At 43.2% G+C, this 118,030-nt stretch overlaps 10 protein-coding genes and 1 long non-coding RNA gene across 22 annotated transcripts; 5 read left to right on the top strand and 6 right to left on the bottom strand.

Moving 5' to 3' along the window:
• Window positions 1–4,045: 4,045 nt before the first annotated feature.
• LOC105015591 (unc-79 homolog, NALCN channel complex subunit) lies at window positions 4,046–40,474 on the top strand. 5 transcript variants are annotated; one of them, XM_034297492.1, is made up of 51 exons: window positions 4,046–4,140; window positions 6,808–6,928; window positions 10,764–10,918; window positions 11,838–12,008; window positions 12,618–12,713; window positions 12,865–12,920; window positions 13,040–13,169; window positions 13,300–13,364; window positions 16,002–16,090; window positions 16,840–16,880; window positions 17,122–17,150; window positions 19,120–19,349; window positions 19,479–19,650; window positions 19,809–20,039; window positions 20,174–20,364; window positions 20,581–20,704; window positions 21,157–21,300; window positions 21,696–21,914; window positions 22,054–22,281; window positions 23,074–23,218; window positions 23,525–23,604; window positions 23,708–23,856; window positions 23,978–24,135; window positions 25,190–25,371; window positions 25,573–25,774; window positions 26,642–26,821; window positions 27,302–27,370; window positions 27,767–28,104; window positions 28,796–28,978; window positions 29,126–29,288; window positions 29,401–29,550; window positions 29,668–30,975; window positions 31,980–32,081; window positions 32,451–32,567; window positions 32,663–32,765; window positions 32,885–33,025; window positions 33,135–33,170; window positions 33,328–33,440; window positions 33,540–33,625; window positions 34,069–34,242; window positions 34,336–34,404; window positions 34,753–34,863; window positions 36,669–36,773; window positions 36,880–36,957; window positions 37,068–37,157; window positions 37,303–37,478; window positions 37,703–37,886; window positions 38,030–38,233; window positions 38,459–38,536; window positions 38,648–38,689; window positions 39,078–40,474. In XM_034297492.1, exons 1-51 carry the CDS (start codon window positions 4,119–4,121, stop codon window positions 39,273–39,275), a joined length of 8,028 nt encoding a protein of 2,675 aa, XP_034153383.1. In that variant the 5' UTR covers window positions 4,046–4,118; the 3' UTR covers window positions 39,276–40,474. The 5 variants fall into 5 exon arrangements, with proteins under 5 accessions (XP_034153383.1, XP_019909971.2, XP_034153384.1 ...); XM_020054412.3 differs by having other exon boundaries at window positions 10,605–10,918; XM_034297493.1 differs by lacking the exon at window positions 6,808–6,928 and having other exon boundaries at window positions 4,092–4,140; window positions 10,605–10,918.
• Window positions 38,702–39,033, bottom strand: LOC117595615. The gene is made up of 3 exons (XR_004576868.1): window positions 38,981–39,033; window positions 38,843–38,895; window positions 38,702–38,810 (listed from the first exon to the last, which is right to left on the bottom strand). It is a non-coding gene; the product is annotated as an uncharacterized LOC117595615 (long non-coding RNA).
• A 2,744-nt stretch (window positions 40,475–43,218) lies between the features above and the next one.
• Window positions 43,219–67,047, bottom strand: LOC105015592 (proline-rich membrane anchor 1). Of its 2 annotated transcripts, none has more exons than XM_010878861.4 (4): window positions 66,663–67,047; window positions 61,173–61,314; window positions 53,748–53,874; window positions 43,219–45,231 (listed from the first exon to the last, which is right to left on the bottom strand). In XM_010878861.4, the coding sequence occupies exons 1-4, from the start codon at window positions 66,687–66,689 to the stop codon at window positions 45,132–45,134; spliced, it is 396 nt and encodes a 131-aa protein (XP_010877163.1). In that variant the 5' UTR covers window positions 66,690–67,047; the 3' UTR covers window positions 43,219–45,131. The 2 variants fall into 2 exon arrangements, with proteins under 2 accessions (XP_010877163.1, XP_010877162.3); XM_010878860.3 differs by lacking the exon at window positions 66,663–67,047 and adding an exon at window positions 62,293–63,061.
• Window positions 67,048–67,268: 221 nt separating this feature from the next.
• On the top strand, window positions 67,269–69,469 carry LOC105015593 (protein FAM181A). Its single transcript, XM_010878862.4, has 2 exons — window positions 67,269–67,662; window positions 67,886–69,469. The coding sequence occupies exon 2, from the start codon at window positions 67,970–67,972 to the stop codon at window positions 68,798–68,800; it is 831 nt and encodes a 276-aa protein (XP_010877164.2). The 5' UTR covers window positions 67,269–67,662; window positions 67,886–67,969; the 3' UTR covers window positions 68,801–69,469.
• A 74-nt stretch (window positions 69,470–69,543) lies between these two features.
• Window positions 69,544–74,882, bottom strand: asb2b (ankyrin repeat and SOCS box containing 2b). Of its 3 annotated transcripts, XM_020053806.3 has the most exons (9): window positions 74,809–74,882; window positions 73,423–73,656; window positions 72,332–72,501; window positions 71,990–72,145; window positions 71,429–71,674; window positions 71,161–71,332; window positions 70,334–70,922; window positions 70,057–70,210; window positions 69,544–69,978 (listed from the first exon to the last, which is right to left on the bottom strand). In XM_020053806.3, the coding sequence occupies exons 3-9, from the start codon at window positions 72,486–72,488 to the stop codon at window positions 69,845–69,847; spliced, it is 1,608 nt and encodes a 535-aa protein (XP_019909365.2). In that variant the 5' UTR covers window positions 72,489–72,501; window positions 73,423–73,656; window positions 74,809–74,882; the 3' UTR covers window positions 69,544–69,844. The 3 variants fall into 3 exon arrangements, with proteins under 3 accessions (XP_019909365.2, XP_034153094.1, XP_010877168.2); XM_034297203.1 differs by lacking the exon at window positions 74,809–74,882 and having other exon boundaries at window positions 73,423–73,990; XM_010878866.3 differs by lacking the exons at window positions 73,423–73,656; window positions 74,809–74,882 and adding an exon at window positions 72,767–73,405.
• A 212-nt stretch (window positions 74,883–75,094) lies between these two features.
• si:ch1073-416d2.4 (coiled-coil domain-containing protein 42 homolog) lies at window positions 75,095–78,043 on the top strand. Of its 2 annotated transcripts, none has more exons than XM_029125763.2 (9): window positions 75,095–75,220; window positions 75,772–75,814; window positions 75,961–76,137; window positions 76,319–76,476; window positions 76,568–76,650; window positions 76,821–76,993; window positions 77,132–77,242; window positions 77,320–77,430; window positions 77,635–78,043. In XM_029125763.2, the coding sequence occupies exons 1-9, from the start codon at window positions 75,120–75,122 to the stop codon at window positions 77,800–77,802; spliced, it is 1,125 nt and encodes a 374-aa protein (XP_028981596.2). In that variant the 5' UTR covers window positions 75,095–75,119; the 3' UTR covers window positions 77,803–78,043. The 2 variants fall into 2 exon arrangements, with proteins under 2 accessions (XP_028981596.2, XP_010877167.2); XM_010878865.5 differs by having other exon boundaries at window positions 77,320–77,436.
• A 265-nt stretch (window positions 78,044–78,308) lies between these two features.
• LOC105015598 (ubiquitin thioesterase OTUB2) lies at window positions 78,309–81,469 on the top strand. 2 transcript variants are annotated; one of them, XM_010878870.4, is made up of 6 exons: window positions 78,309–78,630; window positions 78,740–78,817; window positions 79,027–79,145; window positions 79,275–79,359; window positions 80,353–80,544; window positions 80,801–81,469. In XM_010878870.4, exons 1-6 carry the CDS (start codon window positions 78,628–78,630, stop codon window positions 81,008–81,010), a joined length of 687 nt encoding a protein of 228 aa, XP_010877172.1. In that variant the 5' UTR covers window positions 78,309–78,627; the 3' UTR covers window positions 81,011–81,469. The 2 variants fall into 2 exon arrangements, with proteins under 2 accessions (XP_010877172.1, XP_010877171.1); XM_010878869.4 differs by having other exon boundaries at window positions 78,310–78,817.
• Window positions 81,182–85,745, bottom strand: ddx24 (DEAD (Asp-Glu-Ala-Asp) box helicase 24). 2 transcript variants are annotated; one of them, XM_010878868.5, is made up of 8 exons: window positions 85,455–85,745; window positions 83,280–84,712; window positions 82,997–83,150; window positions 82,344–82,856; window positions 82,150–82,225; window positions 81,874–82,062; window positions 81,659–81,788; window positions 81,182–81,544 (listed from the first exon to the last, which is right to left on the bottom strand). In XM_010878868.5, exons 2-8 carry the CDS (start codon window positions 84,706–84,708, stop codon window positions 81,291–81,293), a joined length of 2,745 nt encoding a protein of 914 aa, XP_010877170.1. In that variant the 5' UTR covers window positions 84,709–84,712; window positions 85,455–85,745; the 3' UTR covers window positions 81,182–81,290. The 2 variants fall into 2 exon arrangements, with proteins under 2 accessions (XP_010877170.1, XP_010877169.1); XM_010878867.5 differs by having other exon boundaries at window positions 83,280–84,737; window positions 85,455–85,744.
• A 175-nt stretch (window positions 85,746–85,920) lies between these two features.
• Window positions 85,921–88,061, bottom strand: si:ch1073-416d2.3 (protein Z-dependent protease inhibitor). Of its 2 annotated transcripts, none has more exons than XM_010878871.3 (5): window positions 87,982–88,061; window positions 87,124–87,738; window positions 86,562–86,838; window positions 86,312–86,459; window positions 85,921–86,203 (listed from the first exon to the last, which is right to left on the bottom strand). In XM_010878871.3, the coding sequence occupies exons 2-5, from the start codon at window positions 87,707–87,709 to the stop codon at window positions 86,012–86,014; spliced, it is 1,203 nt and encodes a 400-aa protein (XP_010877173.1). In that variant the 5' UTR covers window positions 87,710–87,738; window positions 87,982–88,061; the 3' UTR covers window positions 85,921–86,011. The 2 variants fall into 2 exon arrangements, with proteins under 2 accessions (XP_010877173.1, XP_010877174.1); XM_010878872.3 differs by lacking the exon at window positions 87,982–88,061 and adding an exon at window positions 87,873–87,956.
• Window positions 88,062–90,750: 2,689 nt separating this feature from the next.
• On the bottom strand, window positions 90,751–95,525 carry atxn3 (ataxin 3). The gene is made up of 11 exons (XM_010878876.4): window positions 95,437–95,525; window positions 94,806–94,970; window positions 94,662–94,706; window positions 93,741–93,826; window positions 93,508–93,574; window positions 92,476–92,563; window positions 92,238–92,373; window positions 91,912–92,081; window positions 91,630–91,786; window positions 91,463–91,518; window positions 90,751–91,375 (listed from the first exon to the last, which is right to left on the bottom strand). Exons 1-11 carry the CDS (start codon window positions 95,458–95,460, stop codon window positions 91,323–91,325), a joined length of 1,047 nt encoding a protein of 348 aa, XP_010877178.1. The 5' UTR covers window positions 95,461–95,525; the 3' UTR covers window positions 90,751–91,322.
• A 21-nt stretch (window positions 95,526–95,546) lies between these two features.
• Window positions 95,547–113,002, top strand: ubr1 (ubiquitin protein ligase E3 component n-recognin 1). The gene is made up of 45 exons (XM_034297267.1): window positions 95,547–95,839; window positions 96,516–96,778; window positions 97,465–97,543; window positions 97,708–97,818; window positions 99,443–99,570; window positions 99,851–99,989; window positions 100,398–100,460; window positions 101,022–101,253; window positions 101,358–101,446; window positions 102,110–102,208; window positions 102,306–102,463; window positions 102,546–102,645; window positions 102,757–102,885; window positions 102,974–103,154; window positions 103,345–103,406; window positions 103,577–103,687; window positions 103,812–103,877; window positions 104,502–104,603; window positions 104,687–104,750; window positions 104,882–105,006; window positions 105,105–105,157; window positions 105,284–105,386; window positions 105,504–105,552; window positions 105,659–105,813; window positions 105,894–105,993; window positions 106,115–106,218; window positions 106,300–106,380; window positions 106,493–106,671; window positions 106,848–107,050; window positions 107,312–107,405; window positions 107,842–107,994; window positions 108,123–108,223; window positions 108,326–108,422; window positions 109,103–109,251; window positions 109,344–109,399; window positions 109,495–109,591; window positions 109,709–109,776; window positions 109,871–110,106; window positions 110,199–110,335; window positions 110,434–110,542; window positions 110,676–110,732; window positions 110,829–110,906; window positions 111,009–111,179; window positions 111,457–111,558; window positions 111,655–113,002. The coding sequence occupies exons 1-45, from the start codon at window positions 95,795–95,797 to the stop codon at window positions 111,794–111,796; spliced, it is 5,220 nt and encodes a 1,739-aa protein (XP_034153158.1). The 5' UTR covers window positions 95,547–95,794; the 3' UTR covers window positions 111,797–113,002.
• Window positions 113,003–118,030: the final 5,028 nt, after the last annotated feature.

The raw sequence follows: 118,030 nt of genomic DNA, 5'->3' as shown, positions 1-118,030 counted from the left end.
GCGGACAGCTTCTCCAAACCACAGCGTTCCCAACCTAAATCCCAACCATTCCCGCTTTTTCAACTGGTCGTTCAAAGCATTGTTTTTCTTCATTTCAACTAAACGCAGCCCATGAGATGACAATGGGCCTACGCTCTAGTATTCACACAATTCATTAAGTGCGTTTTGTTAGTATTTTAAAGCCACCATATTTGCTTTGGCTAACATGGGGCGGGGAAACCAACATTCAAACAAGGAACAAAAGCATCATATATCGTCTGCACATGCCTGCCCATTTGTATTTGATTTCTATTATAAAGGCTGGATTTCTATAAAATATTTGTTGACTAAGTATAGCTACCCGGAGAGAAACAATGCGCTTCCCAGATCATCACACATACACCTACCTGCATCTTTTACTGTGCTTTCAAATAATGAAGAGTAACAGTGTGAAGATAATATAACATATTCTGATATGTAATCAATCAAGCGTAAATAATTCAACAATAGACTATATACCTAATAAATTATTTACTGATGGATTTGTTTTCAAGCCCTCTGGGACAAATAGGTTATATGGGTTGCAATATGTTTAGCATTATTGGCGATAAAAAGGTGGGTTACAAACACAGAAAACGGACCTCTTAAATTCAGCTGTCTGTCTAAGAACCCTTTCAATAATTTTGGTGGCTTCCATGTAGAATCCTGTGTAAAAAGTGTCCTACACAGAACCAAAACACATTTAGCTTGTTTACCTATAACCAAGAGTTACACTCTGTTTCACGGAGTGTATATTAATGATAGCTGATCGTATGGCTTTTCATGTGGAATTCACAGCCATGATTGAAGTACCAATATCTTCCAAAGGATGGTGACATATTACCTAAAATGACCATAGTAGATTCTGGAGGTCTGGCCTTCTGTTACTACTATTTTGAAAAGGTTACTGCTGTTATAAAGAATAAACATAGCATTTGTTCCTGACTACATTGTTATCATAGTAACTTAGGTGATTATTCAAATATTATTCCCGATGATTTTGATATGGTTGGCATAAGCCGTCAATTCAGAAATTTTCTAGGCCTATTTTTTCTTAATAGTCTTCCACTCAAACTGAAATTGGATCAAAATGCTCAAAATAAAATGCAATGTCTTGTCTCAGAGTTGTTTGTGTAGCATATGCCCTGAGAAAAGAGATTTACAACTGCAGTGCAGCATATGTGGACCTTTAGTTTAGTATGTTTACAGTAACCAGCCTGGGTATTAACTCTTTACCAGTCTGAGATGAAAAACATCTCTTTCACCAATACCCACAACCTCCTGTCTCCTAGTGACCAATGACACATGAAACAGCTAGCTGTTATGATTGTTCTGTTATTTTAGTGTCAGTTGCTGACCTCATTTTGTCTAATGTAATCTGATGATTAATGTGATATGAATTTTTCTGCTAAACATCCATGTAGAATTTGTGACCTGGGATTAAACCATTGCCATAGTGGGCTACAGTCAGGGCTCATTTAATTTTTTTTGACAATGGTGAGTTTTGTGGTCTGGGCCCTGTAGTGACTCCTCCCTTTGGACGATAATGATGAGAGTCTCACAGGATGTGCTGTTCTGAGGTTTTACAGTGTTACTGAGAGTCTGCTGTCCAGAAGTCAAGAGAACCTGACTTTAGCCAGAGGACTAACAGCCAGTTTACACTATGATATATTTTCCAAATCTAAGTAAAAAGTTGTTTGCTCTTTTTAGGGGACCCACAGGGTTCCTTGTTCGAACAAAGACAGTTCTTCAGGAACCCAGATCAAATATCTGCAGCAAGCCACCCAAAGACAAGATCGGACCCGGGGTAGGAATCAAAGCTCCTAATCTCTCTGTCCAATCTTTCGTAACCTTATTACTGCAACTAGAAAAAAGGTTGTTTTGGGCATTTGTTTTGTTGTGCCATTAACTAATTTATTTGACCAGCATTTGCATTATTATTTGTTGCCTGGAAACGTTTGAAAGTGTATCCTCTATTACAATTGAATGTCAGAGTTAAAGACTGAGGCAACCATGTATTAAAGACATCACTTAACATTCTCTAATCTGGTGAATTCAAGCAAGGTGGGTTTTCCCGCAGAAACAATGTTTTATTTATTTCTTATTTATAAGTTAGTAGGACCAAGCTATTCCCTCTGCCATCCACTCAGCTTTCCTCAGGGACATCCCACAGGGTTTTTAACAGATCATTTATGGTTGTAGCTATGAAACCCACAGTGGCAAGGGAAGATGTTGTGGAGGCAGTGGGATGGAGACTGTGCAAGGGAGACCATGATATAATCTCATTACAGCCAAGGATCATGACCCTCTGTGGGGCAGGTCAATTGGTTCACCCAGCTGTAAACTTACAGCATGAGGAACACAGAGGGCTTGATGAATAGAGACAGGAAGTTGGTGTCTATGAGAAAGAGAGAGCATTTCGTTCAGTATTTATTATTTAAATGTATATGTGGTCTCCTTGTTTCCCTCACAGCAATCTCTCTTCACGATATCAATGTTTGCATTGGCTCTCCTGGCACCGGCTGGATGGATCATGCATCATATCCCAGTTTACCGCCAAAGAACCCCTCCAGAACCTTGACTGAGCTACACCGCCATGGACTGGATGACCTAAAAAAAAACATACTCAGACACAAAAGCACTATCTAAATGCATCTAATGTTAATACTACGTAAGATGAATGAAATTGTAAACAGATGAACAAGATAACAACAATTTACCAGATGGTTTGAATACTTAAGCAATGTCACTAGAAGGAGTGTTGTATATGACCAATAGGGTTAAGAAATGTTCTTAGGCATAATGCAACATGCAAGGTCTGCTTACAGCCAAGCTTTCAGCTATTCAGCATTCAGAACCATTTATATTATTTTGTATTTGCAATTTACTTTATTTCTACGTCGGTGTGATTGTGAAATTGAATATTTTGTCTTGATGGCACTGTACATGCATTATGGATTTAGACCTTAATTTAGCCCTGCTTCTATTTGTAATCATACCTCTGCCTTTGCAGCAAGGGACATACCATTTGACTCAGATCAATAAAAATATAGTTGGCACATTGTTGCACTGCTGATGGTTTTTGTTGTAGAAATGAAACATTGCTTTGGCAGACTGATCAACAGCCTACACATTTTTCAGCTCCACAAATCCAAGCTGTGTGTAACTTCTGTTTTTTTTTTTGTCTTCTAGTGAACAAGGGAAAACCAGGAGTCAGTAGGTCAACTTAGGAAGGGCTTAGGAGACAGGATGTTGTTACTTTATCAGCTGGAGATGGGAATGGGAATACACTAGTCTTGGTTTTGGCGCTCACTGAGATCTGTCAAGAGGGATTATAGTTAAGGTTGTAGTGAAACTAAAAATCTTGTTTATCGTTAGCTGGGATGAACTGGAGCGAATTCCAATTACTTCGTAAAGGCCTAAAGAACAGAAAACCAATCCTGATATAAATATAATGCCATAAACCCCCAGTGACAATGAAAATACTATATGATTCAATTTCCCTGCACCACTCATTGCTGTTCTAATGGCTCATGACTTCCACAAAAAAGTAGTAGTTTCTTTTTGAAACATTGTGCTTGTCAAAAATCTCAGAAAAACATCTGTTGCTTGATAATAAATTATGTAAAATGTCGATAGTCTGAGAGCAGCCTAAGTATGACACCATGTTGGAACCTCCCTCCCCGAATCTCAGTCAGTGCTGATTGAGGAGGACAGCGATAGCACACTCATCTCGAGGCGGGTGTTTGAAATCACTTTCTTGAATGACAATTTGTCAGTGTCGGACCAGTCCATTTGGAAAGGTAGTCTACCTGCTGATTTGGGTCCGGCTTTTCCTATCAAGACAATGAAATAAACATGTCCAAATGTTAAAACATATCCACCGAAGACACCGCACATATTTAGATTTCTTGCATGTCCAATTCAATCGATTGCAATTGCTGTTAACCTGTCTCATAGGAACATTGGTACAACCAGAGCGATTCTGTTCGCAAGGAGGGGGTTATTCACTTTTTCAAGACTGAGGCGGAGCAACACCGTAGGGGAGGAAAAAAAACAGTTGACAGTGTTTATTTTATGATTCGTGAAGTGTTTCCACAATGTCTACGAAAGCAGAGCAATGTAAGTACTATTATTTGAGAATTTCATATATTATCCTTCCATAAGGTGTCATGTATTAGTAAGAAAGCAGATGAAGGGTGCTGTCCTTGGTGATGAATCCGCGGTTGCTAAGGCAGGTTGCAACACGTCCTCGCTCTGCAGAGAGTGGTTTGGTCTTGGGGTAGTGTATGAAATGCGCTATTTTCTGGCGGTGGTCAACAAAAAGAAATAGGGAAAAATAATAATAGATATTAAGTATTCATTTGTCATTGACACGTTAAAAGATGGGTTGGTGCAGCGAATGATATGTATTGGTTTCAAGGTCGATTTGACACATTCTCCAAACAATATGGTGGCATTGGTGATCAATAATGTGGCTGGTTGCTTTTGCTTCTTCACACAACACCATTTTCCATGACATAATATATAAGTTGTTTTGGTAATTTACCTCTGAACAGGTGGATGAACCGATTGATGTTACATTGTATTTGACTATCAGATTATTTAAGGAGAGTGAATCAATGCATATCTTAGGTTCATAAACAGTTTGGGGTTTGTTGTATAAATATACAAATGTATAAAATAACTCAACATTTCTTAAAGGGATGCCTCGGGATTTTGGAAAAAAACTGTCACTTACCCTGATCGGCCAAGCACATGTATGTAATTTGTATTGCAGAGTTAGAGTTATCGGAAGCTTCCTAGTGGTAGGCTACATTACACTTGAATTTATCTGCCAATCAGAATTGATGTTTTACCCCTGACCTTTTTATGAATTTAACCAAAACGTAAAAGAAAATATTTTTAACAATAACCCTACATGTTTGTCAGAATGGATTTAGCAAATCAGTCCATTAGCAATGTCAAACAAACTAACTTTAACTATCTAATCAAACTAGCATTATCTCATTGTTCAAATAAGTTTATTGGCTTAAGGAGATTCCAGTTTCCAGCTCCTATATAGGTTCAACAAAACACATTATACAATTATAAAACAATCTTATTGTTGATTGGATATTGTTAATGACGAACACGTAAATTCAGACTAGTCTCCAACAGCAATTTAAAGGAAGCATATCATGCTGGTTTCAGGAGGAATACGTAAGATAAAAAACGTAAATCTTTGAGAACCAAATGCGTAAAAACATTTCAGATACGTTTGGGTACAGATTGGCCACTAGGGGCAGTGGTGAGTGAAATTTAGTACTGTAATGCCTAACCTTAAATTTAATTCGTAATATAGACATTTTTGTAAATTTGTCAAGACCAGTATGTCTTTTAGGCATTTCCTTTACTGCCTGCTACGTTAAGTTACTGGGAAAGTTCTTGTGACTTCAGCACATCATGGACATCATGGCCAGCACCCCCCCACCCCCCAACACCACACCTGGTGTAAAAATTCTGGGATTTTCGGCCACTGGTTGTAACAATGGCTAAAATAGACTTGTATGTACCGATATGTGCCCGTGTCATTAAAACTTCTGGCTTTCAAACTTGTAATTTCATTGCTAACTGAGGTGTGCCGCACCACCATGTCTTTCCAGTCAAATATATCTAAAGATTTTCAAACTAGTTTTTATTGGGAGGGAAATTAAAGCACTTAGTTACAAGCAATCACTTTGACCTACAAAAACGCAGAATCCTACTCATTAGTTCCACTTGCTATTTACTTTACTTTGGTTTTGAGGCAACTTCATCTGAGAGCTTTAAACAGGGCATCTGGCTCACAGCCAACAGGCAGCCTGCTTACAAAACAAACCAATGTAATCAACTTTCACCTGATGTTAAACAAGCTTATCAGGGTGGCCGCGACAGATAATAGCACTCAGTCATTGATGAAAGATTTTTTTTTGCCGTGCAGCAACACCATGCAGTAAAAGTTGAAGTTTGCACACTGCAAAATGTAATTTACAACATTAGTTTCAATTTGTCCAAAGCCATGCCTTCATGCCGACACTGAAACATTAAATATCCTTCCAACAACCACTCAATCATCAAAGGTGGAAACAATGTTTGCTGGATGATCTCCATGGTTTCTTGAGTCCCTGAGTTCCTTGTTTTCACTGCCTGGAGTAATTCAGTGGTCAAGGCTGCTGCCTCTGGTATACAGTTTTTGTTGTTGCATGCGTTCAAATTCACTGAAACATTCTCCTCTGTCTTTCCCCAGTGTCTCTGTCAAGAAAACATTAAAATGCTCTACATTAATTTCTGGTTTTCTGGTTTTGCAAAGTCTTTCTGAAGTGTCACCCTGTGATTATCTTTACAGGCTAAATATCACTGTTATGAAATTAGCCAACAAATTGATATTTACTAATGTGTACCGCCTACACCTCTTAAACACATAAACCAAACCATAGAGACAGGCAGAAAGGCTGCGGGGAGGGTGTTATTGTATTTTGTGACTTGTCATTTGCAGGTCAGCGAACAGCTAAACTCAGCGACTACTCACACCAAAAAAAAAAAAAAAACACCCTCTCCGGGGCTGGTTGTGACCTAGCGATGTAAACACAAAGGTCACATAAAGACAGACAGAGAGGGTGCCACAGGGACCCTGACCCTTTGCCATGCATATCAATGACCAGGCATACATACTGTTTCACCACCAACATGAACCACTGCTCCCCTGGTTATACAGAGAGCCTTCGTCACACTTCATTTATTTGTTGCTCTGCTCTTTATTCTGTTTAGTTGCCTCTAAGATACGATACTTGCAAGAGTATCACAACCGCGTGCAACACAATATTTACCCCGTGCCCTCCGGGACAGACATTGCAAACACACTGAAATACTTTTCTCAAACCCTGCTCAGGTAAGTACCCTGCGCTGGAACCTCAGGTGAAGTAATGAAGTGTGCCAGTATTTCTTGTTTAGTTTCAGAGGAAAGCTGACCAGGGCGGAGCCTAATTCTAATATACTGTATTCAAAAATATGACCTCATAACTTTGCGTAGGAAGTCAGGATGATTGCGGGTAGAAAGATGTGATCGTACCGTGCAACTGCACTTACTGGGAATTCTTAGAGATTTGTCTGGCTCCATCCTCGGCATGGGTGACGTCGTAATAATGTTTCTCTGTGCAGGCTGTGATCCCACACGTCTCATAGGAGTCAACACGCGAGCTCCTCTTATCGCTCCATGGCTGTTGTATATTCTAGGAGGTCCTGTGAGAAAAATGTTGGTTGGGTTCCAGCGGAAAAAATCTAATCTGACAACGTAACCCTTTCCCATGTATGTGTGCGTGGCCGAAAAGAAAAGGTCAGATTTGAAGTTGATTTTGTCATTCAGTTGGAGGTTGATGAATAATGATGTAAATAATGAGGCTGTTGTGCTGAGTGTACTGGGTAAGGTGGGCGTTACTGTATGGAGCCCAGGTAGGTCAGTGGTTAGGGCATCTGACCAGTAACCGAAAGGATGCTACATTGGATCCTGGAGCCTGTACGGTCAATAATCTTTAGTTCTGTTCCTGAGCAAGGCAGTTATTAGCTCACATGTCAATGCTGAATGTAAATGTGTCAATCCATCTACCTGGTAAAGTTAGAGTAAAAATAAAACTCAAATAACTCGGAACCCCTCTGTAAGTCTGGTGGGAGCTTGGAAAATGCATCTGTCTTTGGATGGCCTGAAGAATCACTCCCAGAGGGGGTCTGATCATCTGGTTCCTTGGGATCTGACTGTCCCCAGTGTGCTGTGACTGAGGGCCTGGGGAAGGAACGACATGTCCCCTCAGAACAGGTCAAGGAGCCTTGGCAACTTCATGGACAAAACCACTGTGACATTTATGTAGTTCTTCAGTTTGAGCAGAGATCTCAATGACAGAGATCTCTCTGTAAGAATGATCATTAGCTTGTTTTAATTAAGTGCAGTATATCTGAAAGGATGGACTTTAGGGAGACAGATATTTCATCTTCCATGTTCAAGAAAATTATGGGATTATGACAATTTGTGGCCGTTTTATGATCATTTTGAAATCAAACATCATGTATCCTGGATGTTTCTGACTTACTTTCTAGCTGTAAAACCTAGTGTGTTTTTACAAGCCTGGCATCCTGTTTGTCCTTGGCACAGATAGAGGGTGACAGGGTCTGTGATTGTACAAGCCTGTGTTGTGGCAGCATGTTAACTGGAATGACAGTTGTGTCTGTGAGGTTCAGTGTCGCTGGGCTGTGGAGGGAATCGCCCTGGTAAGAGACAGGAATATTCTACTGATGTTTTTCTATGGCCAGATCTCCCCCCTTCCAACTCACACAACAAGCCAAGCTCTGAAACCACAATGCGTTGCTCCGTAAACTCTCAGACATTCAGACAGGCACCTGTGTTTAATTGGCTTGGGGTGAGGAGTAGGAGAGCGAGTGTGAACTCAAGAGAAGGAGCGCTGATGCTTGAAAACTGGAACAGGCATATGTAATGTTCCTGAAAAGAGAGAGTCGCGCCCAGGCGGAGGATGGAGCAGCCAAATGAATATTTAGTTAATTCTACAGCGTAAAGACCTATCAGTGTAAAACAATGACAGTAATGGTGTGAAGAGATGGGGCTAACTGGACTCAGTTGAACAGGGCTTACACCAAGGAGCTTTGATGAAACATGTCATATTACAATAGTCAGATAGTCAAATATGAGGTACAGTAGTTACCAATAGTTGATTCTTAGCCAGTCATCCAGAAAGTAACACATAAGCTGTTTAGTCGGCATCAGTGAGCCATGGATTCAGTTGCCCTGACCCCATGCCAAATTCATTATGTCATTGGAATGACTGTGAGGAAGAGGCAGTCTGACACTGAGTCAAGACGATGTATCAAAGCATTCAAATAGTGCATATACCATAGTCTATTATTTTCAGTAGAATGTAACTCGTAATCAGTGGCTCACTCATGTTTGGAAGCAACTCGGTATTGCTGCCATTAGTGAACACATTTGGAACATAGCCAAGGTGCAGGGTGTTTTCCTGATCTAAGACGTGTCTTACTGTTTGTGCATAACATGTGTCTGTGTACTGTATGTGCGTTTGTTTGAGTGTCTGTATGTATGTGAATGTGTGTCTGTTTGTGTGTGTTCAATCTAGTTATGTAGTTTAAATGCCAAGAGTGCAGTGATATTAAGTTATACTCCGCCAGACATAAGGATTATCCTCCCATATTTGTAAACTGAGTATTCGTTCCAAAACCCTAAGAGAAACTTGAAATGTTTTTTCACACTTTGGTTTCTGGCATTTAAAATCTTCCAACATGGCCACATTCTCACGGAGTATAACTTTCAAGGGGAGTAGACAGAGGAAAGCAAGTGTTACGTGGTGTTGATATTGTCAAATGTTATAATTGTAGGCTATTCTGTATCTCTAGATTAACATCTTACTCATTGCCCCTGTATGAATGACCTCTCAAAAAAATACATCAGCATTTGTAATCTGGGCTCTCATGCTAAATACCTCCAAATCATTTTACTGACAGAACAGCTTAGTGCTTTTACATAATGTTTAGTAAAAGAGCATGACTCTCTGCCCCGCCACCCCCCCCCCCTCCCCATCCCCACCCCTAGAATCCTCACACACAAACCAACCAACTAGCAGTCCTTCCTTCTCTTTAGTCGTGAGATTTTCCACCTTCCCAGGGGACAGCAAACACAGTCCATCCCCCATTAGCCCCCAGACATAATGCTACCAGTCATTCTGTTTGAAACAACCTATTCCTTTGTCATTATAGTTTCTCCCCTACTGTAGATTACTTCTGACATTTATTTTAGAGACTTAAATCCATATGCCTGTTGGATCTCATTATTTCTCCTGATGATACTGATACAGTATCATAATGTATGCATATCAACATTATTTCTCTGGTGCAATAAACATGTGTTGTGACCTAGGAATTCTTATCTAACCTCACACACATGTTTATTACTAGCTGAAGCATGTTTCAGAAGTGTCACCTCTGTATTTTCCCTAACCAATTTGGTGTCATTCCCATCCTTGACAGCCCCACAAAACACAGGATATTCATCCTGAGAAACACCACGGCCCAATGGCCTCTGAGTATGGCTGCTGCTGAATTGATCTGTTTGGAATATGGCAGCCATAGAGGGAAAACCACTTGTTGTTTTCCTTTTGGAGAAGTATGGGGTTGCCACTGAAAACATGCCATTTTTTATATTTTTGCTCCTTGTCACCAGATACGCATGAGATGCAGTGATCATTGCAGTTTTTTGCAAATGTTTCTGTCCATGTTTTTTGTTTTCAAAAGACAAAGATGTACATGAAGTGAAATAGAAAGTCATTCTATATCACGGTAAACCGATAAAGCAGGGAGCAATTCCCCATGCCTCCAGTGAGACGGACACTGCATCCTATGTGGGGTATATCTGGGTTTGTTTTTTTCTATTTACGCTGTCTCTGTAGTGCCATTTCAATGTAATGTGCTGTTTCTTTGTGTCTTTGTTGTCTCTTTTTTTCCCTTGTTCCCCCCCCCCCCTCCCCCCCCTCCCCCCACCCCCGGAGCAGCATTCTGTCCCGCACAGGCAGGAAGGAGAACCAGGAAGCTTCCAATTTGGCCGTGCCCATGACCATGTGTCTTTTCCCTGTGCCATTCCCACTCACCCCATCTCTAAGACCACAAGTCAGTTCCATCAACCCTACAGTTACTCGCTCCCTCCTTTACAGCGTTCTGCGCGATGCCCCGTCAGACCGCGGGGGGCAGGGGCAGCAGAGTCGGGACGCTCAGCTCTCAGAGTACCCCTCTCTGGACTATCAGGGGCTCTATGCAACCCTCGTGACCCTGCTTGACCTGGTGCCCCTGCTGCAGCACGGTCAGCATGGTGAGTGAAGCCCCAGTCACACCTATGACCTTTGACCTCAGCCTGTCTTCGCTGCATGGAGCGGGCCCGTTCCCTCCGAGAGATGAGACCCAAAGAGGATCCCAAGCATGGGGAGGCAACTAGATTCAGCTATGGGTCAGAAGTGGATGGCCGGGATTTTATTTTGCTATAGGAATCACTTGCATAAATTGAGACTTGATCCCAAAATGTCTCATATTAGTAAAATTTCACAAACAGTTATCTGCGGATTTACCCCTTTCTGACCCCCCATTAAGATGACATAGGCTGCCTGTTGCCCACCCCTGTTATCTATAGGAATGAATGGGTAATTTAGTATTGTCTGTTGGAATGTATTGTTGTAGCTGTTTGCTGCCTCTTATTAAACAAAAATGTAAAATAGCAAATGTATATGTATCTGTATAAAAATATATTATAATGGTTATTTCTATAGCTAAGCGTCATTTCCATGACCAGCAAATGCTGTGTATCTGTTAACTGCACTGGGGAATACTAGTCTGTAAATATTATATAGCAAGTCTGTATGTGTCTGAGTGGATTGAATGTTTGCAATGAATAATTGATCAGAGTAAAAAAAAAACATGAAAGCCCATCTTCTTGACTAGAAAGTACTACTGTTTGCTGGGGGGCAAACATCTGTACAGTGTTCATATATATTTCTTGATTAAGAATTTCTCTATTCTTTAAATTTTTTACCCTCAGTTAATGGTTGTATATGTTTTAGGAGTAAGAACAAATCGTAAAACAACATTTACCTTTCTTACTCATCTTTACTCAAGCCTTCCAATAATCCTACAGGACATTGTATTTCATTTGTATTTACAAATTGATAACATGAAGTACATTTTATTGAATTACTATCTCTCTTTTGTGTGTGCATCTTCGCTCTCCCTTGTATTAGATCTGGGACAGTCCATATTTTACACAACGACTTGCCTCCTGCCCTTTCTCAGTGACGATATTCTCAGCACTTTACCCTACACTATGATCTCCACCTTAGCTACGTTCCCTCCATTCCTGCACAAAGACATCATTGAGTACCTGAGCACCTCTTTCCTCCCCATGGCCATATGTAAGTACAGCCTCTGACATTCATCCACCTGCATGTGAAAAAGAACAGCATGTCAAGTTAAGAAATATTTAACAAGTCATTAAGTTGGATAAGTTTCATTCCATATCAGTAATGATGGATGTCATGTAATGGCAGTGTGCATTAACGTACGATGTATTCAGAAAGGAAACAGACCTTCACTTTTTCAACATTTTGTTATGTTACAGACTTCTATATTCTAAAATGAATGAAATAGATTTATTTCTTTAACAATCTACATATATTTATTTATAGAAATATTACATTAACGTAAGTCTTCAGACTTTACTTTGTCACTAGAAATTGAGCTCAGGTGCATCCTTTACCCATTGATCATATTGATCTTTACAACTTGAATGGAATCCACCTGTGGTAAATTCAATTGATTACACATGAATTTACCACTAGGTAGAAGGACATGCCTGTAGAGCTCCGATACAGGATTGTGTCGAGGCACAGATCTGGGGAAATCAATTTAATCAACTTTAGAATATGCCTGTAACACAGCAAAATGTTACATTTAATGTATAAAAGGAGCTGCGAGCTTGATGCATTCCATCGGGTTTAGGTCCTCCACTTTCTGTCCTTCAGTGGGTTCCACTAGAAGAGAAGGAGGTGTCCCAGCATACGTCAATCTCTCTGCCTCCTCTATGCTAATGATCGCTATGCAGTATACTTCAAACCCGGGTAAGCCTTTAAAGCCAGGTCTTCCCAGCCAGGACAGCATGTCACAGTGTCTCTGACCATCGTAGCACAGCCTGTATTTTGATTAATGTAACACACGCTCTGTTGTACCTGACACCTGCCTGACTTTAGTCTCTGGTTTGCTTGTTTCTAGTATACCACTGTCAGCTGTTGGAGTGTCTTATGAAGCACAAGCAGGAAGTCTGGAAGGTATGTATGCTCATTAAATACACGTGCCGTGTTCACGTTCCGCAGGTTACATTCTGGAAAGTGTATAGCTATGAGAGGTTCTTCCGGGTTTTGTCTCACGCTGCTGTGTGTTCTGGCAGGACCTGCTCTATGTCATATCCTATGGACCATCCCAGGTCAAGCCTCCAGCCGTGCAGATGCTCTTTCATTACTGGCCCAACTTAAAGCCCCCAGGAGCCATCAGTGAATATAGAGGACTGCAGTACACAGGTGAGGCGGTACGGTCCTCCTGTCAGAGTGGCCTTGTGTGCGTCTAGGTTTTATTTAGTGTCAGGCTAACCTTTCTCCCACCTGTCCACCTCCACCCCTTTCCTCCTTCCCGTCTGGTCTGTTCACGCAGCCTGGAACCCCATCCACTGCCAACACATTGAGTGTCACAACGCCATCAATAAACCTGCCGTCAAGGTAACGTCCCAGCAACTTATGTGTGCTGTAGCTAGCCGTCTTCAAACACAGCAAAGACCGTTACGAACAATGTTGTGTGAAAACATTAAGTACATGAACGTCAGGTGAATACACAAAGTATGAGCCAGATTGCCATGGTGTGTTAAAGCGTGTTCCTGGTGGCTGCAGAAACATTTCGGGTGCCAAATTGTTGGTTGTACATTATATACTATATATTTTTGGGCAAAATATGTAATGGACAACCAATGTTTTGATGCTACTAAAATATATACCATATATTATTTTATAACTAAAAATATATAAGAGGATAGTTGAAGATTGAGGTATTTGCGCCAACCATTCTTCTTTTTCATCTGTTTCAAGTCATGTGGGTCAACCTGTCTGAAGGCATGTTTACTCACCTGATGAACACAGTTAGCTCAGCAGCCACTGGGGCCTCCTGAGGGAGTAACTTGAGCTTGATCAGACCATGGCATCCCTGCTGACCATGCATCCCCACTCCCTGCTCTGACTGTGGTGGTCGGCCTGGTGCAGTGGGACCGCCGCGCCACGTTGGAGGCTGAGTGTGAAACTTTGTTTTCATACAGTTGACCATTTTTTTTGTCAGCACGTCGACAAACATGTTTAGGTTTGTGTAGCTCTTGCTTTGTGCTGCAGTAAGTCCAACATTAAACGAACCCGGAGATTGCTTGAATAATTGTGATAATTTTGTGGGTTATTTGATATTTGCGGCCACAAGACTCCAGGCATGTTTGCTCTCCTCTTTCTGCCTCTCCTCTTTCGGTCTCTGTTCGGCCTGTCTCTGTTGGTGCTCAAAACTGACAATAATGCAGAGACAGGAACAGGACCAGGGCCCAGGGCCGGATTTCAATCATCCAGGAGCACAGAGGCAGTGTGGGGGACCTAATTGGAAGCCATGACCCCATGCCGCCCCCCAGGATAGAGCGCCTGTAAGCGCGAGCAGTGAATTACAGAACACCATCTGAGCATCTAGGCCATAAGCACAGTGGCTTATCCAGGGCCATGCACAGATCATAGTTAACAGAGCAGAGACATATGCGTGCAGCCAGCCACAGACCGAAGGCAAGCAGAGACAGGTAGAGGGGACTTTATACACTATACACACATAAAGCGTTATTGGTAATGCTTTACATGTCATAGCAGCTTGAGATAACTTGTCATAACCTGTCATGACACATGTGTTATGACATAGTATTATGGTTTATGACATCTACATGAGTGTGTCAAAACCAGCAAAAAGCCTACCACATTCGGCAAACCATTTCAATATACCATAGTTTACTTGTAAGGAGCATTCTCTTACATAGTATTTCCTGAAATAGGCCTTATTAATGTCAGTGTAAACACATTGATACCATTTGTTAATATGGATTTAAAATGTGTTTTTCCAACCTTTCTTGATCTTTACCCCTGTGGGCAAAGTCTGCATGTAATTACACAGCTGACCAAAGTGCACAATATTTTCACAGTTTCAGAGATTAGTCTTGACCACTTTGAGTTTCCATAACCTCATTTAGATAACAAAATTCATAGAAACAAACAATAATAAATTAATACATTTTCTGTGGCAATCAAAACCTGTAGTTGCAATTGTCAAGCTATAACCTTTACCCCTATCATCAATACAATTAATGCTAGTGACACTTCACATCTGTGATAGCTTTTTTCATAAAAATGCTATGTTATAAAACGATTAAGACCCCTTTAAAAAAGAATATCACAAGGCTTTGAATAAAATCTTGTCCTCCTGAGCATAATTCTGGAGATTTGGGGCAAATAAAAAACATGAACAAAACCTGAACAAAACTCAAATCTATTGATTTTCACCCTTATATTTTATTGCATTTCAGAAAAATTATGTTTACCTAAATAAGGGCATACACTTTATTTATACATGCTTAACATCAATTACACCAATTAGGTTTTGATACTCTTTTATCAGTGACATAACCCGCCCTAAATTAACATACTATTTAATTTAAAACAGGTCTAAAAATAAATCATAATAAAACACTACTATGACAATTGTACGATACATTATGACAGTTATGAAAACTTATGTCTGTTGTTCTTACCTTTATAACATGGTATGACCATATCATGTGGTGTTATGAGACTATAACTGAAGTGTAATCGATTTGTTAGTTTGAGATGTTATTACGTGTCAGGGCAGAAATATTGAGAAATAAGATGTGTGCACTTAGGATCCCCGGACATCACTTCTTAGATCCCCAGACATCACTTTTTAGATCCCCAGACATCACTTCTTAGATCCCCAGACATCACTTCTTAGATCCCCAGACATCACTTTTTAGATCCCCAGACATCACTTCTTAGATCCCCAGACATCACTTTTTAGATCCCCAGACATCACTTCTTAGATCCCCAGACATCACTTTTTAGATCCCCAGACATCACTTCTTAGATCCCCGGACATCACTTCTTAGATCCCCGGACATCACTTCTTAGATCCCCGGACATCACTTCTTAGATCCCCGGACATCACTTCTTAGATCCCCGGACATCACTTCTTAGATCCCCAGACATCACTTCTTAGATCCCCAGATATCAGTCCATTGCATCTGGATCCTTTAACCACCTTTTGTCACCCTCTAGATGTGCATCGACCCCACTCTCTCTGTTGCACTAGGAGACAAGCCTCCCCCTTTATACATCTGTGAAGAGTGCAGTCAAAGGATAGCAGGGTAAGTTGTTGTAAAACCACCCAGATGGAGAGCAGGATAAGTTGTTGTAACACCACCCAGATGTAGAGCAGGGTAAGTTGTTGTAAAACCACCCAGATGAGAGCAGGGTATGATGTTGTAAAACCACCCAGATGTAGAGCAGGGTATGATGTTGTAAAACCACCCAGATGTAGAGCAGGGTAAGTTGTTGTAAAACCACCCAGATGTAGAGCAGGGTATGATGTTGTAAAACCACCCAGATGGAGAGCAGGGTATGTTATTGTAAAACCACCCAGATGGAGAGCAGGATATGTGGTTGTAAAACCACCCAGATGGAGAGCAGGATATGTGGTTGTAAAACCACCCAGATGGAGAGCAGGATATGTGGTTGTAAAACCACCCAGATGGAGAGCAGGGTATGTGGTTGTAAAACCATCCAGATGCCATTCTCAACACGTCACCTGCTGTCTACTTTCCTATTCTGGTCTTTGTCCTGAAAGAGAGTCATCACCATGGTTACATAATTCCTTTGAGCAGATAATAATATCACCATCATTAAATAGTGCAGTCAATTGTTGTTGTGACTAGTGGCAGAATGTGTACTTTATAACGAGTAAATCCAGCTCTGTAGGGGACGTTGTCATTAATATAAATATATATGCTGTATATCCACATCATAAAGCCCTAGTTCATGACACTGAATATGTCTGTGTATGTCCAACTACAGTGCATTGGTATAATTGTATTTTATATTTGTCTGCCTTTTACAGAGACCATGCAGAATGGCTTGTTGATGTGCTCTTGCCCCAAGGTGAGTGTTAGCAAAAGAAAATTAGCATTCAGGTTGTGATTTCTCTCTCTCTCTCTATGTGTCTCTCTTTGTCTCTCTTTGTCTCTCTGTCTTGTTCTATCTCACAAGCAAACATGCAGACTCACATGCATTGCAAAATACCCCCCAAAAAGAGGGGAGTTGTGGATATTATTTTTGGCTGGGTGAAGTCATTGTCTGTCTGTATGCTTTGTTGAATACCTCTGTGGCCTCGTCTTTACAGCTGAGATATCTGCTATTTGTCAAAAGAAGGTAAGATCTGAACATTGATGCATTAAGACAGTATTTGTTTGTGTTTGCTCGTACTTGTATTTGTTTGTGCTCGCATCAGCTCATTCATACTAGTATACAGTATGTTATAGCTAAAGAGACATGGCTTAGAGTACCCCTTTCTCCTGTATGTTAGAGCAACAAGGGAAGTTGGAATGTCAATGTTTGCTAGTATTTGCGGCTTCTGTTTGGATTACTTTGCTTATCTTACTATGGACAGTGCCTCTGCCACACTTGCTAGTCAATGTGTTCAGCTTGAATATGATGCCTTCATTCACCAGTGTGCGTCTATCTAAGTCTAACTAGAGAAACGTCTGCGTTTGATTTGAGGACAGGAAAGACTTAATCAATTGTATCGTCCTGAAGAAAGAAACATTATACTAGGCTGCTACTGTGGCCTACAACTTGTTCTTGTACACTTAGCAGGAGACTGTTCTATTCAGCTCTGTGCCTTTTCATTTGGATGGCACATTTAGTGGAGCACTCCCATCCTTTAGTGGTTTGATGGACAGGCCAGTCATAATGGAACTGGCAGGGTATGATGTTTGTCCCGGAACACCATCCCAAGGGCATTATAGTTCCCCCTCGGTTCCCAGGGAACTGATGCAAAAGTCACATCTCTCAGGTAGTGCATCAAGCCAAACCAGCCATCCAGGGCTGTCACTGGAATCAGCTGCCCTGCATCCCAGTGTGTCCAGCGTCAGGTTTAATCCTCACACATCCTTTTAAATAGGCTTTTGTCCCACTGCAGAAAGCTCTTTTAACTCTTACCTGGACCCATTCCAGTTCTCTCATTACCAGCCCACACATTGTTCTATCTGAGAGGTGACGGCTTGGAAGAGTTACAGCCAGAATAGGGATTACCTTAGCAGTGCTCAGCAGCTACATTATAATAATTAAATGTTCAGAGTTTATGAAGTTTACTAGGTTTTTTGTTATTTAGATGTTGTGTAGTGGGGTTGTGTGCTCAGCTGTGTTTTTGTTAAAACATTGTACGTTACATGGTTTTGTAAAGATTACTGACAGAGAGTAGGGAAGAGAGAAAGAAAACACTGAGTGAGCAGACCTTTTAATTTAGTGGCCGGTAATGCATTTCTGTAATGGCCAAAGATTTCAGTGGCTGATCAGATTAAACCATTCCCCTATTGACACTGTGCTGTTGTGAGACGCCTGATAGAGAACTGAGATGGCTCTCATACTGTTTCCTTGTATGCTAATCTTTTTACGCTGGGACATCTCAGGATATTATTTACAGAATTATGATGAAGTGCATGGTCTTGGGTTTAATTGGGGACCTGTTTTCTTCTAATATTTTATGTAGGAAGTTAAAAAAACACCAAACACACTCTGTCCACTTGTGTCAACCAGGCCTTTCTTGTTGGATTTGATACAGTATGGAGTTGGTTGTTTGCCAGTAACATATTCCTTTTTTGACAGGAAATTAGCCAGTATACTATAGCATACAGCAGTAGAGTGTGTGTGTTTGTGTATGTGTGTGGGTGTGTGTGTGGTTTTGTCATGTAGTTCATACGTGTGCTAAGTGATTGTTACATAAACATGAAATTACCAGGTGGATTAATTATTTCAAAGAACATAAAATATTTACACAGAGCCATTCATATTGGTTGTAAAAAGCATTGTGTTGCCTAGCCCCAGTCTTCCCAACAATATCTACAGTGTATAGAAAGGATGCTATCTGTCCCAAGGCAGCTATACTGCAAAATAGTACTACATATTCAGTAAAGTGAAGAACACCACTTGTTCATTTCATATGGGTGTCTAGACAATGTATATTCATTGAGTCAAATTACCACTTTGGGAGGGTGTATTTCACTGAAGTTATGTTATATTTAGTGTTGGCTTGGTTAAGAATATACTGGCTACATATTCTTATATTTCTTGATAAATGATCTGACACTTGTTATATCAGCATCCCCTTTCTGTCCTGTAGAACTGCAGCTCTCATGTCAGGAGGGCAGTTGTCACCTGCTTCTCAGCAGGCTGCTGCGGGCGCCATGGCAACCGGCCAGTCCGCTACTGCAAGCGTTGCCATGTCAACCACCACAGCAGCGAGGTGGGGGCTGCGGCGGAGACACATCTCTACCAGACCTCTCCCCCTCCCATCAACACCCGCGAGTGTGGAGCCGAAGAGCTGGTGTGCACTGTGGAGGCTGTGATCAGGTATCAGACAACACGGGAGCACTGTATTACAGTTACCTCTTCCTCTGTCATCATCGGTCACGCTCTCCCCCTGTCCCCCTGTCTCTCCATCTCCCACCCCCTCGCCACCTGCAACCGTCCACCGTCTAGCTTACTGAAGGAGGCAGAGATCCACGCGGAGCTCCGTGAGTTTGAGCTGAACAGGCGTCGTCAGATGGGCCTGTCTGCCTCCCACCACTCGCTGGACAACATCGACTTCGATAACAAGGAGGACGACCAGCACGACCAGAGGCTACTCAGTCAGTTTGGCATTTGGTTCCTGGTGCGTGTCGCGTTGGTCCGTGGCTCACCGCCACTACACCGAAATTAGGACGTTAGCGGCCCTTTACATAGTCCTTCGGCAGGTCGACATTATAACTGTTTCTCGTCTTGGTAGCTGACTGACCGTGTGACCCCCCCCCCCCCCCCACACCACCACAGGTGAGCCTGTGCACCCCCAGTGAGAACACTCCCACGGAGAGCCTGGCGCGGCTGGTCAGTATGGTGTTCCAGTGGTTCCACTCCACGGCCTACATGACAGACGACGAGGTGGGCTCCCTGGTGGAGAAGCTCAAACCCCAGTTTGTCACCAAGTGGCTGAAGACGGTGTGTGACGTGCGCTTCGACGTCATGGTGATGTGCCTGCTCCCCAAGCCGGTGGAGTTTGCCAGGGTGAGGCGGAGCAGGGGAGGGGGTGTGGGTGGGGTTCACACCGTAGGGACGACGGGTGACGGGTGCGTGGCTTAGATGGATGCCCGTGTGTACGCCTGAGCTTTTTGTCTTCGTCTGATTGTCCGTACGGCCAGGTGGGGGGGTACTGGGACAAGTCCTGCAGCACGGTGACACAGCTGAAGGAGGGGCTCAACCGAATCCTGTGCCTCATCCCCTACAATGTGATCAGCCAGCCGCTGTGGGAGTGCTTCATGCCGGAATGGCTGGAGGCCATTCGCACCGAGGTGCCTGACCAGCAGCTGAAGGAGTTCAGAGAGGTGCTCAGGTACTGTGTTCTGAACCTCCTTTGAGGCACTGACTTGACTGTGCCAACCCCCTCTGCACTAATGGCGTCCTTCCTGTGATTACTGTTGATGTGGGAAAGAGAATGTTGAGTGGCCATGTGTGAGACACAGTCACAGTGGGGGTGTACTGAAACACGCCTGCTCCCCCCTGAGCCAGTCCTTGACCGCATGTCCCCTTGTTTCCGTTCCCCCGGCAGCAAGATGTTTGACATTGAACTGTGCCCTCTGCCCTTCTCCATGGAGGAGATGTTTGGGTTCATCAGCTGCAGGTTCTCGGGCTACCCAGCCTCTGTGCAGGAGCAGGCTCTGCTCTGGCTTCATGTGAGTATCAGGCCGGTGTCCAAGTCACTGCATGGTCGATATTGTCTGTTAAAAGGAACAGGTTGTCCCTGTGTGCGAGTGCTTGGGCAGTGGCCTATTGAATATGGAACTGGGTCACAAGACTAGAAGGAGATTAGAGTTCTGAATGAGAGGGAGTAATGAGAGTTTGTTTTTGATTCCACTCATGGCCAGCTGTCCCATATACATGCATGGGGTCTCAAGTTTTCTGTCTCTCAAGACATCAAAGTAATTCAGTGTTTCAGATATAGGTCACATTCAAATCTAAAAACCAGGATTATGAGTGTATCACATCTGTAGTGTGGTTCTGTCTAAATGGCTCTTGGCTTTTGTATGTGCGTGTAAACCTGTTTTTGTCATTAATATATTTGGCATGTATGAATGTGTTGTGTGTTTGTGTACCTTTCTGCGGGTGTGTGTGTGGTTGGTCCCAGGTGTTGTCAGAGCTGGACATTGTGGTGCCCCTACAGCTGTTGATCGGCATGTTCTCTGATGGGGTGAACTCTGTGAAGGAACTGGCCAATCAGAGAAAGGCTCGCATCTCTGATCTAACAGGGGAAAACACTGAGGCTCGGAGGGTAAGATATTGAACTATTTCCGTAACAACCTCGATGCCACAGAAATAAACCCTTATCATTCGTACATGTCTCTCTCTCAATGAAACAGTAATAGCGGGACAAATGAGCTGAGGATAAATACAGCAACACCCAAAATAGGAAAATGCTGAAATTCTACCCTCTATTGTCAACCATCCATAGGCATGTGTGTTGCCATGGTAACTGCTAAAGTCTAAAAATAGTCCTGTTTAAGGGGCTTAATTTAGTCTTCCACAGTCGATCAGAGTTATCAGTGAAAGCCAAAGTCTTTTGACTCATCTATCCACTGTACATTTCTACTCCTGAGTATATCACCGTAACCTGGAGTGTAGATAGCACGGATATGAAACTCTGAAACGTTCATTTCATGTCCCCAGGTAAGTGTGGTTTCAGATCCAGGCCGTCATGGCCAGCACAACACCTTAAGCCCGTTCCCCAGTCCGTTCCGGAGTCCGTTCCGGAGCCCGTTGCGCTGCAGCCCCTTTAAGAACCTTGGCCACGCTGAGGGTCACTGCGCTCTGGACCTGGACTCTGATGATGATGACGACATGAACCTGGGTTGCTTCATCCTCATGTTCGACCTCATCCTCAAACAGGTGACCAGCCCCTACACTGCTGACATGGCTTCATTCATACGACAAACTGAATTGGTCAGAACCATCCGGTCAAAGTCCAACCCTCTTTGTATTTCTCTGGGTTCTGCTTTTTAACTGGTTGTGTTGGTTCCTGGTCCAGATGGAGCTCCAGGATGATGGTGTGATGCTGGGTTTGGAGAGCAGTCTGGGGAAGGACATAGTGGGCATCGTCAACAATGTCTTCCAGGCCCCCTGGGGGGGCTCCCATACCTGTCAGAAGGATGAGAAAGCCCTGGAGTGCAGCCTTTGTCAGTCCAGCATCTTGTGCTACCAGCTGGGTTGTGAGCTCCTGGAGAGGCTGACACCCAGGGAGGAGATCAGGCTGGTGGTGAGACTGAATGATCAACATGGAGGATCCTTCCTGTCATGTTGTGTGTTCCCCATAGCAGCCTACAGACATGTTGTATGTTCCCCTTAGGAGCCTACAGACATGTTGTGTGTTCCCCATAGCAGCCTACAGAAATGTTGTGTTCCCCATAGCAGCCTACAGACATGTTGTGTGTTCTCCATAGCAGCCTACAGACATGTTGTGTGTTCCCCATAGCAGCCTACAGACATGTTGTGTGTTCTCCATAGGAGCCTACAGACATGTTGTGTGTTCCCCATAGCAGCCTACAGACATGTTGTATGTTCCCCATAGCAGCCTACAGACATGTTGTGTGTTCCCCATAGCAGCCTACAGACATGTTGTGTGTTCCCCATAGCAGCCTACAGACATGTTGTATGTTCCCCTTAGGAGCCTACAGACATGTTGTGTGTTCCCCATAGCAGCCTACAGACATGTTGTGTGTTCTCCATAGCAGCCTATAGACATGTTGTGTGTTCTCCATAGCAGCCTATAGACATGTTGTGTGTTCCCCATAGCAGCCTACAGACATGTTGTGTGTTCCCCATAGCAGCCTACAGACATGTTGTGTGTTCCCCATAGGAGCCTATAGACATGTTGTGTGTTCCCCATAGCAGCCTACAGACATGTTGTGTGTTCCCCATAGCAGCCTACAGACATGTTGTGTGTTCCCCATAGGAGCCTATAGACATGTTGTGTGTTCCCCATAGCAGCCTACAGACATGTTGTATGTTCCCCTTAGGAGCCTACAGACATGTTGTATGTTCCCCTTAGGAGCCTACAGACAACTTGGAAGAAACATTTTTGTTGCCTCAAGTGTTTGGGCCTGAACCAGGGATGGAGCCAGGAATAGAGGAGGAGGACAGCCCTGCCCACACGGACAATGCAGCCAATCACAGTGACCCCCCTGACAACCCACGTACGTATCCTTGGCAACCTAAGGCTTGAGTTGGAAGGCTTTAGTAAAAGTATAGGATGCCTCAGTGTGTAGATACAGATTTGATGGAACGCGAGCAGAAGTCTGTGTTGTGTTGGTGTAAACACCTCATTACCACCAACATCAAATCCCGAAAGAATCATGTAGCACGAAGCCAACAAATGTGAAGAAGATCAAATGAAAAGTTCCCTGTAACAGTTCATAGGCAGCATGCAACGTGAAAATGAAACCCTGCACGGTCTCTCTGCTGGGGAATTCTCTCTCACATCAAAGCCTTCTCCTCTACAGCAATGAAGAATAATGCTGATAAGAAGTTCTCCTACCAGCAGCTTCCTGTGTCTCTCAAGCTGATCTACACCATTCTGCAGGTACAAAAACATTCTAGACGCGTTAGAGAAAAGCCTTCGTTACAAGACGTCGAGGTTCAGTGTGAGTGAGAGATCAGTGCAGCAACTTCTGTTTTCCATGTAGGAAATGTCCAAGTTTGAGGAGCCTGATATCCTGTTCAACATGCTGAACTGCCTGAAGGTCCTGTGTCTCCATGGAGAGTGTCTGTATCTGGCCCGTAAGGACCACCCCCAGTTCTTGGCCTACATCCAGGAGAAGATGCTCATTCCCAGGTCAACGCAGTCACAGCCGCACCTGGTGCCCCTCCGTCACTTTCACACGTCGCTGAAAAACGAAAAACCTCTTTGTCGATTAGCAGGCCGGCGTATCTAACGTGTTGCCTGTGTCTTCCAGCTTGTGGACCATGCTGAAGTCCGAGTTCTGCCAGCTGGCCTCCTTGGCTGTGCCACAGTTGCTCCATGCCCTCTCCCTGTCCAACGGGGCAGACATCTTCTGGAACTTGGTGGACAGTAATTTTAACAGCAAGGACTGGAAGATACGCTTTGAAGCAGGTGATTGACAGGAGGTTTACCCTGTGTGTGTATGTGTGTGTGTGCGCGTGTGTGTGTATGTGCATATGTGTGTATATGCACATGTAAATGCTGTATATGTAATATGAATAAGTCATGAGGGGAGAACCCAGACTCCTCTCTTGTAATCCCCCCTCCAAAACATTGTCCACAGACTTCTCCCTGCATCACCATGGTTACTACTGTATGTGGCTCCAGCAGGGCAGCACAGTGGAATTGTGGGCTTCTTAATCAGGACGTGATAGGCAGAGAGCATCTGTATATGACCTTGAGGCAGTAAGAGGACAAGGTCCCTTTCTGGCAGCACGGGTACAGTAGACCTTGTAGACTGGTACTTCATATAGCTCCCTTTGATTACATCAGCAGCATACTGTACAGAATAGAATTAGAATAAATTCAATTTCACAGACTATGAAAGGACTATATAAAGGACATGGAAATGTGATATTTATTTCATACTGTTATTGCAAAGTAGCATGGGTAGCTGTGCCATGTGATTATTACATGTTTTCTACACACATGAACGACAGGTTCATGAATTCTAGTGATCTAATTATAGCCCCATATTAGCTGTTTTAAAACAGATGGTTCTTTACTTGTCTGTGTAAGTCAACCCTACCCCCTCCCAGTTGGGTGCCAAAGCTGTACCATTACCCACTGGCAATCTGGCTGTGATAAGACTGGCTCCCCTCCCTCTACTGCCACAGTGCCATCTAGTGACAGGCAATGTACAGTATATTACCCACGCACATTATGTTGATGGTCATTTAAATCTTCACTTGCCTTCCAGCAGCACAGCTCCTCTCTAGGTCTTTCCTGGTCACTGTGCTTCAGTCTTATTGATTTCTTTTAGGGGTTTTAGGCTGTGTCTGTATGGGCTGTGTCAATGTATAAAATACTTGAGACTTGATGTATTATTTAGGGATGTAAGTCGGATTTTATGGACAAACACATCATTAGTAAGTGCTAAAAACAGCTGCCTTAAGGGCTCAGATGTTGTATTGTGCCCTTTCTCTGTTGCCATGGCACCTCCCAGTGGAGAAGGTGGCCGTACTCTGTCGGTTCCTAGACATTTGCTCTGTGACGAAGAACCACCTGCTGAAGTACTCCCTGGCCCACGCCTTCTGCTGCTTCCTGGCGTCTGTGGAGGACGTCAACCCGGCTGTGGCCACACGCGCCAGGTTGCTCCTGGATACCATTAAGAGGCCAGCACTGCAGGTGACTAACTGACAGACATTTACATCAAGATGAATACTCCTTTTCACCCACATTACAACCACTTTTGTACATTTGATTTCTCTGTCCCAGATGAAACATTAGCCTCCCAGCAGGTCAAGCAGACTGTTTTGTACTGACAAAAGAACACAATTATGAGACGGCAGTGCTAACCCTGGCCTGCCTGTATGTGTGTGTCGGCAGGGCTTGTGTCTGTGTCTGGACTTCCAGTTCGACACAGTGGTGAGGGACCGGCCCATAATCCTCAGCAAACTGCTGATGCTACATCACCTGAAGCAGGAGGTCCCGGCCCTGAGCTGGGAGTTCTTTGTCAACCGCTTTGAGACACTCTCCCTGGAGGCCCAGCTCCACCTGGACTGCAATAAGGAGTTCCCTTTCCCTACTAGTACGCCCAGCTGGGAGATTCTCTGTGTTACCCATACAACACAGAATATGACTTGGGATAAAATATTCCGGTTCCATTTAATGAGTTTGAGGTTTTCAGTATTATAATTAGACTAGTGAGGTTGAGGTGTGTTATGCGTTATAATGAGGCTGGTGAGGTTGAGGCGTGTTAAGTGTTATAATGAAGCTGGTGAGGTTGAGGCTGTTAGGCGTTATAATGAGGCTGTTGAGATTGAGGTGTGTTAAGCGTTATAATGAGGCTGGTGAGGTTGAGGCGTGTTAAGCGTTATAATATGGCTGGTGAGGTTGAGGTGTGCTAAGTGTTTTAATGAGGCTGGTGAAGTTGAAGCGCGTTAAGCGTTATAATGAGGCTAGTGAGGTTGAGGCATGTTAAGTGTTATAATGAGGCTGGTGAGGTTGAGGCATGTTAAGTGTTATAATGTGGCTGGTGAGGTTGAGGCATGTTAAGTGCTATAAAGAGGCTGTTGAGTTTGAGGCATGTTAAGTGCTATAATGAGGCTAGTGAGGTTGAGGCATGTTAAGTGTTATAATGAGGCTGGTGAGGTTGAGGCATGTTAAGTGTTATAATGTGGCTGGTGAGGTTGAGGCATGTTAAGTGCTATAAAGAGGCTGTTGAGGTTGAGGCATGTTAAGTGCTATAATGAGGCTAGTGAGGTTGAGGCGTGTTAAGTGTTATAATGTGGCTGGTGAGGTTGAGGCGTGTTAAGTGTTATAATGTGGCTGGTGAGGTTGAGGCATGTTAAGTGCTATAAAGAGGCTGGTGAGGTTGAGGCGTGTTAAGTGTTATATTGATACAGTCAGAGTGATCTATGTGGTTCATTTTTCCTTGCTTGCCTCTCCCTGACAGCCATCACAGCGGTGCGCACTAATGTGGCGAACCTGAGTGATGCAGCAATGTGGAAAATCAGACGGGCTCGCTTTGCAAGGAACCGGCAGAAGAGTGTGCGTTCCCTCCGGGACAGCGTCAAGGGCCCCCAAGAGTCCAAGCGGGCCTTCTCCCTCCCAGAGACTCTATGTAACCGACTACGTGAGTCATCAGTTAATGCAGTGGTGTCCATGGTTTGGATGTACTGTCTGTGGACCTCAGCTTTTGTATGTTCCACGCTCCTACTGTTTCTCTACTCATCCATTCACCTCTCGGTTCTGTTACCTACCCACACACTTTCTGTGGTTCTGTTCAGTTGGTTGTTTTCACAGCGCTTCGTTCTCTTATGGGAGGTAAGAGGTTCCTCATTGACTGCACAGAATGCCGTCTGAGCTTCTGGGATATGGGACAACTGTTTGCTTCAGACTGTATGCTGGTTGAGCTTGAGTGTTTGTGCTAAAGTTATTTTTATGTAAGCAAGTGGAAGCTAAATTGTTAGTGTCAGGATCCACTACAAGATGGCTTTGTGTTAATGCTTTGAGACGTTGGGATGCGTAGGGTTGTCTGGAAGCTCAGACATGTGTCCTGTGCTACTTCCCCTGAACATTCTCCTAAATTGTGTTCTTCATGTGTGGTTTTTAGCTCTAAGGCTTACGAGGCAAGAGCACTCTGCCCCGACTCTGGGAGATATGATAGAGAAAGTCCTGCCAGGTAAATAACAACCCACATCTGATTGACCATAAAAATACAACAGAACCAGATCAATATTCCCTTCAGCCAAATCATATCATGGTGGGAGCAAGAAATAACTTATTGCTGCTGATACAGCTAATGGCCTTTTGGAGAATCTATGAAAAGCAATGTCTGCTCTTCATTGACCGACATTGTTTTTCAACCAAATTTGCCTTGGACAAAAAATAAATTATGACATTGGAATTGGAAGAAACTTTTACTCTTGCTATCTTGATGGCTTGTCACATTTTCTGTTTTCCTCTGACACATTCCATGAATATGTTCCAGTGTGTCCATGTTATGGATCATCCTGCTGAATGGACACCTCTGTTTCCCTGCTTCACCTCTCCTCTCCATCTGCTCCCCTCTCTGCAGCCCGCTTCCTCCCACCCGCTAACCCTGACGCTTCAGCCCCTCTCCTAGGCCACGCCCCCTCGCCGGAAGACGAATCGGGCATCAGGGACCTGCTCCCGGAGGATGCAGGGATAGACCACCAGACGGTGCACCAGCTCATCATGGTGTTGATGAAGTTCATGGCCAAAGACAAGAGCAGCGCCGAGGCCGACATCGGCAGTGCCAAGGCCTTCAACACGGTGAAGCGGCACCTGTATGTGTTACTGGGTTATGACCAGCAGGAGGGCTGCTTCATGATCGCGCCGCAAAAGATGAGGACGTCCACCTGCTTCAATGCTTTCATTGCTGGCATCGCACAGGTCAGAGGATGCCTTTAACCCTATGGAAAACTCAAAGATTACACTGTACTAGGAACATTTCTAAATAGTTTCGATGGCCTCCCATGTGACACTTTGCGGTTCTGAGGTGCCACCACGCCTTGTGTTCAATCCCAATGGGGAGTCACAGCCGGTTGTGACCAGGAGTCTCGCACCACTCATAGCTGGGGAGGGGACACCCGAAAAGGTCAATGTCCTCTAGTGTTTCCATCTGGCTGGTTGGGCTTCTGCAAGCTGACCTTGGTTGACAGTCTGAACAGCTTTCTGCAGCACATTGGTTAGGCTGACTTCCTGGTTAAACGAGCAGGGTGATGAGAAACGGCGGGGCATACATCATAAGATGCATGCCCCTATCTTCAACCACAAATGTGATGGGAGTTGCTGCCATGATACAATTTCGGAATTACGAATTGGATTTTGAAATTGGTAGAAAAGTCGACCACATGTAATAAATAAATACTTTGTAAAATAAATAAATAAAAATACTAGTTTTAATGAAAATCCTTCAATACATTTAGAATTCATGACTCCCATCTGTTTCTTTTGGGAGAACAATGAAAATGTGTTTTCCGTCTTCTCCCTCCCTGCAAATGTAAGTTTCGTGTTGCTGCTGAATTATGTAACTGACGTAAAGCATCAAGGAGAGTGTGGTGTGATGTGATGCCTCCTCCAGGTAATGGACTACAACATTGGGCTGGGGAAGCAGCTGCTCCCTCTGGTGGTCCAGGTGCTGAAGTACTGCACTTGTCCCCAGCTCAGACACTACTTCCAGCAGCCACCACGCTGCTCTCTCTGGGCCCTGCGGCCGCACATCAGACAGATGTGGCTGAAAGCCCTGCTGGTCATTCTCTACAAGGTATGTTATATTTCAGTTGTAGACACCATGTGAATGTGCATTGCCTGTACTTGACAATGTGCTCGTGAAAACGTGCAAACACACTCAGTGTATTTCAGTGGCTCCGTACTCACTTCCCCTCCCGTGTGTTGATCCGGTGTGGTCCAGTATCCCTACAGGGACATGGATGTGAGCAAAGTGGTTCTGCACCTGGTCCACATCACTATAAACACCCTGAACGCCCAGTACCACAGCTGTAGACCCCATGCCACGGCTGGGCCCCTCTACAGCGACAACTCCAACATCAGCCGCTACAGCGAGAAAGAGAAAGGTGGAGAAATCAACGATTGCATGAGTGGATATGGGCTGGACATTCATCTGGAGAGTAAGGCTAGGTCATTTACCACATAACGTGGGTGGGGTTTCTTTTTCTTTTCCTTCAGAGGAGGACAGTGTATTCGACGAGTCTGACGTCCACGACACCCCGACTGGAGCTGGCAACAAGGAGTCCCAGACCTTCTTCGCTCGTCTGAAGAGGATCGGTGGCAACAAATCTGTCAAGTACCAGCCGGTGGAGTTAAACGCCCAGAGAAGTACGAACGCTGCTCCAAAGGACCCGCCGGGTTTTATCCAGCGGCTAGATTGACCCATAAATGATTTATGATGTGAGCTTTCACCTTTTTACAATCAGATCATTTTGATACTGGCAGGTGAAATTGAGCTGTCGGAGTACCGCGAGGCCAGTGCTCTGCAGGACAGCATCCTGCACTGCGTGAGGGAGGAGAGCACCAGGAAAAAGCGCCTGCAGGCCATGCACAAGCAGAAGTCCCTGGACATCACCAACACTGACTCCATCCTGTATAACCTGGACGAGCACCGACGCAAGTCCTGCATTGACCGCTGTGACCTGCAGCACGTTCCCACGGCGCACCGCTCCTCCACCACCTCCCACATCAGGCATACGGGGGGCCACGGGAAGGACTCTTCAGATGGGTCCTCTGGCCGGGCGGATGGCAGCGACCACCAGGACCATCCGGGCTCCCGGGGGGGCCACTCGGACGGCTCCAGGCCTGTCATCCCAGAGGTGCGTCTGAGCTGCATGGAGACGTTTGAGGACAAGACCGACCTGGACTCCTCTCTTACAGGGGGTTCGTCTGCAGAGAAGGAGGACCAAGACCTCATTGACCTTTCCTCCGACTGCACCTCCATCCCGGAGAAGCACTCCATCCTCTCCATGTCCGACAGTGATTCCCTGGTTTTTGAGCACCTGCCGCCGCTGAGGATAGTAGAGAGTGACGAGGAGTTTGACCTGAACACGGTGATGGGCCCCAGGCTGAATGGGAGCGCCAGGCCCCTAGCCTCCCCTCCCAGGCCCCTCGCCTCCCCTCCCAGGCCCTCCACCTCCCCTGCCAGCAGCAGCACCGTGCGCCTGTCTCCCGTGGTGCAAGTGAGCGTGGAGGACTGCTCTAAAGACAGGAGGACCACGGACTCCCCAGCAAAAGATAGCCCCCAACAGTCCCTACAGAGGAGACCACGCTATGCGACCCCCGACACATCCCTGGAACTGCCTGAGCTGCCAGAGACCACTGGCCTGGAGAGCCCCATGACTCTCAGCCTGAAGCAGAAGAGGGACCTGCTGAGGAAGACTCCAGCCGTCCCTGACTCATCCCTTGATGACATTGTGCACCCCGAGGACCTGAAGGCAGCGGTGGGTCTGCCGGCCAGTCCCACGGCCAGGACCATCTTTCTGGACATCCCTGAGGACACAGCTGAGCCTCACACCACTCTAGAGGGGAACAACAACGACGAAGAGGAAGATTATGAAGAGGAGGATGACGACCTTGATGACAACGATGTGAAACCGGATGATAATGAAAATGATGAGGCAGAGTTTAAGATCCAGATAGTTCCCCGGCAACGCAAGCAGAGGAAGATTGCTGTGAGTGCCATACAGAGAGAGTACCTGGACATCTCGTTCAACACCCTGGACAAGCTGGGCGAGCAACCCACTGAGACAGGTAAGACACACCAGGGTCAGGAAAAGGGAAGCTTCAGTACATGAAGGACTTCCTCCATAAAGACCTACAGCTGCTGTTTTCTTTGACTTCATGCAAAATATGTCTTTGGATGTTTTGTATGTTTCTGTGGTTACATCTTGAAGATTTGAGGAGGCTGAAAAACGTATCGTCTAGGATAGTTTAAGAAAAGGGTCTGCTCAGAAACACAGGACCATGAGAACAGAAAACCAGCTGTATTGTTGTATGACCATGAGTACAGAATACCATCTGTATTGTTGTATGACCATGAGTACAGAATACCAGCTGTGTAGTTGTATGACCATGAGTACAGAATACCAGCTGTGTAGTTGTATGATCATGAGAAAAGAAAACCAGCTGTATGACCATGTTACCTCAAATCTTCAGTCAGCTGGTTTCCACTGCTGTCTTCTGTCCAATGGTGTGGCTGTGCACGTCCTTCCCTTCTCCAATCCCCACCCACGGCAAAAACCGGAAAAACATACTGCATCAGAAAGTTGCAGAAGACCATAAGTAAATACCACTAAAATGTAAATGATTGCAACACACTGGCCAGTGTCCACAAATAGCTGTTATTAACAAGTAGTAGGAAATATTTTTTTTGCATGTATCAATGAACAAGGGTATAGTTCATTCACAACATCTTCAAGATGTGTTTTTTGGGGGGGCTATTGCTTTCATTAACAGAGGGTAGTTTGGAGAAGAGAGTGTGATGAAATAGCAGTGGGCCAGAATTGAACCCATGCTACAGCAGCATACCTGCCGCAAAGGCAGCGGCTTCGACCGCTAGACCGCTAGACCATACTACTCATTTTAGATTGATGTTGCAGTAGTGCATAATTTTAGTTCATCCACTGTAGCTTTTGCTACATTCGTATTAGCACCGGGTGTCATCCCATGCTCCAAACAGTTGTGGAGTTATAAGGTGGCTGAGATTCTGAAGCAGCCTCAGTTCCGTCCCATCACTCACCCACGTTGCCTTGCAGATCACAAAGTTCTGTCCACCCTGGAAAATCCACGGGAATCCGCTTCAGCCCCCACCCTCGAAGCTGCTATCCCAGAAACAAGCAACCGTTCTTCAGTGACAAGTAGGATCCAAAAACCCTTCATTGTCATGTGTTAATATTCACCACTACGATGGTGTGTAGTCACTGCTCCCAGGACATTCCAGTGTTTAGACATTTGGCCTCTTTTTTTTTTTAAAGATGTTAACATGTTTTTCTTTAGATACTTTTTCTCAGTTTTTGACACCAGTACGATTTTCTTCATGGTTCTTTTTAAATGTTTATCAATAAACCAGGGAGTTACCGGACCAGTAGTAAACCATTTCATTTTTATACATACCTTTGTCAGCATCTTCCATTCCCCATTCTCCTGACTGTTGCTTTATGTAAACCAAACTTTAAAATAGTGGATATGAGAAGATCGGGCTCCTTAAACCTTTGTCTCACCCCCAGCTCAGTACCGTCAGGTGAAGCGAGGCTCATTAGGAGCACTAACCATGAGCCAGCTGATGAAAAGGCAGCTGGAACACCAGTCCAGTGCACCCCACAATATCAGCACCTGGGAGACAGGTCGGTCAGCTCTTCTACATTATTCTAAATTTTTCTACAGTTCAAAACAATGATTTTTTTTTACTGTGCTGATTTTAGTGTGTCTCTCTAAACAGGCCCCACGAAGACCAGCTTGCTATCAGCCCCCAGTACAGTCAGCATGTTTGTGCCCGCCCCTGAAGAATTCATTGACGATCAGCCCACCACCATGACCGACAGGTGAGCGAACCAACCGCCAACCACCAACGCCGCATGGGCGTGTCCTGCAGGACAGGGGACACGATGTGTACAACCGGCCGCTCGCGGGTTATTAATGATGACACCGCGTGACTCCCCAGGTGCCGTGACTGCGGCGCGGTGCTGGAGGAGTACGATGAGGAGACCCTGGGCCTGGCGGTGGTGGTGCTCTCCATGTTCATTCACCTCAGCCCGGACCTGGCGGCTCCTCTGCTGCTGGACATCATGCAGTCTGTGGGCAGGTCTGCGTCAAGCTCCCACATCCCCTACATGAATCACATCGCTCAGGAATGTCCTGGAACACATGCATGTCATTTCTCCTCTTCTGACTTAAGGCATTATGTGTTTCAGGCTGGCTAGCGCTAATGTCTCTGGGCAAGCTGAGAGGTATGACACGATAAGTATATCCTTATATTGTGTGGTTGTTGGATTAGCGGGAACGTGGACGCTGATGGCGTGTTCACAGTCCCTGTATTTCTGTATGCAAATATACCAGCACGTTGGTGCAGACGTTCAGTGTGTGTTTATGTCTCCGTTTGAGTAGTATGCTGATCCCTGGCAACGCTGCTGGTGTAGCGAAGCAGTTCCTCCGCTGTGTGTTCCACCAGCTGGCCCCCAATGGCATCTTGCCCCAGCTCTTCCAGAGCAACATAAAAGGTCCAATCTTACACTCAGCACAATGCGGCTTCTGTCAAGAGCAGCTCCCTGAGGGATACGGTTGATCTTCATCGTCAGTTATTTTCTTTGTATTTCCAGACGGAGGTTTTTTGAGAACGCTGGCTTCTTCCCTGATTGACTTTAATGAACTGAGTTCTGTGGCTGCACTCAACCAGCTGCTGGAGGTGGGAGTGTTTAGCTCAACACTGTTAGGACGACGTGTGTGTCTGTGTGTGTGTGTGCTTCTTGATATCATCCAAAATATCCACTTTCATCATACGTCCAGCAGGAGGAGCTCTTGTAAAAGTTGACAACACTACAATGTTAGGCTAGCATGATTAGCATGAAGTCATTTAATAATGCTGCTGAAGAGTGATCTCTGTCTCTGTATGCTTATTCCCCAGGGGTTATACTTCATTAGTACCTTGGTTGGTTCTATTCAGCAATTTCCCATTGTTCCAACATTCAAGACATTGCACAATAATTCAGTGCTTTGTCTCAATAATCACCACACTACTGTAAATCATTTTTAGAATATATTTGTACACAATTGAACCGTTGGAATACATATGCATTATGTAAATGTGAGTTATGTAACCCTGTTATTCTTTATTCTGATGTCCCTTAGGGTCTGAACAACAAGAAGAGTCTACCAGCAGGGGGCGCAATGCTTCACTGCTTGGAGAACATAGCCACCTTTATGGAGGCCTTGCCAATGGACTCACCCAGCAACCTGTGGACCACAATCTGCAATCAGTTCCAGACCTTCCTCGCTAAACTGCCCTCTGTGCTGCCTCTTAAGGTACTGGACCAGGCTGTTCATGAGGTTGCACTTACTCTTTTTTAAATAGCGAGTAATCCAGAGTCTTATGAAGAGTGCTGTCTCTCCGTACAGTGTCCTCTGGACTCCAGCTTGAGGATCATTATTTGCTTGTTGAAAATCCCCACCACTAGTGCAACCCGGGTGAGTTCTTTGAGATACATTAAGACTACTAGCCAAATGGTGACCTGACTGCTATCTTCATTTGAGTGTAATGAATCACACCATTCTTAGCCCTTCTCTGATAAGTCTCTGAGCAGGTTATATAATTGGTTACAGTCTGACTCAATAAATCAAAGGATTTACTCATAGCATTCTGTGATTTCAGAGCTTGTTCAGTGGTCATTGAATAATCTTGTTCATACAGACTGTTCTTTACATCAGTTAACCTGTAACTCATTTGGATATTATAAAAATCACAGATATGTTAAAGTCACTCTCCCACCCACCAGGCATCTAGCCTTACCTCCATCTTATCTTCCTCTTTCCCAGAGCTTACTGGAGCCCTTCTCCAAACTGCTGAGCTTTGTCATCCAATATGGAGTGTTCAGCCTCTCTTACCTGGTGGAGCTGTGTGGCCTCTGCTATAAATCCTTCAACAAGGTAAAAAAAAACTTAACATATATTTGATACAATATTGATCAACAACATTAACAAAGAAAAGCAGTAGCATTTTGAAAAAGGATACTGAAATATAGTCCTGCAGTGTTGAATATGAAACCTGTGTTTGTAGACTTTCTGCTGTAATCCTGGGTGATACTACTCATCCCCTGCCAAACAGCAACGTGGCTGTGAGACCCAGATGATTAAGGAGACAATCAGCCAGTATTGATTTACATGATTAGTTGGGGCGCTGGCTGGCTGGCTGGCTGGCTGAGAATATATGGTGTGCTTCTGAGAGCTAGCTTCCCTCCTTCAGGGCTGGAGGCTGGGCTGTCTCCTGCGGCAGGACGGATGGAGTCCTGCCCTGCCGCTGCTGTCAAGGCCCCATGCTTTATGTCTCGGGCTCTATTGATTTTCTCCAGCCTGGTTAATTTCCGCTGTATAACATCCGTTTCACGAAATGCGAGTCAACATGACTGATTATGTTTATTTAACAGATTCCTGTGCAGTTAGTCTTATGAGGTGAGCTTGTTGCAAATTCAAATGCACATTTTCAAGGAGATCTTTCAGTGCTTGGTTATTGTATCAGTACGGACATTTGGTAGTTCTATATGTTTATCAATGTTGCACCGCACAAAAAAAAAGTGAACAGACATAACCACAAATCAAGAGGGCTGTTTGCCCTGGCATTTCATGCAGAGATGGCCGTGATTTATGTTGTGATAAATGCACCAATATGTACCAACACTGACTTGCATGGAAACATTTTAGTAAGGTGACCAATTTGTCCTGTGTTACCACTGTGTTGTAAGCACTGCAGAAAGAGGCAGAGAGGGAGGCTGCTAACAGACAGCATGCAGGATAATGTACTGATGGGATGATGCAGGGTGATGTACTAAGGGGATGATACTGGGTGATGTACTGAGGGGGTGATGATGGGTGATGTACTGAGGGGATGATGCCGGGTGATGTATTGAGGGGATGATGCTGGGTGATGTACTGAGGGGATGATGCAGGGTGATGTACTGAGGGGATGATGCAGGGTGATGTACTTAGGGGATGATACTGGGTGATGTACTGAGGGGATGATGCAGGGTGATGTACTTATGGGATGATACTGGGTGATGTACTGAGGGGATGATGCAGGGTGATGTACTAAGGGGATGATGCAGGGTGATGTACTGAGGGGATGATGCAGGGTGATGTACTGAGGGGATGATGCAGGGTGATGTGCTGAGGGGATGATGCAGGGTGATGTACTGAGGGGATGATGCAGGGTGATGTACAGAGGGGATGATGCAGGGTGATGTACTGAGGGGATGATGCAGGGTGATGTACTGAGGGGATGACAAAGCAGTGGCTCCCTGGGCTTGAAAGCCTAATCTGAACTGGGACTCTGGGAGAGCAGAGAGGAGGTCTGTATAAGAGACCATGATAATCAGCCCTCCTGTCTCTCCCTGTCTCTCCCTGTGTCCCTCTGTCTCCCTCTGCCTCCCTCTGTCTCTATTCAGACCACTGACTTTAAACTCCAACATATACACAGGCAAGACTGAATGAATACTGGAAAACTGTGTGAAAGCAATACATTTGTATGAATGCTAGATAGCGGTATGAAGACTGGGTTGGGAGAGGGATACAGTACACAGCACTACAAAACTGAAGAACACAATTTAATTAAATGAACTCACCAGACCAACTCTTCTCTCCACTATGATCACCAGGTTCCTGTACATTCATCACAACATGTGTACAGTGTTTCATCTCTCATGGACTCATTTTGTATTCCTGTATTCCTGTTATCCCAGGAGAGAGATAAATTCTATATGTCTCGTATTGTGGTGCTGGAGCTTCTGCAGGCCCTGAAGTTCAAGTCTCCTCTACCTGATACTAATCTGTTACTGCTGGTCCAGGTAAACAGTAGAACAATCAACTCTACTTTTAGAAAAGGAAAAACTCCCAAGTCCCCAAGATGACATGTTTATTAATGTGAACTAAGTCCTGTGTGTATGTTGTCAGTTTGTTTGTTCAGATATTGGAACGAGACTAGCAGAGTCTACTATTCTGTCAAAGCACATGATCTCATCACTTCCGGGGGTAAGATAGCACATCCTAAACCTCACTGATGATCTGGGTCCCTTCACATCACATTAAATAAAGACGTGTGTCTTTCGGTTGTTAAACTATTCTTTCTGTTCTTTTTTTAGTGCACGACAGCAGCAATGGAATGCATGAGGCAATACATCAGTGAACTTCTAGACTTCATAGCAGATATGCACACGCTGACCAAACTAAAAGTGAGTTTACTGCTGACTCCGTCTTGACTCAACCGCTCGTTACACATGAATACGTCTCCTCTGTAGCCTTCTTGTAGTGTGTAAATCCTGGTCATGTGATCGAGTGAACTCAGGACCCTAGTCGTGACCTCTCCTGTCTCTCCAGAGCCATATGAAGGCATGTTGTCAACCTTTGCACGAGGACACCTTCGGGGGGAACCTTAAAGTGGGTTTGGCTCAGGTGGCTGCCATGGAGATAAGCAAAGGCAATCACCGTGACAACAAGGCGGTGATCCGTTATCTGCCCTGGCTCTACCATCCCCCGTCCGCCATGCAGCAGGGGTGAGAGGCTGCGGCACTCATAGCACAGAGGTTACATTTAGGGATCTTGCTGCCTAAAACCAGGAAGATAGAACTACAACTATGTCGTTAATGGTGTAGCATTTGTAGTTTTTAAGTGGAATCCTCATCACTAAAGTACTTCCATCAGGCATTAGATTGAGTAGTGAATCCAACGTCACGGCGATTGAATCTTAAGAAGTGCTTGAATTCTGTCTCCTCCTCAGACCTAAGGAATTCATAGAGTGTGTGTCCCACATCCGGCAGCTATCGTGGCTGCTCCTGGGGTCCCTGACCCACTATGCCCTGCACCAGGGCTCCACCTCCTGCATGCCCATCCCACTGGACGCTGGGTCCCACATCGCTGACCACCTCATCGTCATCCTCATCGGCTTCCCCGAACAATCCAAGGTATGGAAATGTCCAAACGCTGTAAGCCTAAGCATTGAGGGAAATGCCACAAGGTAAACCTTCAAAGATTTCCCTAATCTCCCTTCAACTTGGGTCTAGAATGAGATGAAGACAGCTGTTTTCCTTCTCTCCTCTGTCTTCAGACGTCGGTGTTGCACATGTGCTCCTTGTTCCATGCCTTCATGTTTGCCCAGCTGTGGACCATCTACTGTGAGCAGGCGGCAGCCGCACCTGCCCTACAGAACCAGAACCAAACAGAGTTTTCCTCCAGTGCCATCTTGACCGGCTTGGAGTTCTGGAGTCGTGTCACACCTAGCATCCTGCAGCTCATGGCCCACAACAAAGTGGTGAGGACGTGGTTTTTTACCTGTCTGCTAGAATGGTGGTCCGTTCCGTAATATCGCCCAAGGTCTGCCTACGCTAGGCTACATAACAAACCAATGTGTTTAATGTGCAACAGTTAAATATGAAATATTTAGCGAGGCCGTTTTTGCCTCACGTTGCCTTATGTCTCAGGCAACGTTTAAAATTTTTTTTGTGGTAATGCATATTCATTCTTATAACTTCCCAAGATGGTGGAGATGGTTTGTCTTCATGTTATCAGCCTGATGGAGGCACTACAAGAATGCAACTCAACCATCTTCGTGAAGGTACGTGGGCATTTCCCCAAACATGTATGTCATTTGCCATGAATTTACGCAAAACAATTTGACTATTTGTGTTTGCTAGTTACGAAATAATTAATCTCCTCTCTCCATCAGCTAATTCCCATGTGGTTGCCCATGATTCAGTCAAATTTAAAGGTAAGAAGACTGATTGTTTCAAATTCTGAATAACCCTACACAATGAAGTTACATAACCTGTCTTCCATGTCCCACCACTGTCCCATAACCTGTCTTCCATGTCCCACCACTGTCCCATAACCTGTCTTCCATGTCCCACCACTGTCCCATCACCTGTCTCCCATGTCCCATAACCTGTCTTCCATGTCCCACCACTGTCCCATAACCTGTCTCCCATGTCCCATAACCTGTCTCCCGTGTCCCACCACTGTCCCATAACCTGTCTCCCGTGTCCCACCACTGTCCCATAACCTGTCTTCCATGTCCCACCACTGTCCCATAACCTGTCTTCCATGTCCCACCACTGTCCCATAACCTGTCTCCCGTGTCCCACCACTGTCCCATGCAGCACCTTTCTGCGGGGCTCCAGCTGCGTCTGCAGGCCATCCAGAACCGGGTCAACCACCAGAACCACCAGTGTGTACAGGGTCAGGCAGCCGGTGCCCTGCCCTTCGCCCTGCGCAAGTGGCTGCAGTGCACCCAGTTCAAGATGGCCCAGGTGGAGATCCAGTCATCGGAGGCGGCCTCACAGTTCTACCCCATGTGACCCACCTGCCCCCGTCATGGGCCTGTCCTCCTCCGGACTAGTGGATGTCTGCCCGATGCCTCTCCAGCCATCCACATCAGGACTCCTGCCTAAGCTGACTGTTGGCGTCTGAAACGAGCTGTGTGTAGAAATGATTCCCCATGTCCAAGCTTGGTGACTTGCGGCAACATCAGTTGCCGTTTGGAATAACGTTGTCACCTGACACTTCAGTGTTTTACATTCACTTCTGTCCACCTGCTTTAAAAAGCTGTAAAAACTATATTTTTTATGGCACAATGGTTCCCTGCCCTATATATTGCTTGTTTTCTCACATGAACAGAAATTGACTAAACTTTGTAGTAGAAATCCACCAGGAAGTGACAGACGAATTGCCCGCTTTCCAACTTGACAACAAGAGTCTAATCAGATCAAAATGTAATTTTGTATGGACCCAAAACATTGTTTCTAAATGCTATATTTTCACTATTACTGCACAAATATCATAGGCATTTTCTGTAAATATAATGCAGAACATTCTTCACATAGCTCTATTTAGATGATGTCATCATCTTCAGCACTGTAGACTTTGTATGTCTATACTATTATTGCATCCAATGAAATGAATAGATCAGGACAGGTTATATAAATCAAGACAGGTTATATAGATCAGGAGAGGTTATATAGATCAGGACAGGTTATTTAGGTCAGGACAGGTTATTTAAACCAGGACAGGTTATATAGGTCAGGACAGGTTATATAAATCAGGACAGGTTATTTAGGTCAGGACAGGTTATATAAATCAGGACAGTTTATATAAATCAGGACAGGTTATTTAGGTCAGGACAGGTTATATAAATCAGGACAGGTTATATAAATCAGGACAGGTTATATAGGTCAGGACAGGTTATATAAATCAGGACAGGTTATATAAATCAGGACAGTTTGTCAGGTAGTTCAGGTGATATAGGTCAGGAGAGTTTATATACGTCTGGAGAGGTCATATAGGTCAGGAGAGGTCATATAGGTCAGGAGAGGTTAGGTAGACAGGTGTGCAGATGCAAATTGAGAGAATACGGAGGATTGACAGGCTGAATGGAGAATGCAGAAGCTCAAACATCTTTATGTAGTAATGCTAATATCATTTTCCATATCATTTTTGGTTACTTGGTTGCAAGCCTGATATCAATAATAAAATCAAGCTTCATTTTGTAAATACATGATATGTTATTGTCTGTAATATATTATATTCCAACTTATATTATCATACCTGTAATCTCTATAGAGACAAGTTTTAGAGGCTAAAGGATCTGTTAAACCCAAAGACTGCATGGTGAACCACCCATGTCCTTGGTAAGGACAAACCAATAGCAATCACCTACCTAATCAGGAAATCCAATTGGACCTCACCTGTCTCACCCTCTGCTAAGTTCAGGTTGCCCCTCACCATCAGAGCTCAGATAGATCTTGTGGGGTGCAGCAGCGTTGTAACTTGATTAGGGTGGAGCCAGACGCTGAGGTAAACCAGACAAGGCAGTCAGTGTGGACTGCCCCCTGCAGAGCCCAGCCATCATTTACCACAGACACGGACCAAACACAATTACCTCTGCTCTAATGCTGTCGGTCATGATAAAGCATTGTTGTGGGATACAAACACATTACTGAAAGGGCACTTGTCTGGGAATACCACACCACGTGAGAGCTGGACTATACATTAAAATCCAATCTTGATCTCTTTCAATCTGATGCTGCGTTAAGCAGTAATGTAAAGTAGTCACGTGAAAGGAAAGCAAGCGGAGAGGAATTAGATGACTCTAGAATGGGTCGTATTTCAGAACTTCTCTGTGCCTGCACTTGGGTAACTCTGAGAGGCTTGTCCCAGATGAGTCATCATCTCTGAGTGCTGTCTAATGATATCACACCATGTGGCAGAAATACAAACACACACTCACTCAGTCCCTAGTGAACACGTCTCATTAATCTCTGGACTTGACTCAGGCAAATACCCAGCGTTCCCTGTGTGTGTGAATATCAACGTGTGTGTGTGTGAACATATGTGTGGGTGTCAGTGTGTGTGTGTGTGTGTTTAATCAAGTGAAGTCCCCGTGCACTTGGGCTACATCTGCAAGCTGCCACCTTTGCTATCTTTTGAACTTGCAGACGTTTTTTTAAAGAACCTCTCTCATTAGCAGCGGCTTATGTAATGAACATCCCACACGTACCCAACACTCCCTGCCCCTCCCCGCCCCGCCCGGCCTGCCTGCCGTCCCGCCTCCTCCTGGAAGACCATATGGGAGCGCTGATCTGATGAGCAGGCAGCTGGAGGTCCAGTTGGTAATTAACGCTGACCAAGGGCTTTCAGACAGAGAGGGTGTGAGTGGGTCCTCGGAACAAGCAGCCCTAGAATGTGAAGGTCAGCTGGGAGACGGAGCAGCAGGGATGTGGGGTTTCCTTTGGTTTTTGGACAACATTTCAGCCTAGCAGCTAACAGTATAAACAGCACAACACACACACACACATACACACACTGAACAGCGTTAACAACAGACACACACACTGAACAGTGTAAGCAACAGACATACACTCTGAACAGTGTAAGCAACAGACACACACATTCTGAACAGCGTTAGCAACAGACACACACACTCTAAACAGCATTAGCAACAGAGACACACTCTGAACAGCGTTAGCAACAGACACACACACTCTGAACAGTGTTAACGACACACACACTCTGAACAGCATTAATAACAGACACACACCCTCAGTGAACTATTATTTACTTATACACCCAATAGTGCATTTGGTATTTTGTAATGATTTAAATAAATTGAATTAAGCCACAAAGGCCATATTACTGTAAAGAATAGATTGAATTTGCAGCAAAACAAATAAGGTGATTATTTTTCCATTTACCCCCGGGGAAATACCTTGTCTTTAATCTGGGTGAGCCACAGAGCTTGTTGAGATAGAGAGAGGTCCCTGGTCTTCCTGTTCAGGCCTGTCAGATCTTCTTTATTACAAAGCAACTCAGAGTGCCCTGGTTGGACAATGCATGAATGTTTAAATGGCCCGGAGTGTCCAAGGGCATTATCATCAAGTGGCACATCTAAAGCAGAGGAGGACACACTACTGTATTCTCTCCTTCACATTGTTATTCAGTCACATTCTTTTGCTTTGTTCTCTTTTCACATGACTCAACTTGGACCCAGGTTGTTTTATTTAACCTTTACATTTTCCTAGGTCAGTCTCATTGAGATTAAACATCTATTTTAGAGACCTCCTTTTAGATGCCACTCCCTAAAAATGTCTGTTTTACACCCCACCCCTCCCCCACTTTTTTGAAGTTGCTACAGAATGTGCAGGAAATAACGCTCAAGATGGCCTGCCATAGACCACAGCCTTTTCCAATTCCATTATCTATTGGCATCCTCCCAGATATGGGTTTGTTATTCAGTCACCTATATGGGTCAGCCCAGTCAGAGTGGTATCAGGATGATCCCCGATCAGCACACTGTAGCTGGTGTGCACAGGAACTTGGCAGTGACAAGACCTGACATCAAAAAACCCTCAGTGGTCCACAAGTTGTCCCATTTGTCTGATCAAGCCCCAGGGGGATGGCTGTGTTTGGTAACAGCTGTTTATTAACTATGAACAGTGTGAGGAAGAATGCGAACATGTCCTGCATCACAGGGGAGCCCACAAGATCTAGCTTTGCGACATGAGGATATAGGCTCCAAATAATAAACTAGCTTTATCTATGTTGTACAACATGTCATTCAATTAAAACCTGTTCCCAGTCTGTCTGTCTCTCGTTCTGATGATTACATTCCTATCTTTCTGTACATTTTCAATACATCTGATAAAGTCATTGACTGACTCAACTGAATACACAATATCGATTTTATGTATACTTTTGGTATATAATGCATCAATTATGCAATAACTTGTACCAAATACACATGAATGGCTTGCTCCATAAACATGACATTGATTTAATTCTAATTGGTAGCACATTTTTTTAATTTCTACTATGTATAAACATTTTCTGTTACACTGTACATGTAATTAACAGTCCAGAAGGCAGATATTTTTAAATATCAATATTTACATTCATGCATCCATGATCATTTCCCTGATAATGTACAGTATAAGTGACGTGTCATCAGTATCTGGTACATTATAGGGTATATGGTTATACCTAAGCATGTCACAATGCAAGGTCTGTTTACAAGATCCAACAGTAATGGAACATTTCAGAGATCCTGCCAGCCGTACATCTATTGTGTTCTCTCACACGCACGCACGCACACACTCACACACTTGTATTTACAGATAAACGGCACCCAAAAAGCAGCTAAATAATTGATTGATGCTTAAAATCAACAGTGTACAGTTTGTAGCAGAAGGATGTTGAGGGTGCCTGTGAGTGCACTGAGTCACATGTCCTTTTGAAGCCATCCTCTGCAACTTGATATCCGGATTAGCCTCTGTTTAGAATCCTGCCCTCCACCAATCAGCACGTCAGCCCTGGGCTCATGTGCACTGTTTCTATAGTGATGGGTTCTCCCCTGGCTGGGAGGTGGAACAATTAATACTGTAAAATCCCATCAGAACATGGCAAAGGGCTTCCCACTGTCCCCCCCCACAGCTTCCCTGGCTGTCTAACCACTGATGTGACAAAACAAAATATAATACTTACTTTTAATCATGTCAGGGGCATTCACCTGTGATAAAGGGGTACTTACAGTATAAGCTGCTAAGAGCATGGTCAGAAAACACATTCACAAACTCACATCACAGAAATCCCCCTCTTATTCTTTGAAGTTGCAGGGGAACAGAGAAAGGCATATCAAACAGCAAGAGATCCACAACTGATATCAAAAAAGGTAAAAGCAAAACATATCAAATAATAATAAATTAAAAAAACATTGCAAATAATTAAATCAACGGAATAAATCAAGAATTAAATACACAAGCAGACAATATACATGAAGAAATAAATGAACGACAAATAAGATAGGCAGATGAAGTTGCCCTCATTCTCGGTTCTCAAGTTGTGTTGTTTTATGGAACATAGGGACTGACTTGACCCGCTTGTTTCAATTCCTACTAGGTATGACCTGTATATATTTTGTAATTGCATAGTCAGATGAGAACTATACATCCTAAACCACAGCAAGCACCTGCAACTGTGCCAGTGGTATATAAAATTTGCTTTAAAAAATAAAAAAATAAAAAGGGTCAGAGAAGAATAGATGAAAAAAAAGAGTTTTTAAATTCATAAAAACTGCATGCACATTTTCTTCATGATCTTGTTCAACCTCCTATCCCATTGGAGAGCTTCAATGTCTGTTTCTACATTGCAGTTGTTTGTAACCAGCAAAAGTGTGGAGCGATGTAGATTGGCAGCGTAGTTGACAGCATGATGTTCTTCAGTCTGATGAAGTTCTCAATTCACTTCTTTACTAGGTTTTTAAATCCATTTTCACATTTGTATTTCTCTCTATATGGTTTTTGCTATTTTCCTTTATTTGGATTTTACTTTCATCCAGGCAACATGCTAAGAGAGAAGGAAAGGCCTTAAACAGAACCCCTTTTGCTTTCTAGGTAAGAGGGGTTGTAGTATTTTGACTAGGGTCGATGGTGGGTCGTGGTGATGCCACTTCCTCTTCTGGTCAGTAGTCTACACCAGTGGTTCCCAACAAGGGATGCTAGGACCCCCGGGGGTACTTGGTCTATCTACAGGGGGTACTTGAGAAGACTCATGAGAGCATAGGCTCACTGGTCAATGTACATGGGGTATTTCTGGGGGTACTGCAAGCAGAGCAAAATTCAGTTGGTGGTACTGTGAACCTAAACAGGTTGGGAACCACTGGACTACACCACAGTGTTGTTGGGGCCCATGGCCTTCTTGTTGCGTGCACTCATGGCATACTCTCCACGACTAGTCCCGTTCTCCTCTTTCCGTAGTGGTTTCCTGCAAACAAACACAGTTCTTGTGACAACAGTAGAGGTGCTCTAACTTCAGAGAAACATAAGTCATACTGTTTCACCTAAGGCGGACGGGATGTCATAGGTTTTTGTGGTTGGAAACACTCTTCATCCTGGTTCTCTAATAGGCTTAACCCTAAAAAGTCACATTGCTTTTAGAGCCGGGAAAGTACAGAGAAGATACACATCTAACAAAAGAGATGTGAAAGAGAAGATACAAATCAAACAAAGAGATGTGAAAGAAAAGAGAAGATACACATCTAACAAAAGACATGTGAAAGGAAAGAGAAGATACACATCTAAGAGAAGAGACCTGAAAGAGAAGATACAAATCAAACAAAAGAGATGTGAAAGGAAAGAGAAGATACACATCTAAGAGAAGAGATGTGAAAGAGAAGATACAAATCAAACAAAAGAGATGTGAAAGGAAAGAGAAGATACATATCAAACAGAAAACATGCCTGACGTGGCGATAAAACATGCTCTCCGTTGACTGTCAATTAGATTAGCTTTGATTCCAGAGAAGGGCTTGTTATGTACACACCGCACAGACGAAATGCCGATCAGGTTACAATTCAAATCACTGTAGTATGTGACATTCCCTCCTTCACCAGGGTTATGCTGTAATGCAACCCTTTTTGAGAGCCACTTTATGGTGCAAAACAAGACGCATCACATGATCCTCCGCTGCCATTGGTCTCTGAAGAGCAGTATCCTTCCAGGCAGGCCCTTTTCATGCATCCTTCAGTGCTTTTGTGGTTATTATATTTGTCCAGTGTACTGTGTCTTCTGTGCCGACCCCTTCAGCTGCTCTCCCTGCCCAGGCTTATGTAACCCAGAGACAGATCTGAACACAGTCATTGTCCCACTCAATACTGTACACGGCCTTCAGTAGCACAGAGGACCCTTAAGCTACATCTTAGCACAGTGTCCCCTTATCTTCTTAAAGCCACGAAGGGACAGTTTGACCTGATGGACAGTCATTGTCAGTCTAATGTAGACCAAGACGTTGCCCTGCTACTGAGATGTTATTGGAAGAATATCAAAATGTTCAATTAAATACAGAGAACAAAAATATGTTGGCTCTGTATTCCAGCGCTTTGAAATCCAGTGACTACTGGGTTAAAGTGCAGACTGTCAGCTTTCATTTGAGGGTATTTTCAAGCATATTGGATGAACAATTATGATTTGGTTTCTGACAACCTGATGACCAATGAAGTGTCAATGCAAGTTAAGCTGGCAATCATGGAACGCAGACACTGGACAGAGGAAGAACTCAGCCTAGAAGGCCAGCATCCCGGAGTCTCCTCTTCACTATTGATGTTGAGACTGGTGTTTTGCAGGTACTATTTAATGACGCTGCCAGTTGAGGAACTGTGAGGCGTTTCTCAAACTAGACACTCTGATTTATTTTTTCTCTTGCACAGTTGGGGCCTCTCACTCCTCCTTCTGTTCTGGTTGGCGACAGTTTGCGCTGTTCTGTGAAGGGAGTATTACACATCATTGAACGAGATCTTCAGTTTCTTGGTCATTTCTCGCCTGAAATAGCTTTCATTTCTGAGACCAGTAATAGGCTGATGAGTTTCAAAAGAAAGTTATTTGTTTCTGGCCATTTTGAGCCTGTAATCAAACCCACAATTGTTGATGCTTCAGATACTCAACTAGCCTAGAGAAGGACAGTTCTGTTACTTCTTTAATCAGAACAACAATTTTCAGCTATGCTAACATAATTGCAAAAGGCTTTTCTAACGAACACATTGCCTTTTAAAATGATAATCTTGGATTAGCAAACACAATGTGCCATTAGAAAACAGGACTGATTGTCACTGAAAATGGGCCTCTGTACGCCTATGTAGATATTCTATAAAAAATTCTACACTGTGTTTTTGTGATCTGGTGTTATTTTAATGGAAAACAAGGAAATGTTTATTTGACCACAGACTTTTGAATGCTAGTGTAGGTTCTGTAGTTTCTCAATGGTTGTTCATCAAATATGGTTGAACAGTCTGCTCTTTATCCCCATAGTCACTGTCTAATTACAAATCCAAAGTGCTGGACTACACAGCCAGTTCACTGCATATTGGTAACAACGAAACATGAGCCACAACTGTTATTTGACCCTAACTAATCCAATGTCTAGTATAAAGATCCTATTTAAATCTACTAACATTACAAGACTTAACTGTAATGTTTGAGTAATATAACCTGTATGCTCTGTGCTGTCTGTAAATTCCCATTTCCCATTCACTATTTCCAACCAACTGTAGATGGTGTCCCTCATTCCTTAACCGAATGGTCCCAAATGACTACTTGGTTTTTACTAGCTTTGTGTCTGGGAATGACCGTTAGATACCCAGACCTTGGGAATGCTTTCCCATGATATGACAGTGACAGTGATTCAGTGCTAGTACCGTGAGGTACAATGTGTAAATGTCGTCTGTAGGAGCGTGTCCTGTAGCGAGATGGGGATCTTGGTGGTGAGGCTGGCTACAGACGACAGCCCTGCTGATTAACAGATGCTGTGTTCTCCCTCTGAGACTGGGGACAATCTGTCTGGGAGAGGAAACTGTCAGGCCCAAGGGTACCAAACTATCCTGCTGGGATATGACTGGTGTGTGCTTTCATGACTGTTGGTAGTTAGGGCAGTTGGGATACAGACCTCCCCACTTACTGTAGGTCTCCATGGACCACTTGAAAGCTGTTTTAAGCCCCATAACTGGTTCCACTGGCACTGACATGGTCTCCAGACACAGACAATAAATGTTTTATTTTTCCCAGCAGGCCACAATAGAGGGCAGGCTGTTCAGGCCTCAAGGCGACCTCTACCCAGGCCTTTAATAATAGATGTATGCTGTTGACACCTGGAAGGTAGCTACACAACACTTCACAGGTCAGATTAGTATTTCATATCAAAGCTGTGCAATCGTAGCACAGGTCTCTATTTGAAGTTTTTGGAAGGGATAATGTTTAGGTTGGGACATGTGTTGAGCTGTTTACAGCTACTCTCCTACCATCTGGAGGAACATGCTTGGGTTCAAAGACACCTCACATAGCGGTTTTCACTGTTCAATGTAAGTAGTTGTAGTAATGAAAAAAATCAGAAAACCAGAATAGACTTTGAAACTAGAGTTTAACTTTTCAATTACAGAGAAAATATAGAGAATTAGTCAGGGGTTTGAATACTTTTGCGAGGCAACAACAGCAAAATCGAATGAAATAAAAGATCTTTCATTGGAGAATTGAGAATGACGTGTGTTGCCCTGTCTAAGATGACGTGTGTGTTGCCTTGTCTAAGATGACATGTGTGTTGGCCTGTCTAAGATGACTTGTGTGTTGCCCTGTCTAAGATGACTTGTGTGTTGCCCTGTCTAAGATGACGTGTGTTGCCCTGTCTAAGATGACGTGTGTGTTGCCCTGTCTAAGATGACGTGTGTGTTGCCCTGTCTAAGATGACGTGTGTGTTGCCCTGTCTAAGATGACATGTGTGTTGCCCTGTCTAAGATGACGTGTGTTGCCCTGTCTAAGATGACGTGTGTGTTGCCCTGTCTAAGATGACGTGTGTGTTACCCTGTCTAAGATGACGTGTGTGTTGCCCTGTCTAAGATGACGTGTGTGTTGCCCTGTCTAAGATGACTTGTGTGTTGCCCTGTCTAAGATGATACACGGATTAGCCGTTAGCATGCTAGCAGTAGTCCTTAAACTGAGCAGTTTTTGATTGTTTTTGTTTTTTTGTTTATTTATTTAAGAAGCCAATTCATTTAATTTGTTAGAAGAAATTTGAACTAACATCACAAATAGTTAACTTGAGTTAACAAGGCATTCCGGTATATGTTATAAATGTGATGTTTCTTTGCAAGTCATAACATATCAAAGGAAACAAAAACAGGGACCCATTTTGGCCTACGAGACACACTTTCACAACTATTAGCAGAAATGTAGTCTTCAACTGATTAGGTCTAATGGCCTTTTATTTGTAACATAGTTATTAAAGATACAACATATTCACCTTTCTCAAGAAATCGTTCCCCAAAATAATGGTAATTATGGATTTACGCTGAACACAAACTGTCCTGATTTTTTCCTCCTTGTTGCGTAGCCATCCCACAGGAGACGGACACAGAGAAATAGAATAGAGGACATGGATGAATTGGTATGTTATCTTGTTCTGGTGTTAAGATTGCTTACGTTGCTGACTGCACGGACTACAGCACCATGTCTGTGGTTCGTATGGCCTAGCACAGACACACACACACACACACACACAGCACGCCTGAATCCTTCCTTCCATGCCCGCAAACAGCAGCTCCCCTGATGCTATGAACTGAATTGAATTAAAGTGGATGGAATGGGTTTCGTCCAACCTCTTTGCCTCTGATAGATGACTGGCAGAATAAGATTATGAGACAAACAAACAAAAGGCCAAATGTGTGCAGCTCAGCTAAGGGGCGGCCAGCCGGCCGGGGCTTGCAGAGATAGCTCCTTTAGTGTGTGTGCTGCCAGGGCCTTGGCCACACTCCAGCTGAGTTTCACTGGGAAAGCCCAGAGCACTGAGGGGCTTGAAGGGCTATATATAACTGTTTCTGTTTTGGTCGCTGACAAACCCTCTCTCACACTGTTATTGACTAAGACACCCAATTACTGCTTTCCCCCAGCATTGGTAGACAACATACTCTTTTGTCTCTTTTTTTCCCTCTAGGTTCTCTTTCCATCTCTCACTCTTTCTGACAGCAGATGCAGGATTACAGGGCCCAGGACAATTTTCAATCAATATTTTCCCTTTTCCTCCATTTCTTCAGACTGATGTCTTATTGGCTGGAGACTGATGTGAATAGGCAGGCCGGACCATAGGGTTTTCCCTCCGCACAGGACTTGGCGTGGCACAGAGTCTGCAGTCAGTGAGCCCCACTCCAGTCAGAGCTTCAGGACACGACCCGCTTGCATGTATAAAAGATGTAGCCTGCGACTGAATGACTGCGCAAATTAATTCATAAATAATGACTTGGGTTTGGGGCTACAGCTGCCCGTATTGCAACAAGACTTTTATGCCACTGCTGCATTAGAAAAGGTGCCCCTTGGCTACAGTGGGGGCTGGAGAATTCCTGAACCAACCATCCATTACTTCCACTGCCTGACTTCGCCTGTTTGTTGTTTGAGGAAAAGATAGACATAATCGTACTGAGGAAAGCCATACGCAGCATCCAATTGTTTGTATTTAAATAATGTGTCTACAGATATGTCTGTGTGTGTGTGTGTCTTTGTGTGTATATATATGTCTTTTTGCAGTATATGTTATTTAGTCATGCTGTCCCTTAGCATGTGTGTATGTGTTTCTGTATGTTTGTGTCTGAACGCGTGTGACACACTGTTCTGTCTGAATGTCAGGGAATTGGGTCTCAGTTTTGCTGCAGGATAAAATCCCACATGAACCAAACCAAACAGCGGGAAACAGTTCACATTATCACTACAACAACGGGTCATCAGTTTCTATAAGAACAGCAAAGTCGAATGAAATGAAAGATAATTCATTGGAGAATTGAGAATGACGTGTGTGTTGCCCTGTCTAAGATGACGTGTGTGTTGCCCTGTCTAAGATGACGTGTGTGTTGCCCTGTCTAAGATGACGTGTGTGTTGCCCTGTCTAAGATGACGTGTGTGTTGCCCTGTCTAAGATGACGTGTGTGTTGCCCTGTCTAAGATGACGTGTGTGTTACCCTGTCTAAGATGACGTGTGTGTTGCCCTGTCTAAGATGACGTGTGTGTTGCCCTGTCTAAGATGACGTGTGTGTTGCCCTGTCTAAGATGACGTGTGTAACTGGCTTTAGGGCAGGGATCATCAACTCTTACCCTAAGAGGGCCAGAGCCTGCTGGTTTTCTGTTCTACCTCATCGTTAATTGGATCTGCCTAGTGTCTTCAGGTCTGATTAGAGGGCTGCAATGAAAACATTTATTGGAACTGGCTTGGTAGGCCAGATATGATGACCCCTGCTTTAGGGTGAAACAGCCATCATAAAATGATTTATGATACAGTATTGATGAATGACATCACACTGAGTGGAGGCAGTCCTTTCTTAATGATCCCTAGGACCCATTCCAGTACCCTGACCTCTGAAAACCCCATGACTCATAAGACAGACACAACAGCAGTCCTGAAGGCTATAATGGCACTTATATTCTAGTAAAAGTAATTCATGTATTCCATTGCATAGGATTGGTGGAATGCGCTCATTGATAAGAGATAAATTGTTCCTGAAATGAAAGAAGTTACCAAGAAGTCGGTTTTGGAAAACTGTTTGACTTACATAAGTGAGTTATGTACATATTCAGAAATGACAGCCTACATAACACTACATACACACTGATGAGCCAACATTATGACCACCTGCCAAATATGCTGTTGGTCCTCTGAATTCCTCCAAAACAGCGATGACACAGAACTGGCACCAAGACATTAGCAGCAGATCCTTCAAGTCCTGTAAGTTACGAATTGGAGCCGCAGTGGCTCAGACTAGAAGGTCCAGCACATAACACAGATGCTCAATCGGATTGAGAACTGGGGAATTTGGAGGGCTTCATCATGTTCCTCAAACCCTTACCAAACAATGTGTGCAGTTTGGCAGGGAGCATTATCCTGATGAAAGAGGCCACTGCCATCAGGGAATATCATTGTACATGTGCACCTGGTCTGCATCGTTGTTTAGGTATGTGGCACGTGCTGAATTGATGTCCACATGAATTCCGGCCCAGCGGAACATTGCCCAGAGCATCACACTCCCTCCACCGGCTTGTCGTCTTCCCACAGTGCATCCTAGTGACCTCGACTCCCCAGGTGAATGGCGCGCACGTACACGGCCGTCCACGTGATGTAAAAGAAAACGGGACTAATTTGACCAGGCAACCATCTTCCACTGCTCCTAGGTCCAGTTCTGATGCTTGCACGCCCATTGTAGGTGCATTTGACGGTGGACAGGGGGCATCATGAGCACTCTGACCTGTCTCTGGCTACGCACCCACATATGCAGCAGGGTGTGATGCACTGTGTGTTGTGACACATTCCTCCTGTAATCATCATTAACATTTTCTGTGACTTGTGCCATAGTGGACCTTCTGTCAGTTCAGACCAGACGGGATAGACTTTGTTGCCCTCGCACATAGATGAGCCTTGGGCACCCAACACCCTGTGGACGGTTTGTGGTTTGTCCCTCCTCGGACCGATGTCAGTAGGTACTCACCACCGTTGACCGGGAGCACCCCACAAGCCTTGTCATTTCAGAGATGCTCTGACCCAGTCGTCAGGCCATAACAAATTGGGCCTTGTCATAGTCGCTCAGGTCTTTACTGCCCATTTCTCCTGCATCACTCACGTTGACTATGAGAACTGATTGTTTGCTTACCATCTAATCTACCCAGACCTTGACATGTGCCCTTGGTAGGAGATGATCAATGTTATTTGCTTCACCTGTGAGTGGTCACAATGTTTTGGCTCATCTGTGTATATTGAGGTTTTCACAGTCGGCACAAGATTCAAATTAGTTGAGGGTTTCCAGAGCTCTTCAAACAATGTTGTCAAAGAAAGTGTAAGGACCAAACTGTTGGAACTACAAGCAAATAAATAGATGTGAGACTCAATAATCTTTTCAAAACCAGGATATTGGTGGTCACGCAGTACAACGTACACAAGCTTCGGTATCCATCCAAAGATAAGTTAATTGCCACTACTGCAAAACCCGCTAACTGTGTATATGGAAGATCCCTGATGCCAGAAACAAAGTGTTAAAAATGGGTTGAATAATAATGGGTACATTATACCTCATACTTCAGAAATACACTTCAAAACAAACTTCCTATTAATGTTTGCATCTCTTTAGCCTCATGGTAGTGTGTGCTAGGATTTACAATGCGTTTGTATGCACCAACGGAGTACATTTCACAGTCATTTTAGTCCTACCACTCAAAATGAAATAGCTAAATGATACATGGTGTAAGATTATCTTAAAATAGTTCCACATGCTTAGTAGAATAATACATTAAGGGCCAATACTTCAGTAACCAGCTTCATTTTCTCTCATGTTTGTTCTGTTCTAAACCTTATTTTATTGTCCAGGCACAATCCTAGTCATATTAGCAACAAGTACTGGCTGTTGCATCTTTAGATCACTCCTCTGTCTAAATTTCTGACAGATATTTTCATCTCTGTCACATGGAACTGCTGTCTTGCTCGTATATACACTGCAGGTTATGAACTACTTGCATTTTGGATGCACTTGTATGTAACCTCCTGCCTTGAAATATCGAAAGTGCACATTGCTGTACTTATTAAGTAACGACATAATATCAACATTAAGCATAACAAAGCTTTAAAGAAATACATAATAAAATCTGAAAAATGTAAAGAAAAAAACATCTGCTCTAATATACACTTTTTTGGGTCAACTGTATTTTGAGTAGATACACGCTAAAAAGCATTTTTCAAGACCATCACGCTGAAATAGTTCACCAGCATACCTTTTTATGGCCTTGTAGCAGATGATGATGGCTGAAAGGAGGAAAACAGCCAAGGCGCAGCCCACTGTCCCCAGCACTATTACGTCCATCCACCACGGCCTCAACTGGGGTAGAGGGGACTCAACCACTGGAAGGGGAGCATGAACAGAGACAGAAAATACATAGTAGTTACATCGTTTTGGGTTCTAAGTGGAAACCACATGGATACTACAAGTAACCAAAAACGGTTCTACCTGGAACTAGAAATGTTAGCCTATGTGGAAAGCCATATTATCCTTCTGGATCCCTTTTCTTTGAGAGTATAGCACTTGCCCACTTATCAACATTAAGTTATCATGCTACCTGCCATGGCCTAGATCATTTTCCCCCCTAAAAATTACATTAAAAGCTATCCTTAGCCATTCTGTCTGAGGATAGCATGACGATAGCTCATCATTAATGCAGCTCAAAAACATTCCAGGTTGTAAATCAACTGCCAGTGTTCTGATTAAAGATGTATTGATTCTCAGTAACCCTATATTACTGTAATATTGCACCACAAAGCTCATGGCCCATTTGCTTAGGTTTAATATCAAGAGATATCAAACCCTGCATTATTAATAATTTAAGGTGCAGTTTTATCAGAAAACCACTATATGTCCAAACTAATTCCATGTTCTGACCATATTATGTCAGACTGAGGGTTTAGATACACATCAGGGATCTTGTATTACACTTTGTGCAACTTAGCAACTTATCTGAAGAATCTACTCCCTGCACTTGCCTTCTCCCCAGACACATCTGTTTTCTCACTGTTTCCAAATCTCTCGGCCTACACAATCTTTATCAAATGGTTTACTGCAGGTGACAAAGCAGATTGCAGTGTGGTAAATTATTCTAAAAATGTTTTATTGAGCAGCCTTTCAGCGGCAAGCCTGTAAACTATGTTGCCATTGTCAAGGATAAGAAGAACTGCCATTTTTACAAGGGTGTACTTGGCAGTGTGGGTGAACCATGCCTTACTGCAGAAAAATAAATCCATTCTGGCTTCAAGTTTAGACTGAAGGTGGGTGATAGGGACGTGGTAGGAGAGATGTTCAAGGGGCAAGCAGGTTGAGGTAGATTCCAGTTGTAGAGCATATGTTTAGGTTTTTGGTATTGAGGGGAGTTTGGTTGAATGCCTGAATACCTGACAGTAAAGAGCTTGAAGGGCTTGATGAGCTGCTAATAAGCAGAACCAGGTGTTCTACATTAGGGGAGAGCTGAAAACCTATAGGACAGTACAGTATGTCACCAGGAAGGGGTTTGGGCGGCCCTGATGTACACAGAGAATGGAGTGGCCCAAAGAACTGAAACTTGAGGAACTCCAATGGATACAGCCAGACCTTTAGACAGAAGGCTCTCTTCTCTCACACCCAGTCCCTTTCTCGATGATGGGGAATAATAGCCTACTATGGATGTAAGTTTGGATGTAAAGACGTGTGACACTGAAAGTACTGCTCCGTTTAACAGGAGGGACATCCTAGGGGTCCCCAGCAAAAAGCATGACTCGCTCTGTCAGAGGCAACCCAATTTCTATATCTAGGAATTAACTGAACATAGCTCACCAGCCGAATCCCTGACTAAGAGGTAATGATTACTTGAAATTTGATGGTGACAGGGTATAATAATCTAGGTATTCCATTCGGTAAAGAACCACAAAAGTCACATCCCCAGCATTTGGATTACAGTTTGGTTGTAAACCAGAGTGAATAATTGACTCCACAGTAACACATAACCCTTAGTAATGCTGTGGAATATTCCAACACCGCAGATTTATCCAGAGCAAATGACAAGGCACGTTCCCCCAGTACACCACGTCATAAGTCACTATGAATGTAAAATCTCCTCTGAGCCCAACTTCAGTTTTAATCCTGCATTTTGTCAACGGCTGTAGGATTTAATTCAGTCAGGGGTAAGGATCTACTTCAGTGTGATACAGCTCTCTCCTTTGAAGGGACTGAGCCATTTTTAGAGCACAGACTTATCTTTGCACTGCCAATTTGCTTAATTTGGCATTTTAAATGTTTGTATATTCAGGCTCTCGCATTGTCCCACTTTTTAATACACACTTCACACATATTCATGGCTTGTTTTGGGATCACTTTTAAAACTCCAATCAGCTCCGACACCTCCCTTGTGCATCTGGCACACACCAAAACAAACAGATTTTACAGCAGCAATGATTACAGATAAATCCATTAAGTGCTGTAGTACGCCTCTTTTATTTTTTTTAGATGATAGGTGTTTTGTCTCTTCTCCCGATAGACAACCAGCATAAATACAAGCTGCTAGCTTAACAATTTAGTTAAGAAATAACTTTTTTTTTCCAGTAGCCAAGATGTTTTCTTTTGCCAGAATAACGGGACTCTCCTTTTTGAGCCACACAAACATACAGAATGATATGACATACAAGTGTAGTGATGCATCATCCTTGACAACAGTAACTGACACACAAACATACAGAATGATATGACATACAGGTGTAGCGATGCATCATCCTTGACAACGGTAACTGACACACAAACAGACAGAATGATATGACATACAGGTGTAGCGATGCATCATCCTTGACAACAGTAACTGACACACAAACATACAGAATGATATGACATACAGGTGTAGCGATGCATCATCCTTGACAACAGTAACTGACACACAAACATACAGAATGATATGACATACAGGTGTAGCAATGCATCATCCTTGACAACAGTAACTGACACTCAGTGGCCAATATGTTATGTACACTCATATAGCACTGAATTGGACACCCTACGCCTCCAGAACAGTCTTCATTCTTCCAGGTGTTAGAAACGTGTCCTTTTGATGTTGGTCCAGGCTGACGAGATTACATCACACAGTTGCTGCATACTGGGTGGCAGTGAGTTGATGCTGCCAACATCCTGCCCCATCTAATCCCAAGTGGTTCCTTATTGGGTTGAGGGAATGAGTAGACGGTTTGAGTGAACTGAACTGGGATTCTTTGGACCAGGAAATGTTATTTCACTACTCAATTGTCCAGTGCTGACTAGCGCAGAGGAGCTGTGTCTTCCAAGACGCTGTTCTGCACTCCACTGTTGTACTGTGCCGTCACATGGTGGTTTGTGTCCCACCTGTTAGCTTGCATGATTCTTGCCATTCTCACTTGACATATCTCATGTCTCATAGACATTGTTGTGTGTGAAAACCCATCAGGGCAGTAGTTTCTTAGATACAGGAACACGTGTGTCTGCTACCAGTAATCATACCATTCTTGAAGTGGCTCAGGTTACTTGTTGTCCACAATGTATCAATCAATTGAACAGGAACTGAAGGGCATAGTGCCTGTAAGCCTGCAGTCAATAGAAATCCCTGTCCACATCTGGTGTGTCTCATCAATGGGCTACTAAGTGCATGTATACAATAAGAGGAGAATTACAACATACTCTACATACGTATGTGCATCTACATACTGTACATACAAATGTGCATCTACTGTGCACACTCAATGGCTTTTTCCACATTTTGCAGTGGGATTCAAAGTGGGATTCAAACTAATACTTTTTTAGTCTTTATACAGTGTCCACCATAACTAATTTGGTTGAGTATGGCTCTGACAATATCAGGGTTGTGGGTTTGATTTCAAACAACGTACACTCACTACATTAAGTAATTTTGGATAAGCTTCAGCTAAATGGAAAGATTTATAATTCGCACAACTGGATTGTACATTATTTGCCCATAATTATTTTAAAATGTGATCAATCTCTGTCAAGTTGCGTGTTTTTCCAAATCAGAATCCCCTCAAGTCTGCATCTATTAAAAAGTCTACAAATCTGTGCCCTTTTTTTGCGAAGAACTGGACAAAATATGTAGTTTTTGTGGTTAAATATGTGCTGTATTAAATGTCAACTGAAGATAATACTAACATTATAGACAACTATACAGATAACACTAAAAGCAGTACAAAACACTTATTATTTAATCAATTTTAAAAAATTAGCAAAAAGAACAATATCATTATTTTGTCCAGCTTTTTTATTGGGGTTTGCCCTGACAAAAGGAAGGGAATATTTATTGATTAAATAATTTGTAGCTTTTTATTTTGTATTTATTTATAAAAATGTCTAAAACCTTATTTTCACTTTGACATTACAAGTTGCTCTGGAAATGAGTGTCTGCTAAATCTCAAAAATGTAAATGGGACCATGCATGTAGACTAGATTTGTGAAACAATCTGTGGATGCAGATTTAAGTCAGCTGCGTCATTATGGCTAGGAGGTCCTGAAAATACAGACCTAAGCGGTTTGCAGATGGTGCCGCTAATTGGCTGAGCCGGGTGGATGTTGGACAGGGTTGCTCCTAATTGTCTGAGCCAGGTGGATGTTGGACAGGGTTGCTCCTAATTGTCTGAGCCAGGTGGATGTTGGACAGGGTTGCTCCTAATTCTTAGCTCTATCGTGGTTGTTGGCCGGGGAATGAACTTTCTTCAAACACATATGTGCAGGTGAATTGTTATTGCAGATTGGATCAGAGGGCAGGTGTTATATTTGATTCCCCCGAACCTGCTATTGAGACGTTGTGAAGGCAAGGCCATACATTTCTAATTGGATGTCACAATATTGGAAGGGAAGAAAAAAGTACACATTTGAATGACAAATCAAAAAATACAATAATAATATATCAGGGTGTAACGTAACAACATTTACAAAAAGACCAAGGGTTGAATACCAAATAGACTGTATGTATATATGAATTCATGATTACAGAATTAAAACATTGCGAGAAGCCAGAATATGATGGTATAGAGGGAAGATTTACATAATTACCATATTATAAGAAAATGAACAGAATTACAATATTATTAGAAGATAAAAAGAATATTAACTGTAGAGAACCAGTGTAGATATTACAGTTTATCAAAGACATTGCGGACATAAATCAACAGGTGGTTGGTTGGTAGGTTAGAGAAACCTTGGTCAATGACAGTCTTATCAATTCATAGACAAGTCACTGTGTGATTTAGAGAAAAGAGGCCCATTTTAGCTGATCAACGGAAATCACTGAAGCTGATTGATTGAAGCATTTTCACAGCTGCCTTTTCAGCATTAAATGATAAATTGCTCCTCCTCTTTCTTAGTATGCTATCTGACTTTCTCAGTTGTAACCTGGGCTGAGCGAACTTTCAGCATAAATGTCCCATTTATTTTAGCACATTGCTTATTACAGTATGCATGAAAACATACTAACAAGACAACAGTAAACATGTTGTCCTCATTCATCGACCCCTGGACCAATCAGTGTAAATCTGTAAATTCCAGATGTCTGTGACTGAAATTGGTTCATGAACATCAGGGATTGGTGGGGTGGATGTCAGGCAGGGCTGCTTTACCTTGTTGCACTCTGGTGAATCCTTGTGGTTCAGTTGGATGCCTGCGTGCTTAATGGTGTTTTTTGGCCAGACAATGCACTCTCTTCCAGGTGCATAGGTCGCAGCAAATACTTTCTTACTGGGCAAGCAGTATGATAAGCGGTATCAGTGGTGAGATGTGTCATCTAAACTTAAAAACTATCAAAAATAAATACAAAATGTAATAAAAAAAAAATATTGACTTGTGTTTTGGATCATTGTCTTATGGCCTGATCCATTTTCAGTTCAGACAGAAGGCCTCAGTATTATCTACTACATTGTGTAATTCAGAGTTGAATCAATAACAGTAGGTTGGCCAGGCCCTGAAGCAGCAAAGCAGTCCCAAACCAAAAACCTCCTTCCACCAAGCTTTACATGGGGTTCTTCTGTTCAAAAGCAGCGTTTTTTTTAACCGACACTACGCCCAAACAACTCCTTTGATTCGTCTGTCCATTGCACATTGTTCCAGACATCTTGTTTTTCACCCAGTGGTTGTCTGAGAAAACGTCTGCCATGGATTTATATAATGACAAATTTCAATAGTTGATAGGCACCGATTGTGGATGGAGAGGCCTGTAGGTTCCCTGATGTTACCCTGTTTTTATGTTCCGTTCTTAGAGGACTTTTCGATCAACTCTTGAGCTAAATTTGTTGGGAGTGTCTGTCCTAAATAGAATATCACTGCTCCACAATGATTTTCATTGCAGATGATTCTTGGACAGTGGATTATTTCAAACAGCTTGGAAATGGTCCCAGAGTCATTGGCATGAGCAATAATTTTTCATAGGGCCTCAGACAATTTCTCAAATTATGTTACCTTTATCTGTCAATAGGGAAAATGAAGATATCATACATGAATATGTCGAAATATGTATACACAAACGTAATAAAAGACAAACCCTTTCAGGGGTATTATTAGCTTCCTCACAGCACTGTAGATACAGCAAAATGTTTTTTTGAAGATCGGTCATTCTGTGCTGGAATAGTAGTATTAGGGTTTTTCAAAAACTTGTAAATTATGAAGGACTATGGGTTTGTGAGACAAATGTGGTCCTTGAGAGGACAGATGCCAAATGTCATGCATTCAGGTCAAATTGGGTCAGGGGCATGACCTTGCAAATATAGCATTTTCAATTGATTGTTCTAGCGCCACCATCTGGCCTAACAGTGTAATGTTTTAAATGCCATATCTCAATGGCAAGACAAATCATTCCGAGGTGTCTGAGATCCTGCGTGTGGTACAGAGATCGATCACGCATCCTCTCACCCTACTCATTTTCTTTGCGGTGGAAAATCATTTTAAGGGTCATACTGACAAAATATTCCCTGTCAACTAAAGTGAGGTCGTACACTTCATCTAGTTGATAGAACAAGTTTTTTTTTAAACATCAGACCTAATCATTCATTAATACCTGAACTATGGTGGAGTGACTGACATCAGTAAGGCATTCAACTCAGAAAACAGAATAGAAACAGACATAGGCAAAAACACACAGTCAGAGCCTCCGGCTCAACTTCAAAATGCAGACGGGACAGCCGTGGCGGTTCATTAGCCCCCTTATCTGTATCAAAACTAGAATTTAATTAACTCATCTGTGTTTTAATCAGGCGCTCCTCGAGGGGAAACCCAACCACTGAGCCTGGCAGCTCAGCATGCAGAGATTTCACAGGCAACTGGGTACTCCCCAAGGTCAAGCCAAGCATAAATTAGTCCTCTGTTCAGCTGTCAACATCCTGCCTAGATCTCAGAAACGTATGTTAAATTCCGCTCCCCTGTGGCTCTTTTCTGTAAGAAGATTCAAACCCTTTATTCTACTACAGTGGCTCTGGTATAAGTCCACTGTACTGCAAAGTGTTAACAAGCCATTTAAAGAAAGTGAGAATGGTTCGCTAGATGTTGACCCTGGGACTGCTGAGACTGAGCCCTGTGATAATGAGACGAGACACTGAGACAGAGGAGTGAAACTGCAGAGGCTTGCTGGTGTGCTGTGAGATAGGTGCGAGTTCAGCCTTACCTGTGGCCAACAGTAGCCGTGGGGGAGGTGGGGGAGGAGGCGGTGGGGGAAGTGGAGGGTAGCTTCTACACTGGCATGCCAGCTGGCAGTGGTCGCTCACTTTCCCAGCTACAGTCTGTGAGCATGACCTCTGCTGTTCACCCTTATGGACAGACACAGTGAAAGAGAGAGAGAGACACAGAGAGAGGTTTCTCTATTCATTATGCATTCAAGAATATTAACGTTCATTATCCAACACCACCAAAAGGCATATTTCAGATATTTTATAATTAAAAGGGGAACAAAATGAGAGCTTAGAATATTAATATAGGCGTATTGTAACCTAGACTGTAATATATACTGAGTCATTGCATTACCGCACAAAATGTCCTTCACCATCAGTGGTAATCCACCTGGCAACTAAATCATCATGGTGTGTGATTTGGAAACCTCTGGATTACCACTCAGTAGTATTCAAGATCTTATCTCTCTACTATATACTGCTTCCCCAAAAGCTGCATTCATAGACATCCAGGATGGTAACATGTCTATGGCTGCAACCCTCTCCCTCAGAGAAACCACCCACCACCAGAGTGGGCAGCAGGTTGCCCTGAGGAGAGTGCGTGGGTGGACTTGGAAACTCGAGCAGATCACATTACACATGAACCCTGGCAACATCCCAGCAGCTCACTGCTCTCTGTAGGCAGCAACAAGGGCCATGGGTTGGAATACTCATCCTCAACATCATAAGCTGGGAATCTATTAGCTCACTGTGCTACTTTCTAGGAGTCGACCGCTTTTTGCCTGCCTGTGTGCGTTCCAATCACCTACATCCTATCAAAACGTTGAATCAACTGGGAACAACAGCTGCCTAGCTACAACACAAAACTTCTCAGTAGTTGATGCAATATAGCCAGTGGGGGTGCAGAAAGACAACAGTCACCTAAATAAACATCGTTTTGTGTGTTTAAAAAAGTATATATGATAGTACATAAAATAGGTGATAAAAGCGCGGTTTCCTCGACCAATATCAATACCTGGTATAATCATAAACACCCCACACATACAGCCCCACTTACAGTTTTGTAAGAACTACGTGTAAAATTACAAGTGTGTAGGCGCGCACGAACACAATACCTACCTGGCATGAGAGTAAAACCAACGAGAAAATGCAATGACCGAAAAGAAAAGGCCAAAAACTTAAAAGAAATGGTATTAAATCTTGGACCAGCATTCCTCCTGCGCTCTTCTCGAAGACACTATACAGCGTAGCGAGTAAACAAGCACGGTATGCATAGGATTGGTCCGTTTGGTAAATTCTCATCCACCCTATCCAAGTCGCTGGCGATATCTGTGACTGGCGTCTCCAGAAATAGTTTATGCCATATTCATTTTGCTGTTGAATTTCCGTTGTTGGTGGCATATGACAGGTAAGAAACCCAGGTGACTAAGCAATCCCAATAATTTAAATATCTAAAGTTATTTCCAGCGCTGCGAATCCAACCGATGCTCGGTTACTCCGTGTGATGTGAGAGCCGCAGACGGGACATAGGCTACCTCACATTCCTGCTTGTCAGCATGCAGGTGTGCAAATAATGAAGCCATCGAAGTTGAAGCAAATTAAGAAAAATAAATCCGTATAATTATTGTCAAACACAGGTCCCCAAAATAGCTGTTGCTTCGCTACACATTTCATCAACTTATTTACTAAATATCACTTTGAATTTATTTGAAAATATGTGTAACTCTGGAGAGCATAGCAAAGGGTTAAACTGATGCATCTCTCTGCCTGAAGACTATAGATAAGGCGGAGAGCCTCAAGGTACCATCCCGCATCCACTAGAAGTGCACCTCCGCGCACTTCACGTCCTCGCGGAGTGCCCTTCCTTTCAGCTAGACTGCGAGTGTACTCTTAAGACTATTCTCGAATCACATCGCGCGATTGATAGTAAAAGTTCAACAGACGAAAGACGCTTACTGAGGCACGTAGGTCGAAGAACCAGTATGCAAGGAAATATCATGTATGAATTGGCAATTGTAAGAATATTGTTTCCACCGGTTTATTTCGTTCAGCGAAAAGACGGGAGCGGATAGGAGGAATGAAGCCATATAAGGAAACCACTCAGAAGACTGAATTTAAGTCAGGGTTCAGATACATTTGCAAAAAATACGCACAGCAATGCAAAATCGTATTATGGAACATTTTATAATTATCTATAAAACATTTACAGTAAAACGTTACCATGACAGTAATGTGGGCTTTATATTGTGTTGTGGATTTTAGACATTTGCAACCATCAAGACTAGAAAGAAAACCTAGAAAGAAAGAATCTGGTTTCTTAAAAGTTTTTACTTGCGTGAATAAGTAGGCTAAATTATCTTAATTCCCCACATCTTACGCTTTGGATAGTGTACTAATATGGGCCAAATGCAGAGGAGTTGGAGAGGAAAATTGCATAACAATGTTAACGTGCACGCAGTCTTCTGTGAATAACAGGACACCGTTAACCATTGAGTCTTCCATGTTTACAGTCTCTTTCCCAACCTCAGTGGACAAGCCAATTTCATAACATGTAGCATATGCAGCTTCATGTGTACAGTGTTTTTCTGTTCTCCGGATCAGCACACAGTGGAGGTGGTTTCTGCAGAGTGAAGGTCAATTACGTCCTCTAATTAGACATCTCTAAACACCATGTAGGGGAAAACACTGGCTAGCCTGATTCATTCTCTAATCTCCGCACATCAGCAGCAATTCCAGTGCTAAAATGTAGAGGGGAAAGACTGCTCATGGCGGGTAATAAAGGAATGTTTAATTTATGAAGGTATGACTATGTGCACAGCACATTCAACTTTTGGCTTTTATATTGCTGCCACAAACAGGAATACTTTTTCATGAGGTATAATTATATAACTCACAATTTCCTGTTCAATATATCCATATCTTAAAATATGGATTCATACACTTCCAAGTTGTTATCTGCCTATATGAGAAGCAATGTGCTCTTTTCATGGATGCGCCAGAGGATGGGGTTGGCATTTCAGAATATACTAACTGGTGCAGTATAAATACCAGAGCTCGCAGCCTTTTCTGTCATGAGAGATAAGTTGGACACAAGACCTGACCTGACATTTAAGAATGCTGTAGGCTTCATGAAATTTAACTGGCATCCAATCCAATTATCCAAGTTATATTTGATGATGATCAATTCAGTCAACAAGTATATTGCAGCAATGAAGTGTCTTCAGTCCACTGGAAAACAAAATACTATAATTTTTCGCATTTCTCTTTTCACAATTACACATTGATATATTTTCCTCATCAGTAAAGATACATATTTTGAGTCTGAAGTCTGAAATATTGGCATAAACATGTCTTCTACGGATGGTTTTAGATCTCCTGAGGGAGCCGTTTAGTGGTTTAGCTCCTCTATCCTCTCCTCCAGTATATCACGATATTGATTAAATGACAGGAACCAAGCTCTACATCATCCACTTCCTGTCCTGCTGACTCCACTTGATTCCAGCAACCACAGAAAACCTGCCACAACACCATCCTTCACAACCTCACGCTCCACATTTAAGGCAATACCCTCTTTTGCTAATCATGATAAATTGGTTTTTACCCCCCATAGTACAGTGCAGTGTAGTCAACAGTGTTGACTATAGAAGGATCTACTTGTACCGACCTAACTAAACACCCAGCATATTCTGCTAGATTTTTCTTTTTAAAAATGTTAGCTAAACTAAATCACATGAGGTCCTACATAATATAAAGGACAGATATGAACCAAAAAGACTGTAAGGTGATTTTTATACCTTTATGGGTTTGCTCTTAAGTAATAACACTTTCAAAGAAACTCAACAACATAAAAATAGACAAAGCTTTCATAGCATTAACTTGTTTGTCCTCAATACAGTTTTCCAAAATGAATAGAGGTCTATTGCCATCTAGTGGCAAAGAGTGGTTTATTTGATTTTGTGAAGACGCCTCCTATTAGGGAGGTCTTGTCGATGGAAATGTATTTTTGAAGTTACCTGCAAAAAAGCAGCGAAGCATTGACACAGACTTGTGCAAGCATGGTCATTTAATATTTTAATCTTTCCTTTAGTTATTACATCCCGTTCATACATAGACAAAATCCCACTAATTACACCAGTCTTTCACCTATCTAAAAAAAAAAAACAGACAAAAAAGTCACATAATAATAATCTAGTAATTATTCCCGCATATTGATAGACGCTGTAATGAAAATAAATGAGTCTTTGTAATGGTTCATTTGTGGGGAAATTCACATAACTGGAAATCCAATAGTGAGAAAAAAAGATTAACGTGAAGGGAAAGAGGTTTAGCTACAAATACGTACAAATATTTACTGGGCAGGGAGGGCAAGCCAAACCAAGCTACTTAAAGAGTGTATAGAAAATAGACACATGTACAGAACATTATCTTTACATGCAAAGTCTTTTTGATCCTGAGCACCAGAGTTCCTAAGCTCCGTAAAGTGAGGAAAAGGTCACAAATTCCTGATCCACAGCCTGAGCAGGTATAAAAGGGTCATACCTGCAAATGGGTTTATTTGCTAGGCAAATAAGAGATACTGGGGTGTGGAAGGACCTCAGTCTGCAGTATGTGAAGTGGATGTGCCATTATGCTAATGAGAGAGCTGGTGGGAGTCCCAGTGCAGCAGCTGCTGGGAGCAGAGGGTAAGGGGGAGTCAATGCAAGTGATGTTGTCAATGCAGTGACCTACTGGCAACCAAGAACCACAGAGGTTGTTATGGTTACGATGGTGCATGTAGGATCTGATCTGTCCACTAACTGCAACAGAAAGTTACCTAACAGTGTTATCACCCAGGTTTACAGTGATTCCGGTTTCAAATTGATTAGTGTTTTCTTTCCAGTCACATTTCTGATAAGGTTTCAGAGGGGGACTTTATTATTCTATAATCTACCCTTGTCTGTCCCACGACATATCACAATCTGAAAAGGCTGACAAACCTTTCCTCCATCCGTCTTACTCAAACTGGCGTGAAGAAAGGGACACATAGTGGGATTTAATGGTGCCACTAAACTTCCTCTTTCTTAGTCACTTGAAAAACACAGAAGCAGTGCAATGGGCCGGGGAGGGGTGGACCATTGTTAATTGGCCTGAAGTTGGAAAATATGGTCCCTTTGCCCTGGAAAGGGTCAACAGTCTAAAGCAGAGAATGAGAGATCAACCTTTCATACTAAGGGTATGATTCACATATTATGGAAGTTATCCTGTAACTGAGAACACATTAAGGTTGTGCTCTAGAACATTTAAACATGTTTTAGCAACTGTACACTGTACACCGTTATAATTTTCACTGGACTCTGAGAAGTCAGTAGCTTACATTTGAATGTTATACAGTCAATTTAAATATTGTACAGTACATTTAATTGGGCGCTTAAAAATGTCCCGCCAACCACGTTTAAGCATCGGGAATAAAGTAGTATCGTGGTTGTAGGCATGCGGTGTAGGTTACTTACCAGACAAACGGCTTCCTCACATCTCATGCCACACTGCTGCCAAGTGGAGGTGGTTCAAGGCAACGATAGGTAGGCCTAGTCTTTTTTCTTCAATAAGGGGTTGGAGCTCAATTAGCATTTCACAAGTCCCTTTTTCCTCCTCTCCCCGCAGAGCCTTCTTTCTCCGGGGATTGTCCTGTTTTGAGCTCTTGTTGCCGTTGGCAGGGTGACAGTATTCGAGTGTGCAAACTTGTGCTATTGTCCGCCGTCCAAAAGGAGCCATGGAGACCCACTAATATGACACAGGAAAATGTTTGCTGATGGCAATTCTATGGGCTTTGTCCAACTCTTTCTCCTTCATGACGACTCGATTTAAGTCTCTAAATGTTTGACTACAAATGCAGGAGTGCTATCCAGCTCCTTTGCTTTTGTCCCGCGAGGTTTGAATGAGTAATTCAGCTTTTGTGTTGCTCGATTGAGGGGGCAAACAGAAAGACAAGATTCTTGAGCGCTCAAGCCCCCTTTCCATGGATATGTGCTCTTTAGATCCCCCTCTCCACCAAATCCTACATCTGACATCACTCTGGGAGGGGGAGTTTAGATCAGTAGGCTACAGTTGAAAGTAGCCTAACCAAAACGAATGTTGTCTTGCTGCGTTGAAGCATGTCAATAACAGAACAGTCATATTGAAGCACATTCATTTTTTAACTCCACGCTATGGGACATATTGGGAAGTTTGGCTAAACTGTCAGTGCTCCATGAGCGCGCGGAAGACTGGGCAGAAATATTGCATTTATTAACGCTTTTCTTGGTGGATCTCCATGACAACAATTTGCGATGGCAAAGAATTCAATACCGCGGTGCTTGGAGGCTGATTGGGGTGCATTGTGAGGGGCTTGAGGTCGCTGATTGGTTCAAGGAAACCACCATAACTACACGCAGTTTATATTCATTCAAGTTGTTGAAACACTCAGACTGCGTCTCGGGGAGACAGGAATGGGACTCCTCAACAGGGGACATGGTACGTTTTATTTGTGGAAATGAATGGATAACTTGCTATCATTATTTTTAGGCTATGCATAACTGTTATTTTTGTGAAAGTATGGTTATTTGTGCAATCAATACGGGATGCACCATATTCATCACCACTGGACTTAATTTAAGTTTTTAATTTTGAAGTTTAGCCTAAAAACTTTGGCTGCCCCTTACAAAGTCTCAAAATACCATTCACTTTTTTTTCTCAGAATTTAAAGATGAAGAAGAATATAATTTGCATGGATGTTTTTGGTAGTATGGATTAAAAGATTTACACTTTAACACTGATTAAAATGGCAAGTGCAGACAGTGAAGTGAAAACGCTTCTGAATTTTGTAAACTTGGCATCCAGTGACATAAAAGCGGCTCTGGACAAATCGGCCCCTTGCAGGCGCTCTGTGGACCACAGGAAATACCTGCAGAAACAGCTCAAGCGTTTTTCCCAGAAATACTCTCGGTTGCCCAGATGCCACGCACACAAAGCAAGTGAGTCTGGCGTTGCCAAAGCCTTGGTGGACAAGTGTAGCTCGTATCCTCTGGAGACAATTCACCCGAGTATGACTCGCATAAATCAAAAAGGGGGTTCGGATGGGCAAGATGAGAACTTAAAGACGGGTCAGAACCCTACTTTAGACAATGATAAGACTAAGCAAGATCAGGTACCGATGAGGAAACGTCAACTCCCTGCATCGTTTTGGGAGGAACCCCGGTTACCGCAAAACAACAAAGACACTTCACAGCATGTATGGAAAAGGAGCAATGGTGTGACAGTAATAAATGAGGCTGAAAAAAGAAAAAAAACTAACGAGGAACCTAAATCGACCTTTTTCCTCTCCAATCGACGCGGCTCGGTGGAAAAAGAACCGTTCAAACTTGAAGTCGCCTCTCACAACGTGAGTGTGTGCGGTTGCTGTCCGTTTCAGTACCATGGACACCACGTCTTCCAGAGTCACATTGTTGTACCTCATTCGACTATGGGATTCTGGGGGAAAGCCACAATGTCTCAAACTGAAACACCTGACATGGCACAAGGACATAAGCACCTCGCGCATGTCGTGGTCAAACCCATACCGACTAAACCCACGGTCCAGCCATCCATTTTCAGTGTGTTTGGCTTCATTTAAACACAAACTAGCAGTGTCAATAGGTAAATAATAACCATTTATGAAGATGTAAGTATTATGTTTTTTAGTTCGCTATGACATTTGTTTTTATTTTCCAACTTGGCATTACTCTTTTTTACAGAGTAGGCATAAGCACTTAAGAAGTAGCCTTTCAAATTTTAGAACAAATATTTCTGCTTAAAAATCTGCACCTTTAAACATACCATTTTGATTCAATAACGTCTAATAGGATTACATGATTTAATCATAGTACCGTCTCAAACAGAAACCTTCACACTACTTTGTCATCTTTCTAATCTTTATAATGAAAGAGGACGTGTAACGCAGTGATATTCGATGTTGACCATTTTTTGATTCATTGTAATCAGCTATACGTAGGGAGAGTTCTACGTGTATTATTTTAACACCACGGTGTTAACCTGTATACATTGTACTTCTAAAATTCAAAAACGAATTAAGCGAAATTAGTGGCAGTTCACTGGTGTTTGTCAACAAAAGGTAAACAGACCGAAGTCACGTTTCCCCCAGTATGTCTTGATACGTGTTGTTTGTAAATAGCAGGTTACTTGTGAAATGGATAAATTAAATCTATTTTTAAAATAAAATGCAGGTGTTTCGATTATTTCTTTGGTTTCAGCACCATTTCTAATGAAGGAAAACTTCTTTGCACTGAAATTTACATTACACATAACAACAACAACAACACCTGGATAATTATGGGACTTAACATCTAAACACAGGCATTTCAAAAGCTTTTCCTTTGCTTTTATTACAGCTCAGATTACTGCACATTTTAAGGTCATTATCAACTGCAGTGGTGTTATACTAAATAATAATTTGTCAGCCTTTCTGACAGGACAGCAGCTCACTTCCACTTTATGAGCAAAGAACACACAGACATTATTCACATATGTGAAAACACACACTCATCATAACACCAGTTTTCCCTATCAACAAACAGTGACTGCCCCACAAATACAGTCAAAATAAGGCATGACACACATGACCAAGGATGAACCTTATTTGCTGTCAGGGCAGAAGTTATCAAAGCTGTGGATGGCTGAGGTACTGCAGCAGTCTGTCTGGGAGTGGCAGCCCATCCAGTGACCTGAGTCTGGACACGCCCACCTGCTCACGAATCCTCAGTCTGCACAGGTGCATCAGTGGACGAGGTGACACTGAGGAAACAACGGGAGACTTTTTTAGGTGGTCCATCCTGTCTGAAGGCGTGTGTTTGTGTGTCTGGTTACACTCACATGTCTTGGACCTGATGCTGGGCCAATCCGGCAGGCCGTCCAGGAGCTCTGCGAGTCTGGCACAGAGCTGAACATTACTGGTGTAGTCCAGCAGCAGGTCTACGAGGGGCCCGGCCCATTGGCACACAGAGGGTGATGAGATCAACTCACAAAACTAAGGAGCATTGTCGACAGAAAGAGCAGTGTCTTATTTACAGTCTTGTAAATAAGAGTCTTGTAGAAGTATCTGTATTTATCAAGTTCCAAGTTTGACCCCTACAATAGGAGGCTACTTTACCTGTACTTCTCTGGCTGCTGGGTCCAAGCAAGTTAGAAGAGCGGTGTCAGTGGTGCATGTGTTGATGTCAAAGTGGTCCCTGCTGTCCTGGGCTGGGTGTGGGCCAACGCTATAAGCACATTTGAAGCAAGCCTGAGCATCACAGCCATGGTCCAATAAGCACTTGAGAAGAGGGAGGTTATTTATACAGAGAACAATAGCACCAGGTAAGGTGGATGGGCAGGCAGGGATGCTGGTGTTAACATCCGCCCCATGCTGTAGCAGAAGGCAGACCGTTCTGGCACAACCCTGCCTTACAGCTGCTAGGAGAGGACTAACTGGGTCCAGGCTGGGGTTGGCGCCAGCTTTCAGTAACAATTCTGCAGTCTTTATGCTCCTATTGGCAACGGCAAAGTAAAGTGCAGTGGAGCGGTAATCTGAATACTGCATGGAGCGATTGTGGGATAGCGTGGCGTTGACATCGGCCCCGATCTTCAGCAGCAGGGCTGTGATTATGTCCTGATTGTGCTCCGCTGCTAGGTGAAGGGGGCTGATCCCGCTGTGGCGAACCCTTACCCGACTGGTAACTGGCATCAGCAGGGACACTATCCTAGAACAAAGGAACAACAGTACTGTACATATTATTCACAGACCTTAGTACTTCACAAATATAGACATTAGTACTTTACAAATATGGACATTAGTAGTGTACATATGAGTTATAGACATTTGTAGTGTACATATGAGTTATAGACATTTGTAGTGTACATATGAGTTATAGACATTTGTAGTGTACATATGAGTCAGACAGTTCAGTAGAAATACAGCACACTGCACTCTTAACTTACTCGTGGTGTCCATATTGGGCAGCAATGTGTAGAGGTAGGAGTCCTGTCTTGGTGGGTTTGTTGGCGTCAGAGTTGTAGGAGAGAAGCAGCTCCACTATCTCCCCGTGGCCATTTCTACTGGCCTCATACAGGGCTGTGGTGCCATCACACGTCTGCATGTTGACGTCAGCACCTTGCGATTAAGGTCATAATTACGAGCCATACAGCAAAGAGACGTTTTGGGGTGCCAACGTGTCACCCCAGACTGTCACACACTGTGAACCCCTACCTTTCCTTACAAGGTAGCACAGGGCCTCTACACACCCCTGCTGGACCGCTACTATGAGTGGTGTGGTGCTGCAGGTACTGGGAGGGTTAATGGCGGCTCCGCCTCCAATCAGCATCTCACAGATCTCTATGTTGTCCCGGCACACGGCCTCATGGAGGGCTGTCCAGCCCCGGTTACACCTCTGGTTCACAGTGGCGCCAAATGACAGGATGAGCTTTACCATGTCCACGTTCTCCAGCTCACACGCTGGAAAGCATCGGAGGATGACGGGTCAGTTCGGCAGAACACAGCACACATAATAGGCCTACACTCATTTCAAAACACCAGCGAGATCAAACGCGCAGCCTAACAGGGATGAAAACTATTGTATGAAAAGGAAAATTTAGCCAGCTCATAAAACTCCCACTCAAAAGACCTGAACCACGATCCCTGTAGGATCAAAACTGTGTCTATTTGTTTTCAATAATGGTAGGTGATGAGTGTGCAGGCTCTATTATCCTTTTGAAACACAGGTACCATCATCTTGGACTGTCATGACCCTAGCTATGTGGAGAGCAGTACCTTTGTATAGGGGGGTCTCTTTGTTCTTGCTGCTAATGTCAGGGTCTGCTCCTGCCTGTAGAAGGCACTGAACACAGGACAGATGTTGACCGGAAACAGCCAGGAGCAGAGCAGTCTGTTCCTGGAGGGTGCGCTTGTCAACAGATCCTGGTTGGGCTGGAAGGAAATATACAAATAAGCCACAATTCACAAATGTAAACCAGCAATGTTCATACATCATCCACAACATGAAAATATAGAAGTACAGCCTCTTTTTTCAACAATTTCACATTCCTCTTGTATATTTAATTAAACTCAAAGAAACCTTTTACAAACTTTTGAAATTATGCTTTCAACATATACCTTTTATCAGTGCCTTTATGCATTCAGCTTGTCCATAGTATGCAGCCTCATGCAAAGGTATCCAACCGTCTTTGTTCTCTTTCATCAGTCTGAGTGGTGCAGCCACTGAAAGCTCATTCACAGCTTGAGCATCTCCTCTCTGGGTGGCTAGCACCATGACATCTATTTCTCTACAAGAGGGAAGGCAAATTACTTGAATAAACAATGCCGAAGAGAAGTCTAGTTTTTTTCTACATTTTCAAATAAATGTACATTTAAATTATTACTGAGATATCATGGCCCTAATTTCCATGTATAGCAAAACAATATTATCATTCTTGATATGAGATTACGAGTATTTTTATCCATTTAACAGAACGCGCTCGTGTAGCAAATGCTCTATTAAACCATGGCCCATGAGGATAGTACTGCCCTGCACAGTAACAAAATACTCACTCCGCTGACGCTGACGTAATGTGCTGCGGTCGTCGCCTCCCATCGCTGGATAATTTACCTAAAGACGGGTAGCTCTGGTTCCCACCATGACGAAATTGCGATAGATACTCAGAATAACTAAATCTCGTCATTCTTTTATGGACTCCACACGTGTAGAGTACACAAACCGCGGAGAGGTCGAGCAATGACAATAGCAGGGGAGGAAAGCCAGGGCTCAGCTGTGCTTTCAGAGATTATTTTCGGACTGTATTGACATGTGGGAAGGGGAGGAGGGGGGCATGCCATATATGTAAAGGCACTCAAGTATTAACTGCCTAAACATACATTGTGTCAGGACACCACCACATTCGTTTTTACTATTGACTATGTGCAAAGTGAATGGACAGGACTTATGCCATTATGGTTCAATTTTAATAGATTTTGTAAATGTTACTGTAACCGAAATATAATTTGGTTTATGCCACAGGATGGTATCGTTACCATATTGTTTGTGGAAAAGTGCTGACAGCATTTCTATTCAGAATATTCACAATACCCTCAGCACAGCTGCTTTAGAATACCACACAATGCCCTTCAGAGATCTTGCAGATTCTTACAGATCTGATATACTACAATGAACTAAACTATTTTTAACAAGAGGGGTTATGAAGACATACCTTCTTTTTCTGGGCTCACCTCCAAGAGTTGACGGATAAGTAGATTGTAGTGGGGAAGAGTAAGAGAGCTTAAGTTATCTTTGTTATCCAGATTTGGTCTCTGGCAGTGTCCTGGAACGGCTGGCTATAATGGTCCCATTAGTGGTACGATATTGACCCTCAACAACTAGGCTAACACTTCCTGGTTGTCCTCAGTGCTTGAACATGTTGAACTCTGAGTTGTCAACCTGGAACCTAGAAGTCAGTTGACAGCATTAATTAATTAATCATAAAAAATTTATGTTTCACTCAGTCTCACCCATCAAACAAAGTGAGAATTTCCCTTTAAAATACTGCAGTCGCCAATTAGGATGGAAAAGGTGGAAACGGACAACAAATGTAATCAGTGTCCACTTGATTCATGAAATAGGTGTCATGCAAAAAGTCAGCAAATGGTGAATCCTGAAATAAATTCTGTACACGTATGCTTTCGGCATGTAGTGCAACCAAAGGGCCAGGCACTCCTGTGAGAACAGCTATCTGTGCTGCTAGACATGGAGCTCCAGCAGTGGTGATGCCTTTTAAGGGCATGTTTAGCTTTGTTCTGTTCCACTTGATTCTGCTGCACTAAGGGCCCCTCTAGCTTGAGAGCTTGGAAGGCAATCGCAGAGTTTTAAAGGAGTCTTCCAAAATGTTCCATAAAACTGCTTGAAATACAGTGGCAGGTGATATCATCTACAAACTTCTGTGACGCAAAAGGCAATAAATTAGTCAGGAGGAAGCAAATAATCACTACTCAGAAATAATAAGATCACACAGAAATAACAAAATGCAACAGACATTTATTGGTGAAGAAGTAAAAAGTCTTAATTACATATTCATAGAATAATATTACTATAATGCAGCAAAGCCTGCATTTTTCCAACTGTGTGTCACAGCCTCAACATACCATTCCTAGGACCCTCCAAACCACATCTCCGAAATGTTTTATTACAACATGGGTTTAAGCTGCAGGCTAATTTGAACTGATTGCTATTTTCCATCTTTCCATCTAATTTTTTTTTGTAGTTGTATCATACCATCACCACAATGTTCTAAAACATAACTACCACCATCACTTTAACCAGCATAAAGAGTAAGAACATCAGCGGCTTCAAGTTCTAAATGTAATTATTTCAGTATGTCTGAACAACATTTTTTAAGTTCATTGAAAACGTTAGCGGTCAACCTTACAACCTTTGCCACCTGATAGATGTCCTGCTGATATTTTGTTATTGGAAACTGAAACCTACGGAAGTGACGGCGACGAAATTATAGCTATTGTTTTTGGTGTCAAATAAACTAAATAAAGTCTTACTGTTTCTGAATTGTTATATATAGACTGATTGTACATTTATTTAGCCGTACCTTTCACTTGCCTCCCATCCGTAAAACAGAACGCCCCCCGGGCAGTTGCTATGACAACGGAGAAACGATTCCCTCGAATTTCCTCTCGTCTTCCCTCTGGTTCCTTGGCAACACAAAACACAAGTTGGACTCAGAAGAACACCCAATCTTAAAAACCTTTATTGCTCTCTTGTTCGTGTGCACATAACAATTATTTCAGGAAGACATAAACTGTAACTGCTGCGTTTGATACATTTCTGGATTTCAGTTCTCTCTGAAGGATCATACTTATTTTATACTTCTTTAAGATATAAGTTGCAACGCCTTCAAAAATGGAGACTCTTCCTTTTATAAATAATGACGACCCTCGTCTGAATTTGAAAGTGGAGAATAGAATGAAAAACATTTTTGTGACGCAATTTTTGGAGACCAGGTATTGTAACGTATTTTGAAGTCATTAGATTACATATCATTAAAGGAATGTTACATTCAACATTCACAATCGTATGCATTATGCATGATAATTATAGCGCCATCTGTTAAACTTGAGTTATACATATTCCTACCATACAGCCACATTATGATAGGGACTCTTTGACAATAATTTTGGTAGATAATTTTTTACAGCTCCGGAAAAAATTAAGAGACCACTGCACCTTTTTCTTTCCTTTCCAAAAAAGTTGAAAAGGAAAGTTTTCAGTGAAGAACAGAAGCGTTCAATTTGCAGTGGTCTCTTAATTTTTACCTTTCTGTTCCTCACTCAAAACTTTCCTTTTTCGACTTTTTTGGAAAGAAAAGAAAAAGGTGCAGTGGTCTCTTAATTTCTTCCGGAGCTGTATGTATCCATTATTGTAGTATAGAAAAAGTGCAATAGAAATTAAGTATCTTATTATCTAAGTATAATCACTATTTATAATATAAATAGACAGACAAATATATTACTACATTGCCACTCAAGTTTGAATTGTATTTCCCATGACATAGAGATGAAGAAGAAAATGTCAATCATATTCCTGTTATAACAGAGGTAAGTATTCCTAATGAAATCTCTTTTGGTTAAAAAAACATGTCTGTGCATTTGGTGTAGATATTCCAAGTGGGATCATCTTACTCATAAATAAAAGTTTAAAACATAAATTAAACAGCAATAATATCTACTGATTTGCCATGTAGACTGCTAGCAGAGTCCTGGAGACAGGAGTGAACACATTACAAAGGACCCTTGTCCTAAAGAAGCAGGTGGAGGTTGATGAAGTGGATAGGCAGCTGGCAAAAAAACAGCAAGAATTCAAAGTCCACATGCATGCTCTTGCACAGAGGAGAGCAGAGCTTGAGCTGAAACAGCAGGCGGTGAGTTACATTACACCACTCACCATGAGCTGAGGAACTTCACTTCCTTGGATGTAAAATTATACTGGCTAATGGACAAAATAAATCACAAGAAAAGAGCTGAATCTCTGTCACCCAGATATACAGTAGCAAGCTGCAAATATGTACTTCATCTCATTCAGCTGGGTTTGATCTAATCCAGATGAATGATAGAGCAAAGAAATTTGAAAAGTTTGTTGAGGACAATGAGGTGAAGCGCCATCGGTCCCTGAGGAAGTACCAAGCAGCGAGGAAGCATAATGATCTGAAGCAGAAAGAGAAAGAGCAACTCACAGAACAGCTGGAGAAACTGCAGACCAGGTGAGGGGGGACCAGGAAAATGGACTGGTCAAACTTATAGTCTGAAATGTTGGCAATTATTTACTTGACATAATTTTTCCAAACCCTACAGGCAGCAGTATCTTAAAGATAGAGTGACTAAATACAAGATGTACGAAGACTACATGATGAACATTTTAGATTTCCTTCCAGAAAGTAAGTTGATGTTTGACATTTAACTGAATCAGTTACAGTTGGATCTAGAAGTCTACTGAATGGCTGAAATATGGAAGTGTTCCTTCCAGTGAATAAACAGACATTCCCATAAATATTAGGAGGTACAACAGAATATGTTTTTCAGTGTCTTTACCTGACTGCGAATTTAGATTATCTGGAGTATGGGGCAGACTCCCTGGTGATGCCCATCATCCGGCGCCATGAGACCTTGTCCCTAACCCATCAGGATTTGGTGGAGCGGCTGGGCCAGTTAGTGGGGGAGCTGGAGCAGGGCCAGCGCAGCTTGGAAAGCCTAAAGCAGGAGCACAACACCAATAAGCTGGTTAGACACGCACATATATGTTTAGAAAATGCATTCGCATGGTGCTGTATATTTTCTTTTAGTAATGAATAATGTTATTTTGAAAATATTATTGGGTGGGTCCAGATTAGATCTGTTTTATCTCTCGATCTGAGGCAGATGATGAACAGACAGCTGTCCGAACTTCAGACTCAGTGGGACAGAGCCAAGGAAAAGAACAAACAGACTGAGATGAACTTGTTGATGCACCAAGGCCAGTCCAGAGACCAGGTCGGAAACCACCACCATTTTACAGTATTACCGTAATTCAATGATAATGCCATAACAACCTCCTCCACTCTTGTCAGGTTGAGGAAGTGGGTAGCCTGCTGATAGCTGTGAAGAACCTTGCTGAGCAGTGCTACTTACAACATTATGGGCCTCTGGAAAAGATAGATATGCTGACAATGATGGACATGGTAAAGGTAATGTATAACTGAGTGTATTAGTAATTACCTTGAATGAGCACTGATTTGTTGTTATTTATAAAGAGTACTTGCACTATTTTAGATTTTGTTTTGATACAGTATTTCTTCTAAAGGCTAAGTTTGAATGGTTTAATGACTTCATATTTACACAAGCAAGATTGTAACTAACAACATATTATATTACTATATTTTCAGGAATACATTCTGGAAAGGACAGACATAGAGAAGAGAGCTACACAACTGATAGAGTCAGGCTCTACATTGACGAGTGCCACACAGCACAGAAGATCCCTTAACATTAACACCAAAACACAAGTAAAGAGCATCAGCAAGACGAGTGGGAGCTGTGGATTGTCTAGCTGATTAATGCTAAATAGGCCTTTTACAAGTTTGTGGGGAAACATTTCACACACATATGAATAAAACCATGCAGGTGTGGCCTATTGGACACACATACGTACACACACAGTCAAGGGAGAAAGTGCAATATGTTAATTTTAACTTTGTAATATGGTGGTTATAATAATACAGTTTATGGTAATGAAATCACTGTTGTATGTTATAGTTTTGTTTTTTGTTACTTTGCAGTTGGACAAGCATTTCTCACTGCCTTCATTTAAGATGTATTATTCATATATTTGCTTTATTTTATTTATTTAAAATGTTTTTTAAATTATCTGAAATTATATTTGAAATGATAAATAAACATACCTATTGTTTGTTGTTTAAAAAGTTAATACTTCTAAACCACAAAGTTCAAAAACACTACACTAGCACACAGACAAATCTAGGCCTGCTCAATAACGGATATTTCGAGGTGCTTCGGTTCCTCTGGAACAAAACAGTCAATGTACTGTCCCTTTAAATACAAAGCACGTTGCACTGGCACTTCTAAATATCCGGTGGTTCGTGCTGTTGTTGGAAAATGAAAGTATTCTGGAATGTCTCTCGATAATACTTTTAATGGAACTGTTACTTCCTTTGCGTAGAATGTTCGTGTTCTGTCAAATAGTATAGAGGTCTTGACACGCGCGAGGCCCGCAAGATAGGATGACAAATATGGAAACATTGCAATCTGTTTCTATTTAGCTAGCCACCTAGCCATGTTTATCTTTATAGCATGCTAACCAACCTCATGAAAGGTAGACGGACAAAATACATTGGACTAATCTTTGAGACGCCTCAAGTATGGTAATGTTATCTTTTAGCAACCCGACAGTTTAGGGATTAACAAAGCAAGTTTCACTATTCCATTTGAGCACACATTTTACTAATTTATCCAATGACTACTTCACGACAGGCGGACGCACGACAGTTAGTTTCAGATAGACAAGAAATATCTACGTATCTGCTGGAAGTGCAAGCAGCAAAGTATCGGGTAATTTTACCTATTCTTATAGATAACTATTGAAAAAGCCCATATCCCTTGGAAATATTTATATGGAAACGTTACTAAATTACACTAACAGTGTTATAAGTAAATTAGTGTCACCATATATAATGGACTAGTTAATCAAAACAATTAAGTTAGTATAATTGTGTTTATGAATATGTCACATTTAACGAGACATCTCATTTCTTTTAAAGGACATTTGCAGCCAGTACAAGTACATGAGAAAAATCAGGGGTGATGGCAATTGCTTTTACAGAGCACTTTGCTTTGGACATCTGGAATCATTGTTACAAAATGATAGGTCTTTGCAACGGTAAATTCCTTCCTATGTTTACCTCCTGCAATGTGCGTCCATAGAATATTTTGGGTTCTGATGTACATTTGCATCTGTGGCTTTGTTACTTCAGTGTAATAAAGGAACAATCTGTTTTCCATTCTGAAGATTCAAAGAAACAGTGATACAAAGTGGCAGAGAGTTATTGACTGCAGGCTTTGATGAAAGCTCTTTCAAAGACTTGCTCGACATGGTAAGTTTACGTGTGACTATTCATTTGTGCTTTTAATCAAATAATGGCATTATAAAAATTACAAAATGATACTATAAAGAACAAGTTAAATCTCTGAAGATTATAATGTCGTGATTCTTGTTCACATAATTAGTTATAGTGTGGCCTTTAGTTAATTGCCATTTCTCACCTTCTCCATGTCTTTCTCAAAACCCATAGGGGGTGGTGAAATTAGCCCTCCCCTCTGACCTTATACTCACGTTTTCAGAATTAATCTAGGAGGCAAGTAGAACATAACTAAGAAATTAATGGGACTTGTCATTTGGTTTAATAATTTATTCTAGTTTTACTGTTCCCCAAGTGCTCAAAGAGCAAAAACAATAATGAACAATAAATCATCATAAGTCAGCTTTTAGAGGCCAAGTCTGATTAAAGCATCCTCCATTGATGGCACATGTGTGAAACAACCAGCCTTGTAGCTGGTGGACATTTCTTCAGGTCTGTGGCACCCACTTCGGTGATGTCTCTAGCTGAGGTTACTAAAAAAGCTCACCACACAATTCAGAATAGTAGCCAGTTGCGTCAATACATGTATAGCACAGATATGGGATATTAGATTCCCTCGTTGTATAATTGTATTGTTGAACCTAGGCTGTAGGTAACCAAGAATACCATAGAAAATGATAATCAAAATGTTCAAAGACAGAAGTTGATTAACAACAATTAAACCCTTTAAATTGTAAAAATGTACAGGAAATCTGTGCTTGTGCTGCTACTAATAGCAACTACAGGGTTCTACAGTATAGGAACACTAAGGCAGTAAGTTGATTGTTTTTTAAGGATCAATACTTGCATCACATTTCTGTTGTGAAGTACTCTAGATGTTCTCCTGGTCAGAGAAACAATTCTCACCTTGAGTTTGAAATCACTGATATTTGTTTTTATTTCGCATAGGGACGGATTGGTGCTCAACCTGGCAAATCAAGTCATTGAGTCTGATAATTCATGTTCTAGTTTGTAGGTGTTGTGGAACAATGTGAAGCTGATGGACAAGGGGACACATTGCTTCAGCTCTTTAATGAGCAAACTACCTCTGACAGTCTGGTGCAATACCTCAGGCTGCTCACCTCAGCCTACTTGCAAAACCATGCAGACTTCTTCAGCCACTTTGTGGAGGCACCCAGTCTCCAAGTGTACTGCACTCAGGTTTGTTGCGCTTAAGACCTTGCAGTCCTTTTTTCTATGGAAGTGTTTGTGGTGCTTCTGATGCTTTTCCAAAAAGACAATCCATACCCTTTTCTAGGGGTTTTGCCCTGCTCCAAACTAATGTTTGAAAGTGTTCTTCTGCTCTCTAGAGGTGGTGCAATGAATTAGAATTTTTCCAAACTGTAATTTGATATGAAGGCATCAACATTTGTACTGAAAATACATATTTCTGCTGACAATGTCCATTTCTTTCCAGGAAGTTGAAACCATGGCGATGGAATGTGACCATGTAGATATCCTGGCTCTTTCGGAGGCCTTAGGAGTTAGCATACACATTGCTTCTGTGGAGGGGGGAGATGGACAACGCCTGGCCCATCACACCATTCCAGAGGGAGCAGAGCCCTCCCTACACCTTCTCTACAAAACAGCCCATTATGACATTCTCTACCCACATCATTGCCATTGAGGGGCCTGTGAAGCCTCCACCCATCTCAGGGTTGCCAGTAGTTAAATGTTCAAACGTATATTAAGATTTTTTTTTTTTAAAAAGGACATGGTAAAGGTTTTAGCATTGTTTTGTAATATACAGTATATACATATGCACATTTGTTCCAAACATGAATTATTCAAACAAGACTGATAACTTAAAAATTATTTTAATGTGAAAGTTCCATAATTGCACTGTATTTCCATTTATATAAATTCAGTCTCAGCCATTGTAATTAAGACCAGTCATTTTTAATATACTACAGCTTCAGCTTGTTTTTCTTCAGTTTCTGTGGTTTTTTCTGTGTTGTTGTCTGATTGGAGACACTGGCCAGGGCTGTTTCCAAACCATATTGGGGCATGTTGGATAGGGAGAGCTTACCCATCTGTGTGGGATACTTTGTCTTCATCACATTCTTGAATACAGGCTGAGAAATCAGGAGTTTCAGTTGCTTCTTCATGCCCTTCACAATCTTCTGCTGTTGCCTGTCGTCCTCCTCGTCCTTTCTCCCCCCTAAAAAGACAATGTCAATTTAGCTGTAATCGACTGATGCAAGTTCCTTTTATTTCTGAGTTTGCTCCCAAGCAAATTCCCTCCTAGAGAAGTGATTTTATTGTGTAGTCTTACCAAGCAAAACATCATCATCCAGATCCACCTCCATGGCTTCTGCTGCTTGCTTAAACCAGGAGTTGTGCTGCTTCTCTCTGCTGTTGTGGTACTCAATCTTCTCAATAGCCCTGGCAAGGTTGACTCGCTCCTGTGAACACAAACAAAACAATAACACTGCCATATTTCATATTAAAATAGATGTGGTGCCTGGCTAGATAATGTATATAGCCTACCTTGATGGCAGCCATGCAGTTGCTCTGCACAGGAAATACGGGAACTTCCTCATCCTTTCCCAGAGCTCTATAGATTTTCCTGAAGTTTATCATGTCATCCGGCCCAATCAGGAGCAAACTGAGACCCTCTTTTGCGGCTCGTGCCGTCCTACCACTGCGGTGGACATATGTCTCTGTTGTCCTGGGAACCTGAAACACACACAACTTGTTCATTTGAAGAATACCTATCAGAAACACATAATGCCGGGAAACTGCCAAAGGTATCGAAAGACATACCTGGTAATGAATTACATGTTGAACATTAGGAATATCAAGTCCTCTTGCCGCAACATCAGTTGTCAGGAGCACACAGCTGTAAATATCAATGTGCAAATAAAACACTTGACCAATTAAAGGCTACTGAAGTTCTCAAAACAGACAGGGATAATAACTGGCCTGCAGTAAAGATGTGTAATTTCTCCATGCCTCACCTCTCCCTCTCTGCAAACCTCTCCAGGTTCTTTAGTCGTTGCTTCTGGTGCATGTTAGCATGCAGTGGCAGAGGAGTGCGATCCAGGATAACTAGCAAAGAGTTAAGCCGCTTGATGCAGTCAATACTGTTGGCAAACACCATAGTCCGACCTGGATACTGAAGGAGGAAGTAGTACAGAAAGAAATCTTTCTCTTCCTTATCACAATGTATCCTTGTCTCAGTCAGAGTCTCAACAGTAGCCTCTTTCCGGGTCAGATCAATTACTTTAGGCTTGGACCTAATCCCCACTTTCTCCATAAGGAGCTCAAGCTTGCTCCTCTGGTCCAACTTCTTGCCCTTCTTTCGCAGGACACGGGTGGGCAAACTGTGAGCCATGGTCAGGGTGGCAGAGAACACAAATGTCTGCCGTTTTGGGTTGAACTGGACATTGTTCAGAATTTCCAGAAGACTTTCCAGCTCAGCGAAATGTCCTCTTTCCACCATACGGTCTGCTTCATCAATTACTAGGCACCTATGGGAAGAAAAGTGTGTTTTACTGATTATGTACTGATTACTGTTGAATTAATCAAATATTCCAAGACTGATATGGACAAACAACTGCATTTAACATACAATAGTAAATAGCAACTATTTGAAAATACAACTGATTACCTAAGCTGCCTCAAGTTCACTAGATGGGGATGCCTCTCTTTGATCATCTCCCACAGGCGCCCTGGAGTGGCAATGACGATTTCAGGTCTGCGCTTCAGCATTCTAATCTGTTTTTGCTGGGCCATTCCACCGACCACAATCGCCGTTTTTATACCTGCACACAAGAATGTCAGTTGAGTTATTTAGACACAATTCTTGAAAGCCCACACCTTACAGCATGAATATGGTAACAGTCAACATTTAAAATAGACAGTGAGATGCCACTGATTGATTAAGTACTCACCAGTAAACTTGGCTACAGCATCAATGTGATGTTTCACCTGTACAGCCAGCTCCCTGGTTGGGCAGAGGACCAATCCTAACAAAGGCTTTTTTTCACTGATATTGAAGGTCATTTGTTCTTCTGCTGTGTTGTCAAACTCAAACTCCATATCTTCAATTACTTTGATGCACCCAATCTTTCCAGAGTCACTCTCACCATCGTGAGAGATCTCTTCCTCCACCTCACTTGTTTCCTCGTCATCATAAGCATCTTTAGGTTCCTCTTTAGGGTTGGCGTTTTCCACTGTGCCAGCCTCTTTAGATGTAGCACTGGTCTCTTGAGGTGTTCCAACAACCTTGGTGCTGATGTCCACAGATTCCTCCACTGTCGACTGGTACATACTTTCTAGTACAGCATTTTCTTCTTTTGCCCCCTCACTTTCCTCTGCTCTTTTCTTCCACTCCAGGATGTGATGGATCATGGGGATGCCGAATGACAGCGTCTTACCACTACCTGTCTCGGCTGCCCCAACAATGTCCAAATGGTCTCTGATGGCAGGTGGCAGTGCCAGAGCCTGAATTGCCGTGGGTGATCCAAATCCCAAACTGCTCAGTGCCTTCAACACTTGGTCAGGCACAAACAGATCCTTCCATGCCGTCACATCTGAGTTTTGGTCAGAACCTAGGTTTGCTGCATTAGTCCAATTCTTTGCTTTCTTTTTGGAGATTTTAGTAACATTGCTTTGAGGGGCTATTTCAGTCAGTTGCTCTTGCTCTGTCTCTGGTACATGTTTTTTGTGTGACTCAATCTGTTTTTCTAACTTAGTTTTCTTTTTCCTATTTTTCTTCTTTTTGCCATCAGTCTTTGTATTGTTTAAATGCAGCTGAGCATCTTTCGATACAGTTTCTTCAGGACCCTTTTCCTCAATCAAAACGACTTTCTCAAGAACAACTTTTTCTGAACCATTTTTAAGGTTTATGACCTTGTCACTCACCTCAAGTGTGACTTCACTGTCTGCAGAGATGTCATCATGTATGGTTGGGTCATTTTGTTGGGATGTATTTTTTATATTCTTCTTCCTCTTCTTTTTAGCTGGTTTTTCTGATATTTCTGACATTTCTCCCTCACATACCTCCCCCTGTTTTCCTCCATCCTTATCACCCTCACTTGCTTTTCTTTTCTTAGCTTTTTTCTTTTCCTTTCTTTCTTCTCTCTTCTTTTTGTATTTTTTTGCTTTAGCTTCTGCTTTGGCTTCTTCCTTGGCACTATCTATCAGTCTATAGTCTGTCAACTCCTCAAAACAGACAAGTCCCCCCATGCCTTCTTCAGAGAAGAGGCCGGGATCTAGCTCTACTGCTTTCCAGCTGCCCTTCACATGGATCCCCCTTTTGGCTGACTTTGGCCTGGAGAAAGGACGCATACCTTTCATCTGGCTCCTGTTTGGTTTCATTTTCCTATAAATAGATAAGAACAGTTCCCCTGTTGACAAAATTAAGACTATATTCATTAACAAGGGTGAAGTACATATTAATTCCAAGTAGCTTGATACTGTATCAACACTGTACATACGTAGCTGGTTCTGCAACGGGATCTTACGTCCTATTAATGACGCTACCATATTTGATATAGATGATTTATGATATTCAGTACCAGTAGAAAAGTTTGGACACACTCAAGTGAATGGGCAACTGATTGTAAACCTATGACTGGAACTGAATATAATTAGTAATGTGTCAAAAATATTCATACCATAGCCTGTTTACAGTAACTTTCCTATCTATCCATTATTATCTTGCTGACTAGCTAGTGAATGACACTGTGACTGAATCTTTATTCAATAGTGAGGTATTAGCTGGTATGCACTCTAGGTAGCTGATGAAAACCGTTGTAATAAATGGGATTCAATGACAAGACTAGAATAGTAAGCGAATACCTTCAACAATAAATAAACATTGTTTAACCTAGGCGAGCCAGCATAAGCGTAAAGACAGAACTTCATGAATAATACATTGAGCCATGAATGGTTACGTGAACTAGCCACAACAGCTAGCTATAAGCTAGCTAGCCATGTAGTAAACTAAATATGCCCTCAATACTCGTCTTTCTTACACCCCGCATCACAAAATAATACATATTCAATATACTTCCATTAAATATAGCTGGCTGCGTAAGAAGCCAAACAAATCAAAAAAATACCTTTGACTGCTACAGATCTTTACTTAGATAAATCACAAAACAAGACGCATGCAACTGCCAGACACGAGGACGCAGCCATTAAAGTTGTGATCACGTGGTTTGGAGTACGTTTGGGGTTAGTTTTTCTGACCATCAAAGAAATTGACAACGCATGGATAGGTATTTCAAAGATTAGATAAACACGTTTTACAAAAGTATTTCTAAACTTTAATTTAAATGTAAGTGTAAAATTCTCGGGGTTAATCGTATAACCACGTAAAAAACAACTCGGAACTAACAACTCGGTGCCACTGACACTGGAAAATGTTTTTCGGGAAGTGAACGATGTTACAATAATGTAAAATCATCATTTAAAAAAAAAATACGATTTACACTTTTCATAAACCACTGGATTGGTGATTTATGTCTTTAATCCAATAATTAAAATGTTTCTGTGAGTCTGTTTAGGGAGATAATCAAACAGCCAAATGTCTGGTTTTCCTTTATTAACACATACAAATGGAACATACTGTATGTACAACACCTCTCCAGGCACCAAATGCCTTTACCCAGTAGGCTTAGTTTTTAGTCGGGTCAATCACTCGGCCCATGAACAACAAACTGTTAGTGGCTTCATGGTAGATGAAAAAGAAGAAGGGTCGGTTGACAATGAAGGAATAGGGTAAGGAGTATGCAACAATGCCACCTTCTGTGGCGGTGGCTGCAGTGGTGCCCCTCTCATCCACCTCGATCACTGCCTTGTGAAAAACCTGTAACAAATCAGTGCATTGATATTTGTATTTATTCACAGTGTGTGAAGACATTTATATTCCTCAATGGTTTCTGATGGAAATTGGATATAGAATTTTTTGTCTGACCTCTGACACCTTCAGGCCTGGGTTGTTGCTCAACCTAGTGAGATTGGCTGTGTCAAGGAAGATCCTGGATATACCCAAATCTGGTAGGATGCTGTGCATGGCATAGGATTGCTCCATTTTGAATTTAGGCAGTTGAACTTCCACTTTCCTTTGAAAGAGAAAACTGGCATTCAACACAAACTACTGACTAGAAAAACCTATGTAATTAAGCCACATTAATCTCAAGGAACATCTGATGTTTTCTATTTACCTTTCCTTGAGATTTCTGGTCCACCTGAGGAATCTCTCAGCGGTGATCTCGTCATCTATTGTGGTATAATCCAGGCCTTTGTCGGGTAGCAGGATAAGCATTGAAACACCATTCTGGTATGGTAGTTTCAGCACCTTGGCATTCAGGGAAATATCGTCCATTGTGTAGAATGTATCTTCCATTTTAAACATCATGGGCACCTGGACAATGTTGTAGTTGTCAATATAGAAGCGTCCGTTTTCAGTCTGAATGGGGTTGAAGGGACTCTTCCATTCACCTAAGTTCCAAATATGATAAAGCATATTTGTTGGAAAGCAAATGTGTTATAGGCAATCCATCTGATATTGAAGCAGTTAGCTGAGCAGTTAGTGCATTCACCTTTAAAAACATAGGTTAGAAACACATAATATTAGGAACATCATTATGATATGAAATAAAATACAAGGTGCATGTTTTTTTACTTTGATTGTGAAATTTTCAAAACACAAAAGCTTGAAATAAGATAGAAGCTACTTTTTTAAGTGATACAGTGGAAGCACTATAATTAGTGAATCCTGCTCACCCTGAAAGAAAATAGTGTTGATGAGCATGAGTTGGGTTAATGGATCCAAGTCAGAAACCATTTCCTTGACTTTATTACCAGTCTTTTTCATTATGTAATTATTGATTGTATCGATACTAGCTTTTGTATCCGCAAAGTCCACATTGTTGATTTCAGCGTTGAAGAATTTCTTGATCTGGTCACTGTAGTCTCTCTCTACCTCAAACTTAAGGCGAACAAAGAGTGAGGTGCTCTGGTCTATTTTCAATGTCCCATCTTGACTTATGTTACCCTGGAGACGTTGGAAGAGTTCTGGAATGATGTTGGGCTGGTTTTTCCGATCTAGGTGGGCCAGGTTTAGCCCCTTCAGTATCTCGTCTCGTGTGGGACCTTGTGCTGCCATTGAGAGGGTGGTAAAAGCTGTGGATATACTCAAGGGTGAGAAAAATATGTTATTATCATGGTCGCTGGCAATCTTCCTGTAGAGATTCATGGCAAAGTCCATGTTCTTGAAGGTTAAGTCTGTGATGTTGAGGCTCTTCTCTTGAGTTGGGTAGGCAGTAGTGCAGACAATGGCCAAGAGGAAAAAGAGTCTCACCTTCATCATTGTTTTTTGGTGAGAAATGTGATCCTAACCTGTAATAGATGTTGATTAAACCTTTTTGACAGCCGGGACAATGACAGAAAAAAGAAAAACGTATTTAAGTAATTTTTGAACAAATGTGAGCTATTGTTGTTCAATATTTAGGGGATTTAAATCCCATAATTACCAAACACATTTGGAAGACTTCAACTTGTCAACAACAAAACCAACACAGTCTATATTTTCTAATAAGTCTATTCTTACAAATAGTTGTATACTTTTCAAAACAGACCTACCTTCTATCTTGGTTATAAGCAAGGTATTCTGTCAAAAGCCTCCATCTACTATTTGGGGAAGCAAAGTGCAAGTGTGCCTTAACAGTTATATATTAACCATGGTGAGGTTATCTTCTGGTTTCTTTGGTCTACTTCTAAATTCATGCAAATTTGGTACGGACAATTTTAAGTGCCAACTTTAAAAGGTGGAAATTATGTAACTCAATCTTAAACTGACTGCTTTTTTCAGTTTATTTTATGACAGTTTTCACAATCTAGCAAAAGGCCAGTCATTTGAGTAATTTGGTTAAAAATGAGATATAATAGGAACTTTTTGACATGTGAATGTGAAACATTTCAAGCCTTTTTGCCGGACCGTGTAAGCGCAGCCGGCTAAGAAGAGCGAATGTCTCTTATTGAGTGAGTGAGCGTGAGTGAGTGACTGCCTGAATTAACTTCCTGAGCCTTCAGTACACACAACCACAACCATTGACAGTTGTCCAGATGACACTCACTGACACCCTCCACTGGAATGGCAAGCCACAGAAGGTTATTGCTGAAAGGGCTGGCTGTTAGCAGAGTGCTATATGAAAGTATATTCCTGGGAAGTTGACTGGAAGGGAAAAGTGTGGTAGGAAAAGGTGCAGAAGCAACAGGGATTGGGCTGAGGCTGGAGTCAAGTGCATCAAGAGCCACCACACACAGATGTGTCCAGGAAATGGAAATCTACAAGAGTCATATTCTTAGTGTCAAGCCACTCCTGAACCAGAGACAACGTCAGAAGCGTCTTACCTGGGCAAAGAAGAAAAGAAACTGGACAGTTGCTCAGTGGTCAAAAGTCCTCTCTTCAGATTAAAGTAGATTTTGCATTTCATTTGGAAATCAAGGTCCCAGAGAATCCAAGTTGCTTGAAGTTCAGTGTGAAGTTTCCACAGTCAGTGGTGATTTGGGGTGCGATGCCATCTGCTGTGTTTTATCAAGTCCAAGGCAGCTGTCTACCAGGACATTTTATAGCACTTCATGCTTCCATCTGCTGAAGCTTTATGGAGATGCTGATTTCCTTTTCCAGCGGGACTTGGCACCTGCCCACAGTGCCAAAATGACTGGTAACTGGTTTGCTGCCCATGGTATTACAGTGCTTGACTGGCCAGCCAACTTGCCTGACCTGAACCCCATAGAGAATCTATCGGGTACTGTCAAGAGGACAATTAGAAACACCAGGCCCAACAACACAGACGAGCTGAAATCCGTTATCAAAGCAACCTGGGCTTCCATAATACCTCTGATTGCCTCCATGCCACGCTGCATTAATGCTGTTCAAAAGGAGGCCCGACCAAGTATTGAATGCATGAATTAACATACTTAGGAAATGTTTTGAGTTAATAAGCTGAATTGAGTTCTTCTCAGGTCAACATTTCTGTATTGTACATTTTTTATTCTAATATTTTGAGATACTGGATTTATGTCCATGACTTGTAAGTCATAATCATCAAGATTGAATCAAAAAAGGCTTGAAATGTTTAATTTATGTGTAATGAATCTAGAATATATGAAGTTATCACCTTTTGACGATATAATTTTTTTTTGAGATGCACCTGTAGCTACAGTTTTTGGAACATACATCAATAACATTTCACCTTATATATTAAGTTACTAAGTGAATGATTTGTGATGGTCAAAATGTACTATAATTGTAAATGCCTAAATTAAAATATTAGCAATTTAAAAAAAAGTCTGTGAATCCCATCAATAAGGGGAGACTTTCTGAGACAAACCTAAAATATACTTACTCAACTGCAATTGAACATATTGGCAGATTGCAAGTACACATTCTTTAAGCACGGCCTACTGGAAAAATGTCAAACCTGAGGTCATTCTCGTGGCTGTAAGGATTCAGCTGCCCACTGGACTGAGCGAAAACTGCTTAATCGACAGAGAACCTTCTGTTTTACCTGGATATACATTTTTTGTTGCATTCTAACTAATAAAACGGGGGGAATTGAAACATACTTTAATACTAACAAGGTGTTTAAAAACTGAAATCAGGCACTGTTTTTCCTTCCAACAAACTGTAATTATCTTAAAAAGCTGTTTTTCTGTGTACCAAAATAAATATACATGGTCAAAGATCAATGAAGCAAGATTCCAGAAGATTTCAACAAATATTTTATTCCTGGAAATATTTTTTTTTTTTTTAGATACAGCGAATAAAAGAGAATGATGATATAAGTTGGTGATGTGGAGGATAAACAACTGATTTTTTTAGTGTCTATTAAAGAATGTCAAGAAGTAGGAGTGAAAGATGCAATCGTAAAATTAAAATAAAAGCACTGTGGCATCACAACGGCGGTTCAAATTTTGTTTTAGAATAAAATAATTTCACAAATCAAGAAAGACAAATAAATCATGGAATTACCCAGGAGGTCAACACTGAGCACAACTCAAACAAATGGGATATTACTGTACTTCTATTTAAGCAGAGGTCTATGTTTTTAAGTTCGATGGGGAGTCATGTGCAATACATGGTTTGGATTGGCACATCCAAGCCAGCAAATTCCACATCATAATTTTATAACTGTAGAAGAATAGTGTTTACACTACACCAAAAGACCAAATCTAAGTTCTTGGAAAAATGTATGACTAAAGATATTTAGTGGCAGTTAATTAAGTAGCTAAGGCTAGTTGGATCAGCCATTTAATATAACCCACCCTACAGAATGTACAGTAACATTTTGATGCACTAATACTGCTAGAATGAATTCCCCTCTCTACTGTATACTTTTATTCTTATTTTTTTTTACCCAAGTGAAAGAGAAGGCAAAAGACTATCACGGTCTCTATCAAACCCCTACCTCTCTATCGAACCAATGGTCCCATGTAGCACTTCCATACTGAAGGCTAGAGGATAATCCCGGACTATTCCTGGTTTCCTCTGACTGGTTACACACTGCACCACTGCGCCCATCGATCCCCTACCAAACACATCGGCACAGTGGGATCCACTACGACCCCTCCCAGAGGAAAACAGCAAGTGTAGGAATAAAAAACAAACCACAAATTAGAAATAGAAGGCGCCGTGGTGGAAAGGCCATCGGACTTGGAATAACTGCATTGGAATTCTTTATCGTCTCTCTTCCCGGCCTCAGCGTCACTTCTCTGTTAGATTGGCGCCTTTTCGTTTTTCCTTGTTGTTATTCTCTTCTCTACAACCCGTCAGCGAACTAGCCACGGGTGTGTCAGCCTTCTGGCCAGCCATCTGTTCGCTCATGGGAAGGATTAAAGGAGGGGTGAGGCTGCCCTGTAAAGGGGTTACCAATTGAGGCCAGTAGTCGTCGCACGCTTCTGTGGGAACTCTCTCCACCTCACTGGCTGCGTTTGGCTGGTTCATCCTCCTCTGTGCCACTCATCCCAGATCCTGGAAAAGGCCAGGGACGGGGGAAAGCTTTGAGTTATTTTTATCCAGCAATGCACATGTTTCTGTATGAGCGCACCTCCCACTTACCTGTGATTTGTGTGGGTTGTTGAGGAGAGATGGGCTGAGCCTGCTGTTGGGACTGTCTGCAAAACAGAATGGATTCACAGGTTTATGCTAACCAGTCTGGTCACCGTTTCGTTACGACTCACAGAAATGAATGCCAACGACTGAACTCCAGATGATGCAGCACTCACCTGTCAAAATAAGCTTGTCTCCTCTTCCGCAGGTCCTCGGCTGACAGTTTTCCACTCTGAGGCGCTTCTCCTGCAGTACTTGCTGGTGCCTGGCCAGCCAACGGTGTCTTAGGAACAAGTTCGCCTTTTGGCATTGACTTATTGCTCATTACTGCCCCTAGACAGAGACAGTAACTGTGTTAACAGGCTGTATGCGTCTAAACCAGGACACGTATGGTGAAGCAGTTTAGTGTGTCTGATTTGCTGTGTGTTTTTCTACCTGCCAACCCAATAAAGCCTTACCCTGCATGCTGAGCTGTATAGCCCGACGAAGGTCAGCCTCTTCATCCTCCACCTCCATGTCTTGTCTACTCAGGGCCAGGGCCTTCCTCAGCTCCTCCTCATCCTCATCCATCACAGCCTCTTCCACGCCTGGGACTGTCTCCAGCACACTAACCTGCCCTGAAGATCTGCTGCTCAGGGTGAAAAAGCATTTTCTGCGTCACGTACCGTTCATTTTCTCTAGAAATTGGTCCAGGTGTTGGAAGATTATACAGTACGTGCTGTAAATCTGACAGTGATGTGGTCAGGCACTGTGTACTCCCTCTCTGTAGGCGTATGTCCCTTACCCCATGCCACTACTCGACTGAGCCTCGTCCTCTCCAATCAGCTTGGGTCTCTGTTGCTGCTGCACCTTCATGATCCCCAGGATCTGCTCAGCATCACAATCTGGGAGATTTCCTCGAATCACAAATATGGAATAACCTGCGAGAACACAGGCCTTCATTGACCAACTAGCAAGCTCTGAGTAATGAAAAGGGCAACATTTTAAGCAATGTGTTAAAAAAAAAAGGTTGTTAATTTTACCTTCTTGTTGTAGCTGTGCAAGGAAGAGAGCTAGGTAGGTGTCTGATATCAGCTCTGGTCCGGTCAACAAGGAATTCAAATTAAACCACTATAATGAAAAAGGGCAGCAGGCTGCATCAGAAGGCTATGTCATCTGGCCCTAATGTTGGAGGTCAAATCAATTATACACTTACTGGACAGTTTATTAAGTACCCAAATCTGATTTTTTTTTTTTTATTGATTGCGATCAATATAATGAATTCAACAGGCTATGAGGCATTCAGTTACAGTTCGACTGAACAGAAGAATGGGGAAGAAATGACTGACCAAAGCACTGAGTGTGGTACTGAATGATCATCAGTTCCAGATAAAGGTTCCATTATGTCAGATATTACTGCCCTGCTGGGCATTTCACACACAAAAGTGTCTAGGGTTTACAGAGGCTGATGTAACAAACACAAATACAGCCAGTCAGCAGCAGTCCTATGGATGAAACCAGCGTGTTGATGAGAGAGGTCCATGTAGAATGCCAAGAATCATGCAAATTAACAGGTGGACTAAACATTGAGTTGTGTGCAGATGTCAAGGATGGGTTATTGCAGAAGATGACCAGGTCAGGTTCCACTTTTATATTTGGAATGAGATTGAATGGGCTGTTCACATAATTAATGTACTGCCATCCAATCTACATCAACTGCCAGTCCATGACATCAGCATGGACCAACCATCCATGTAAAACTTTTGCGATACCTTGTAGAGTCTATGCACTGAACAACAGTCCATATTCCCATTTCTACATTATTTGAAATAGCTTCTAGTCACTACTGTTATGTATATTTTGTATTTTCTGTTTACAATTTTTTCTTTATATATTTCTTAATAACTATGCAGATGCCATGTCCCAAGAATTTCATTGTTCAGAATGACGCATGTTATTCAGTGCACTTGACAAAAAGAGACTTTGAATTTGTTCTGGATGAAAAGGGGTCCAACCCAGTACTAGATGGGTGTACCTAATGATCAGAGCACTGAGTGTAAAATCACAATGTATACCTGTTGCCCAAGTTTTCGAATTGTAAACCAGTGTTCCTTGTAGTTGCATATGAATGCCTTTTCATTTCTGAAACAAGAGGACATTTTTCTTGTTCATTTTAAAAGGCATGTAGCAATTGGATATAGACTAGTCAAAACAAAATAATGTGAAGTTACAAAACAAATATGACATAATACACAGTTTAAACTGTGTATTATACTGTTTATACTGATCACATCCACATGGTTCTTACATTGGATTTATCATAAGCCTCTGGTATTCTCTGCTGTTAAAGAGAATCAGCTCCAAACCCCAAACTGATAATGCATTGCTGATAACCTAAAGGAAAGATAAAGGAGTTGTCAGTGTTATACTTTTAAGGGTTACATTTTGTCCTTACCCCAGATATATGACACCTCCATGGTACACAGTGCCCCCCTCTGGCCAATTTAAGTTATTATTAACAAATATCAGTTGCTTACTAGCCTGAACATCAACGGGGCGGCATTATAGTAATACATTTTAAGATCCTCTCCATCCAAATAGCCAGTCTCTGTAGGATAAGCGTGTGTGACTGACCAACAATGCCACCAGTGTTCTCCACAAGGAGCGATGTTAGCTGTACTATTAAAGCTGACTTAATAAGTTCAGCATGCCACCCTGGGTCATCTCTAAATACTGAGTCACCCACAGTCCCCCATATTCCCTGTTCACACTGGACTGCAGGGCTAACTGATAGAGTGGTGCCAGGAAAACACCCTTTTCCCTTGTTAAAAAACCCTCTGAATGAGTGGACGTCTGAAGACAGGAGAGACAGCAGGTCTCCCCGCACAATGACTGAGTCATTGGGAGTCCAAAGCTTTAAGTACATCGATGTGCACTTCACAGGTGACCTGAAGTAGTCTGACTACACCAACACTGTGCTTCCACCTCAGGCGGCTGAATAAATTCGGCATGTCCCAGAGCACCCTCGTAAACTTTGGTTGCACAAAGTATTTGTAAATGTGTAATCTATATTTGTATGGACTTTCACTTTCCTTGTTTTATATTATAATTACTGGATTTAACAGACTGCACTTTTTATGAGCATATACAGAGGACTTGGCTATAGTTGTGACAACGCTATAATGTTAATGTGGCCAATTAAAAATTGATAGTTAGGTTTCCTACTCACTTGTATAGAAAAGAAACCACTGTCATCCATGTTACCAGATGGTTGCTGCAAATACATAAAATTACAGCGCATCGTAAATTACAAAAGCTAATAAACAACTTCTGTAATTATTTTAACACATCCAGACACAGACCCCTCACTCACCTGTAAAAAAGTTCTGTACTCTTCACTACCCATACCACCCTCTGCCATCCTCATCCTTTCCTCTTCATCCAGTTGATGGGCGATGGACGATAGATCAACGGGGGTGAAATACTCGCCTTGAAGAAGGTTATTGAGGCAATGCTGAGCACACAGGGAGCCCTCTTGCTGTAAATAAGGATTAATTCATGAATTGAACACTTAGAAAATATATAAATAGTTGTAGCTACTGTAGATGGCTTGGTAATCTAACTTCTGGTAAGAAGTCACGCTCCAGTGAAACGACGTAAGCTAACTAAAAAGGTTATATAGCATCATGTATTTATAAATAATTCGCTACCAGTTCAAAGTAGGTAGCTAGCTAGGTAGTATGATCGTTTATATGTACTATGCTCGCAAGCAAGCAGCTCTAATAAAGTTTAGACAAGTTAGAGACTGCCACAATTTAACTTAGAGTTGATTTAGCTAGCTTGCTAGCTAGCTATTATTTAGCAAGCTGACACATTCTACAAGATGGGTAATCCCTCAATATACTTAATGCGTACACTGGCGAAATATTTAGCTAGCGACCTGGTTGGTTTAAAATGGCCGGAATTCACATTATGTTCATAATTCAAAAAACAAAAAGGCTTACTTTTTCATGAAAGATGGACTCCATGTTTAATTTTCCTTGCTAAACACATCGTACTCTCTGACCTTCGACCGTATTGGGTTCAGGGCGGAACAGCCAATCAGCTCTTAGTATTCGTTTGTTATTGTTGACACCGACTTGTCAGATAGTTAGCTAGCTAGATTAATGCAATACAGATAGCTAAGAAGAAGCTAAGAGGTACATTACGTTTTATTGTAAAATACCATTACTGAGTAACATATGTGTATTGTATGTAATTATAGAGCGTTCAATTTTAATCTCAAAGTTCGAGGACCGTCGCAAAAAACGATCCAGAACCAGAACGTCTCCCAGGCAACAACAGTTTTACGGCATATGGAATATGGCGGAAGGTGAAAAATCATTAGACGGACTGGAGCTCAGTAAGGTATGGGAATTTATTATTTACATTTCATTTCTATAAATTGCACGCCTATTTCCTTGTGTTGATCTATCATATGTTTTACTTCTGTTGTGGTTTTACACGATATTTAAGAGGTTTATAATTCACTTGGTGGGTTACCTCTCCAGCTGTATTTGCTAACCTGCTAACGTTAGCTAGTAACATTTGCTATTTACTGATTGTACTGTAGCTAGCAAACGTTAAAATCTACTGTTGCGGGAAACATTGTGTCTGGGCATTATATACCTTATTATAAATTATGTTCACATTGAAGTTAAGACGTTATATTGATTTATTGATAGCTACGTAGCACACCAACAGCACATAATCTTTGTTGTCAGAGTCCTTGGCTTTACTCGAGCTAGCTAGTTATATCTGCTCCAGTGTTATTTTTGGGTTCATGCCATAATCGAGATTTGCTTTTGTAATGTAACTTAGCCGGTTCTCCCGAGGAGAGAGAGAGAGAGTGTGTGTGTGTGTGTGTGTGTTTTGTAATCTGAACATTCTAGGGTAAGTGCTTTTTGTCTGAACACTGTATATGGCACTAGAGATCATAGTTGTTGGTGTACAACTATCATATAGAAAATGCTGCCTTGGTTGGGAAAAAGTCATCTTATTGTGTGTACCAAACCCAGATGTTGTTATTTTCCCTGTCTTTCAGACATGGCTGCATGCTACAGACAGTGGGGCACAATTGCTCCGCACTGTGGTGGAGCAGGTGCCACAGATTTACTGCCTGGACGGGAAAGAGCCCAATACCCAGGATGAGGAGGAGGTGGTGCAGAGCCGTCTCCTCCAGCCTTTGGAGTTTCTCTTGTTTGGGGAGGACCCTCAGGCCGGCCTGGAGAAGCTCCAGCAGGGAAGTGCTTCCTCGCAGCTCTGTGGACGTGTTTTCAAGGAGGGGGAGACTGTCTACTCTTGCAGGTCAGAACACATTTACTGATAGTTCTGCACCTATATTAATTGAGAGAGGCTGGTACTCCAGCAGTTAGAGCATCTGGCCAGCAAATGAAAAGTTTCTCAATCGAATCTCAGAACCAGCAATGTGATAAATCTTGTTCTTTCTCTGAGCAAGGAAATTAACCCTAATTGCTCCCAGCAGTGTCAAAATAGGTATTTAGATTTGATTCACCAAATGTTTATATCTAGTATTAGGTTACAAGCTGACCTATTTATCACATCACTTTATAATACCACATAATTCAGCCTAAATGTCTTTAATGAAAGTTAGTTAGTGAACTTATTATTGCATGTATTGTGTGTGTGTGCATGTTTTAGGTCTAACTATACTCACGAGGACCAAATGTCCCAATGAGTATTGTAAAACCAGAAAAAATTGCCGGTCCCCATGAGGCAAAAGTAAATTTCCGGTTTAGGATCAAAATTACAATTCATTTTAGAGTTAGAATTGGGGTTTCTTTAAGGTCCAGGCATGCAATTTCTATTTTCTGGTCCCCATGAGGATAACAATACCAACTTGTGTGTGTGTGTGTTTGTGTGAGTGTGTGCGCGCGTGTTTGCTTGTCCGTGCGTGTGTCACCTCATTTTTTAAAGCCAACTGTTGAGATGTGTTTGTGAATAAATCACATATCTTACTCCCCTTATTGCAGAGACTGTGCTATAGATCCCACGTGTGTACTGTGCATGAACTGCTTCCAGGACAGTGTGCACAAGGTCCATCGTTATAAAGTAGGTTCCTGTTTAAAACAAACTTTTCATTTTATTTGTTTAACGATTTTTTTCAACGGGCTAAATGTAAACAGAAGTGATAATAACATGTTCATAACCTCTTGTAAAGCCTCTACTGTTGTCCGTGTCCATAGTTGATTCTCAATGTTGTGGGACTCTTCTAGATGCACGCTTCGTCAGGCGGGGGATTCTGTGACTGTGGGGATCTGGAGGCCTGGAAGACTGGGCCCTGCTGCTCCAAACATGACTCTGGGGCTGCCACTGCCATGGAAACGGTGCGTTTCAGAATAGCCCGAGGGGGATTTTATTTTTCCATTCAGTGTTGGTGACCTCAGTGTGCTCCTTTTCCTGTCGTGACTTTTAAATGCCCTTCTGGCTTTCGGGAAGATAGTTTCTGGGAAAATGACACTTGGGCAGTCTGCATCGCAAAGCGCATTATAGCTGGAATGACCGAGGCTGGTTGATGTTGCCATATGAAAAATGAGGGGATAAAATAAAGGCATTCTAGTGCTCTATTTCCCGGCCGCATCATGACCAGTTGCACGAGCAGTTCCTCAGCAGAAACCTCAAGGTTTACTTATCAGTGGGCATTGCAACACATACAATGAAAGCAATAGATAAAAAATATACTTATTGAACATCACTCTAGCCATCAGTTTTATGGTCACCTTTCACTCGCCTTAATGATTTAACGTCCCAAGTTTATTTTCCCTTCTACAGAGCTTTTTGGTGCTGGTCTGTGCATGCATCATTCAAACCTGTTATATGCTTGTTTACCTTATCCCCAGGCTGTTGTGGAGAGCACATATAAGCTTGTTATAACAACTATTCTCATCTAGCCATCTAGGGAGAGACCATATCATTGTATGGGTGTACATTTTGTACATTTATTATACTCAATGGTTGACTGCTGAGGACCTGGTGTTTTAAACGCAGCTCAGCCCAGGTGTTGTCCATCTTTCCTTACCCTGTGTGTTGAGATTACTGGACCTCCTCTGATAACATCTGAACCATGAGCGGTGAGCAAACACAGAAGGCCTCAGCGGCTTATTGCCTGTGTCTGTACAGCAGGTGGCTCTATTGAAGGCCAACCGCTGCCTCCAGCCAGCTTTTCTTTTTCCTATCTTGATGGTGTTTTTAATCAATAGTGACTTGTCATCTGGGTTTCAAACAAGGAAGATGTCAGGCGAGTGAAGGATCAGGCCTAATTCCTGGTGATAGATTCCATCCCCTTGTTTGACATGGCAGTGTGTCTTGCTGTCCAGCATTGTTAAACAGATGCACTGACTGTAGACCTAGCTAATGTTTGTGCCAATGGGCTCCTTTTGGTAGTTGGCAACTATGGTGAAGTGTATGTGGCACAGCATTCACCATACGTATGACATTTGCCCGTTAGTTATGTTCCCGTGGAACAGTCAAGAGACCAGAGGCGGCGGTACAATGTGCTTGGTTTGGGATGTAGGGTTTTAGTGAATCTTGAAGGCAGGTAGGGTCAGTTCCCCTTGCAACTTTGTAGGTTTTGTTGCGGTGTGATCCATTGCTTTGGATGGAGCAGCAGGGCCCAGGAGAGATTCTGGGAAGGTTGGACAGCAGACAGGCTGGAGATGGACGTTGTCCAGTTTTAACAGTCCTGTTTGTGTGGAGGAAGTAAGGATTTAGAAAATGTTATTTCAACGTATACAGATGGTTATGAGCCTGTGCCAGATTATACAGTGAGATGCATTCGTCTAATCTTATCTTCCTCTTGTTTCATGGGAGTATGTGAAGAACAACAAACTCCATTAAAATGTTCTTAATCCTGTTTGTTTAACCCGTCATTTGGACACGTCTTGCCGCTGTGTGTGTGAGCTGGTTCCATGTCAAACACTGCGTGATTTTGTCCTTGCGTACTCTCTCCAGGACGAGTGTTTGTTGGAGCCTGGCCTACGTGAGCGTGCCCAGAAGCTCTTCCAGGTTCTCCTGCGCTACACGACAGATATGTTGGTCTGGGAGGAGAGCTTCGAGCTAGCAGCCGAACTGCGGCCCAGGTACTTTTGTCTAATGATAATCACAGCCCTGAACTCACCCACATTAAACCTCTATTTAGGGTCACTGAATCTGTGTTCTTCATTTAGCACGTACTCAGACACCAGGCTTCCACTTGGGTGAATGACGCATCTTGCAGCATTTACAAAATTAGACTGATTGGCCCGAGGTGCCAGCTATACTAGTCAACTGACATTTGTTAGTCACACTGTATATTTTAATTGTCCCCTGGGGCCTCATTGTATTTGTGTCTAGGCTGACATTCAGTGTTATTTGTAATAGGGTGATGGAGGACACATTCTACTGTGTGCTGTACAACGATGAGCACCACTCGTATGATCATGTGATCTACACCCTGCAGCGCTCTGTTCAGTGTGACCACAGTGAAGCTCACACTCACACAGCCCTCATTGACAAAGAGGTATGATTGGCCTGCGTTCTCCGCTGTTTGGCACAGTTCATGACTTTAATTTTAAAAACATCTAGCCTGTAGATATGTCCAAATTGGCAGTAAACGGTGTTCTGCCGTTGTGTTAAACTCTTGGTTGGATAAAAACAATTCTCAGGGTGAGGACTGGAGGACTGGAGACATAAACGCACACGCACGATCTAACCAACTGTCTAACACACGGACACAATTTAAAGTGCTTGTAGTTGTATTTCATTGTGTTACATTTGTGGAACGGTTCTGCTCTGTCAGTGTGTCAGTGTTGGTTTTAGTTTTCTGGACCTCATGAGGAGTAGCTACTGCAGGTCCCGACGGTGATCTGAATAAAACAATGTTTTAATAATCCTAACCCTTGTAATTGATAATGACCTTTTAACGCAGGGTCGTCGGGCAGTGAAGCGAGGGGAACTCCGCTCTTGCCAAGACGCCAGGGACCTCATCAGGGTAGATTGGAGTTTTTTATGAAACTACGAAACGCTGTTTATGCCGTGGATTAAAGGACTAATTAATCCCAAGAAACTCAAACGTCTTTAAAGATTTAGTGAAAGCTTTAGTCAATTTAGTGAAAGCCTTTGTGATATTGGTGGTTAAAATGCAATTCTTCTTTTAATTTGGAAGTGTTCTGTCTGTGAAATCAGGAAATGGTTTAGTATTGCATCATAGCTATGTATTCTCTGAACTAGAGATGGGGGATAATACATTTACCCCATTTCAAGGCATTTTTCCCACCTGCACTAGAAATTGTACATCCATCTGTATATTGTCATGGCATAGAGTATGTATAATAAGTATATTTAGTTTAGATTAACTCAGTAGTAGGAGTAATTTTGTTTCTTCCTCCATCTACATGATCCAAAGCAGTTGTCTCCTCAATTCTTTTCATATATTTGCATGTCAATAGGGTGTGTGGTTCTGGGTTCATTACCCCCTCCACTAAATCACTTTTAGATGAAGTGACCTGTTCTGAGTTCTCTGACCCCTGATCGTCTTGGTGTGTGTGTTTAGTCCCACTCAGAGCACATCTCCTTGCAGCCTCTGCGTGTGGAGATCCTCCACTCGGCAGTGATGGCCCACCAGAGCTTCGCCATGCGCCTGGGCACCTGGTTTCAGCAGATCATCGGCTACTCAGTGGGCTTCAGGCAGGTGTTCTGCCAGGTGGCTTTGGAGCCCAACTCGGAGCTGGACCAAACCAGCCTAATCAGCCGCTTAATGCTGCATGATGCGCGGCTGTACAAAGGCATGTAGCCGCTGGAGCGTGTGGCTCGGTGGTCCCTTCTCCACTTCAACATGCACCCATGTTCTGCCTCCATTATGTTCACCCCCATTCTCTCCTTCCACTAGGAGCCCGTAAGATTATCCATGAGTTGATCTTCTGTAGCTTGCTGATGGAGACCGAGTACAAGCGGCTCTTTGCTATTGAGTTCACCAAGGTATGTCAGTAGGGTTGCCAGGCTACTTGTTAATTACCAAAGGTGATCTATGGTATGTAGGGTCAGTACTGTCCCATTTGTTTTTACTGGGTTGAACATTTAGTTTAAAAGAAAATGTCCTTGTTTATAGAAATACAATTGCCTATGTGAACGACCTGTTCTCCTGGACTTAGCTGTCAGGAAAGGTGTGAAACAACCATGCACACCTTTAGGGGATATTGTGGGTCATTGTAGTGGGACAGAATGGTACAGTCTTGGCTGTTTATCAATGTGAATATGTTGATCAGGAATACGTGACCAGAGAAGAAGTTCTCTGCTTTTTTCTCGTTGTCTGATGGAACATTTTTGACATTTGATTAAATTATAGAAATATTGCCAGTCATAAAAGTAAAGACATAAAAAAATACACGTATCTAGCTCAACTGCAAATGTTTTAAATAATGCCAATGGAACAAGACAAATTACATGATATTCAAGGCGCATTTTCTAAAAACAAGCGGTACATTCTAGCTTGTTATGAAAAATTTACCTTACTTTAAGGATGGTTAGATTTTTTTAAATCCTGAAAACAAGTTAAAAATACTTTATAAGAAATGTTTTGCTGTGAATGATGGGGTTAGCCTGTAATGTACCCTCTCCCGCCCCGCCCCCACTGTCTTCCAGCATTACATGCAACTGCAGAAGGACTTCATCCTTGATGACCATGAGAGGAGCATCTCCATCACAGCTTTATCTGTGCAGATCTTCACTGTACCCACTCTGGTGAGCGCTGTGGTCATCCGTGGATTGTGACAGTTATTTTGGGGAGGGTCAGACAGTCTCAGGTCACACGCCACTCTGTTATTCTTTCTTTGTTCAGGCCAGGCAGCTGATTGAGGAATGCAATGTGATCAAGGTGATCGTGGACACAGTCATGGAGCTGCTCTCTGAGCACCTGGACGCCAACCATCGCTTCCACTTCCAGGGATACAACTCGGACAAGTTCTTCCGGATCCAGGTGATCTTCAACGACCTCAGGTGGGTGTGACCTACTTGATGTTCCTCCTCTACATTTGGGGGATCTCCCACTGAGGCTACTCAAAAATGTGTCCTTTCATAGGTACATTCTGATCAGCAAGCCCTCTGTGTGGACCGAGGCTCTCAGGACCCAGTTCCTGGAGGGGTTCAGGGTCTTTCTGGAGCTGCTCAACTGCATGCAGGTATGCTCGGCAGCTTTGAATTCTGGGTATCGGACAACAGGGCTTTTTGTAATGACATGCAGTTTTTTACCTCCATCCTGAAAAGTCACCAGATAGTTGTTCTGTCTGTAGGGAATGGAGGAGGTGAAGCGTCAGTTTGGTCAGCACATCGAGGTGGAGCCTGAATGGGAAGCTGGGTTTTCTATTCAGAGACAGCTACGACACATCCTTGTCATGTTCCAGGACTGGTGTTCATCTGATGTAAGACCTCGCACAATGCTTCTAAAACCCCTCCGGCCATCATTTCTGATAAATAAATAACTAAATATGGTGCCCCCCCCCCCTCCAGGACACAGTTCTCCTCCTGTCGTTCAAGGAGTGCCACAGGGCCCTGATGCGCTGCAACAACCAGCCTTTTCACAGCGAGGCCATAGACTACTACATGTGTAAACACATCCTCCACGTACGCCCCTACAAGGTCTCCCAGGAGCCGGTCAGCATACACCTGCCCATCTCCAGGGCCCTGGCTGGTGAGGAGAACCTCAGCGTCTGCCTGTCTAGCGTCACCAGCCCATGGACAGTGCTCCACTGTTGGGACACAATTTGTTCTGTTGGGACATCATATCACTGTCTACGCTGTCATAGGACTCTGTGTCCAGTATTCTTGTGCGATCTGGCGTTTGGCAGAACCTCTGATAGCTGTTCCTTTCTGACCTCCAGGCCTGTACGTCCAGCTGTGTAGCACAGGGGCCATTGGACGTCTCCACGAGTATCTGGATCCAGTATGTATTTGTGACAATTGAAAACCTCCTTTCGATCTTGAATTCATCTTTTCCTTCTGTAGTGTCAGTCAGAATGGGCTTTGTCTGGGTTACCCAGCAGGCCAGCTCACTGTGTACTGCAGGAAGTCTTCCTCCAGCGCTGTTAGATCACGGGGCCGTCTGTGTTACAGGAGAGCTGTGACTACACCCTGTGGGCGGAGCACCCTCTGCGCTGTGTGGTGCTGGCTGCCCAGGTCTCAGCGGAGATGTGGCGCAGGAACGGCCTCTCGCTCGTCAGCCAGGTGAAGGGCTGGGTGGCTGGGTTGGGCTTCTTACCGGTTGGGCTTCTTACCGAAGCTTCACCTTATTTTGTGGTAGATTTCATGTCGGCCAGTGTTTCCATGTATGGCTTTTCTTCATTCCCAGGTGTATTATTATCAGGATGTGAAATGCAGGGATGAGATGTTTGACAAGGATGTCATCATGTTACAGGTCAGTATTCAACAGCAGTCTCAGTCCCAAGATCTTACGCTGCTATAATATTGTGCTGGGGGTTTGGGTCAGTTCTCCTTCTCCACTATAAATCGTTGTTGATATGAGGAATGCATTTTCTGAACTTTCCCAGTCTCCTCCCGTTTTAAACTTTAGGAGGACATGAAGTCCTGGTCCACACCTGCGGAGTATCTGGTTTGGGGGGCCCGTTGCTGTCCCTGTCCTTGTCCATCTGGTCATACTTCTAAATTTAAATAGACTCTGGATTTAGCCCAGATACATTTCTTTATTATTCCAATTGGACTCTTATTATCTCACCCAGCACAGCCAGAAGAGGACTGGTCACCCCTCTGAGCCTGGGTCCTCTCTAGATTTCTTCCTAAAATTCGGCCTTCATAGGGAGTTTTTCCTAGCCACTGAAATTCAACACTACTGTTGTTTGCTCCTTGGGGTTCAAGGCCGGATGTCTCTGTAAAAGCACTTTGTGACAAACTGCTGTTGTAAAAAGGGCTTTATAAAAATAAGATTGATTGATTGATTGATTGATTGTCCTCTGCTCACCCCGGTCAACCACGTTTCCCTGTCTGCCAGTTCATCATTTGTCTCCTTTCGAAACCTATGCAGATCGCTGCTTCCCAAATGGACCCCAATCACTTCATCATGCTGATCCTGCTGCGATTTGAACTCTTTGATGTTTTTAATGGAAATCATTCTAACAAAGACCAAGTAAGAGAGACCACCTACAGTTGGGTTTGAAGGAGCAGTCACTGCATTCAGGCAGCTAATGAAGTGCCAATCCTTTGTTGCAGGAACTGCTGAAACAGTGGAACCGGTTAACGGAAGAGATGCTCTACCTCATTATCATCGTTGTCGGTACGACCTTTCTCCTAAATGTTCCCCATGCTGGCCTAATTTACAGTTAGTCAGTTAACTGTAGTGACACCGTGTTGGCAGTTACCCTGGTACATGTGTTGAGGGGTGTCTCCTTGTGGGTGTCCCCCCAGGGGAGCGGTATGTCCCAGGGATCAGTCAGGTGACCAAAGAGGACGTGATGATGAGAGAGGTGATCCATCTGCTCTGTATCGAGCCCATGGCTCACAGCAGCCTGGTCAAGGGCCTGCCAGAAAACGTGAGCATGCAGACCTTTACTACACCTCTACAGCACCTGTAGTGAGACCAGTCCTTCACCCCTTTTAAACTGCTATGATGTACTGTCTTTGTCTGTAGGAGAGCCATGAAACTGGCCTGGAAACGGTCATCCCAAAAGTCGCCACTTTCAAGTAGGTGTAATGCTAAGATCGTCCTGACCATGACAATAGAAATATAAAATGTTTTTCTAACTGTTTTGTGTTCATCAGATCATTTTTAAAGAGCTCATTCACGGATTGTTTTTTCCTCCTATATAGGAAGCCTGGTGTTTCTGGCCACGGCTTGTACGAAGTTAAAAAGGAGTGCCTGTTGGAATTCAATCCCTTCTTCTTTCATTATTCTAAGTCCCAGCATAGCAAGGTATATTATGGTCCAGAAGATCCGTTCACACACTTTGCATTTGTTTTGTTGGTCATTCTTTTTTTCCTTGGCTGCTGACACCCTGCTGATCTATAACCCCTTCCGCCCGTTCACCAGGCAGAAGATGCTCAGAAGAAGAGAAGAACTCAGGAGGGCAGTGACAAAGGTGAGCTGGAACAGCATCATCATCATCATCATCACACTTCATATGAAGGAGCAGCGTAGATATGTGCGTAGCCCTGCAGGTGAACGGAGTGTGTTCTGTTCCCCAGCCCTGCGCCCCCCTGTCCCTCCCCCTTTCTGCCCTGCCTTCTCCACCATCGTGCGCCTGCTCTGCTGTGACATCCTGATCCACGTCCTCCGACGGGTCCTGCAGAGGGCTGTGGAGGACCGGGCCACCTACTGGACCGAGGCCATGATCCAGAGGGTACCGTCTGCCTGTGTGTCTCCCATCGCTGTCTGTCTCCCTCTCCTTTACTGAGCCTCCTGTGATTGTGTGCCCCTCAGGCTTTGCACCTTATAGGCCAGGGGCTGTCGGAGGAGAAGACCCAGCTGGGAGGCCACCCTGTGGAGGAGGTCACCTTTGACTTCAGCCTCAAGGCTCGCAGTGAGTCTGCTGGCACAGATGACAGTCGTGTTTTTCCATTTCTGTCCCGGGTTATTCTTGGTTTAGGGGGGCTACACGTCGTATGTTAGTTCTGAAGGCGTGTTCTGTTTCTCTGCTGTAGAGATTGGTTCAGAGCACGGGAAGTCTGTGTTCCACCTCCTATCCAGGATGAAGTCTCTTCCCTCCCTGGAAGCACAGAAGGACATGATCAAGTGGATACTGCAGGTGGGTTCACTACAGTGCCCTTACAGTACAGGACAGCTCACAGTACATGTTTTCCTTTGATGATATTTTTCTCTGTGGTAGATGTTTGAGGTTGTGAAGTGCCTGAGGGAGAAGTCCAGTCCAGCAGCCTGTATGAGTGTGGAGCAGACCAAGCCAGAGGAGGTAAAACACACCATGGCTTCGGAGTGGTACACTTGTTTTGTGGCATTTATACAAGTCAACTTCAATTCGAGTGTTTGTGCTCTCCTTCCCTCTTTCTGATTGGTTGACTCAGATCGTCCCGGACAAAGACAAAGCTGAGCGGAAGAGAAAGGCGGACGCGGCCAAGCTCCATCGGCAGAAGATCATGGCCCAGATGTCGGCCATGCAGAAGAACTTCATCGAGTCGAACAAGATGCTCTACGACAACATGCCAGAGAGTTCCCAGTGGGAGCCTGTGTCCTCCACAGGGAGGTGAGGTCGTGGACTACTGGCTGTTGCCTTCCATTATCATTTTGTGCTGTAGCATCCTGGGAGCTGGCTGGCCCTGGGTCGGTGCGCTCTAACTCGGTTCGGCCCTGATTCAGAGGATGTGTGTGTGCCTGGCCGCGGTGGCGTCAGTGAGTCTGTTGTTCTGTCCCGTCCTGTAGCTGTGCCATGGAGCTGGGAGAGTTGTGTGTGGCAGTGGGGCCTCAGAGGGGCTCTACCCCAGCTGAGAGGGAGGTGCTGACCTGCATTCTGTGTCAGGAGGTGCAGGAGGTCCAGGCCCACTCCCCAGCCATGGTGCTGACCGCGTGTGTCCAGAGGTCCACAGTGCTCACACAGTGCCGGGGAAAGACCCTGGCCTGCAAAGGTCAGTGCCTCTTTCACAGTCTCCTCCATTTGCTATCCTACATCCGTGATTCTCCCTCTGAGCCTGTGTTCCCGGACTAATGGACCGTGGTCTAAATCCATCCCTGTTAGAGGGCTAGAATGAAAACCAGCAGCAATCAAGGTCCCGACGCCTGGAATTACAAAGCCAGTGTCCTATGACACAATGTTCTGTGACTACTGTCATCTTTGTTGGGATTATAGTTAATGATTAATGATGTTCATGATTTGTTCTGTGTGGCAGAGACCTCATACCCCCTCTTCATGCCACCTGACCTGGCTGTGGGCACCCATACAGGCAGCTGTGGCCATGTCATGCATTCCACCTGCTGGCAAAAGTGAGTCACTGCAGTAGTCTTAGTAGGTGTTAATCATCTTCCTCATCTTAGGCCTGAAGATGTAAAGAAAGATCTGACCTGTAAACCATGGTGTTTCAGGCCATGGTGCAACAAAAACATGTCTACTTCCTGGTGGATAAGATCACGGCTTTGAATTCAGTTTGTGCACATTAAAGATATTGAATCCGATAGTTACTGTCGACAGCAGATGAGGCATTTTACAACTAGACGTTGGAAAAAAGGCCAGTAGAGGAAAAGACTTGTTGGACATCTAGCCATCAGTCTAGCATGCTGTCATGGAAAGTCCCTGGTCAGTCAGTCACTGGACACAATCTCCTGCAGCAGAGCTTTTCATTGCTAGGATGCACATCACCCGTGGCATGACTTCGCTTTGTAAACACACCCACATTTTTCAACCCTTGTCTTTCTGTTGTAGGTACTTTGAGGCGGTCCAGAATGCCACTCGGAACCGCCTCCATGCTGAGCACATCATCGACCTGGAGAATGGGGAGTACATGTGTCCACTCTGCAAGTCCCTGTGCAACACCGTGGTTCCTCTGATCCCCTTGGAACCGCTCACACTCAACTAGTATGTCTTCCACGGCCTTTTCCTTTCTGTCCAGCCCAATTCCCACGTGTGTTTGGAGTGTCCACAAAACCAAATCTGTTAGAAAACCAATCATTTGGACCTGCCTCTTGCTCCTGTGACCTCTGCAGTGAGAATGCAGAGCTGGTTGGACAGCACCTCACCCTCCCTCGCTGGATCCAAATCCTCTCTGCCAGGATCAGAGGACTGAAGTCTGTCACTCAGGGATCAGGTAAAGACAGCTGTGTAATACCACTAAGTGGTTGTAGTGGAGAGAGGCCCAGTGCTTCAGCAGGTGTCGCTCCAGTCTCAACTGTCTGCGTTTGTGTTCCAGGAAACAGCATTGAGCCCAGCTGGGACGGGGACACTGCCCTCTGTGGGGAAGGCCAGCCAGACTTTCGCTCCATCCTCAGCTTTGGAGTGCAGGAGGCGTGAGTCACACAGCTGGGCGTCTGCTGTTCAATGGTTTTTCAGTTTCTGTGTGATCCTGCCCGCTTGGCTGACCTGTAGCTAGAGGCTCGAAGGGTTGAATGTTGGCCAAGCACCACATAACCCAGGAACAGCAGGAGGGTCCTGGGTCGTCCAGATTTAGTTGATCCCTCGGGTGGGGTCGGGAAGATGTAACCGTTAACTGACCTAGTCAGTTGAGTGAGAGGGACCTGATCTGACTGACATCCTGGTCGGGGGGGGTGGAGGATCAAAGCAGAATGGCATGGCACGGACCCCCAGGAGTTATACATGCTCCTCTCTTCAACGAACCTGTTGAGCGTTGCTGTGACGAGGCTGTCCCCGCATTTGACTTGTCAATGTCTGTCCCTGCCAAACACTCCACCTCCATGTTATCGACAGTGACGTGATGTCACTGAACCACCAGCTCTGTAAAGTGATGAGCACTTGAGAGAATATATACATTGACCTAATGCGAAAGCACTTTGCCCAAACATTGGGAGAACCAAGATCACAAAATCCAAAGAACCTTCTTAACAGGCCCGTCATCCTGTAAATGAATGTAACTACCGAAAAGGGTTGCTCTTTTTCACATTCCCACGGGTAGTTACCAGGTGGAGTGTCTTGGGGGGGGACGTGAAACACTTTGACCTGTGTCCCTCAGGAGGAAGTTCTCTGACAGCATAACGGAGATGCTGGTGGTATGTGCCACCACGGTCCACAGGGTGGGTTTGCAGACGGCCCCCAACGAGCTGTGCCCCCGCGTGGCCATCATGTCCTGGAACACCTGTGCCTTCACCATCCAGGCCATCGGTCAGCAGCCCCCCTTCTACCCGCTCATCTCCCGTTATATTCCGTTGCTGTGCCTCCCTTGTTTAACTGAACTGTGACCTTTCTGCTAACAGAGAACATGCTGCAAGAAGTGGAGAAGACACTGTTTGGCTCTTTGCAGAACAGACAGGTAGGTCACGTGTTACTGGGTTTGTTTCTAATCTGACCTGCTTACAGATGTTCTCTGGGCTGGTGTTGTAAATCGTCTTCTACTTTCCTTTTCAGCTTGCTGGTCTGAAGGCTGTTGTTCAATTTTCTGCAACCCAGCATCTTAAGAGCTCCCATGCTGTCATTCAAAAGCACTTCACAGACATGTTCGGAGGTGAGTGTTTAAATCAACTCTCTGCACACAATCATCCACCTTACTGTGATCCATCCACCTTACATTCTCCTGTGTTTCTTTGTAATAGTTCATTTGGCTGCCTCTTTCTCTCCCCAGCCCTGTTACCCGCCATGAGTTCAGAGAACACGCCTTCTATTGTAGAAATAGACTTCTTCCATCTACTGGTGAGTTCCCCAATGAGGAGGTGGATGTTCTGTTGTCTGCGTGCGTTAGGACTCCCACTCCCTGGGTGTAACTAACCTTTCTGTGTGTTGCCAGGTGGGGCTGGTGCTTGCCATTCCAGCACTCTACCAGGAGGAGGCGGTGGACCTACGGCCCTCCGCTGTCAGCTCTGCCTACAACCACCTCCACATCCTGCAGCTGGTCACAGTGGCTCACATTGTGCAGGTGCTCCTCTGCTCCACAGATTACCCAGCAGTGTCTGGGGGAGAGGACGGGGAGGAGGCCAAGGCAGCAGCAGAGCTCTACGCCACCGTGTCACAATGTACCAGTGGGTAAGAAACAGTCAAATGTCTTCCGGGCCGTGCCTGTCCAGTGAACTGTCAATAGTTCTCTAGCTGATGTGTCTGCGTGTCTTACTGTCCAGGCTGAGGTCAGACGTGTCTGGGAGCTCAGTGGCAGAAAGAGTAAGGACAGGGATCAGGCCCTTCCTCCGCTGTGCGGCCCTCTTCTTCTACTGCCTTACAGGAGTTCCCCCTCCCGAGGAGCTCTCCGTTACTACCGGTACCTAGCTCAGGGCTCTGACTGTTGTGTGTGTGGACGTGAAACTAATGTTCCTCCAAGGGCTCTCATTGATTCGTTCCTTCTGTCTCTTGCTGCAGTTTCCTCTGAAGGCCAGATGGAGGCGCTTTGTAGTTATCTGGCCCTGCCCTCCAATGTGTTTCAACTCTTCCAGTGTCACAGTGGGACTGTCTCTCCCTTAATACGGAGGTAACATCAACAACCGTAGCCATCACCCTAGGCTGCATATTTACTGAAAGGTGTTGAATCTCGTAGAGACTGTATGTTTTTAAAGAAAATGTTAAAGAAAATAATTTTTGTACTAATGTCCACTGTCTTCCAGATGGTGTGGGCACCCCTCTATAGCCAAAGCACTTAAAGGGGAAATTCAGACAATCAGGTAAAGTCATATTCACAGTGTGACTGAATGAACCGGTTGTAACTTTCCATTCTTCCCTATTATCCAGTATATAAAATGTAATTGTCTATGATGCAGTTATCCCAGGAAAAGGAATCGGTTGATTGATCTTCCTGAGGATTATAGTGCACTCCTCAATCAAGCCAGTCACTTCCAGTAAGTAGAGGCACCCCTGTCTGACCTGGGCTTTAATAACCGCTGGTTAAATGAGTGTGTTGAATAGGACTGAGTCCTCAGTCTCTCTGCCCTCCTGTCCAGGTGCCCTAACTCCATGGACGACGAGAGGAAGCACCCCACCCTGTGTCTGTTCTGTGGGACCATCCTGTGCTCCCAGAGCACCTGCTGTCAGAGTCAGCTGGACGGGGAGGACGTGGGCGCCTGTACCGCTCACGCTGCCACTTGCGGGGCCGGAGTGGGCATGTTCCTCAGGTGGGTCAGGGGTCAGGGACCTGTGGGGCCAGGGTGGGTGTGTTCCTCAGGTGGGTCAGGGGTCAGGGACCTGTGGGGCCAGAGTGGGTGTGTTCCTCAGGTGGGTCAGGGGTCAGGGACCTGTGGGGCCAGAGTGGGCGTGTTCCTCAGGTGGGTCAGGGGTCAGGTACCTGCGGGGCCAGGGTGGGCGTGTTCCTCAGGTGGGTCAGGGGTCAGAGACCTACTGTGGGGAGTGGGTGATCATGTGGTTCAATAAAACTTCCCTGTCACTGATCAGGATAAGAGAGTGTGAGATCGTCCTGATGGCCAGTAAGACGAGGGGCTGCACATTCCCAGCGCCTTACCTTGATGACTACGGGGAGACGGACCCACAGCTGGGGTAAGCGGACAAATTCAGTACAGTTCATCTATATCTGTTTTTCTGTACAACAAGGTTTAATGGTTGGCATGTTGCTGACTGGCTGTGTGTGGTTAGGAGGGGGAATCCTCTACATCTGTGTCCTGAGCGCTACCAGAAGCTCCACCAGCTGTGGCAGCAGCACTGTATCCTGGAGGAGATCGCCCGCAGCCTAGAAGTGGTCCATGTCATGTTTGCCTTCGAGTGGCAGATGCTGTGAGACCAAGGCCATTCCACGCTGGCTGCTGGGTAGGGCCAGGGTCTGAATATAACAGCCAGGGTGCACTCACGCATGCGCTCGCTCGCACGCACGCGCACACACACACACACACACACACTGTGCGGGCCCCTGTGCAGCCATTAATTTCCAGGATCTCAAAGGGAGTGCTGATCGGACAGAAAGTGATGAGGAGGTTCGGTCGGGAATCGATGCCGCCATGTTTGAATTTGTCGGCTGTGAGAATAATACTAACATACTGCTAATATAATGTACCCCTTCTCCATAGAGAAGGTTATTAACGCAAAACAAATCTATCAAACACACCCCAATATCTTAATGCCATCAAACCCCGCCCAACTAGCAACGAGTCCCTTTTGTTTTGCCACATTAGGGGGTTATAAAACATGGGTTTAAACCAGTGTTGTAGTGTGAGAGTTGACTGTTTACGCTTGCAAATGGTTTGGGGATCATGCTTCTTGTTTCTATATTGTTTGCTATCACAGTAGTATTGACTATTCTATTATATAAAAAGGAGAAGTATGTAGATATACAAGCAATTTATATCATTCACAATTTTACTATACAAGCATTGCTGCTTGTAATGACAATTTTGTGCATAGTTGTTTATTTTGGGTCTGAGAACATACATGTTAAAGCAAATGTATATCATAAAGCACTTTGGAAATAAATGACAAAAGTTTTCCATGTAATCTATGTAAAAGAAAGCAATGGTACCTGTAAAGGTGTCACTGAAATTCCCTATTTTGCCAGCCTGACTACAGGGATTAGATGCTTTCAGTAGGAACTTCTTTAAATAATTGTGTTTGGGAACATACCCTTGAAACAATTATTGTTTTTGCTGTGAAAATTATGTTCACATTGTAGCTAATGGTGACAAACAGCTTAACCAGAAACACATTTTATTTACACATATCTAATCTACCAAGTCAACAAGAGCAGATCATTGCAACATTGTTGTATTTAAAATTGTTATGTAAATTGTATGGAATAGTAGCGAAATTAATAAGTATAATCATTATAAAAATGTGTATTTACATATTTGTACATCAAACTTTTCAGGAAAATGAAGTTGTTTGTGCATATACTGTATGGTTTTATTTTAGTATTGTTTTTCCTTGTTTGCGTTGCTTGACAGTGCTGTATGATATCCAGGCTGTCTGAATAAAGATACAATTATTATCCAGATGTTTTCTTGTGCCGTCTGTGTCTCACAGGGAATAAGAACATTAAGAACTTTTTGTACTTTTTTCACTATACTCTATTGGACAGTAGAGTAAATCAGAAATGTGTTTGCCTTGTCCTCATCAAGTCAGGCCATTGAATTGCAAATTGACATTAAATGCCATTTGTCTTTTATTAGTGCCCTTAGCGTCTAATATTTGACCACTTATAATTGGCACTTTACCATTGCATCCTTACAACTGACCTGAAATCGAAAAGTATTTGGACCATGACAGATTTGGCACAGACTGTCAGCTTTAATTTGAACATTTCCATATCGGATGAACCTTATAGAAAATACTGCACGGTGTGTACATAGTTCTTTGGATCAATTATACACTATGGGGCTGTTTCACAGACACTGATTAAAACTAGTCTTAGACTAAATTGCACATTTAAACTGGACTAACTAAAATAGCATTTCTCAGACATGGTTTTAAATAGTCTCAGACTTTGCATAGTCTTGATTTATAAAGTGTCATTTACAGAAGGATGTAAATGAAGGCTTACATTAAACCTGGCAAGAGGCAGATTTAACTTCAGATTAATTTATGTTGGCCTCCAGATTGACCTTGGCAATAGAGGAAAATGGATTACCTGGACTATTTCAATGATGAGGAAAGAACACCAACTAGACCAGACAGAAGGGCGGTTATAGACAGGAGCAACCCACTGAATGATTTTGATGAGATCAACTTCCGTGACCGTTTCCATGTGTACAAATCAAATGCAGCAGACAATTTGTTTGCTTGAGCCAAGGCTTTCATCTGACTCTTTTAGGGGAATGCCTATCCCTCCTTCCCTACAAGTTCTTGAGGTTTTTGGCATGTTGAACCTTCCATCGTGAAACAGGAGATTTGTGTGGCATAGGTGAACCAACTGTGTGCAAAATAGTCCACAAAGTCTGCAACAGTATGTGAACTGAAAGACAACTACAGTGGGGAGAACAAATATTTGATACACTGCCGATTTTGCAGGTTTTCCCACTTACAAAGCATGTAGATATCTGTACATTCTGATACATCAGAAAAGCAGAACCATTTGGTACAGAAACCTTAGTTTGCAATTACAGAGATCATACGTTTCCTGTAGTTCTTGACCAGGTTTGCACACACTGCAGCAGGGATTTTGGCCCACTCCTCCATACAGACCTTCTCCAGATCCTTCAGGTTTCGGGGCTGTCACTGGGCAATACAGACTTTCCCTCCAAAGATTTTCTATTGGGTTCAGGTCTGCAGACTGGCTAGGCCACTCCAGGAGCTTGAGATGCTTCTTACGGAGCCACTCCTTAGTTGCCCTGGCTGTGTATTTCGGGTCGTTGTCATGCTGGAAGACCCAGCCACGACCCATCTTCAATGCTCTTACTGAGCGAAGGAGGTTGTAGGCCAATATCTTGCGATACATGTCCCCATCCATCCTCCCCTCAATACGATGCAGTCGTCCTGTCCCCTTTGCAGAAAAGCATCCCCAAAGAATGATGTTTCCAACTTCATGCTTCACGGTTGGGATGGTGTTCTTGGGGTTGTACTCATCCTTCTTCTTCCTCCAAACACGGCGAGTGGAGTTTAGACCAAAAAGTTATATTTTTGTCTCATCAGACCACATGACCTTCTCCCATTCCTCCTCTGGATCATCCAGATGGTCATTGGCAAACTTCAGACGGGCCTGGACATGCGCTGGCTTAAGCAGGGGGACTTTGCGTGCACTGCAGGATTTTAATCCATGACGGCGTAGTGTGTTACTAACGGTTTTCTTTGAGACTGTGGTCCCAGCTCTCTTCAGGTCATTGACCAGGTCCTGCCATGTAGTTCTGGGCTGATCCCTCACCTTCCTCATGATCATTGATGCCCCACGAGGTGAGATCTTGCATGGGGCCCCAGACCGAGGGAGATCGACCGTCATCTTGAACTTCTTCCATTTTCTAATAATTGTGCCAACAGTTGTTGCCTTCTCACCAAGCTGCTTGCCTATTGTCCTGTAGCCCATCCCAGCCTTGTGCAGGTCTACAATTTTATATCCCTGATGTCCTTACACAGCTCTCTGGTCTTGGCCATTGTGGAGAGGTTGGAGTCTGTTTGATTGAGTGTGTGGACAGGTGTCTTTTATACAGGTAAAGAGTTCAAACAGGTGCAGTTAATCAGTGGAGAACAGGAGGGCTTCTTAAAGAAAAACGAACAAGTCTGTGAGTGCCGGAATTCTTACTGGTTGGTAGTTGATCAAATACTTATGTCATGCAATAAAATGTAAATTAATTATTTAAAAATCATACAATGAGATTTTTTGGATTTTTGTTTTAGATTCCGTCTCTCACAGTTGAAGAGTACCTATGATAAAAATGACAGACCTAGTGCATGCTTTGTAAGTAGGAAAACCTGCAAAATCGGCAGTGTATCAAATACTTGTTCTCCCCACTGTACATCAAGTTTCCTGATGCTGCTGCCCAACCCAACTACAAGGTGGAGTTCTATGAATATGGGAACTTCCCTGGAGTCATTGGCTGTATTGATGGATGTCATATTCCCATAAAGTGTCCCTCTACAGCAGATGCTGAGGAGTACAGAAATCAAAAAAATTGGTTCACAATAAATGTACAAAGTGTGTGCACTCCCACTATGCAGTTCTCCAACATTGTTGTATGTTGGAAAGGTGCAACTCATGACTCAAGGATTTTCCAAAACTCCTCTTTGTATGCTCAGTTTGAAGGAGGACAATATAGAGGAATTATACTTGGTGACAGTGGGTATGAACAGACCAACTTCTTGTTCACCCCCTACCTTCATGCAATCCAACCTGAGCAGCAGCGGTACAACCAAGCTCATATCCGCACGAGGTGTAGTGGAGCGCATGTTTGTTGTATGGAAGAGTTGTTTCCAGTGTCTCAGAAACACACTGCGCTTTGAACCAAGAAGATGCTGTCATAATTGCAACAGCAGTGCTTCACAATGACCTCAAACAGCATGGCTGCCCAGATCCTCAAATGGAAGATGAGGATGACCCAGATCTTTCCATTGTTGAGGTAGACCATGACAAATATGGACTAGCCTGCAGAGCTGCGTTTGCTTTGCAGCACTTCTCACAACTAAGATACATCCAATGATTGAAGAAAACAATTGCCCTGGATTGATAACCAAACGTTTTCTTTATTTTCAGAAATTGAGATATTGGGAACTGGTGCTGGTTTCAGTAGAACACCGGTACTGCTGCTGCTTCATGTTTCTCTCCCCCTCCTTCATAGCTAACTCAACTTGAAGTATTTTCATCTTAAATTCATGTTCGTCTTTTGAATACTTTAATTTGTGCTCATGAAATACCATGGCCAGTTTCTCATGCATGGTCAGCCTCTTTTTCCTTGTACTCTGGCCCAGATTAGTGACACCATCTTCCCTCCTGGCTGCTGCAGATGTAGTGGGCTGACCTTCATCCTGTCTCAGGCCCTCCAAGCTCTGGTGATCATCTGAAATATTGTATTGCTGCATTAGAGAACAGTATTTCAAGAGTTGAGTTAATCTCATTTATGATTATGGGAGTGCAAAAGATGGCTGCCAACATTACATATTCCCTGTAGTCTGATGATGTTGAATTAATGTGTCCTACCAAATGAGGACTGGAACGGTGCCCCATCTGAACTGTCCAAATGATCATCATCAAGGATTCCTTCCAAGTGTTTCTGGCTATCAATGATCGCAGTCAACAAGTCTCCCAGGTCATCGGCCTCTGGTCTTTCTGGGGTTCCACCACCAGTTTTGAAACACTCCCTACGAGTAACTGCATTTATATTTTTATGTTTTTCCACAGGATCTTAGAAAGACAAGACTATAAAAATTATATTAGCAATTCTGTATGATACTGTTTGTTACATATTTGGATCACAAAAAACCCAAACATTTCAGAGTGAATGATTTGTAATAGTGGGCCAACAATAAATACAGTATCTTACCTGAAGTTGTTGAATGGTCCTTTTGCTTACTTTTTCATTTGAGTTGAATTCATGCGAAATGGAAGTCCAAGCATTCTTTTTCGTGTTTTCTGTTGTTTAATAATGTGGTTTGTTCTCAATAATTGGGTGGTTTGACACAATTTGCTTCAAGAAGTCACTGAAATTCTTTATACATTTTCTTTTACCTTTTCCATTGTTTGGTTGGGTGACTTACTCCAGTTCCACAAAATGCTAATGTTTCTGAAGTGTCCATCCATGGTTTTTGAAGCATTCTCAGGTCAGCACCAAGTGCGCGTCGTTTATCTAATCAGGTTTCACAAAGAGTTACTGGTTAGTCCTTATTTACCCTAGTCTTCAACTCCCTAGTCTAGAACTAGTTAATCTCAAGTTAAGCAATATCTCAGAAAGCAATTTTTTAAGTCTGGATTAATTTAATTTAGTCCTGATTTAGTTTGAACTTGGGAAACAGCCCCTATGTGTAATAAAGTGGTCATGTTTAGTACCAGCAACAACTGAAGTATGTTCTGGATGTCTTCCCTGGAGATGCTGTGCCAGGCCTGTTTATTTTAGGTTGCTTGTCCCCTCATTCAAGTCTTCAGCATGTACAGGGCATGTTCAACTGAATACTGATCATGTTGACTGGGCCGGTCAACCGCTTGGTTGCTATGACCGTGTGGGTTAATTGTACAAATGTCAAATGAATTCAGAGACATCTTATTTGTATACTCTTCAGAATTCATCCTGTTGCTTCAGTCAGCAGTTACGTTACCAATGAAAACATGTGAGCCGGTTCCAGTGGCAGCCATACCTGTTTAAAATATGACATTCCCACCACCCTGTTCCACAGATCATTATCACTTCTTGCACACTATCATCTTGCCAACACTCTGCCAAATGTTCATTTTTGTCTCATGCCCACAATACCTTTTTCCATAGCGCGTCAATGCTTTCTTCTTAATGTACCAAACAGTTGATTTTCACCATCCCAAGGTTTTGTATGTATCTTGTCAATTTATTCTGTTTCATCTGCCTCATGATGACCCGCTTGACTTGCA

Source organism: Esox lucius, chromosome 15 (genome assembly GCF_011004845.1).
Source record: "Esox lucius isolate fEsoLuc1 chromosome 15, fEsoLuc1.pri, whole genome shotgun sequence".
Classification (NCBI taxonomy): Eukaryota; Metazoa; Chordata; class Actinopteri; order Esociformes; family Esocidae; genus Esox; species Esox lucius.
This window is presented reverse-complemented; position numbering and strand designations above follow the sequence as displayed.

Bases quoted from the DNA above. Each gene is read 5' to 3' on its own strand.
- LOC105015591 (XM_020054412.3), top strand. From the start codon at position 4,119: ATGTCTACGAAAGCAGAGCAAT. The intron at 12,714-12,864 runs GTAAGCCTTTAA...GCTTGTTTCTAG, and splicing joins GCAGTATACTTCAAACCCGG to TATACCACTGTCAGCTGTTG. The intron at 12,921-13,039 runs GTATGTATGCTC...GTGTTCTGGCAG, and splicing joins ACAAGCAGGAAGTCTGGAAG to GACCTGCTCTATGTCATATC.
- LOC105015592 (XM_010878860.3), bottom strand. From the start codon at position 62,574: ATGCCACCAACAACGGAAATTCAACAGCAAAATGAATATGGCATAAAC. The intron at 61,315-62,292 runs GTAGGTATTGTG...TCTGTCCATAAG, and splicing joins TGGTTTTACTCTCATGCCAG to GGTGAACAGCAGAGGTCATG. The intron at 53,875-61,172 runs GTAAGGCTGAAC...CTCCCCTTCCAG, and splicing joins ACGGCTACTGTTGGCCACAG to TGGTTGAGTCCCCTCTACCC.
- LOC105015593 (XM_010878862.4), top strand. From the start codon at position 67,970: ATGGCAAGTGCAGACAGTGAAGTGAAAACGCTTCTGAATTTTGTAAAC.
- asb2b (XM_010878866.3), bottom strand. From the start codon at position 72,897: ATGACGAGATTTAGTTATTCTGAGTATCTATCGCAATTTCGTCATGGT. The intron at 71,333-71,428 runs GTAGGGGTTCAC...CTTAATCGCAAG, and splicing joins GTGCTACCTTGTAAGGAAAG to GTGCTGACGTCAACATGCAG. The intron at 69,979-70,056 runs GTGAGTGTAACC...TTGTTTCCTCAG, and splicing joins CAGCATCAGGTCCAAGACAT to TGTCACCTCGTCCACTGATG.
- si:ch1073-416d2.4 (XM_010878865.5), top strand. From the start codon at position 75,120: ATGGAGACTCTTCCTTTTATAAATAATGACGACCCTCGTCTGAATTTG. The intron at 75,815-75,960 runs GTAAGTATTCCT...TTTGCCATGTAG, and splicing joins ATATTCCTGTTATAACAGAG to ACTGCTAGCAGAGTCCTGGA. The intron at 76,138-76,318 runs GTGAGTTACATT...GATCTAATCCAG, and splicing joins TTGAGCTGAAACAGCAGGCG to ATGAATGATAGAGCAAAGAA.
- LOC105015598 (XM_010878869.4), top strand. From the start codon at position 78,722: ATGACTACTTCACGACAGGCGGACGCACGACAGTTAGTTTCAGATAGA. The intron at 78,818-79,026 runs GTAATTTTACCT...TTTCTTTTAAAG, and splicing joins TGCAAGCAGCAAAGTATCGG to GACATTTGCAGCCAGTACAA. The intron at 80,545-80,800 runs GTTTGTTGCGCT...ATTTCTTTCCAG, and splicing joins TCCAAGTGTACTGCACTCAG to GAAGTTGAAACCATGGCGAT.
- ddx24 (XM_010878868.5), bottom strand. From the start codon at position 84,708: ATGAAACCAAACAGGAGCCAGATGAAAGGTATGCGTCCTTTCTCCAGG. The intron at 82,857-82,996 runs GTAATCAGTTGT...TTCTTCCCATAG, and splicing joins GTGAACTTGAGGCAGCTTAG to GTGCCTAGTAATTGATGAAG. The intron at 81,545-81,658 runs GTAAGACTACAC...TTGTCTTTTTAG, and splicing joins GGATGATGATGTTTTGCTTG to GGGGGAGAAAGGACGAGGAG.
- si:ch1073-416d2.3 (XM_010878871.3), bottom strand. From the start codon at position 87,709: ATGATGAAGGTGAGACTCTTTTTCCTCTTGGCCATTGTCTGCACTACT. The intron at 86,460-86,561 runs GTAAATAGAAAA...TCTCTTTCAAAG, and splicing joins ACCAGAAATCTCAAGGAAAG to GAAAGTGGAAGTTCAACTGC. The intron at 86,204-86,311 runs GTCAGACAAAAA...GATTTGTTACAG, and splicing joins CAGGCCTGAAGGTGTCAGAG to GTTTTTCACAAGGCAGTGAT.
- atxn3 (XM_010878876.4), bottom strand. From the start codon at position 95,460: ATGGAGTCCATCTTTCATGAAAAA. The intron at 93,575-93,740 runs GTAAGAACCATG...CTCTTGTTTCAG, and splicing joins AGGCTTATGATAAATCCAAT to AAATGAAAAGGCATTCATAT. The intron at 92,082-92,237 runs GTAAGGGACATA...CACCCTGAGCAG, and splicing joins CAGTCGAGTAGTGGCATGGG to CAGATCTTCAGGGCAGGTTA.
- ubr1 (XM_034297267.1), top strand. From the start codon at position 95,795: ATGGCGGAAGGTGAAAAATCATTAGACGGACTGGAGCTCAGTAAG. The intron at 109,592-109,708 runs GTGAGTGTTTAA...TTCTCTCCCCAG, and splicing joins CTTCACAGACATGTTCGGAG to CCCTGTTACCCGCCATGAGT. The intron at 110,907-111,008 runs GTAAGTAGAGGC...CCTCCTGTCCAG, and splicing joins AATCAAGCCAGTCACTTCCA to GTGCCCTAACTCCATGGACG.